The sequence below is a fragment of the Canis lupus genome, chromosome 30, assembly GCF_003254725.2.
Source record: "Canis lupus dingo isolate Sandy chromosome 30, ASM325472v2, whole genome shotgun sequence".
Classification (NCBI taxonomy): Eukaryota; Metazoa; Chordata; class Mammalia; order Carnivora; family Canidae; genus Canis; species Canis lupus.
In genome coordinates, this window is record NC_064272.1 from 12,969,150 (window position 1) to 13,113,328 (window position 144,179).

The 144,179-nt window shown below is 36.2% G+C and overlaps 4 long non-coding RNA genes and 1 other non-coding gene across 5 annotated transcripts; 2 read left to right on the plus strand and 3 right to left on the minus strand.

Annotated features, from left to right (window-relative positions):
* Window positions 1-402: 402 nt before the first annotated feature.
* Window positions 403-4,764, minus strand: LOC118352899 (uncharacterized). The gene is made up of 3 exons (XR_004810811.2): window positions 3,187-4,764; window positions 2,319-2,380; window positions 403-1,132 (listed from the first exon to the last, which is right to left on the minus strand). It is a non-coding gene; the product is annotated as an uncharacterized LOC118352899 (long non-coding RNA).
* A 704-nt stretch (window positions 4,765-5,468) lies between these two features.
* On the plus strand, window positions 5,469-61,020 carry LOC112675982 (uncharacterized). Its single transcript, XR_003146222.3, has 5 exons — window positions 5,469-5,832; window positions 12,892-12,988; window positions 43,345-43,490; window positions 59,135-59,275; window positions 60,179-61,020. It is a non-coding gene; the product is annotated as an uncharacterized LOC112675982 (long non-coding RNA).
* Window positions 27,616-96,530, minus strand: LOC112675981 (uncharacterized). Its single transcript, XR_007407391.1, has 4 exons — window positions 96,436-96,530; window positions 51,017-51,147; window positions 45,488-45,582; window positions 27,616-27,837 (listed from the first exon to the last, which is right to left on the minus strand). It is a non-coding gene; the product is annotated as an uncharacterized LOC112675981 (long non-coding RNA).
* On the minus strand, window positions 45,819-45,920 carry LOC112676242 (U6 spliceosomal RNA). Its single transcript, XR_003146407.1, has one exon. It is a non-coding gene; the product is annotated as a U6 spliceosomal RNA (small nuclear RNA).
* Window positions 91,901-95,621, plus strand: LOC112675980 (uncharacterized). The gene is made up of 2 exons (XR_003146220.2): window positions 91,901-92,131; window positions 95,194-95,621. It is a non-coding gene; the product is annotated as an uncharacterized LOC112675980 (long non-coding RNA).
* Window positions 96,531-144,179: the final 47,649 nt, after the last annotated feature.

The window sequence follows — 144,179 nt, forward strand, 5'->3', positions numbered from 1 at the left end:
CTGCAGGAAGCCTGCTTCTCCCTCTGCCTATGTCTCTGCCTCTCTCTGTCTCTCATGAATAAATAAATAAAATCTTAAAAAAAGAAATGTAAAATGGTATAACCACTTTGAAAAAATTTCACAGTTTCTTTTAAATTGCCTATTCTTTGACCCAGAATTCTACTCTTCGTTATTTATCTTAGAAAAATGAAAACATATGTCCACATGAAGTCTTGGACCAAAATGTTCATAGTGGCCTTAATCACAGTAGCTAAAAAGTAGAAATATTCCCATGTACATCTGCAGAAAAATGGTTAACATGCTACTTGTATAGCCATAAAACAAAATATCACTGAATAATCATAATGGTTTATTGATTTGCTCAACAACATGGATGACTCTCCAAAATAATATGCAGAGTTAAAGAAGTAAGACACAAATAGTACATGTGGAATGATTCCATTTATGTTAAATTTAGAAATGGCCAATTTATCTAAGGTGAAAAGAAAATCAGAATACTATTTGCCTGGGCTGGGGTGAAGGGCATATGAGTGGAATAGGACACAATAAAACTTTCTGGGGAGATGAAAATGCCCTATATTATGATAGAGGTGTGGATTGTGGGTTATTCGTTTGTATCCACTTTTTAAAATTGTACACCATTATTTATATAAAGCTATCTGCAGTTTCACTCTTTCTGGTTTCAGTTACCTGAAGTCAGCAGTGGTCAGGAGCAGATGTCCTTCCAGGATATCATCAGAAAGTTAATAGTAGCCTAATGCTATATCACAATACCCACACCATTCACCTCACTTCCTCTCATCACATAGGTATTTTGTCATCTCCAATCATCACAAGAAGAAGTATGAATACAGTAATAAGACATTTTGAGAGAGGCAGAGAGAGACCACAGTCATATAACTTTTATTATAGTATTTTGTTATAAATGTTCTATTTTATTATTAGCTATTATAATCCATTACTGTGCTTAGTTTATAAATTAAACTTTATCATAGCTATGTCTGCATAGGAAAACAAAAAACATAGCATAGTGTTCAATACTATCCATGGTCTTGAGCATCCACTGGAGGTCCTGGAAAGTATTCCCCATGGATAAGTCGGGGACTACTGTATTTTGGTATATGAATTTTACCTAAAAAAAAGAGAAATTAACATACTACTACTACTATTAATAATAATAAATTGGTGGATAGAAAATGGATGAAAGTATAGAGAAAATAAGAATGGAGAAGTATTGATAACTGTAGAAGCTAGATATTAGGTCCATGAGATTTCAGTATACCATTTTTTTCTACTTTTTAATACAGTTTTAGTTTCCTACAGTAAAAAGTTAAAAATAATTTGATATGCAATACAAATAGTAAGATGAAACATGACAATGATTGGAAAGGGGTTATCCAGTAATCATTTAAAACTCAATTCCTGGGGTATTGAGTCTGGGTTGCTCAGTGGCTGAACATCTACCTTTGGCTCAGGTCCTGATCTGGGGTCCTGGGATCAATACCCACATCGGGCTCCCTGGGGGTTGGGGGGGAGCCTGCTTTTCCTCCTGCCTATGTCTCTGCCTCTCTCTCTGTGTCTCTCATGAATAAATAAATAAAAATCTTTTTAAAAAAGCTCAATTCTTTAATATATATTATCTAAAAAAATAAATCTAATTGCTTATGTATTATGTTTAAAAATGACAAATACCCACCATTTGCTTCAACGTGGATGGAACTGGAGGGTATTATGCTGAGTGAAGTAAGTCAGTTGGAGAAGGACAAACATTATATGTTCTCATTCATGTGGGGAATATAAATAAAAGTGAAAGGGAATATAAGGGAAGGGAGAAGAAATGTGTAGGAAATATCAGAAAGGGAGACAGAACGTAAAGACTGCTAACTCTGGGAAACGAACTAGGGGTGGTAGAAGGGGAGGAGGGCGGGGGGTGGGAGTGATTGGGTGACAGGCACTGGGGGTTATTCTGTATGTTGGTAAATTGAACACCAATAAAAAATAAATTTAAAAAAAATAGAAGATTTTTTTAACTTAAAAAAAAACCAACTGGAACAAATCAATTATAAGAAGACAATCCAATTAAATTGAGGCAAAAATTTGAACAGAAACTTCACCAAAATATACAGATGGCCAGTAAGCATGTGAAAATATGCTCAACATTATTAGCCATTAGGGGAATGAAAATTAAAATCACAATGGGATGCCACTATTCACTGATCAAAATAGCTAAAATGAAAAACACTGACAATACCAAATGCTGACAAGGGAATGGAACAATTGGTGGGAATGCAAAGTTAAACATATACTTCTTCAATTACCTAGCAATTTCACTCCCAGATTTTGACACAAGGAAAACAGAAGCATCTGTCCACACAAAGACCTGTAAAAGGATGTTCATAGCAGTTTTACTCATAGTAATAAAAAAATTGGTAACAATTAAATATTTATCAACTGGAGAATAGGTAAACAGATTTTGGAGTATCCATAAGATGGAGTGCAATTCAGCAATAAGAAGGAAGAAACTAATGATACTTACATCATGGCTGAATCTCAGTAGCATTGTATTAAGTAAAGAAGCTAGAAATAAATATTACACATTCTGTAACTCCATTCATATGAAATTCTATGAAAGGAAAATAATCTAGTGATGGAAAGCTGATCAGCAATTGCCAGGGTTCAGTAGGTGGGAGGAGGAAATTGGCTGCAAAGGAGTAGTGAAAACTTGTTAGGATGAAGGAGATGCTTTGTGTCGTGATTGCAGAAGCCATACCATAGCTATGCGTTTGACAAAACGTATAAAATCAGATACTTTAAAAGGGCAGATTTTACATATTAAGAAAAAAACCATTGAGACTGTATTTTTACATACTGAGAATCTATCTTCTGTGGGAGGTTTAATTTTCTCCCTAGTACTGATTCTGACAAAACAACAAGAGTAATCATAGAAACTACAGCCGTATAAAAACCCACTAAACATGAAGATGAAGAATGGAAACCAGGCTTCTACTTTGGCACAAGCACTGCAAGTCTCAGGAAACACTAACATCTGCTTAAACTCAGTCCTATATTTACTCAGTCATGGTAAAACCTCCTCCCGTTGAAATTGCTAATGGACTGTGTGCCTTTAAATACACAGTTCCCAAATCCATTCTAAGTAAAGGCCAACTTCCCTCTTGCTGACGGTACCTTATGGTATCAAAGTGCTTCTGCAAGAAGTTGTTGCATAGTGCTTTTTCACAGTTTTCTGTCTTCCTTCTGAGTCACAGAAGGAGAAATAGCTCAGTTGTTGATATCTGAATGGGTGAAAATGAGGCACAGAAATAACTTGTCTATATTGAGAGACAAATGAAGCTAAAAAGGCAATCATTTGACTAGTGGGATCAACCTACCCACAATGCTTTTTTAAAAAAGTTATTTTAAGGATGAAAAATTCAAAATGTATCTTAGTAGTATCCCTGAGAATTCAGGAGGTGAGTACTCTCATATTTTTTAAGCTGTGAGTTACCATTTTTTTGTACCAGGGGTCGTAGAATGCAAAGGGGAAAATGGGATTTTTGGTTTTTAGTAAATCCTCACTTACAGGAAACTGGCAATTCCAAGCTGCTGACAGTTTCCTAACAGTGTTTATAGCCAATTAGGATAGTTTGGCAGGAGCACAGGAAAGATCTGACAGAGAGGATCTAGGTTGAGCCTGCTGCTAAACTCAGTGCCCAAAGTCACCCTTCTTAGGCTCCTTATCAGAGCTGTGTCCTAGCAACAGTTATTTCTAGAAACAAGAATGTGTGTGTGTGTGTGCGCGCGCGTGCGCTGGGGGAGGTACTGAAGGGAATACTGGGAAGACAGCGTCTTCATGTTTTCTCTATAGTACTCAGCTGGGTATATTCACCATATTAATTAAGTCTGCCAGTCATATGTCAGAATTTGGTGGCAAATCTCTCTCACTTTCCCATCATGCATCCCAGTATTCTCCCTATGGCACCATTTGGCCTCCAGCTAAGGCAAGTGCCATGTTAGAAAGGGACTGGCAAGGGAAAGCAAGAAGACCTTCTGGCCATTCCAAAGAACCAGGATAAACCAAGCAAATAGTGATTATGGAGATGTGAAAAAGTTGAAGATCCAAGAGCAATTCAAGTGGCAGAATTGAAAGGTCTTGGTGACCTAATTGGCTGTGGGAATTAAACAGAGAATTCTTGCCTGAGCAACTGGGCAGAGAACAGCATTTTTCACGGAACTAAAAAACAAAAAAAGTTGTTAGCTGGGTCAAGAGTAACTGGGAAGCAGAGCCAGTAAAGAATACATGAGAAACTCAACCGAAATCCTAAATTGGAGTGCATACTTGTGACTCCGTTGTTTCTGTTTGTTTGTTTAAAATTCTATGTGACTCTCTCCAGCCTTCTTTCTGTACACTTCCGTGCCCACTTGCCTCACTTTCTCCATCCCCTAACACTTGCATTTCAATTCTTTTAGTTCCTTGACTGTTCCATGCCCTATATCACCTCTGTGACTTTGAACATGTTTTTCTTACTTGAGTGCTCTTCTCCTTTCCTCTAATCCTCTTTCCTTGGCTCACTCTATAGTTTCCCACCTAGCCATCATTTCCTCTGGAGCCCTGCCCTGTGCCATTCCTAAGCTCTCCAGGCCCACATTAGGTAATGCTTTCATGTGCTTCTACTTCCTCTATCACAATGCTGATCAAAGCATTGAAATTGGACCCTTAATTGTCTGTCTCCACTTCTATATTATAAGTTCCACCAGACAGAAGAAATGTTTGCCTTGTTAATAATTGAGCCTAAAGAATCACAATAAAAGTTAAATACATATTAGTAGAATTGAATATTTTATTTTATTTTATTTTTTATTTTTTTTAGAATTGAATATTTTAAAAATTATCTAGCAAACATAAAACAAAAAACATAGAGGCCCAAATTCTCAATCTTTATATTCATTAATGACATATATTCATATATGCCAATTTATATATCAATTATGACATAATAGTAAATAATTATATATAATATGTATAAATATATTTCTATACTGTCTATGTTATATACATATTCATGTTATTGTACACACATATGCAGTTGTCTCCCCTTACCCACAGGAAATAGTTCTAAGACTCCCAGTAAATGCCTGAAACCATGGATAGTACCAAATCTACATATAGTATATTTTTTCCTATGCATACATACCTATAATAAAGTTTAATTTATAAATTAGGCATAGTAAGAGATCAATAATAACTAATAATAAAATGGAATAATTATACCAATATACCATAATAGCAGTTATGTGAATGTGGTCTCTCTGCCGCTCTCAAAATATCTTTCTGTACTATGCTCACCTTTCTTCTTGGGATGAGGTGAGATGATAAAATGCCTATGTGATGAGAGGAAATGAGGTGAATGATGTAGACATTGTGACGTAGCATTAGGCTACTGTCAACCTTCTAATAATTTCTCAGAAAGATGATCACCTGCTTCCAGACTGTGGTTGACTGTAGGTAAGTGAAACCACAGAAAGTGAAATTGTGGATAAGGGAGGACTACTGTATGTGTACACACACACATACACACACACACACAGGTAACAGACTAAGAACTAGGATATAGAGTTCTACGTGAAATTTTGTTCTTGAAAAGCAGAGTTTGGCCTTATGTGTGACACCCGAATACTTTGGGCTTAAATTTTATCATCTGTACAAATAAAAGGATGAGGAAAGTTTTATATTTCTTCAGACTTAAGATTATGTGGATCTATAAAAATAAACAATGGAGATAAAACTAAGGCTTATCAACTGCCAAATGTTGTAAACAGATTTTCAAAAACAAGGTAAGATTTGGGGTTGATATCTAATAATATGAGAGTATAAGTGGATTTCAAATTTCTGTCAAAAACCATTATTAGAAATACCTTGACTTTTAGGGAAAAAAATGTAATGACTGTGTTCTTCAAGTCTGACTTTGTATTTTATAAATGTTTAGTTAAGTCTAGCAGTAGACTTGTTCATCAAGATGATTAAAGCTCACTATAGCACAGAATAAATCAACTGCAGCTAGTTGGCACTGGTAAAGACCTAATGTTTAATATTAATGTAGGGCAAAATGAAGACTATAGATGCAAAGAAAATACTTGGATGTATTCAATGATAAGTTACTAATGTACTAGTACCACATTTCCAAATAAACCTAAGATGTTTAGCAAATATCAGAGGAAGTGGAAACCCTTTCAACTGATCTGGAACCAAAAGAGTACAGGTTGAGAAAGACCCGCAGAGATCATTTGATTTAATTGCACTGGAGTTTTGATCTTCTGGAAATACCCTACCTGTACCACTTACTTTTGAGTATCTGAGGAGGCTGGAAGCAAATAATTACATCTCTGGACAACTCTATCTATTGCAAAATGTTTCCTTTCATTATCCTCCCTGAAGCTTCCATTCATTGGTTTTAGTTCTGCCACTGGGGTAAAGCAAAACACATCAAGTATCTCCTTCACATGACAGTCTTGAATTACTATTACAAATCAGAAATGAATTCCCAATTTTGTATTTCTATGTGACATAAAAATATAATGACAGCCCAAATCTTTTTGATCTGGATGTGAATAGAAATTTAATTTCTTTTTTATTCACGAAATTATAGAAATTATAGTTTAGCTTAAATTCTGATTCATGTTGTTTTTAAACTAAAGCTACCCTCTTTTAAGAGTATTACACCACCTTCTTGCCTCTTTTCTTTAGCCTGACATAAATCACCAGTCTAATTGTTCTTGTTCTTTGCTTCTTGGTGTATGAAAGGTAGGTGGTCAGTTTGTATGACATCTGGCATTAAATGCTTGCTGAGTTTCCTCTTTTACAGGAATAGCTTGATATATTGCACTGTAATATGCTGCTAGTTAATGCATGTTGGCAAAGGGAGTTGCTAGGAGGATGGTGTGAGCAGAAGCTACTTTTGCTTTCAAAAATGTGTTGTAATACAGGGTAAAAAGATAACAACCGTAAAATAGTGAATTCTTTGGAGGAAGACCAGACCTAATTTTGTAACGGTGGCCTAGAAAGTTACTATCTATATAACCTTCATTAAATGAGTTAATTTCACTCAGCCCTAGGGTCTTCATCTATAAAATGGGAATAATATTGACTTTGCAGGCCTGTTGTGATAATTAAAATGAAGCACTTTAGCACACTTCATCTAGCAAAATGCCTGGCTATTGCTTCTCCTGTTCAAGGCTAGTGCAGAGTCAGAAACTTTATCTCTTACCTCTGGATAGCTTTCTCAGGCCTCTTCACCCTCCCAAACAGTATTGCTGCCTAGGATACTATCCAGCCTCACATTCAGGTGTTCAAGCCAGGGAGAATTGTTTACTCTAAGCTCTTACCTTCTCCAATTTGATGATTCTGAAATGAGAGTTCTTTAATGCGGAGAGCTCCCCCAATGCTGAGAGTTCCTCAGCATTGGTGAAGCATCAGACATCAACTGCACGGCCTTAGTATCCTCACTCAGGATGATAAAGGTGCCAGTAATTCACAGACTGATGAGGAATTAGATGTTTCCGTGACCCAGTTTGTATGTCCCTGAGTAACTGAGGCTGCTTTGCCTCTAATAGTTTTCTTGATGATCTTCTTGGAACGGCTTTGGATGACAGAGGCCTAATGCAACTGCCCAGTTAACCAAGAGGAAAGAAACATGTATTGATCATGTGCCAAGAACTGTGTCAGCTCTGTGCCTCAAAACACTCACTGAGATATTCATGCATTCCTCCAGGTGCTCATTCATTTATTCATCAAAAGCTATTGCAAGTCACCTCTGGGGCAACTTGTGTGTGACAGTTTCAGAGAAGAATTTACAACACAGTTAAAAACACAATACAATGTGTAAAATATAGAGAAATTATACAGAGAAAGGAATTTCTACTCTTTAGGGTTGGAAGATCCTGGAAGAAATGACACAGAAACTGAGGTTTGAAAGAAAAAAGGCTTTCCGAGGAAAGAATAGTTCAGGCACGGGAAACCTACAAATGAAAATACAGGCGGCCTGGTCTGGCATAGCTTGTTATAGAAATGTCCATATGTTGATATTACAAAAGCCTGACATGTAGAAAGGGATTGTGAAAATAGCTTAAGCTAGAAAGGGAGTATTGTGTAAAATAATACTAAAGACACAGAATTTAATCTAGAACTATGAATTAAATATTTAAAAATAAATAAATAAAATTATGTTGCTTACCAAGGAAGGATGGAGGGAAACCTCATCATCTGGTGGCTGGGCTCCTCATCACGTTTCAATTCCTTTGCAGATTGAAATCACAGGCTTCCTGGTCAAAAGAAAGTTATAAAACAAATAAGTAATGTACAACATGATGGCTAAGGTTAACACCGCTATATGGGATATATGGAAGATGTTAAGAAATGTAAATCCTAAGAGTTCTCATCACAAAGAGAAAAAAAATTGTGTTATTATTTTTTCTTTTTTTTATTGTGTCTAAATAAGATAATGGATGCTTATGAATTCTATACCTGAAGCTAATATTACACTGTATATTAACTGACTGAATTTAAATAACAATGTGAAACTAAAAATATAATCAAAAATAAAAATTAAAAAAAAGAAATATAGTGACCTTAGTCCTACAATTGTAAGGAATTGAATTATACCAACCCTGTGAAAGAGCTTGAAAGAGGTTCGTGAGCTTCAAATGAAACATAAACCCAGATGATACCTCAGTTTCAACATATGAGACACTGAGCACAGAACCCAACCATGACATACCAGACTCCTGACCCATGGAAACTCTAAGATAATGAATTTGTATTATTTTGAAAATGAAAAACTTATTGTGATAATCACTTCATAATATATGTAAGTCAACCTAGTGTGCAAACTACTCCTTAAATGTATATAGTGATGTATGTCAATAAAACTGGAAAAAAAATCAGATTTTTTTCTTTCTTTCTTTCTTTCTTTCTTTCTTTTTCTTTCTTTCTTTCTTTTTCTTTCTTTCTTTCTTCTTTCTTTCTTTCTTTCTTTCTTTCTTCTTTCTTTCTTTCTTTCTTTCTTTCTTTCTTTCTTTCTTTCTTTCTTTCTTTTTTTCTTCTTTCTTTCAAGAAAAGCAGAGTGCCACATGCAGCACCTCATTTGGATGTGTCTGGAGTCTTGGAAGCCTGACTATCCTATGTTCTTTTATACTTGAGAGCTTGTCTGGAGATTTTAGCAGGGGAATGCAGCTACTCCCGATGGGAGAATGATCCTCCTCTTCCACCAACCAAGTGCACAGCTTTGCAGCTTTGGGAGGGATGTGAATGGAGTGGTGAGTGAGGACAGGGATACCTGCCTTGCCAGCCAGATTAGCAGAGTCAACCCTAGCAATTGATGGGGTGACAGATGACACAGCCAGACTGTCCTCTCATCTAGACTTCCTTTATATAAGCATACAACCTAAGATCCATTTGAGAATTGGATTTTGCCAGCAGTGGAATGGATACTTTGTGATATACAGGTGATGGAGGTATAATTTGTAATATGGGGGAAGAGGATTCTTCGGTTAAAAACAGGAGAGAAATCCTATGAAAAGCTCTCCTCAGCAGTTTATTCATAAAGGGCAGTGACAATTTAGACTTAAAAGGGCAGGACTTGTCTGGTAAATGTTAAGGCATCCTCATTTTGCCTAAACCATATACTCTTCTAATGAACAAGAAATTATATAAGATGAAATTTTATTTAATATAACAGAGTTGACTTTGACTTTTTTTTCCCATCAGGAACCTGGACATGTGTGTTTATACATTTTGCAGGGCTAATAAAGAATTGTAAGCATGTAGAGTTACGATCAGATTTGCATTCCACAATTATTACCTTGATCACAATGCAGAAGATGAATTTGTGGGAGGTGAGGCTGGAGGCAGATGAATTAGTTAGGAGGCTATTGGAATATTCCCGGGGAGAGATAATGAGGGATTATACTAAGAAAAGACACTGGGAATAGAAAGGAGATTATTAGGTTAAACAACAGAAACTTCCAGAAAATAGAAAACGTAATGGAGAAAATTTAGATGTATTCTGTCTAAAGTTGGTATAAGCCATCTGTACTTGATATCACTACTACTTTTCAATACAGCACAGAGATTCTGGTGAATTCAGTAATTTTAGAAAGAGATAAAATGTATACAGATTGGAGGGATGAGACAAGTTTGTGATTACAGATGATGTAATGAGATACACAAATACACAAAAAAATCCACAAATTATTAAAATTAAAAATATAGTCCATTAATATGCTGGATACAAGATGATGTTAAAAACCAACACACATGGGATCCCTGGGTGGCGCAGCGGTTTGGCGCCTGCCTTTGGCTCAGGGCGCGATCCTGGAGACCCGGGATCGAATCCCACATCGGGCTCCTGGTGCATGGAGCCTGCTTCTCCCTCTGCCTGTGTCTCTGCCTCTCTCTCTCTGTGACTATCATAAATAAATAAAAATTAAAAAAAAAAACCAACACACAAAAGATCAACAACGTGCATCAAAAATAATTGTGCCAAAGACCATGCATCTACTCAGAGATTCTCCCCACAGAGCTATCTCCCTTTTCCCCTTACATCTAAGAGTGGCAAACCTCTCTGCCTTTTCATGGGCATCCTGTCACCAGATGCAGAGAACTATACAAGGAATAGTGGTTTCTCTACACTTTAACCACATTTAAGCAAAATGTCCTTTATTAAACTCTCCTGCTAGGACTGTGACAAATATCATCCCTTCTCAAGATGATGAGCCAACATGGAAATTCTATCCTTCTTGTCTGTCATTGGTCCAACAAATACTTGTTGCCATGTGACCCAATTTTGGCCACTTAAATGGAAAAGAGAATCTATTAATTAGCTTCTGGGGAAAAGTTTATCTACTCATTAAAAAGAATCAGGAAAAGATGGTTCACTTTTTCCTTTCAACATTGTCTTAACTTAATGTGGATCTACAAATTTCTGAACCGTCTTACTATCAGTATATGGATGAAGTTGCCCCAAAGAAATTGTTCAACATTTTGAGAATGAGACAAAAAGAAAGCAAAGGACTGGACTCTCTTTATCTAGTGATGAAGAAATATCAAAGACACAGGAGATGAAGCAGAAGAAAGAAAAATTATAGAAATTAAGAAAGAAAGAACTTCAAGAAAAAAGGATGTGGCCAGTATTAGGCTGTTGAAGGTGTCAGTCAGGTAAAGTCTGAGAAGAGACTATATAATCTAAAGCAAAATAGTATATGATTGGTATCATAGAACTTTCATCAGCTTGAACAATCAGGCTATTTTGGAACAGCTGATTGATTTTAATCAAGTCTACTTCCTGTATATGAACATTATACCTATGGCCAAAAGTAAGATCTGGGTTTCCACTCCTGTGTATATTCTCCCTCCTGATCTCTGTCTCCTAAACCCCCCATTACTAGTACAGTGTCACTTTCCTTTAGGGCTTTTACTCTCTAACTCAGCGTCATCACTGTGAAGGCTGTTTGTGGCTCTGGCTCTTGCTTGAGTTGTAGGTAAGCGACTCTAGTAAAATAAATCCTGTGGTAAAGAGCAGGAGTCCTGACCAGAGCCAGAGTATTTGGGTACTCCACACTTCTGATGACATTCCTGGTTAAGGTTCAATTCACTAAAACCGGAAATCTAAATGTTGCAGCAGGGCAAGTGGTTTGGGGCTTGTAAAGAAGCAGATAAGAAAACAATTCTTTGGGGAGGATGCTCAGAGGAGAGTCTAGAAAATATACTGTCAAAGGAAAAAATGGTATATGCTTTTCCCTCTCTTTCTCCCTCTCTCCCTTTCCTTAGTTTTTAAAATTAATCTTTTTAAATTACTAATGCCTGTACAATACTTACAGATATTTAGAAAAGAACCTAAGCTTTCCTAAATTTTTTTTGCACTTCTTGGGATTTGTTTCCTTTCCTACATTACATTATTGAAGGGGCAGGTAGGGTAGGGTCTGAAAAGAGATTCAGATCTGAGGAAAAAGCAGTTGTCATTGAGCAACAGCGCTGCAACCCAACTGTTAAGACTTGAGAAGTGAAAGAGGACGTATCACAAGGATGTGTTCCTTCTCATCCTCTATTTTCTTCCTATTTAATATTAATATTATTCCCATTCTGCTTCTCCTTCACTTTGCATACTTTCCTTTTCAGCTTCAGTGATGAGTCTCTGGCGCACAGGCTAATTTCCCCAGTATTTTAATCATTTCTGCTTTCTCATTTTGACCTTTCCTTCATTTCTAATTGACACCCCCAGACTGCTATGAGAAAATTAAGTCACCTCCATTCATTTCAGAGGGCCGAAGTGGGTATTGCTCAGTCACAGATTTCTCCATTTCATTTTCTTCCATAACAGAGGCCCATCAAGATTAGTCAAAGGGAGCAAGAAATGGGTGACCTATTTGTCCATGGTGATTAAAAATTTAGCATATGGTAACCGCACATTTACCTCGTTTCCTAAGGGTATGAGATGTTTCACGGAAGTGATTTTTAAAGATACTTCTTTTCAAGCACCAATATTTAAAAGAAATAACTTTTTCTTTTCAAATGCAATCTTTATGAGACTGATCATTGTGTAATGCACTTACTAAATAGCAGCCTCAATGCATATGGCAGCTGGAAAAGGAAAGCAGTGATGATGAGCCCTCCGCCTACCTGCGTTATTTTCTTAGCTCTGATGGCCTCTTCAGGTCAAGCTGTGCAGCTTTGAACAGTTACTTAAGTTCTCTGAGACTTGTTGGTTTCATCTAAAAAATGAGAGCTTTAAATTGATGCATTTCTATGAGCTTTTTTCACTCTTGTATTCTGTGATTTAATTTTGACCTTTTTGTTATTATGAACCTCAGTTACTATCATAATTGTTTTTTTTTCCCTAGAGATGTTCACAATGTCAGAAATGGAACACAGAAATCATCTTGATTATATCTAAGATCAGAACCAGATGGCTGACAACTCCCTCCTGAGTTGTTCATGGTAGGCAGCTCTGGATCACATGTACCATTAGCTCTATCATGGTCCTGCCGGCCACCACATCTGTTGTTATTTCAGTTACTATTAGAGTAATAGGTATAGAGTTTATGGAATAAATAAACTTTTTCAATGAAGGAACAAATGAATACACATTCCTCCATGATATGCAACCAGCCTGGTACCCTCCGTAAAATACTTGTGTCTATCTTGTTTCTTTTACCTTCTCATGAAACAGTCATTTATATCTTTATATAATTCTCAATCCACTTCAAATAACTCTTTTCTCTATTGTCTAATATGAGGTTATTAATCTGCCATGAGTTGAGAAGTCAAAACTCACACTACTTGCTGAAAGTATACATAAAGTAAGTATCAATGAGTTCTGAATAACAGACTAACACTGTCTTACGGATAATGTACTTTCATACACTTGGTACCATTTTTGCTACTTTATTTGTTCTTAAAAACATTTCAGATAATTGAAGTTGCCAAATAAGTATAAGGTTGTCATATTAAAATATCACAACACTCCTGCATCGAAGCAGACGGATATAACTTGGTTAGTTTACTTTTAAATAGAACTAAGGTCCAAAAATATTAAACGATTCAAACACTATGTATAATATCCATCTTTTTAAAAAAGATTTTATTGTTTTTTTTTTAAGATTTTATTGTTAAGTAATCTCTACACTCAGCTCAGCCTCGAATTTACAACCCCGAGAACAAGAATTGCATGCTTCACTGACTGAGCCAGCCAGGAGCCCCTGTGTATTTATCTTAAAAGAAATGAACATCATACCCACAAAATATCAAATCTGTCAACCAGAAATTAAATCCTAACCCCTCTAGTAGTAGAGTGAAAAGAACGTGGGTTTAGGAATCAGGCAAGTTATGTTGAATCCCAGAGAGAGGTTCAAAGGGGGTTATCCTGGGCAGTTACTTGAAGGGCTTTGGGTTTCTAAGATCTCACCTATGAGGCAGGGATGAGAGGACCCATCTCCCAGGGAAGGGGGAGTGGATACATTAATTACCTCTTTTACTAACACATAAAATGTTATCCAGAATATATTAGTTTTCCCTCTTTCTCTATGACTATCCCTCAAAGATGCACGTTACTTTGAAATTGCTTCTAGAGAGCAATTTAAAATATTCTTGAGGGTCATAAAGAAGTTTATAAAAACATAGTACCAACAAAGGAAAAGCCACTTAACAGGGTTGAAAGTGAGAGGTCTAGCCAATGTGAATGCAATCAAAGCATCAGAAAATCTAAACCAGCTCATAAAGCAATGTTAGCTGTCAAGAGAGTAGCGCAGTGTTGTGGCAGACACTTGAATGTGGAGTCAGAGACTTGGATTTGAAGCCCAGACAGCAACCCTTATCTAGTTTGTGATTTTTGGACAAGTCGCTTGATCTTTTTGTGTCTTAGTTTCCTCATCTATGCAATAGAGATATTAATATCTTATATCTACTTCACCAGCATACTGTAAGGTGGGTAAGATAAGTCACAGATTTCATAAACTAAAAGTTCAGGGTATTATTACCATAATGACAACATCCCTCAATCAGCCAGTATATTTTCCTCATGCCTCGTCTTAATAATGATTTTTCCCCCTACTTTTACTATACTCTGAGTGGTTTACAAGGAGTATTCACATTTAAAAAAAATTATGTGACTTCTCTGTGATACATGCCTAGTTCTATATTGCACATAGTGGATGATTCAAAATAATACAAAATACAGACTGCTTCCAGGAAGTATAAAATATAGATGGGAAAACAAACTTGAAAAAGAGAAAAGTTAGTCCCACGGTTTGAATTCATGGTCTCTCTCCTTACTTCACACCAAGACAACTCCAACTTGGGTCAAGGACCACATGAAACCCTAAGTGATGCACAACTTGGTTTTATTATAAGTACTGACTTTTAAAGAGGCATCTAGGGAGAGTATAAAGTTTTCTTCCTCTTTATGGCTCATTGTCTCCTTTCATTCTCTGTAGACAATATAGTATGGCCCGATATCATAAACATGCTTCTTAGATATTTCCTAACTCCTGGAAGGTCAGGTACAAGTTGAAGTAAAGAGGGAATGCAGTGAATGGCTTAGGCCCATTCTGCTTTTTTTTTTTTTTTTTTTTTTAAATTTATGATAGTCACAGAGAGAGAGAGAGAGAGAGAGAGGCAGAGACACAGGCAGAGGGAGAAGCAGGCTCCATGCACCCGGAGCCCGACGTGGGATTCGATCCCGGGTCTCCAGGATCGCGCCCTGGGCCAAAGGCAGGCGCCAAACCGCTGCGCCACCCAGGGATCCCCCATTCTGCTTTTAATGGTTAGAAAAGCATGGCTCTGACACCAGAAAGGCCTATATTTTACTGATCACATCTGAAATCTTGAGTAAATGTCTTAACACGTCTTAACTTTGGCTTCCTAGGATGATTGGAAAGATTAAATGAGATAATCCATACAAAGCCCTTGACTGGCACACTCTAAACATCCAAGGAATTATAGCTGTTAGTAACTTTGGAGAAAATAACACTCTCTTCCTTTTCTAACCACTACAGGGGCAAAATCTAGAAGGAGAGGCAGGACTTGGATGGATCTAATGAAAAAGGAGACATGGACTAGGTCAATTAAGTCAATTCCTATTTTGAGCCTTAAGCTAAAAAATGCTTTGAATTTTTTTAAAGTTTTGACTCTTAGAGATCCACTTATTGTACAGTCCAGTGGCGATGAATAATTTTGTACACACAGCATTCTTTATTTTTGTCAGAGTAATTTTGGGTATACCTCATAATGCATTGTGATTAATTTTGCTTTAGGTAGATAATTAATTATCTTTTCAAGAGATTAAACATGCATTTTCACCTGTAGAAGATTTTTTTTATATCTAATATTTCTTTCTTCATTAATGTCATATTATTTTTTACATTGTTGAACTGGTGGACCACTTTTGGAGTCTCTGTTCAACGTTTTTTTCAATAATTTCATTGCTGCTACCATTTGGGAGGCTTTTTTACATTGATTATTTTTCCTGCTTTTGGTCCACATATTCTGCTTTTTTGTTTGCCTTGTAATTTTTCATTGGATATTCCACATTTTAAATTTTACATTGTTAGGTGCTAGACTTTGTTGTGTTCCTTTAAATAATATTGATTTTCTGGAATATTGTTTGGGATCATTTGGTCATTCCTAGATTTACGTTTAAGTTCTGTTGGGATTCTTTAAGTGCAACTTTTTTTTTTTCTGGGTTAATTTAGTCACACTACTCAAATGATGCCTTTAAGGACATTCTTTCCAATACTCCTTGTATTGAGGAGATATTTCCTGCTAACTGGTCATCTGAAAACTTGGAGTATTGTTTAGCTGCTACTTTTTGGTGGTTTCTTCTCTGAACTTGGGTAGTTTTCTCTTGTGAATGTGTGTATCTGTACTCAAGGGTCATCCCTATAGATCCCCCAGAGCTTACTGCTTTTTTGTGCAGCGCTCTTTTCTCCAGTACCTTGCCTCTCAAATTGAGTATCCTTGGCCTCTCAAAACTTGACCCTTTGAGTCAGATATATTGTCCAGGCTCTTTTTGAGGCCACGTCTTCATCCCTGCCCTGTGGTTTCAAAATGGCCTCTAGGCAGAAAGTTGGCAGTCACTTGGACTCCTCTCATTGGCTTCCCTTCTCTCAAGGACTGCAGTCCTGTGCTGCCTGTGATGCAATTTCTGGAAATCATTGTGTCATCTATTTTATCTAGTTTTCTGATTGCTTAAATCAAGAAGGTCAATCTATTTCCTGTTACAGCATCATAGTTAGGAGCAGAAGTCTACAACTCTGCCTTTACTCTTGAATGATTGATTAGCTGTTCATTCAGCACTTTTGCACATATTATTTTATGCACTTGTTGCAGCTGAGACATTTGCAGTCAGTGTATTTATCTGCTTCCATAATGTCATCAGTGCTAGGGAGATCTTACCTTTCTTTAATGTTGATAGTTTCATAATGCGAGCATTATGAATGAGGGGGCTTTGTCTTATTCATCTTGCCTAGCATTATAGGAATGTGGTTTTAATGCTTGTATGTCTTCAATTCTTCTTCTGGATTTGCTCTTCACTGGAGGGTTAATGCATGTGGAGGTTGGTGCTCTATGTCCAGATTGTAAGTAGTTAAGATTTCCATCTCATTTGCCAATATTTTCTTCAGCAGACCAATGCATTATTTTCCTGATAGTCCATCCCAACATTTTACTGCAACTCGAGATTTATACTGGGTGCAATGAAAAATTATACTTTATATTTCACTTCTGTGTTGGGGGTCTGTAAGGGCTAGAGATGAAGGCCCATTCTGCACCACTATTGCATTCACAGACTTGTACTGTCTATATTTATGTGCTCTGAAGAATTAGTTGGATGATAGCACCTGAAAAACACTTTTGTCTTTCATTTTAGTTTCATTTCCTGGTGTCATGGCAGATGTGTGCATGTTCCCTTTGCTGTTGGCAGGTATCATTAACCACATTCACCTGTGTTTTCCCTGCAATTTACTTCTTCTGTTCTTCTTGAAGTAAATGTCACTCATGGTTTCTGTAGCTCCCATTGGCCTAAAGTGTATAAAATGCAAGCGTGAGTCCTGAATTGCTGACTGATTTGAGGTTATTGCAAGCAGAAGATCAAGGGGACTGTGACATAGAACTGGGGGCAAAACTTGGCAATAACCTTGGACAAGTCCATTAACCTGCTTTGGCCCGAGCTTCTGTATTGGTAAAATGCACATGTTAACCTTACGTCACCTCTTCATCTATGACAGTTTAAGATTCTAGCTCTTCTTGATGGTTCTATTAGTGGTTAATTTGTACATTGTTTCGTGAGTTGTTTAGAGATTTTTCTTACATGTATACTTATTGACTGAACCACTGATTAATATTTCATGTATCTATCTATATATTGGACTGAAACATGTAGATGGATCATTATAAGATCATTATAAGCCTATGCAATCTAATTTCAGATGGTGTTGCATTATGAAAACAGACTGGCTTCCAAAATGAATATAAAAGTAACCCAAATATTTTCTTTAAATCCTCAAGACTAGGAGATTCTCCAAACAAATAGTTCAAAAAAATATTTCTTAACATATTTTGTTTTTCTCCAGTTCTTTATCTTCATAAAACTTTCTGGAGACTCTCCCTCCCCCAAATGCAGAAGGCCCTATAATCCCTTACTTCCTTTTTTTCCCTTAATTTTCCCTTCTTTCCTGTTTTATACATATTTTTCCTGACTTTCTCAACTGCCTAGTTTATCTCATGTCTTCAGTATTTTCTTACCCTTATTCTCATACTCTGTCCTTTTTCAGTTCTTAGGTAAAGAGTATAAAAGGCAGGGAGGCGAACAGTGAATGTTCATCTTATAGCCACATTCATCTCTAACTGATGATTTTTTGCAAATAACTATGAAAGGGCAGGAATAATTCAAGGAAGTCATAGTAGGAAATGTAAAAAGAGTTCCTCAGCTCCTCACCTGAGTCTGAGAGAGACACAGGAGAAATAAAAGAATATACTTCTAAGTAGCAACCCCTTCTCATCTCCCATATTCAGTACATCAAAATGCAGGGGGTCATACATCTTTGGAGCATCAAGCTGGCCATACTGCTCATTATTTCTACTAAATATCAGAAAACTATGGGACCTTCATGAGTTAATTCCAAAATAATGGAATATTTAAGTGCTTACTTTTAAGTAATAATTGCCCTTAAAGAGCCCATTCTAAGACAAATTATTTTTGAGCTTGAGAACTCTAGATAGGCAATATAATCATTCGTTAGATTTATTTAAATTCCACTTCTTGAGAGCATGTTGAGTTGGACAGTTTCGCATTAAGTTTATCCTTAGACAGCCTGGGTGTCCACTAATGGGTATATATTATTGAATTATCTGCATTGATATTCCAACTATTTAGCCCTTATTTGGCTACTAACATTAAACAATGAAGGCTATCTGTCCATACAAAATATCTCTGGGGAGAGAGCTAAATGCATTGTTTTGGTGGCTTATTACATCAGAGCTGGCAACTCTGACTAATCTTGCCATTATATTGTTAATTTTATCTCTGCATTCAAGTAGAAAGAGGAGGAATGGAAAAAAAATGTTATGTCAAGAATTTCGTCCTTTTTATTAAGAATGCATAAGGAAAACTCTCCCTGAACATTACCCCGCTTCCACCTCAGTAGATCACTGAATAGATTTGGATCCCATGGTCATCCATAACTGTAACAGAGCCTAGAAAGGAGGAGAAGGGGATTCATTCATAAGCCATTGTCTGAGGCTGTGAATATTGCTTCTCTGAACTGCTTGGTTGTTTCTCTAAAGGAAAATAGGGGAATGGCTCTGGAGGAGACAACCCCTACTGGATCTGCTACATCTCTCATGGAAGTAGAGAATCATCTTTGAAAGATGTTTACTTAGGAAAAAAAAAAGGGTGCTATTAAGTTCTTGTAGAGATTTACTAGTAAGTGTTGACCAAATAGTCTCCTCAATGTATAGGAGCAGGAGGAGAAAGAGGAAAGGGACAAGAAAGCAGGAGTATCTATGGAGAAGTAGTGCCACTGGGACTCTGGTGGGTCCAGAGTTCAAATTTATATTTATCTGTAGAATTCATCATCCATTCTACTTTATATTCCAGTACTGTGGAATTATTCATCCATTCTACCTTGCTGATTCTAAGTATTAAATTTTAATCTGAGTCCCTTAGCACTGGCATCACTGAGGATTATAGAGTGACTACTGGTATATCCCCCCCATTTTTTTTATAAATTTATTTTTATTGGTGTTCAATTTGCCAACATATAGAATAACACCCAGTGCTCATCCCATCAGTGTCCACCTCAGTACCCGTCACCCAGTCACCTCCACCCCCCGTCCTCCTCCCCTTCCACCACCCCTAGTTCGTTTCCCAGAGTTAGGAGTCTTTATGTTCTGTCTCCCTTTCTGATATTTCCCACACATTTCTTCTCCCTTCCCTTATATTCCCTTTCACTATTATTTATATTCCCCAAATGAATGAGAACATACAATGTTTGTCCTTCTCCGATTGACTTACTTCACTCAGCATAATACCCTCCGGTTCCATCCACGTCGAAGCAAATGGTGGGTATTTGTCGTTTCTAATGGCTGAGGAATATTCCATTGTATACATAGACAACATCTTCTTTATCCATTCATCTTTCGATGGACACCGAGGCTCCTTCCACAGCTTGGCTATTGTGGACATTGCTGCTATAAACATCAGGGTGCAGGTGTCCCGGTGTTTCACTGCATCTGTATCTTTGGGGTAAATCCCCAGCAGTGCAATTGCTGGGTCATAGGGCAGATCTATTTTTAACTCTTTGAGGAACCTCCACACAGTTTTCCAGAGTGGCTGCACCAGTTCACATTCCCACCAACAGTGCAAGAGGGTTCCCCTTTCTCCACATCCTCTCCAATATTTGTGGTTTCCTGCCTTGTTAATGTTCCCCATTCTCACTCGTGTGAGGTGGTATCTCATTGTGGTTTTGATTTGTATTTCCCCGATGGCAAGTGATGCGGAGCATTTTCTCATGTGCATGTTGGCCATGTCTATGTCTTCCTCTGTGAGATTTCTCTTCATGTCTTTTGCCCATTTCATGATTGGATTGTTTGTTTCTTTGCCTTTTTTTTCAGTTTTGTAAAGATAAATATAAGACTGAAATTATAATTCTCTAAGAATTTGGAAAATACAGTGGGGATGTGGAACAAAATGACATGGGACATTTGAACGTGGGAAAATTTTCTCTCTTGGGAGAAGTAGATTTTCTGGAATGCTGAAAAACTAGAGGTAGAGATGTAGTCAGAAATATTTGGACACTGAATATACTTTTACACCTCAGCTGTAGATATGGCCTCATTGTCTTTGAGTTTGTTGGCAAGAGCCCAATGTTTAAAAACATTCAGGTTTCAGTGAATAAATTTAGTGTAATCTCTTCTAGATGGAGATGTAAGCCTCAAGTATAAAAGACATTGGTGTAGCAAGAATAGTTTCACGTCTGGTAAGACCCTACGTTGTGTGTGGACAATGCCACTCAGCCTTGCTCCCCCAGTGGGGCTCTGTAGTGGGAGAAAAATCTACTAAAATGCGTGGTTTTTGTTCCAGCCCCATGTGTCACCTCACTTCCATTAATATATTTTACCTGTGAGGAATTAAATGGTGAAGTAAATCTAACCATATAAGAAATCTCATGTGTGTAGTTCTCTCCTACTTGCAAGCCTCCAGGAACATAGGTTGCACAAGTGAGACCAATGACATGGTAGACTGTGTTGTCCTGTCTTCTCTTCTCAGGGCTAGGTTTTCTGGTCACGCTATTACACAGTTGTTTGGGAGTAGGACCACACTAATAAGGAACAAGGCATACTACTGGGAGGATTCCAGAAAACATCTTATTGACTAAAATAATTGATTATGTTAGTCTCAAGGAGTATATGAAATGAGTTCTGAGGAAAGAGAAAGAGTAAGAAAACTTGGGAGACGCTTGCAGTGCTGATAGCTTATTTCCTCAAAATCACCCACCAAAATCCTAATAAGAATGGATATGCCTATTCACCTTCTTGGAATGTTAGGGCAAAAAAATTCTGTTTGGGAAACACTGAACCAAGCTTGTGCTTGCAAAAATATAGTCCCAAACTCCAAAAGGCAGACTTGTGTAGACAAGCCGGGGTGCCTTCTGGAATCGTAGGCTGCAGGGTGGGTGGGTGATATATGGCAACAATGGTTCTAAATCTCAGCAACCTTGTCCTTCCAGTGTGGTTTCTTACTGCTAATAAAGGAGCAGCCTGTCTCCACCTGAAGGATTTTACCACCTATTTAGCTGTGAATTTGGAGCAGAAATAACTTAGGAAGAATCTAAGAAATGTGGGCTTTAACCAAGGGATGCCAAAAGCCTGTGGGAATAACATAAGATCAGGAGCCTAACCAAGCAGAAAGCAACAATCTTTATTATAAAGCAAAGAGCAACTGAAAATTGAAAGGCATGAGCTATATCAACCAGTTATAGATACAGCAGGAAAGGAAACCACACAGAAGGATGCCATGTGGAAAATGTTCTGTGAGCTTCTTAAGGAAACATAGAGCAGAGAGCATGGTGCAGAACTAACATCCTACAGGCTAATTCTTGCTGTCAGGTTACGATGCCTTGATTTGCAGTGATTGTCAAAGACATGAAAGTCACTGGAGTTCATCCCCACTCCCGCACTTCAAATACATCTATCCTAGTAACTTCACTGACAGCAAATAAGGCAACATTTCCTGCCATGCTCTGAATCTGCTGCACTGGGAGAAAGCTCTGCCACCCAGCCACTGAGCATCTGAAGCTTTGCCATTGAATATGGTAGCTTATCGGATGTCCTTTGCTGCTGCTTCTTCTGTGACAGAATTATGTTTAAGCACAAGCAAGCATAGTATAGCTGGGGAAGGATGGGGGCCCTAAGGAAAGCCTTTAATTACCTCATAATTTTGCATGTGGCCAGTATTGTAGTCGTGGGGTAAGAGCTTATTTGGCTGCAGTGAAACATTTTATCTTAGTGACAGGATAAAATACATAAAACAAAAACTCTATACACATCAGACAAGTAGCTGTGATTTCCTAAAGAAATGGCATCTTTAATGGACTGAAAGTATGTCTCCTCTCACCCTCAAATTCATATGTTGAAGCCTACTCCCCAAAGTGATGTAGCAGGAGGGGGTCCTTTGGGAAGTGGCTAGGCTTAGATAAGGTCATGAAGGTAATGCCCTCATGATTAGTGTCCATACAAGAGTCACCAGGGAACTTGCTCTCTCTTTGTGTTCTCCATGTTATGAGGTTATAGGAGAAACTGGAAGTCTGCAACCCACAAGAGGGTTCTCACCAAAACCTGACCCTGTCAGCATTCTGATCTCTGGTTTGCTAAGTCCAGAATTGTGAGAAATAAATTTCTGTTGTTTATAAGCCACCCAGTCTGTTGTATTTTCATTATAGTGGTCTGAACTAAGACAATATCTGAAAACAAACCGTCCGAAATATAACCATCAAGTTTGTGTGTCACTTTGGGTCTTCAAATAGGGAGATGAAAACTAAAAAGCGTTCTTAGACAGGCAGTTGGACTCTTTTTACTCACTCACACTTCTGACATCTTTTCCAGCACTCCTTCACCAATTCTCTGACACCAACTAGGTGTTCTATAATTCAACTCAGCTCTGTCACTAACTACCCAGACTTAGCTTAGACCCTACCAGTTAAGGGTTCAGTTCCACAAGACTACCTCCTCTGAGATGCCACTCACAAATGGGATGCCCAGGATACCCACACTTCCGTCTGGTCTATTGCACAATTCAGGGTTTCTCCAACCCTTCCCCCATGCTGTCTCAGCTTCAATAATTTCCTAGAATGTCTCACAGAACTCAGCAAAACACGTTACTTACGTTCATTGGTTTCTTATAAAAGATACAACTCAGGAATAGCCACATGGAAGAGGTACATAGGGTGAGGAATGGGGGAGGGGACACAGCTTCCATGGTCTCTCTAGGCACATCACCTGCCCAGCACATCAATGTGTTCACCAACCCAGAAGCTCTCTACACATCATTGCTCAGAGTTTTTATGGAGGTTTCATTTTATATGCAAGATTGATTATATCATTCGCCACTGGTGATTAACTCAATATGCACCGTGTGACCCAACTATGGTCAGACCAAGTCTCAGTAACATGGGGTACCAGGTGCAGCTTTGCAGGTGGGCAGAAGTCTAGTTCTCCTTAGGTGCTGTTCTGTGAAGTGTCTGCTGACTGATAAAAATTATCTTACCAATTGAAATGTTATTAAAAACCCAAATACATAAAACAAACTCAGATATTTTTAAACATTTTATTTTGAAATAATTTTAGATTCACAGGAATTTTTCAAAAATAGTGCAGAGAGCATCTCACATAACTCTAAGATAACCTCAAATATCAAAACTGGGAAATTGGCATGAGTATAATCTATAGGACTTATTTATTATTAAGGTTTAGTGAAACCTTGTAAATACTGGCTTGAATAACAGAAAAGGTCTCAAACACTACTGGTTTCTTAGTTTTGAAATGCTTTGATGCCTATCCCGATACTCTCCTATACTATTCCTTAGTTAATAACCAACTGAAGGGAAAATGTTCTTGGAACAAGGTTCTTTATTTATAATAATGGATATAGATTCATGTTTCAAAGAATATTATTGATAATTTTGTGTTTGTAGGCTAATACCTCATATAATTTGATTAGATAACCAGCTTATTTTTTTAAAATTTATGATCTGACAGATTTCCTAGAATTAGAAAACATCCCAGTCTTCCCTTCTAGTGTTTTATGTGAGTGCCTGCATCATTAGTACTATCTTCAACCAGCCAGTGACTTTTACGGAATCCCAGAGGGGAGTTCTCAGGAGTGCTGCTGTGTGCAGTATACTATACCGGGTGCTCAGCCATGGACCAGAACTGTCATGACAAATACTTTCCTCCACATTGTTCAATTTCCTCTCATTATAAATACCTGGAGGGCTGCTTTTATCTCAGGCTTTTACAAAACATTTTTAAAAAGTGTTAACATGAATTAATCCCTCAAACTATGGTATATATTTAGTATGCATAATTTTTATATAAAGTCAACCTAAGCATAAATATATTCAGCAAGTTACAGGGACCATGCAGATAGCTAGCTCTACTGTGGGAGATAGAGCCTTAAAAATGTCATAATAAATACTCCTTAGGTATTTGCTATGTGCCATACATTACCACGTTTAGTCTTCCTGGCCTATCTATGGGTAGATATTATAAATTTTCTTTTATAAATGAGGAAATAGAGGCTTTAGGAGAGTAAATTGTCCTACATCACAGAGCTAATAAATGGAAGATCCAAGATTTTAACTTAAGTTGAATTTTTAAGAAGTCAATGCTTTTAACCAATATTAATAAATTCCCACAGGATATTGGGGAACCCCTTATTCTGGAGGGGCTAGATAGTCTCCCTGAGGCCCAAATAGGTTCCTGCTTATCAGGGGATGTCTGAGAGCACATATTGATCGAGTGCATGTACTCTTCTGAGTGTGTCTCAAAGTCTCAAATTCTCTTCTTACAAAAACTATTCAAAAATACGATTTTAATTTCTTTTTTTTAAAAGATTTATTTATTTATGAAAGACATAGAGAGAGAGAGAGAGGCAGAGACACAGGAGGACGGAGAAGCAGGCTCCATGCTTGGAGCCCGACCTGGGACTCAATCCCGGGACTCCAGGATCGCGCCCTGGGCCAAAGGCAGGAGCTAAACCGCTGAGCCACCCAGGGATCCCCCGATTTTAATTTCAGAATCTTCTCCCCCGACTAACTCACCTATATTTCTTAGGCTTTTCCTAAATGCTACTGCACATAACAAAGGATTTTAGAAAATATTATTTCTTTCATGTTTTTTTCAAACTGTACTGCCCACTGCAAACATTACTGAGTCATCATAGAAAGATATTTGATTTTTGTCACCAGTTACTATCACAGAGCTCCTAAAATCCTTAGGACTTCCTAAGTGATAAGGAAGATAGGAGCATTTTTTGTTCTGTTGTGATTCTTGGCAGTGCTAGATAGCTTCAGGATGGGGACTGGTCACCAACAAGACCAAGCCTTGACTAGAAGTTTGGAACTTGGGATGCCTGGGTGGTTCAGCGGTTAAGTGTCTGCCTTCAGCTCAGGGTGTGATCCTGGAGTCCAGGGATCGAGTCCCGTATCGGGCTCCCTGCGTGGAACCTGCCTCTCCCATTGCCTGTGTCTCTGCCTCTCTCTCTCTCTCTCTCTCTCTCTGTCTCTCATGAATAAATAAATAATTTTTATTTTTTTAAAGAAGAAGAAGTTTAGAACTCTCAGCCCTTTGTCCCAATCTGTGGAGAAGGAGAGAAGACTGGGAAAGTTAACCAGCAGTAGCTAGTGATTTAGTCAATCTTGCATATAAAATGAAACCTCCATAAAAACTCTAAGCAATGATGTGTAGAGAGCTTCTGGGTTGGTGAACACATTGATGTGCTGGGCAGGTGATGTGCCTAGAGAGACCATGGAAGCTGTGTCCCCTCCCCCATTCCTCACCCTATGTACCTCTTCCATGTGGCTATTCCTGAGTTGTATCTTTTATAAGAAACCAATGAATGTAAGTAACGTGTTTTGCTGAGTTCTGTGAGACATTCTAGGAAATTATTGAAGCTGAGACAGCATGGGGGAAGGGTTGGAGAAACCCTGAATTGTGCAATAGACCAGACGGAAGTGTGGGTATCCTGGGCATCCCATTTGTGAGTGGCATCTGAGAGGAGGTAATCTTATGGAACTGAACCCTTAACTGGTAGGGTCTAAGCTAAGTCTGGGTAGTTAGTGACAGAGCTGAGTTGAATTATAGAACACCTAGTTGGTGTCAGAGAATTGGTGAAGGAGTGCTGGAAAAGATGTCAGAAGTGTGAGTGAGTAAAAAGAGTCCAACTGCCTATCTAGGAATGCTTTTGGTTTTTATCTTCATAGGACATATCATCTATTTGAAGTTCTATAGACATCATCTATTTGAAGTACTGTAGATATTAAGTAGGCTGAAAGGAAGACCTGCCCCTGTACTAAAAGGTGCTCTTCTTTCTGGTTTTCCATTGTTCTAGCTACAGCAGCTTGGGGTAAGAGGTGGATGTTTTACTCTTTCATATTCATTCACTGTTCCATAGGGTTGACCTAGATTTTGTGCTGCCTAAATCTCATACAATTTGATGACTGCTCCTTAAGAAATGTAATACAAAAACATCTTACATTTGAACAACATGAACACATTGGCAAGGCTCCTCCTTTGTCTTAGAAAGAGGCCCATGTAAAGGTGGAGCTCAGAAGCTTAAACTTCAATAGCTTCATGGTGTAAACAACATTAACTTCTTTTGGGTAATGCTGATCTTCTGACATGACAGAGCAAAGAGAACATGGAAGAGGCATAACATTGATTTCAGAACCTAAGAATTCCCTAGAGTAGTGGGAGGGAGAGGTCAAAGCAAAGGGAATAGAAAGCCCCTGAGGCAATACCCAGGCTCTAGCAATGTCCCTGGCACTCAGTCGGCAATGTGATAAATGCTATTGTCTGCATAAATGAGCACAGACAATTTCCTTGATGGGTCTCACAGTAGATTCATTTGACTGAATAATTAATTAATTCTGCATCAGTGAATTATACAGTTTTTAAATTAAATCTTTTTTATAAAAGTCCATATTTGTCTATTTTAAACATGAGGCTAAGACTTTGACTCTGTGATCATTCTCTATATCCCCTATATCCAAGATGTCAGATTGGTGTCCTTGCCACTTCGGAACAATCAAGTCCATAATAGAGATCTGCAAATCCACATCCAAATATGATCAAACATGTCTGATATATAGAAGGACATGGTGAGCTATGAAGTACCTCTGTCCCACAAAATAATGCACTCCCAGAAAAAGTGGATTATGTCTGAGGTTTAAGATATTGTGGTGTCCAATTTATTCACAATATGTTTTCAAGGCAAAAATCCAAGGTTGTGTAAGAGGAGGGATAAAAAAGAGGAGGGATAAAAACAGCATTTGAAACTCAACAAGCTCCAGATCATTTTAATCAAAATTATTTCCAGTCACTGTCACTTTTGAGCAGCCTTTTCTGCCATGAGGCATCAGGCCAATGCAGTCAGGTTCCTGACAGTTCTCTTCATCAATCCAGGAAATATATAGTAGGCCATTTGCACCATCTGCTGCCCAGGTGCCAGTCATTGGAAGGCAGATAGGAACCCGGGAAAGCATGTTGAATGCCATTTGGAAAAAACCTGAAACCTGCTTTTGGTGGGGGGGGGAACAACAAAACAAAATTGGGAGCATATTGAGCGTGAGAAAAACAGAGACTCCATAAAAAGAGCACTAAGAAAGCAAAAATAGATGTTAAACCTCTAACAAATCAAATCAAAAGAAATTCTTCTACTGCCTTTTAGCCAATTTGATATGATTTCTGCTTTTGGAAATCATAAGAAATATAATATTCCCCAGGCATTTTGTAGTGGTTGATATTATACTCTTTATGTGTATAAATATCTCCTTATAATAATATTTGTGTACCCCTCTTTTTTTAGAATGGGAACATAAGGGAAGAAGTCCCTGCTACAGAATATCCTAATCCTGACCTCATCTCAGGCTGTAACAAATCTTCACTGCAGTTGTTCTTCTGAAATAATTATGGTCTTTATTTAGAGACTATTTGAAGTGTGATTTTTACACAGTTGGTGTTAGAAATGCTGGCCTCCTTGGTTTCCAGCGATGTGGCCATTTCATCTGCCACAAAATGAGATTGTCTTACTTTTTAGGAATACAATACAGTTGTCTGAGAAGTTTTCAGACATGGCAGACCTCTGATGGAATTGTGCCAGATTATATGGAAGAGTCACAGTATTGTCTGTCTTTGTGTACTGTTCAAGTATCCACGTAATTAATGCAGTCGAAGGAGTTAGTAACACTCATCATATCTTCAGCACTGGAATAAGACTAGAGTGTGTGGTTAGTAAAATTTTCCCTTAGCATCATTTCATCTTTTTAGGGCTGCTTCTGCTTTTAATGGGACTCATTCCTCTCTCACCTCTACTTACATTTACCTTCCCATAGAAGTTGTTTATCTATTGGTTTGTTCCAAGGAAATCTTACTTGGGGCGTAAGAGAGATCATAGAGATCTAGGCTATGTTTCTCAAACTTGAGTCATATATATCATCTTTTTTTTCTTTACATCTTTTATTTATTTATTTATTTATTTATTTATTTATTTATTTGAGAGAGAGAACCAAAGAGGGAGAGAGCCCATGAGCCGGGGGAGAAATAAATTCTTAGAAACATTTTTTCTTTAAAAGTAATTAATAATAGTGTATTGTGGAAAACCTATTATAAGTAACCACCATTGGAATTGGAGTTGTTGCTTTGAATATATATATATATTTTTTTCCCAAATGGCATATTACATGTGTATAATTCTAGGGTTATTTTTAAAAAATGAAAAAGAGCTTTAAATACACTAGAATCCTGTGAATCCATTTAATATGTTGACAAGCCTATCTGATATTCCCGATGTTGGCATGTCTTGATGTCAAAATGACCATTATCCTACATCCACCACTGTATAATGTATAGTCACCACAGAGCTTATAATAGTTATAAGCATACCAAATTCAAAAAGACTTGAGCCATAGCACTGAGGAAAATATTCACAATATGAGAATCAATTTGACTTTAGCAAAACAGATTTTCACATTAAATTAATGTTGTTAATTTGACTTTTATTGGTTTTGTAGTTCCTTTGTATTTAATGTGTAAATTTGTCTTTGTTGTATTCATGGATAACAACCATAAGCAGATGGAGCTTATACCTAGCTTTATGTTTAGAAATACTTATGTAACTTCATAATAAAAATAACTTCAGCTCATCTTCAAGATCCAGAACTACTTTTTTATTCTTTAAAAGATAATGGGGCACCTGGTGGGTCAGTCAGTTGAGCAACTGCCTTTGGCTCAGTTCATGATCCCAGGACCCTGTTTATGTTTATGTTTTTATGTTTATGTTTTCTTTTACCTAAAAAAGTTCTACATACATTTAATTATTAAAACAGAATGTAACAGATGCCAAAGCTAAGACCTGTTATAAACATCTGCATTTTTTTGCAACTCTGTAGTAAATCTTGCTCACTGCATAATTTATTCCAACCTTTTTTGTCAAACTTTCAGCAATATTTCTGAGTCTTCCGAACATCTTTGCAAATAGAAGAACACATTTTAGTTTATTTCCATATTGCTTTTCATAAAATATTATTTCAACCATTTTTACTATATCAGGAAGAACATGTGGTTGCCCAATGGTACACAGCTTTTCCTTTTTGATTTTTTTTTTTTTTTTTTTTTTTGCTGCTAAGCAGGAAACCTTAAAATCAACTTCTAAATATTTATATATCAACATGGATGGAATTGGAGGGCATTATGCTGAGTAAAATAAGACAAGCATTTCAGAGAAGGACAAGCATTTTATGGTCTCATTCATTTGGGGAATATAAAAAATAGTGAAAGGGAGTAAAGGGGAAAGGAGAGAAAATGAGTGAAAATATCAGTGAGGGTGACAAAACATGAGAGACACCTAACTCTGGGAAACAAACAAGAGGTGGGCAGAGGGTTGGGGTGACTGGGTGATGGGTCCTGATGGGGCACTTGGTGGGATGAGCACTGGGTGTTATGCTATATATTGCCAAATTGAACTCCAATAAAAAAAATAATAAATTATCATGAAGTTTAAAATTTTTTTAACTTTGAAATAATTATACACTCACTAAATATAAATTATAGACTCCTAAATTATAGAAATTTTGAAAAATAGTCTAGAGGTCCCATGTAACTTTCACTCAGCTTCTCTCATGGTAACATCTTATATAACTCTATTATAACATCACATATCAAAACTGGGACATTGGCATTAGTACAATATGCAGGCCTTATTCATTATGAAAGTCGAGTGAAATTTTGCACAGATGAGCCCGCATATATAATGACCTGAAACATTACTGAACAAATAATTGAGGAGTGTGTCATGATCTGGCTGCTTAGTTTGTGAATGTTTTCCTGCCTATCATGATGCCTTCATAGTATCCAATACCTAATCAACTGGGGGAAAAATCTGTATTTGAGGCAAGGTTCTTTATTATAATGGATATTAATCATATTTCAAACAGTTTTATTAATAATTTTTGTTTCTAGACTGAAATTTTGTGTAATCTGATTAGAACACTTTTAAAAGTTTGATATGTGCATGACAGTCTTCCTAGACTTAGAAAATGTGTGTGGCACCTGGGTGGCTCAGAGGGGTAAGCATCCAACTCTTGATTTCAACTGGGGTCATGATCTCAGGGTCCTGGGAACAGTCCTGCGTAGGTCTCTGCATTCAGTGGGGACTCTCCTTGAGATTTTCTCCCTCTCCCTCTCTCTATGTTCCTCCCACTGCCCCTCCTCCAGTTGCACTCTCTTTCTCTCTAAAATAAATAAATAAAGCCTCAAAAAAAAAAAAAAAAGAAAGAAAGAACATGTGTCAGTTCCCTCCTTTTATTGTTTTATACTAGTGCATGCACGAGTGTATTAACTTTTATTTGGAGTATTTAATTAAAATTAGATATTTTGGGCACCTGGGTGGCTGCTAAGCATAGGTCATGATCCAGGGTCCTGGGATTGAGCCCCACTTCGGGCTCACTGCTTGGTGGGGAACCTGCTTCTCCCTTTCCCTACTTGTGCTCTCTCTCTGTCAAATAAATAAATAAAATCTTAAAAAAATTAAAAATAAGGGATTTGTGCAGTAAATCTACTTAAGTAGGTAAATGTATGTTACATGAATTGCTTAATATAAAAGAATGATTAAGAGTCCAATTATTTCTCTCCCTCTACCTTTATGTTGAGGAACTCTCTCTTCCTTCAGGATCACCTCATATATTTCAGGTGACACCTAACCTATGACCTTCTTGTAATAGACTTTAAAAAATAGGACTTGAAGTTAAATACTCAATAGATCATCCTGTGTCCCTACTGGAGGTTATGAATTACAGTTCTAAGTACTGATCCACAAGACACAAAGTCTTCATCTATTTATTCCCTTCACATCTAGCCTCGTTACCTCATATTCACAGGCTCACAATTCCAAACTGCTATTAACTCATCACATACATCTTGTTATTTCATAGCTCCTCTCCTTTATAAATATGTTTCTATACATTTGGAGCTCTCTTCCTTTCTTTACTAAAGAACTTCTTTTCTTTCTCTGAAAACCCAGCTCAAATGTCCCTTCTTCCAAAAAGCTTTCTCTTTTCCTTTCTCTGTATTACATGTTTGTTCCGTGTGAATCCACTGGTGTACTGATCTCACCAGGCTGCAGTTTGTTTCATTACATCTCTACTCAGTAGAGAATAGGAGCTGTCTTATTTTTTCTCTATCATTGTTTAGTATTTTGGATCAAATTGATATTAGACCTGATCTTTTCCCCAAAACAATGGTTTGTCTTCATAGAATCCTGACCACTTGAACCACATGGAACCCAACAGAAAAAGTAAAATGAAGGTGTGGATCAGAGTATTTGCTATTACTATTTTTAACCACAAGGATTTTCAAAACTGATGCAACCAGAGAAATTTTAACCTGTAAATGAAATAAATTTTTCTAGGATGAGTTCAGTTATATTACTATTATGAAAGGATTATGAGAATAATAAACATCATTTCCTCATAACATTCCAGCTTATAGTCTCCATTGTGAACTAAACGGCCTATTATTTTCTTACTCATAAGGGTATAATGAATAGCTCCTAGGCATTTTGTGACCCTGACTCTATAATCCCCTAGAGATCCTACGCTGTAGTGCAGCCTCCAGGACTGTAGAGCACATTATATGGGGGAGAGAAGAGGGAAGAGTCTCAAATTAGACTTTAAAAACCAGACTTAATGCTTCCATGTCCTTTGTGAAATGAACCAGAGGGCAAACATTTCTCATTTCTTTTCTTTCAGGAGGATGCCAAACTCTTGTTCAGCAAAAGGGGAGAAGTTGCTTTGGGGTTTCCTCTTCTCCTCTAAGATTTGTTTCATAAAGGAACTATTATAGGCTATAGCTAAAATTTCCCCATGCATATGCCTGAGTGTGCAAGATCTTTTAGTTGTAATCTTCTGCAAATGCCAAATTACCTGCCAAGTTTTATGGTTAATTGTTATGTTTGCATACTTTTAATTTATAAAATGTTTATCTTTGGTGCTCAAAGGAGAGTTATTATCTCTGACATCCCGGTGGCCAAAAGAATATAGTCAGAGGCAGTAGAGAGTTAATGTAAGAGAGGAAGTAATGGAGAATTATGGTAGATGAAGCTTTGATTCATTTATCCTCAGATAATCCATCACAGACTTGAAAAAAAAAAAAAACGGAGGGTATTAAAACAAGGAAGACAGTTTTTTTCCTCACTTAAATGCTGGTTGTTGAACATTTTCCAGCTTATCATTGGGAATAAACTGAATTAAGATGACAAAAGATGTATTCAGTACCAAGGAGTCTATAAGAAAGATTGTCTTTCTTGTGTTATTGTACCTACTGTATATACTATTATTTACTACAGACATAATAAGTTATGTCTTTACCACACTACAAGTAGCAGCCAGGATCCTGGAAGGGAAAAATACCTCGTTATTTTTTTTTTTTAATCAGAACGTAGAGCATGGTGAATAAAAACAAAATAAAACAAAAGTGCAAATAAATAATAGTGGAGAGTACTCACTAATTTTAGCCTGAAGAAGACAGTGAAGGGATTTATTATCAGAATATGCTACACAAGCAAAAGCTAAAGAGGTCCATCACCGCTCAATTGACCTTTTTTTTTTTCAATTGACCTTATAATAAATGTTAAAGGAATGTCTTTAAGCTGAAAAGAATGGGTACTAATTAGTGACAAGAACACACTGAAAGAATAAAACTCACTGGAAATGTAAATATATAATAAAGGTAGCAGATTATAAAGCTAGTATAAAGGTTAAAAGTCAAAAGTAGTAAAAATAACTATGATTACAACAATTAGTTAAAGGATAGACAAGATGAAAAGATATAAAATGTGACATCAAAAACAAAATATGGCGAGGGAGTAGTAATAATATTGAGCTTTACAATGGGATCAAATTTAAGTTTTTGTCAACTTAAAATAGACTGCTATACATATATGTAAGCCTCATACTAATCGCAAGGCAAAAACCTGTAGTAAATACACAAAAGATAAAGATAAAGGAATATAAGTATAGCACTAAAGAAATTTATCAAACCAGAAAAGAAGAGAGTAAGAGAAGAAAGGGACAGAGAAGAACTATAAAAACAACCAGAAACCAATGAACGAAATAGCACTAAGTATCTACCAACAATAATTTTAGGTGTAAATTGACTAAATTCTCCAATCAAAAGACAGAGTGGCTGAACAGATTAAAAACAAACAACAAACAAATAAAAAACAAACAAGCCCCAAGCCCCATGTATGTGATGTGGACAAGAGACTCACTTTAGATGTAAGGACATACAGAGACTGAAAGTAAAGAGATGAAAAAAGATATTTTGTGCAAATCCAAACCAAAACAAAGCTGGAGTAGCTAGTATTATGTCAGACAAAACAAACTATAACAAAGATTGAAATGAGAGACAAAGAAAGGTGTTACATAATGATAAAGGAATGAGTTCAATGTGAAGATACAACATTTATAAATATTTATGCACCAAACATAGGAGCACCTAAATATACTAAGCAGATATTAACATACCTAAAGGGAGAAATACATAGCAATATAATAATATTAGGGGACTTTAATACCCTACCTACATTAATAGATAAATCACCCAGATTGAAAATCAATAAGGAAACATTGATCATTGATCTTAAATAACACATTAAATCAGATGGACTTAACAAATTATCTATAAAACATTCCATCCAGAAGTTACACAATATACACTTTTCTTAAGTGCATATGGAACACTATCCAAGATAGATTATATGTTAGGCCACAAAACAAGCCTTAATAAATTTAAGAGTAGTGAAATCATATCAAACATATTTTCTGACAACAATGTTATGAAACTAGAAATTAATTAAACGAAGACAACTGGAAAATCCACAAATATGTGGATATTAAACAATGTGTTACTAAGCAATCAATGGGTCAAAGAAGAAATCAAATAGATATAAATGATACCTTGGGGCAAATGAATAGAGAAATGGGATAAACCAAAATTTATGGGAGGCAGCACAAGCAGTACTGAGAGTGAAGTTCATAGTGATAAACACCTACTTCAACAAAAAAGAAGTCTCAAATAAGCAACCTAACTTTACACCTAAAGAAACTAGAAAAACAAAGCTCAAAGTTAGTAGCAAAAAGGAAATAACAAAGATTAGATCAGAAATAAATGAAACGGAGGTTTTAAAGTCATTAGAAAAGATCAACAAAACCAAGAAGTTGGTTCTTTGTAAGGTAAACAAAATTGACAAATCTTTAGCTAGACTCACTAAGAAAAAAAAAAGAGAGAGGACTCAAATAAATAAAATTGGAAATGAAAGAGGAGATATTACAACTGATACCACAGAAACACGATCATAAGAGACTACTATGCATAATTATATGCTAAGAAAGTGAATAACATAGAAGAAATACATAAATTCATTCTAAATATAAAATCTACCAAGACTGAATCCTGATGAAAGAGAAGATTTGTTTTTTTGTTTGTTTGTTTTAAGATTTTATTTATTTATTCATGAGACACAGAGAAAGACAGGCAGAGACACAGGCAGAGGGAGAAGCAGGCTTCATGCAGGGAGCCCAATGCAGGACTCAATCCCCGGACTTGGGACTCGATCCCAGGACTCCAGGATCACGCCCCCAGCCCAAGACAGGTGCTAAACCGCTGAGCCACATAGGTATCCTCAAAAGAGAAGATTTGAACAGATTATTACTAGTAAGAAGATTTTTTAAAATTTATTCTTTTTAGAGATTTAATTAGTAATCAAAAACTTCCCAAAAAACAAAAGCTCAGGATCAGACTTCACTGGTGAATTCTACCAAACATTCCAAAAAAGATTAATACTAAATCTCTCAAACTGTTCAAAAAGAAAGAAACAAACAAACAAAACAGAAGAAGCCGGAACTGTTTCAAACTCATTTTATGAAGGTAGCATTACCCTGATAACAGAATCAGACAAGGACACCACAAAGAAAGAAAATGACAGGCCAATATCCCTGAGGAACACAGTTGTAAAAATCCTCAACAAAATGTTAGCAAACTGAATTCAATAATACATTAAAAGGATCATACACCATGATCAAATGAGATTTATTCCAGGGATGAAAGTATAGCTCAACATTTATAAATCAGACAGTGTAATAAACCACCTTAACAAAATGAAAGATAAGAATCATATGATCAATTAATAGATATAGAAAAAGCATTTGACAAAATGTAATATCCATTTCTGATTTTTAAAAAAACTCTAATAAAGTGGGTATAGATGGAATGTACATCCATGAAGTAAAGGCCATGTATGTCACTATGGTGACACTAACCTAATGGTAAAAAGTTGAAAATTTTCCTGTAAGATCAGAAATAAGACAGAGATGCCCACTCTTGCCACTTTTATTTAACATAGCACTGGAAGTAATCAGACAAGAAAATAAAGGGCATCAAAATTGAAAAGGAAGAAGTAAAACCATCCTTATTTTCAGATGACATGATACTATATATAGAAAACCCTGAGGACTCCATCAAAAAACTGTTAGACCTAATAAATGAATTCAGTAAAGTTGCAGGATATAAAATCAATACACAAAAATCCATTGCATTTCTATATACTAATCTAATTATGGACTATCAAAGAGAAATTAAGACAACAGTCACACTTATGATTGCACCATAAAAAAATAGAATACCTTGGAATAAATTTAACTAAGGAGGTATAAGACATTAATGAAAGAAATTGAAAAAGACAAAAATAAATGGAAAGATATTCTTTGCTCATGGATTAAAAGAATTAATATTATTAAAGTGTCCATACTACCCGCAGCAATCTACAGATTCAATGCAGTCCCTATCAAAACTCCCGTGGCATTTTTCACAGAGATAAAACAAACAATCCTAATATTAGCTTGGAACCATAAAAGACCCAAATAGCCAAAACATTCTTGAGAAAGAAGAACAAAGCTAGATGTATCATCCTCCCCAATTTAACTATACTACAAAGCTATAGTAATTAAAATACTATTGTGACACATAGATCAATAGAAACAAATAGAGAACTCAGAAATAAACCCATGTATATATATGGTAAGTTAATTTATGACAAAGAAGCCAAGAATATACAACAGGGAAAGGAAAATCTGTTCAACAAATGTATTGGGAAAACTGGACAGCCACATGCAAAATAATGAAACTGGACCACTATCTTACACAAATTAATACACAAAAATTAACTCCAAATAGATTAAAAACTTGAACAAAACCTACAACCATAAAATACTGGAAGAAGAACATAGGTAGTAAGTTCTTTTACATAGATCTTGGCAATGATTATTTTAACTATAACGCCAAAAGCTAAAGCAACAAAACCAAAAATAAACAAACTAAACTTTTTGTATAGCAAAGGAAACTTAACAAAATAAAAAGGCAACATGTTGAGTGGGAAAAAGTATTTGCAAATTATCTGATAAGGAGCTAATATTCAAAATGTAGAAAGAACTCTTACAATTTTATAGCAAACAAAGCAAATAATCCAATTGGCAGAAGATCTGAGTAGATTTTTCAAAGGAAGATATACAGATGACCAACAGGTACATAAAAATATGTTCTACATCATTAATCACCAGGGAAATGCAAATTGGAACCACAATGATATATCATCTTATTCCTGTTAGAATGGATATATCAAAAAGACTGAATACCAAGTTTTGGCAAGGATGTGAAGGAAAGGGAACCCTTGTGTACTATTGGCAGGATTGTAAATTGGTACGGCCGCTGTGGAAAACAGTTCCTCAAAAAATTAAAAATACAACTACAATATGATCCAGTAACTTACCTTTTGGGTATTTATCCAGGAAAATAAAAACACTAATTTGAAAAGATATATGCACCCCTGTGTTCACTGTGGCGGTATTTACAGTAGCCAAGATATCTATCAGTGGATAAATTAATAAAGAAATTGAGGCATTTATACACAATGGGATATTATTCAGCCATAAAAAGTATAAAATCTTGCTATTTGTAGCAACATGGATGGACCTTGATGGCATCAGACAGAGACAGACAAATACTGTGATCTCTCTTATCTATGGAATCCCTCTTTCTATACATATAACAAACATATAAATATTTATAACTGAATTATGTAATTTATAACTAAATACACATATAAATATATAAAATGCTATATATGTAAAACACTATATGCACCCCCTATGAGTATGGGTGTGTGTGTGTCTGTGTATATGTGTGTATACACATACACACGCATACTCATAGCTACAGACTGTGGTTGCCACAGAGTGGCAGTTGCCAGAAGCAGAGGGTGGAAGTTGGGAGAAAAGGGTGCACTGCTTTTGTTTAATTTAAATTTAAAAAGAGACAGAGAGAGAACTTGGAGCAGAGCAGCTGTGTAGAGAGGGGCACTTAACAGAACCTGTGACCTCTGGAGGAGGGATGCAATCAGCCTGAGGGAGCCTCTGAGACGGAGTCAGGGGAATAATCTGATGTCATAGTTTACCCTTTGAGAACCTGCTCATTCTCTCATTGTTCAAATCCTACTCTCAATCAGAGGGCAGTGGAGCCACTGATATACTTCCAACAGGTCAGACTCTGCGGATTGGCAAAGAACCCATGGATGTTGGTTTTATGTGTTTCTTTCTGCTGTGTGTGTGTGTGTGTGTGTGTGTGTGTGCAGCATACAAGATGCCAGGCCTACTTAGAGAATTGCTTTTGTTGATTCATTCCAAAGAGGCAAGTAGCAATAAACTGTAGATTGCCCCAGCAAAGCCCTAACTAAAAATTGCTGCTCTGGATTCAAGATCTCAAGTCATAATTTTTGCTGTTTTGTAATTCAGAGGGATAAGTGGCTATCACTGGGTGAAGTGAACACTAGATATGAATGCTTCCTTCTCCAAGGAACCACCCATCGTAAGCCGCTGATGGAAAGAATTGGTGTACCTTCCAAGTGGGCTCATCTGTGTCTATTGTCTATTTCACAGAGGCCTCTGACATGCTGGAACCAGTTTGTATGGACAAGAGCCAACTGTCTACATTGCTTCTCAGTTTCAGTTCAGTGACATCATGGTGGTAGCTTGAAATTGGGCATGTGTGAGAATTTATACTACAGAAATCAGCAAATTCTATAAACTATGCTCTTTTTTTTGGTATCATTTTGGCTTACCCTTCACAACTGTTTACATATTTTATTGCATCTATAGCAACCCAGCTGAGTTATTCTGTGTCTGTCAGAATGGAGATTTTTGTTAATTTTTTAAGTTTTTTATTCCAGTGTTGTTAACATGCAGTTTTATATTAGTTTCATGTGTACAGTGTACAGATTCAACAATCATAAGTGTACTCTTAATCTCTTTCACCCATTTTACCTATCCCCCACCCATCTCTGCTCTGGCAACCACTGGTTTGTTCTCTTTAGTTAGAAGTCTGTTTCTTGGTTTGTCTCTCTCATTTTTTTTTGTTCATTTGTTTTATTTCTTAAATTCCACATGTGAGTGAAATTATATGGCATTTGTCTTTCTTTGACTGTTTTATTTCACTTAGCATTATACTCTCCAGCTCTAGTCATGTTGCTGCAAATAGCAGGATTTCATTCCCTTTTATGGCTGTTAATATTCCATTCCATATATACACCACATCTTCTCTATACATTCATCTATTGATGGACACTTGGGCCACTTCCCTAATTTGGTTTTCGTAAATAATGCTGCAATAATCACAGGGATGCCTATATCTATTCAAATTAGTGTTTTTGAGATAAATCAGTTCACCAAAGACTGCTTCCTTGCCAATAGCAGTGGCTCTCTCCAATTCCCATAATACCCTCCCTCCCCTACAACTCAATCTCTTCATGTTAGAAGTGGTAATAGCTCCATTATGTTAGAAGTGTAACAGACCTTGGGTGCATCACCAACCCCTGTTCATTCCCTTAACCTATACTCATTCCCTTGTGGAAAAAAAAATAACCCTTTATTTAATACTCTTCAATGACCTCATTTCATTAGACCATCTATCTCTTGTCAGGACTCTGACAAATACATTATTATGATGATATTTTAAATATGGATTTTGAATGAAGACAAAATGGGGAGAGATTTCTTTTCATTACTGGCAGAACTTTCTTGCATACCCAGCCCCAAACCAAACTTCAGCACTTTGTTGACTCCCATACTTCTGGTTGGGGGAAGGTATTTCAGTTTTCCAAGGAGTAATGTCACTCCTTTTGGCCTTATCAAATTATTCTAATTTCTCATTTTCCATTTTTTTTATTGCAAAAGACACTTGGCTCATGACTTCCTTTCTCTTTTATTGCATCCTACCTCATGCCCATACTCTTTTTTTGTAGCCCTTAAATACAACAATTAATCCTCAAACCCCATTAAGTACAGCAATTTCCTCTAGGCCAGGAGTATTTCTGCGATTGCAAATAATCATGTGAGTATACTAGATTTATTAAAGTGCTTGGAAATATCACTATGGCTGTAAATGTCTCTCATATTTCCAGAATATAGAAATGCTACCAGCAAATCTGGCAGGGAACAGTCTATTACCAATCCAAACACTAGCACTTTCACATCTGTTATGTTTAAAATTTTTAAACTAATGTATTCATTCCAGAAACAGCAGAACAAAAAGATATCCAGCTAGGAGATCTATTTTCACATCAATATTTAAAATGCTTTCAATATTTACCATTTCACACTCACTAAATCTCCTGTGACTTTTTGCTTTCAGGAAATCCATCAATTACAAACCAAAGAGAACATCTAAAAGGACCTGTAAAATGCAATATATATTGGCAGGCAGGGAGTCCAAAGCTCACTAGAGAATGCAATTAGCAAAATTTCTCCAAATTCATGAAAATGAATAAATCGTGTCACCATCTTGAAAATTCATATTTATTATTACTCCAAAGAGAGAGTCAATTAGAATCCTATTTAAAAATCTGCCTCCAGGGAAAAGTATTCTATAACGTGATAAACATGAATAGAAAATTGACACTAAAAAAATTAAATGTAAAAAACAAATAAACATATTGAGAATATTAACTTTACAAATAAAATTATAGAAACAAAACAGTGGATTTTTTTCTTTCAAATGCAAAAATATTAAAAAAATAATATGGATGACCTCTGTGAGAAAATAATACTGCAGTATAGTTAAAAGCATGATCTTTAAAAACACATTGCCTAAATTGGAGTCCCTACTTTTTTTACTTGAGTAGCTTCAGGCGTTTAACTTAATCTGTTTATGCCACAGTTTTTAATCTGTGAAATGGGGAAAATTATAATACGACTTATAGAAATATTGAAAAGATTAAACAATTTAGCATCAGTAAAGTAGAACAGGACCTGCCACATTAGTGCTGATAATTAGTCATTACAGCTATGATGAATGATGATGACCAGTGATAAGGACAGTGAATTCGGTGTTGAACACTTCCTTACACAGTAATGATAGTATAGACTGGCCTAAACTTTATAGAGGGAAGTTTACCTGTATAGCATATAAAGCCATAAATAGTTTTCTTTAATATAGTAAAGTCATTTCTAAGCATTTATCCTAAGGAAATTATCACAGAGGCAAAGATTTCTTTCCAAGGATGTTCATTTTAGCACTATTTACAGATAATCATTAAAAATGATGTCTGAAAATGGCAATATAATAATCATTCAGTGGAATATTATGTAATAAATAATAAATAACACTTTTGAATATTACATAATATGTGAAAAAGTAGAATATAAAAAGTTCATGTGGTCAGACCCTGCTTACTTTACACTGTAACTTTTATTAGTTGTATAAGCACAAAATTATATATATAATAAAATTTTATTTATCTATGCAAGTCTAAAAATCCATCAAACTTATTGACTTCAAATGGCATTATTAAAGGTGATTTTGTTGTTTATTTTATATATTTATGTTTTCTAAGGTTTTTATCGGTGAGAATCAATTAGTTTCCAAAAAAAAAAAAAGCTGCTAAAGTCTCCTTAATTTCTTTATATGTGATTAACAGATGTTCAAGCTAGAACAGTCTGGTAGTCTCCTACTCATCTTTCTTTTCCTGACAATCGCATGCTCAATTAGATGCATTTACAACTTCATGCACAATTGATAATCTTTTGTCATAAATGTGACTTTAATTATCTGGTCAGCAACCTTGATACCAATTTAGTAGCCAAACATAAATATAACTCATCTCCACTTTCAAGCTACTTAGTAACTAACATTTACCTATAATTTATTGAGGATATACTATGTGCCAGACATTGTTAATCATTTTGCATGCATTATCTACTTTAATCTTTACAATTATCTTGTGAGTTAGGTATTATATTCTTCTCATATGGAGGAAGAGGGACTCAGGTTCGAAGAGTAGAGTTGATGCCAAATCTGTCTGACTCAGTGACTGCACTTTCTCTCCTGTGTATGCTGCCTCTCAATATGCCTTATGCATATCTGACTTCCTTGCTGTCATTACTGGGAAGAAAAACAAAATCTATTCTAAAGTATAAACTAAGATTTATTGATGTCTGAAAAGTTAGAATAAAATAACCTGGAATTTAACAACTCTGGCTAATATATAAACTCGACAACACTATAATAATTAGTTGTAGACATTTTACTAAAGACAATAAATTTAAAAAAAAAAGATTTTAAAAGATTAATCCAGTAAGGAAATGTTTAACAAATCATAGTATTGTTTTTTACAAGAAAATATCTTTAAAAAGAATCTGTTTCATATGGAGATTAATTTCTTAACAATGGAAATGATACTTGTTTTGTCTTCAAGGTGATGTAGGGATTTTTTTTCTCCTTATTTTATGATTATGATTTTCTATGATACTTTCTAGTTATTTTCAGGCCATTTCTAATGTAGGTCCTGGTTACCTTACTGGACAATTAGGGCAGGAGAAATGAAATGTCTTTCATATATGAGTATTGAACTAAAGTAGAAATTTTCTGTTCCTGGCTCCACCACTAATTTGCTATAATTGCCCACCCACAGAGCATAAGGATTAGATAACACTTCCTTATTTGTGTAATAAAAGCGTACTTTATAATTTCAAACATGCCTTTTAACTATATCATTCTATGATTCCAGGTAGGCCAGAACATTGTTAGGTATACAGTATAAATATTTATAGAACAGTACATATCTTTCAGTTACTTCCTAATCTGATCTATTCCTCACGGTCTTGCTGAAACCTTACTTCCTTCATGAAGACTCCCTTGAGTAGTCAAACTTCCTGAACTAAAAAATAGTTAGCACAGTAATTACATGTTATCTTTAAACACTGCTTAATAATTTCACATAAGAAAGTCCTTGTTTTAAACTAAGCTGTAAATCACCTTGACAGAGACAGGTTATTGACCTCTAATTTTATACGTTCCTTGGGTTCAATCACAGCACTGGTCTCACAATGGAAGGTAAGCAAATTCTTGTTAAATGCAGAGTAAATTTGAATCAGCAACTAAATTCCTAATTTCCAATGTCAGGACATTCCTTTTATCAGAGTGAGGTTCTGCAGACTGCAATCCAGGTTCTCTGCACCTGATGCTGTTTGATCATCATCATCACAATCATCATCATCTTTATGATTAAAGAGCATTTGCTCAATTTTTCTGGAATGAATGGCAGCAGCTCAAGATCTCTCTTCAGGTAAGATGAGAAACAGCTGGCTATCATTTTCTGTATAATAACCTTTCATATTTCCAGAGCCTAAGATCATTAACTTTAAAAGAGCCTCAAATATTGTATAAGGTTGGTTGCTACAAAATAAGGAATAAGAGGAATGTCAGAGAACATGTTATGGAGAGAGGAGGGATTGTGTGTTTTTCAGCATGTTACACCTCTCCTTACTTAGTATAATGCAGCAGGCAAGTGCAGGAGAAAATGAGCTGTCAGTCTCTTGGTGCACATCATTTGTCATGGCTCCTCTTATGTCTGGAAAGGCAGGGACACCCCTGTTATCATGAAGAGCTTGTCATGGGACCAGTAGTATGTACGCACAGAGTGCACTTTTGTTCTTGTCATTTAATGTAGTGAAGAATGGTCGAACTGCAGGATTGCAATTTTGGCAATGCTCTTGGCAGTTGACATTAAAATAATATCCCCAGATATAGACTTAAAGAAAATAGATGTTTTTTTCTCATTCTCTAAGGAGGCAGGGGATAAATTTAAAACATTGTTTTGTCAGTCATTGTTTACACTTAAAAACTCACCTAATATCCTTAGTATAGCCCTAGAAGAGGACTCAATTTTGATTACTTAAAGAAAGAATTAGAGACCACCCTGAAAAATATGCATGTGATTTCCATATTGAACTCCATGCTTCTAGGATTTATCATTTTGTGTCGTTACTTACACATCTATTCACAAAGAGGTAGCTGTTTCTGGAAGATGGCACTGAAAAAGTAAAGATCAGTTTGAATGAAAATCTAAATCTGGTTACCATCCTCCTCTGAATGGAAGTGAAACCTCATACCTACAGCTTTTAAAATTGCCTGACTTTTTTTGTTTTGGCCAAAGTCTGTGCTACAGATTTCTTGACTGAATTTTAGTTTTTGTTCTTTCTTGGTCTCCTTTTCATATGACTCAAGAGCATATATCTATCTCTCTCTCTCTTTGAAATCTTTCTTGATTTTTGCTTTTTAGCCCAAGGAATTCAATTAAATTCATCTGGCAGATGGAAAGCTGAGGCCCATAAGGGCAGTAACAAATACTAAAAATAATGAGAAGGATCTAAAAATATCCTGATTTGGGGTCAGAGGGATTTAATAGTACTCAGAGGTTTTAATTAATTAATTAATTAATTATTTTCTTAGTTGTCATTCCTCTTCTTTTTCTAATTCCCTTTGCTCAGGCCCTGAAAAATATTCCTTGGCCAGAATGCTGAAGCTGAAGCAAATAGATTCCTCTAGTAACTGCTAACTGCTCCTATAGTCAGAACTGATCATGAACAGTGGTCGTGAGGGCCAGATTTTTGGGGGGAAATTCTAATTTCAGAGAGGTTCTATTGTCTCAAAAATGTATAAATGAAATTTATAGCATATAGCATGCAAACTGATTCAGGGACTGGAAGACTAAGGTTAGTCTTCATGGTAAGTATTAGTCAATTGATTAGTCTGTATATCTGTGTGTGTGCATATACATATATATGCTTATATGTATATATGTATGTTTAAAGTAAACTATATGTATATGCACAAATACAAACAGATGATTCTCATTCTCTTTAGTTCCATTCTATCGAGTTGTTGCAAGCACTGGGTTAGCAAACTGAATCATTGCTCCCGGGGGAAATACAGAGTTAGGTTTCTGCAAACCTCTTGTCACAACAATCTTGTCAACAGATCAATACAAAGCCCTGTTTTATGTGTATTTCTCTTTATTTTTAAAGTTTTTATTTATTTATTCATGAGACACATAGAGAGAGAAAGAGGCAGAGACATAGGCAGAGGGAGAAGCAGGCTCCATGCAGGGAGCCTGATGTGGGACTCGATCCTGGGTCTCCAGGATCACACCCTGGGCGGAAGGCAGCGCTAAACCGCTGAGCCACCCGGGCTGCCCCTGTATTTCTGTTTAAAGATACCTTATTTAATATATATTGCCAAATAATTAACATTAAACTCAAGACCAACAACACTATAACTCACCTTTGAATGAAGGTTGTCCAACACACGTATTTCTCTTTAAGACACGTCACAGCTTTCTTGTATTTAGTATCACTTGATGGCACTTCAGCACTACCCTTGGGGATCATGTTAAACAGCAAAATCAACAAAAAGTACAAAAATTCAAAAAAATGTGATAGCTAATGGACCATGAAAAAGACACTTGTTGACAATATGAGAACTGAAACAAAAAGGCAGAGTGTGGCCCCGTTTGACTTCAGCTGGAAATGTGCATCAGGTGATTCAAATTTTTCTTCCCTCTCTGTGTTGAGGGAAGAAAAATGAATGATCATGAAAACCCTGCAAATATTTTCTCTTTATGGAACGCTTCATGAATTTGTGTGTCATCCTGTGCAGGAGCATGCTAATCTCCATATCATTTCAAAATTAGTATATGTGCTGCCGAAGCAAGCATATATAAAATCTCACAAGTATTGGCTTTATGGTTATAAATACATTCTAGCAAGTAGGCAAATTTACAATTTGGAATCCACAAATAATGAGAATCGATTGTGTGTGTATATACTTGTCTTATCTAAATTAACTGCAGAGGAGAAATTTGCAAAAACTTAACAAATCTTAAAAGATTAAATTGGCAATATTAGCAATTTCTTGGGCAGTCCTAAAATGATTGGAGATTCAGCTTGACAATTTACCTAATGTCTCTATTTGCCATTGTTGATTAAAGGCGCTAATTCTTAAAAGTGCAAAACTGAGACTTTCAGTTCCCAAAAAGATGCATTTCTAATCTCTCCACAAGATTTTGTTGTTCACTTATTAATGTTATGTTCTAGCCTTGTGATTCCTAAAAAGAGAGATCTGATGGTGTCCACATACCCTACCTTTCTTGCTTCTATGTCTTCTTGACATTTAATACACTCTCTACCATATTACATGTTGGAGAAGCACCACTGTTACATATACAACATTGCTTATGCTTATGAAATTTCATTTAAAAAGGGGAAACAACATCCAAGTTAAAAGCCAGTCAAGTGTGACTATCATCAACAGATGATGTTAGTGTTTACCTATATAGTAGTTAGGTCTAATAAAAAAGTTGAATTTGAGGACCAATTTTCAGAACTTAACATGTTTATCAATAGAACAGCTTTCTTTCACTACAGAGAGTTTGAATTTCCTAGAATTCATATAAATGGGACCATATAACAGGCACTTTTTTCCTCTGGCTTCTTCATTCAAAATAATTATTTAGAAATACATCCATGTGTTTGCATGTAACAACAGCTTATTCTTTTATATTGAAAGACACTTTTCCATTTTAGGAATACACCACAATTTACTTATCCATTTGCCATTTGGGTTCTTTTAATATTTGGCTATTACAAATAAAACTGCTATGAAAACTTGAGTTCCAGTCATTTGTGGACATATAGCTTCATTTCTCTTGGATAAATACCTAGGAGTGGAATGATTAGGTCATGTATTAGATGTATATTTAGCTTTTTAAAAGCCTGATGAACTGTTTCTAAAGTGTTTGCACCATTTTGTATTCCCATCGATGTCTAAGAGAAACAGTTGTATAAGACATCCTCTTCAGTATTTAATATGATAGATCTTTTAAATTTTAGACTGTCTAATAATATGTGTTGGTATCAAATTGTGGTCTTAATTTATATTCTCCTAAGGACTAATTATGGTGAATATCTTTTCATGTACTTATTTGCAATCTGTAAATCTCCTTTTCTGAAGCATCTTTTAAATTTTTGTCCAGTTTATTGTATTATTGCAATATATTTTTGTGAAATCTTATTATTGGGTTTTGAGAGTTTTTTTAACTTGTGGATATATATTATCTACACATACTAACACACATACACATATTTCCTGTGGGGTGAGGAGGTCCAAATTCATTCTTTCACATCATGATATATAATTGACTCTGTGTAATTATTTTATACATTTCTAGAATCAGTGCTAGTTTTTTATTGAAGCTTTTTGAATCTAAGGATATTGTTCTGTAGTTTCCTCCCCTTTTTTATTGCCTTCATTTGGTTGATATGATAATTATGTTCTCATATAATGATATCAGAAGTAATCCCTTATTTTCTATATTTTTCAAGAGCTTTTGAAGGATTTACATTAATTCTTTAAGTGTTTGCTAGAGTTCATTCATTAAGGGCTTCTGGGCTTCTCACTTTTGTGAGACGTTTTCTAAATTACTAATTCAAATTTTTACTTATATGTATTCTGATTTTCTATTCTTCCTAGGCCTATTTCAGTAATTTGGGTCTTTCTAGAACTAAAAAAAAAATTCACCTAAATAATCTAATTCGTTGTCATATAATACAAGTATCTTCTTGCAATACTAGAATTGGTAAGCACTTTTGATGGCTCCTTTGAGGCTGATGAAGTCAGATTTATAATAATATCAGTAGGAGTTTTGTGGGGTAGTTGGCCACTTGGGTGATAACAGAGAAAGAAGAAGAAAGTGGGCTGCATGAGAGATGAGGTTTTGCTTACGAGGTGTGATTAAAAGACAGAAGAGCAAAGGAGTTTATGGTATGGCCAACAACATTACTGAAATAATGCATGATAAGAAACTGGAAAAAAAGACTGGATTGGAGATTAGCAGAAATGAAGGAGTCAGTGGATTCCCTTTTAGCTGATCTGGAGCCCCTACAGAATCCTTGAAGATCTAGGAATATGATTCTTTATATAATACAAGCCTATGCTGTACTTTGGCTTAACCTCATAAAAATACTATCAATGTGCTTGAACTCCAGAAAACTGTGCTTGTTCTCAGTCTATAAATCATGACTGAGCTGCTTCTCTTAAGGTGCCAATGATAATCTCAGTGATATCCAATCTCCAGAAGTTTGTGCTTTGTAAGACCTATAAAGCTCAATCCAATAAATCTATTCACGATTAAGATACTTTTTCATATTCATTAGACTTTCACTTTAATTAAAGGTTTATTTTTTTGTGTGGGTTTTTATTTTTAATTCTCTGTGTGTTTTTTAGAAAACATGGAATTTGAAGCTATAAATCTAAACCTTAAATAACAAGCCTTTCCTTAGGCTTATATATTGACAAAAATTATTACTGAGATAGCTTCAATATTAATAATAACTATTAATAAACATGTGAAAACAAGTCCACCCGGGGCTCCGGGCAACCTAATCTCAGAGGACACCTCTATTTTCAGCATCAGTGGCCCATCCTTACTAAGATATCTAGAAAAATGTTTGGGGACAAGTGGAGAAAGAGAGAAACAGATCCTCAGGCAGAATGGTACTGAAAGGAAAAATGTGCACGGTTTTACCATGTCCTACTCTTCAGATTTTCTTAGGCTCACCAAATCAGTGTGAGGAAGAACATTCCTTGCTGTACATTACTGTGTAATCAAAGTTATTTACTTGCACATTTTGGGGATTGTAAATGATTCTGACCTTTGCTAAACTATTATGCACAGAAAGGAAAACTGTCCCTTTAAAACTTGCCTCTTGATGTTAATAAATTAGGGACCTCTCACAGTTCCTTGCCAGACTCCATTTGTTGTAGTGTTGAATTGAAGTTTCCAGGTGAAATGAACAGCTGCCAAGCTAGCCTTTCAAGAAGCTGCCTTTGGGAACATAATACTTTATTACCCGTATTGTGCCATTCTACACTGAGTAGTCGTTAAAATAATGAGAGGTCTGACTAAGTGATCTATTTCAAGGTCTATTTTCTCCTTAGCTAGAGAAGCACCTTCAGACCATTCCATCCATCTGTTCTTCCTCAGGGCACAAGAAGCAAGTCAGTTGGCTGGAACTAAAGTCTTTCACCTGTTTTTTTTTTTTATTATTTTTTTTAAACTGAACTTATAAACTGAATTCAGTCTCTAATATGTTTATCTAAAACCGAGGTTTTGGCTTCGCTGGAATCACATCTTCTTTCACTAGTCAAGAATATTTCACATCTGTTTTGAGTTTAAAAGTTTGCCAGTTGGGGATCCCTGGGTGGCTCAATGGTTTGGTGCCTGCCTTCGGCCCAGGGCGTGATCCTGGAGTCCCAGGATCTAGTCCCGCATTGGGCTCCCTGCATGGAGCCTGCTTCTCCCTCTACCTTGTCTCTACCTCTCTCTCTGTGTGTGTCTCTCATAAATAAACAAATAAAAAATATTTAAAAAAATAAAAATAAATAAAAGTTTGCCAGTTTCAAAAAAAAAGGGGGATGCCTGGGTGGCTCAGCAGTTGAGCATCTGCCTTTGGCTCAGGGTGTGATCCCGGGGTCCTGGGATCAAGTCCTACATCGGGCTCCCTGCAGGAAGCCTGCTTCTCCCTCTGTCTATGTCTCTTCCTCTCTGTGTGTGTGTCTCTCATGAATAAATAAATAAAATCTTTTTTTAAAAAAAAGTTTATCAGTTTCCTGGGCCCACTAATCAAGGGCAGGTAGTTGTTTTTTTTTTTTTTTTTCTTTTTTTTTTTTTTAATTAGCCCCTTCGAACTTTAGCCCCTTGGTATGACAGAGCAAAACTTACCATTAGTTTAGTTCTATTTCTTGCTGGCAGAGCATAATTTCCTTTTAAAAGATTTTTGGGGAAAGATGCAATGATCTTCAAAGTTGGCTTGAGCATCAAATGGCTTTTATTAAGCAACAGTTTGAGTTGAGAACAAATGAACTGAAAACATATTTCAAATAATAGAGGAAAATGTCTTTGGAAAAACCATATATTGGATCTTTCCAAAAGCAAAACAATTTAAAATTTGTGGTGCTTGGTAAAAATAAACATGTATGAATTTCACGGGAAGAAATGGAAGAAGTCCGGTTTTCTGGGAAGAATTATCTCTTGTCAGGAAGTAGTGTAACCTGTTCATAACTTCCTTATCTCCAGGAATAGTGGCAGAGAAACTATGGTAACTAACTTCCCTACATGAAGAAGAATTGTACAACTAACTGCAGTGCAATTTGTTTTTAAAATGAAGTTTCCTGGAATGTAATGCAAGATTGGAGGGAATGCAATAATACTAGAATTCTAGACACTGTAACGGGCACTGAGGGGAGCTAATTTTGTCAGGAGCCTCATTCAGTATTCCCAGACACTACTTAACGCATTCTCTACTCATAAATAAATGGTATTTACCCTTGTTCATCCTGTTCTCTCTCATAGCTTATGGAATGCTCATCCAATGTCTACTATCCAATTAAACCATTAGCTGTGGCTATACTATATATATATATATATATATATATATATATATATATTTATATATACACACATACACACACATATATATATTATATATATATACATTTTTTACTGTATACTTTCTAATCCCAAAATGACATATATATAAGTATATATATATAAGTATATGTATATACTATAATTATATATATAGTATAGTATATATAGTATAAGTGTATATAAGTATATATATAAGTATATATATAGAAGTATATAGAAGTATATATAGTATATATATACTATATATAGTATATATATTACATATATATACTTTTTTTTACTGTATACTTTCTAATCCCAAAATGACATCTTCACAGTCTTACCTCCAATTTCAGCCACTCATCTCACAGTGACAAATTTCTTGCCTTGAAGAGTCTTTCATCTTATAAGAGTAAACTTTTCCTCCTATGCTGTAGTCCTTATGGAACTCACTCATCAAGCAGGTGTTTGCAACCTGGAATGTAGGGAGTTAAGGTCTTTAGGAACAACTTCCATTCAATGGGGTCTGGAGCTGATGGCAAAATGCTTTAGTTTATCCTCAGGTGGATGGACAACGCTGAACTATTGGACTCATTCCTATATGGAATTCTAGACTATTGGTTCTACTAACTACTATATAGTTGTGAATGTAGCCCATTTTCCGGGTGTTTTGACCAAAATGTTCATATGTACACTGGAAATATCTGAATTTTCTTCTTAGGTTTTGTAGAAAATTGGTTGTATCGTTGAATTTTGAGTCCTCAGACAGTGTGTCAAAATGGTTTACCTTGCACTGCACCAAGGGTTCTTTTGCCTTTTGCCAACTGAACAACTGATCTTCATACCTCATTAATGCCTTTTACTGGACCCTGTCTCCAGATTTATCCTTGGAATCCTTCATTTCTTCTTTTTAAAAATTTATTTATTCATGAGAGACACACACACACACACAGAGACACAGGCAGAGGGAGAAGCAGGCTCCATGCAGGGAGCCTGATGTGGGACTCAATCCTGGGTCTCCAGGATCACGCCCTGGGCTGAAGGCAGTGCTAAATCACTGAGCCACCCAGGCTGCCCAGAAATTCTTCTTTTCTGACAACATCAGAGGTAGTGCTTGCTCCTTGTTCCCAAGGTGGGGTCATGGAGACCCAAGAATATCCCCTTTGTTCTGGAGCTTCATTCATCCACTACCTCTTTCCCGCTGAGTTCTGAGAAGAACATCAGAGTCTTCAGCACTCATTTGTTTCATAGTCCTTTTCTAAAGGATCTTTATTTTTTTCTCAAAATTTCACAGCAAGCTAGCATCTAGGTTTATACATAGCTCTCAAATTGTTGTGTCTCCAGAGCTTGGAAATTCAAACCAGCTGACTTTTGAAATTTCTATTCCAGGATCTAAATTGCTTAGAGATTTTCAAAACCAGTTGTACCCTTTGTAAGACCTGAAGCAGGAGGTAAATCAAAGTGCCTGGCATCAGGACCTAAGGGTCACTAGCTGCAGCCAAGCATCTCAGAGTTCTCAGGAAAACCAATGACCCTCTAGTGGTCCCTGGAGCAGAGCTCAGCAGAGTGGACCTAATGGGAAGACATTTGACTTTGAAGTTCAAATTCAGTCTACATGTCAAACTCAGAAGGAAAAACTATTCACCAAGTCATATACATCATAATAAGCCTTGAAGGTTATGAGTATTTTTTTTCAAAAAGTTAAATACTTTTTCCTTGTCAGGCTATTATTAGTATACTGTCTAATCCTTACTTACAGTACAGAAGGGGGAAAATTCCATTTAAAATGTAATGAAGTGGATATTATCCCTATTTTATTGATGGAAAAACTGAGGCTCTGAAATAAGTACTTTGCTCAAATCAGAAAGTTAAAAGGTGGTAGAGGTGGCATTCAACCCAAAACCTATTTAATTTTGAAAGCTTCAGTTTGCTACAATACTATGCAGCATCCCTAGCCAAAATAAGCCCAAAACAAAACAAAACAAAACAATGCTTTGTGTAAATGGATACATTGTATTTTTACCTTGGAAAGTAAAAATTTACTTATGAGGAATATCACATATCTTCCAGGCTATCAATTTAATGTCATATTAGAAAACCAAAAATATTTACTTATTGTAATGGTATACATTTCTCTTTATATCACATACCTAAAAAGTTTAGCACAGACATCTAAAAGTGGAATGGGGAACAAAGTATCATTTACTATCATTTTGATTTCTTTAGTTGTGGTTATTCTCTATCAATTTGGTGGTGAAGTTTTACTTTCAGTTCCTAAACCCCAAAATAGTAATATGGGATCATGGTGAGGTGAGTAGGTATGGTCCTGGAATGTGTATAAGTTCCATTCTCGGATTTCCTCATATAAGGGAAACAATTTCTGCTACTAGTGAAAAAGCATGGCATGTAGACGGTAACCACAATGAGTTTTGTATTTCTATTTCCCATTCTTCCTTTAAAGTTTTATTTAGAGAGATATATTCCTTTCCCGGCCCCTCAGTGAAAACTGGGGCAGGTTCATGACTTCTCTGTTCCCATTCAGGTTAAAAAAAAAAAAAGGAAAGAAAAATAGTCAGTTTTAGTCATAAAAAGTCATTATTCAGAAATTCAATATCCAGTCAATATCCAAAATTAATATCCAGTCCCATATAAGCATTACAATTCTAAACTTAGTGGCAGATCTCCAACTTTTTCGACTTTAGGTTGGGATGGAGGGTAGGGACATGGGTGAAGGTGGACAAAAGGTACAGACTTCCAGTTACAGATAAATTAATTCTGGTGATGAAATGCACGGTATGGTCACTATAGTTAGCATATCAAATATATATTGTATATTCATAAGTTGCTAAGGGAGTAGATCTTAAAGTTCTTACCACAAGGAAACAGAATTCGTAACTATGTGAAGTGATGGATGGTTAACTAAATTTGATAATTATTTTGAAATATATAAATATTTTGAGTCATTATGTTGTATATCTTAAACTAATACAATATGTTAGTATATTATATAGTATTATATGAGTAATTAGAATAGTTATAAGATTAAATATATCTCAAAAAAAACTGGGGAAAAGGATGATATGGTTAAGTTTAAATTTAAAAAAAAAGAATCACTGTAGTATATCTGGAGCATGTGTTTGGAAATAAAGACCATACATGCACACACAAATCTCTGATTTAGCTTACTTCAGACAGAAAGCCCGCTTGGGGAGGGTTTGAGGTACCTCTATTCTCTGTTTTCTTCATGCTTACATTCTCCATTTTCCTGCCCAGGCAAAGGCTGAGGTAGGTAGGGGTGTCTCTAGGCCAGTTCTTAGGTGCTTTACTTGTGAACAATATGGGAGTGGCAGATGGCTTAAGTTAGTGATCCTGAGTGGGCCTCGCTAATGATGAAAGCTAGATCTTTCTTTTGGGGGTGCTTTAGTTGGCCCTTCAAAAGTTACCTGCTTGTTGCCATTCTTTCCTATAGTTGTCATGATTAACTGATTAACTAGAGGTATCTATCTCTCGGATGGTCTCTTGCGACTTCTAGTTCAGCCCCCAGGCATCCAGCAGCATACTCCTAGGCTTTCTCCTGAGGTCCCTGTATCCAGAAGACCATACTCGTCAGGACCAAGAAGATTCTGTGCTTACTCTCTGAACCAAAGGCCCAGATCTGCTCAGGGAAGAACACTCCTACAACATAAGGAGTTTTGCTACCGTCTCAGGGCAGTAGGTAAAGAGTCTATCATCAGGTATGCTACTAGGCTGCCCTACTATTGCCTTCTAGATTTCTAGGGACCTGATTAGATCCCAATGTACTTCACTTTATCTTCTTCAGGCAGGAGTCACTACTACTGTCTGTTTTTCTTTTTCTTTTCTTTTTTTTTTTAAGATTTTATTTATTTATTCATGTGAGACACAGAGAGAGAGGTGAGACATAGGCAGAGGGAGAAAAGCAGGCTCCCTGTGGGTTCAATCCCAGGGGCCAGGGATCACGTTGAGCCAAAGGCAGACACTCAACCACTGAGCCACCCCAGGCGTCCCTACTGTCTGCTTTTTGACTGTAGGTAATATATTTCAAAACATTCTGAGTGATTTCTTTATCAAGAATGTTATCTAAACTTTACAAATAAGGCAAAAAAGATTACCATGTCTTTTCAAATTAGTATCAGAGTATCATCTGACTAACCTGTCCAGAGGCCGTCACTCTAAAAAAAGATAACATTTTTGATTTACTATTTACCAATAATTAAGTCTCAGACTCTGGAAAGTCAGATATTAACTAAATTAAAACTAAATTTTTTTTGATCAGTAGAGATGCAAACAATCTTTTTAGTAGAGAAAAGGACTGATTTCTATGGTTATGATTTTTTGTCCCATAAGATGTTATATAATTTTCTATCTAACTTTGAAAACTTATCTGGCATTTATTTTTTTCCCCTGAATATATATGTACAATATATATTTTATATATTTATATGTATGTTATAGGTTATGTTACATATGCCGTTACATGTTATATAGCATTATATATTCAGTATATTGATTTTATATATATATATATATATATATATATATATATATATATATACACACATAGTTTTGTCACCAGGCTAGTTGCTCATTAATGAATTAAATAAATTATTGACCCAGACTCACTGTTATTTTGTGTGAGAGTTAACTTTTTGAAAATTATATTTTGATACTCTTGAAGCTCCCTTTCTAAACTTGAAATTAGAAGGTGTTGCCTTGCTTCTCATCCCTTGGAAGAAGGATGGTGAGATCTCAGCAAAGCAACAGCTCTGTGTAAAGAACTGTGTTCACCAATCCCTTTTGCAAAAGCCTCTCTTCACACTCTGGCCCCTTATAACATTCATGAAGTAGATGAAAAGATTTGGGATTCTGGGAACAGGTTTTGGATCATTTCATTTGAAAATTGGCATATGGAAGGTTTGTCTCTCACTTATGTTTGACTCCATGATCAACTATCATATTGACAGTTCAGTCAGCCTGAGACACAAAGTCATCCTCTAACTTCTTGTTTTCCTACTAACAAAATAAAAGAATAAACTGACTGAATGGACAAAGGCAGTTATGATTACTTTTGACTTTTGACTCATTTGTAGGAAACCAAGTTCGCACATTTGGAACACCTTTTTATTTAAGAAATCCTTTTAATTCTCAATGTGGATTCAGCTGGCAATATTCTTTGAACCTCACATTTTCAAAATATCTATGTCTAGAAACTTCTGAAAGAGGTCAGTATCGATTGGTCTGGCTTCTATCATCTGTGAAGCTGAGAATGCTTCGCTATTTATGTAGAGCAGATACTAGGCAGGTGGTGAGCAAGGACATAGAGGACAGACAGTGACCTCATCTCAAATATTGTCTTCTTATATATGTAACATGATCGTTCTGTTTAAAGTGACTTTGAAGACTATTAGACTTCTTATGTAAAACCTATATTCAAAAATACTTTCTAAAATCCTTTATAAATGATCAACTGGGAATCATTTATCTGATTGTGATTATGACCCCTCACCATGTTTTAATATCAATTATGGAGATGTGCTCCAGTAACATAAAAAGTTCTGTGGTATGTGTCTGTATACAACTTGAAAACTTGAAGACAAAATAAATGCAAGACATTTCATTTAACATAGACTCTGAACACAGTGTGAGTATTTGCAATTACTGACTAAGCAAGATTGACAAGAACTTTCAGGCTGGGATTTTCTTTGCTTATTGCATTTCATTTTCAGATGATCAAAACTTTGGAAAATGATAATGTCAGTATAGGCAAGCCCAAAGAGGTTGCAATCTTTGGTTAGAGGCATAAGGTGATGTAAGCTTAACAATTACGAGATTTCTACAAAGTTTTAGATTTTTTAAAAAGTAAAAATATTTGTTCATTGCAAACATTAGGATCCAGAGTTGATTGATTATCATTATAGTGCTATATTTTCTTGGAAAATACTAAATACAAAATACTCCTTCATTTTCCATTTTATATTCAGGCCCTGCAATCTTTAAAACGTTTGAAATGCAAGTTGTAAAATGCAAGTTTAAAAGAGAATTCATTGTGCCAGAATTGACAGAGGGCAGCAGAAAACTTACAAGCTGTCCTCTAGTCGATTCAGAAAGTAATTAATTGCAGCTGCTGTTTTGCAGCAAGCTGGGGAAATGTCACCAAATACAGAAAACTCCAAAAAGAATGACAAGGCCTTCCTGTAATTTTCCCAGCCTAAACAGAAAGGAGATGAATGCATTGTGACTGCTGTAGGTAATGAGACTTTGTAAGATTATTATAAATAGGGTGCATAATTAGTGTTCTACAGTTCAGTAAGCATTTTGTGTTGTTTTTGTGAATTTGGAGTAGGCCCCAATGGCTTGACAAAACATTCACTCTCTCTAAACCAGGCAAACATCTTGGCTTCTGACACTGCTTCCAAATACACTGACCGTCAATTACTTGTGAAGATAAATTTAGAAAAGAATCTAAACATTAACGACAAGAAGAATTAACAGTGAGTTAGTGGCTACCATGTGTCAGCAATGTGCTATTCACTCTACAAACTACACATTACCTGTATTATCTCATTTAACCTGCATCAAGCAATTATTGCTATCCTCTTTCATAGATGAGAAACTTAGGTCTGAAGAGGTAAACTTAACCAATATTCATAGATAGCAAACTATTTGAACCTACATCTATATAATTTGAAATTCTTGATTCTCTGAATTATACCATCTTACTCTCCAGGTTCTGCAAGGGATGGGAATTTATATAGTGGATTTTTTCCTTTGAGCAGCTCTTTGGAGTTATGTTTATTATGCTTTTTAGTGAAAAATGTTCCAGAAGAGCAAATGCATTCACTATGGAGAGGCTGGCGAAGGGAGGCATTACAAAGGAAAAACAAAAACATGTTGAAATTGTTAATAGAGGAGTGTCAGGCATCATCCATCATTCTGTACTTGTATTTGTAAAAGGGAGCTCATAAATATCCAAAAGTTTTCATTTATTTTCGGTAAGGATTAAAAATAAGAAGACTAAAAATAATATGACTATCTGATTCTAAAATGAAAAGAAGGCATCATCAGCTTAGAAGAACCCAGTAAAAAGGAAGAAATACATATCTCTTTGTATCAAGAAAAAAAAAAAAACCCTGTAATTTAGCTCACAAATGTCATGACCAAAGACATTGAAAACTATGGTATGAACTAAGGATCTGTATAATCAGGGACTCATGGGAAAGAAAACATAGGGAAAGAGAGTAAGCCATGTTTCTGAGGAGCACCTTACCATGCATTAGTTGGGAAATGTTATAAAATAATGCAATCAAAAGACCCAAGGGACAAGGGCTTAAGAATTACAGAAGCTTACTATTCTTTCACAAAATAGTTAAAAATAAGCCCATAACCACTAGGAAAACTCTGTCATGCTCAAGATATATCTTCATTTCTGGATGCTTGGCATCTGCATCTGCATCAGATGTGTATGTGCCAGTCAATGGCAAAGAGGAGAGGGTCAAGGAGAAAACAGACTTAGTCATCTATAATTAAGATCCAAAAGTGGGACATAAACCACTGCTGCTTAGAACTTGGTCATCTAGCCACAAGGGCTCCTAATTGGCCATGTGCTCAGCTAAGACTCTGGAAGGAGAGTATGAATATCGGTGGACAACTACCAATATCTGCCATACTCAGCCGGAAGGAAAGAAAGTAGGTGGCTTAGCCAGAGGAAACATCATTGTCCAAAGTTTGAATTGAGGATTTCCTTCTGTCTCCTCAAACTCTCTCCTCTTTGTCTGGATACCTTTTTATCCTATCTCTGGAGGACTGTAAAGTAGAGAAAAGAAATAAATAGCTGTTAAGCATGCACCTTAAATGTTAAGGTGTTTTGGTGCCAAAATCCCATCATTCATCATTCCACCTTTTTCAGGTTGATAACGTTCAAAAAACCAAAACAAAACAAAAAAAATAAGTAAATGAAAAATAAAGGGCCAACATTATTTATTGTCAGACAAAATATTATACAAACAAACATAGGGCTTTTCTAGATTTCATTGTTTTCTTCAGGAAATATTAGCCTGAAAGCCAAAGTATATTGTCCTACATCTTTTTGGAATCTATGGAGTCAACTCTGAATCTCTTTATCCTATAAGTCATATGAACAAGAATGAAAAGTATGCTTCACACACACCTCTCCTCCCCCAATCTGAGATGGAACTGAAAGTGAGAAGAGGCTGGTGGACCCTGTCCAACGTGTGCCTACCTCATAACTTCCAGACACAGAAAAGAGAATGCTGCATTTGGCTGAAAGAACTGAAACTAGGGACCACTAATGGTTGGGTGCATCTTATGTTACATTCACTATTTAGCTCTGACCAATGACTTCAGCTTCTTCTCCTTTTGGGGAGGTAGTTAGCAATTAGTAGAGACAGAAAGGATGGTAAAGGCAGAATTTCTTTCCTTTTCAGATTGAAGTATGAAAAAAAGAATAAGAAAATAACACACTAGCCACTGCAGAAGAAAGTACAACAAAACAAGTCATACAGCCACTGATTGGTCCCTTCTACTAAAGTGGTAATTCAAAAACCAAAAAACTTCAATAAGCCCAGGTATGATTTCTATATGTTGGAAGAATCTAAAGGAAACAAGATGCAAATACACATCCATACCTCTTCCTCCATGATTTCTATATGTTGGAAGAATCTAAAGGAAACAAGATGCAAATACACATCCATACACAGGAGAAAACATGCTACATAAAACCTGGATAGTAAGCATTTTTGATCTGGGTGAGTTGGGATGAAGAATTCCCTGCTCTCAGTTATGAGTGGTCATGCTCCTCCATTCAGGAAAGGCTGTTGTTCCAAATAAGCATATATGATTTGACCTGCTTGTGTGTACTACACCTTAAAGATTGTTTCTAGGGGCCCTAACAGGAGCCTGAGTCTTTATTTATATCTCACTATTCAGATGGCTGCTTGCTGAAATTGAAGGGAAGTTAAACTGAATCTTTCAATTTGTGGTCCTTGATTAGTCTATGGACCCAAACCCTAAATTTAGTGTGTGTGATTATAAGCCTCATTTTCCCATTATTAAAATGAAAATACTAACATATTGAAATCATTGGATCATTATGAAGATGAACCAGCATTATGAACACCAGGCATTTAACACAATACCTGATGTGATGCAATAATGTAATACATTATTAAAATTGTTGTTATGGATTTCATTTGCCATACAATATGGTAAGTTCTGAGGATGAAAGAACAATTAGCATATTTTTTTGTTTCAACAGGTATACAACCTAATAAAGAGAGATATGGTATTTTGAAGAGATGGGGGGTTGAGAGTCCTCATTTGATTAAGGGGCCCTGAACCAAGAAGCAGTAGAGTTTGAAAAGCCAGTAGCTTGAGGTACACTCACCAGCCAACGGGGGGCTGGTAGGGTGCCAGGGATAGAGTGAAATCCTGATCTTTGTTGTCTTCTTGACCATTTTCTGTTTTGACAGCAAACAGATCTCCGCAGGTCAGAAATAGAAAGGTCATTGATATTTCAGAATTTCAAGAATCTGATGATGCTGATGAAGATTATGGAAGAGATGCAGGCCCTCTAGCTAAGAAAATTCACTCATTTTCCCAGGAAGCAAAAATAAGAGGCAATTTGGAAAGAATTCACAGGAAGATAGTGAGGACTCTAAAGAAAAAGATGTGGAGACCAAGAAGGGTGATTCTCACTCAGCAGAAGACAGTGAAGATAAAAAGATCATCGAAATATGTGTCAGCAATGGCAAGCAGCCTCTAAAGCAGCTTCCAATCAGAGAGAGAGAGATGCTCATGAAAGATGAGGGCAGTGAAGAACAAGAGGAGGTTGAAGCACCACTCCAAGAGAAAGATTCCAGCAGTGATGAAGATTTCCTAATGGAAGACTATGATGATAATGACTATGGCAGTTCCAAAAAAAAAAAGAAAAGAAAAACAAAAAGATCCCTATGAAGTCCAATCCTGAGATAAAAGAAAATGCCCAAACCTAAGCCAAAGGCTACAGTGAGGCCAAACCCCCTGTGAGAGGCAAAGGGAAGGTAGGTCACTCCACAGCTTTAAAGGTATCAAAGGAAAAGGCTCCTTCTCCCAACGAAAAGGAGAAACCAGATAGCTCTCCAGAAAAGAAGCCCTCTGCAAGCCATCCACCTGAAAAATCTGGGGATAACGGGTCTGAAGATGAAGCTCAGTCTGTGGAGGATTAAAAAGTAATGATGGTTTGGGGAGATATTTTATTTAAAAAAAAAAGAGAAAAAAGAAAAAAGGAAAAAGAAAATCTACTTCAGATAGAACATAGTTTTGGCTATGGTTTGATTCATGGACTTTCAGTGCTTTTATCCTTTTCTTGAAAATCTCTCTTTTTAAAGAAAATGCTTAAATTTAATTTACTTGTCTATTGGTCCTCTCTTTGCCATCATCCCTCTTTCTGACCCCTTCCCAATAAAGCCATGTGAAAGTAATCACTGGATTGACTGCTTCATCTTTTGATTTTTTAATGGAGTATATGACAATTGTAAAGCAGTAAGATTTGAGAACACTATGGAAATTTCTTTTTTTTTTTTTTTTCCTAAACAGTAGCAAGTTGAACCGCAATCAAAAAACATAGAAGGGTTTTAGTTAAAAATGATTGCTTCTTTCTTTATCTGGGGTTAAAAAAAATCAGTTGTCATCTAATACAAGTTTATATGTCTATTATACACAAATATAGGTATCTAAAAAAATCATGATGTTAAACCCCAATTGATGGGGCACAGAGGAGATAAAGATGATTTCTAAATTATTACTGAAAGTATTCATATTTTTTACCTTGGGGTCAAGGAAGGGAATGGTGTTAACTGACCTTGTTTGGAGGTGTGTGTGTGTGTGTGTGTGTGTGTGTGCGTGTTTTAAATTTCATCACTCGTTATCTCAAAGAGACCAGGAGCCAGTGATCCTTTTATCTTGCTACAGTCTTTCAGGAACTTAAAAAAAAAAAAAAAAAAAAAAAAAAGGTCAGGGGCCGCTAAAACTTAAATCACTCTTTCCTATTTCATTTTCTAATGGTTCTTGTTTTTAAGTACATATGTATCTATTGTTTCCTGGATAAAATTTTACCAAGGCTGAAAAAAAAAGAACCTTAGAATTTAAATGGCAAGATCTATGCACTAGAGTATATTTCTTCTTAACTGACATTTAGGTTTTAAGCAAATAAAGTACCAATTAATGTGAAACTCGAGAGAGAGATGAAAAGAAGTTTGCACAATAGAGTAATACTTGTTCTGAAATAGATGTATCCGAAGAGTATGTTTTTTAAAGGGAACACATGTTTTGCCTAATTTAATTCAAAAGAAAAAAAAAAGAAAATTTTGAAACTGCAGTTTACTCTCTAAATCCCCATGTATAAGGAGAGTCCCACCTGCAATTTCACCCATTTCAAGAAATTGAGTACCACCAATTTAGGTTGTCTTGCTTGATCCCCATAGCTGCAAACTACATCTCTTGCTTCACATCTTTATGTTCAAAATCTATCTCCATCCCACTTAGCTTGTGAAGGGTGAATGGCATTTTCATGTGTAGTGTTTATAAATATCTAGAGATAATGTACACCAAGCAGCTAGTAGGTATTCAATATATTTTCTGATTCAATAAAAGGGACCTAGTCAAACTAAGAGGATGTCTGAATGACAAAGAAATGTTTCCACCTGGAACAGCCTTTCTAAATGATTAGAATTGCTTATGCCCCAACAAATGCCCTTTCCTACTTTTCAGTTAAAAGGATGGAGGGTCCAGCTGGGGATTACAAAAACAGAGTGAAAGCTAGGTTAGGGGCACTAGAAAGAGAGTGTAGGAATCAGGCAGCTTTCTGATTTTAAAAAGTTTAAGAAGGCAATCACTAAAAATAATTTCATTGTCATATCAGGGATCCTTCCCCTTTTAATAAATATCGGATGAAATCTCTTGACTTTTAACTTGCCAATAAGATTAATGGGAGAAAAAATTTGTGGAGATAGGACACAGAATAACCTGACAACTGCATTGAATTTATACCTGCATACAATGGACAGAATGACTTATATCATAGGAATCAGTGTGGCTATGTATAAGAATTTGCCAAATGTGTGAAAGAATGAGAAATTGATAGCTTCCTGGTAGTTCCTAGGAAATGAATACTTGCAATAGCTTGGTCTTTCATGCCATGTTGTCTATACTTAGCATATTCAAGTACTTTACCAGCTATGGATGCTTTTCTAATTTCTGATCACTCCTGGGACTGGTTTCCCAAACCAGATCGGCTTTTTTGCTCCAAGAAACATGTGCTGAGGTTCGCAGGCATTTCTACTTCTTCTGACATTTATGTTTCCTCCAGTGTCCCTTTCCCACATCTTCCAAAATAGGACATGTTCAGTGATATGAAATGTGTTGTCTGACAATGTGATCAATAGAGCAGAAACCTGCCTCCAGACACCCTGGGACCTATGTCTCATATTCATAAAAGGAGTTATTACTTTGGGTGCTGCTAGGCTGTGGAGTCTCTCCATTTTTATTAATTGTATCTCTCAGCTGCACTGGATAGGAAAGAGCTGCTGCTTTATGAGTTTTCTCATTTCCCCAATCCTGCAATGTTTTGGACTCTGAATGGGGCAAAAAAGTAATTCACGAAAGTAGCAGTTGTTGTTTGTCTCATACAATTAAATTCCTAGAATTGACTCCAGAGGTGATGTTCTGAGGGGAAGCAGTGTATATTGGTCATAAATGTCTTTGCCATTTGTTGAAATTGGAGTTCGATTTGGAGATGAAATCTGATAAAGTAAACAGAGAGCAAGACTGGAGTTAGGACACATAAGTTATTGCCTGAGTACTTCTGCTGACTGGGAAGATTTAGCTAGATCATGCTTTTCTGTGCTACAGTTTCTTCCTTTGCAAATGTTGATAGCTTGTGCTATTCTTCTGGAAGATGAAGGAATTTTCTTTGTAATTATGTGTATATAGTAAGGTAATCAATATAAAAACTCTAAATTATAGCCAAGGCATGCAATCTGCAGTCACATAGTACCCTAAGCTTGGTTTAATGGTCAACTCTCACTGCCTTGAAACTTTTAATAATTTTGAGCAAGGGGCCCAACATTTTCCTCTTGCACTTGATTCTATAAATTATGTAGACAGTCCTGCTTATGGAATATCCAACTGTAGCTAAGGAAACTTGATAGATACAGATTTCTACACTATAAACCATAAATTATTTTTTTCAATGATATAAACTAATATTTCATCCAATGTTTTCAAACAGAACTTGTTTTTTAGTTCTTACCTCATAAAAGTACTCAATATTAACTACCTTATTATAATACTGACAGAAGTAATTTCTGCTCAATTTTATAGGATCCAACCATCATTATCTTATGGGAAAATTAGTAAAATCTCCTGGGAGAAAGAAACTTATAAATTAGAAAAATTCTCTTTGGGTCAAGAATATATATATATATATATATACTTTAGTACTTTTGAAAAGACTGTAATTTTTACATAGAAACTGTGTTCTAGCACCTAAAGTCCCGGTGGCTGAATCAGGAAGAAGCCTAGACACAAGTTAACCCAGCAACACCTAGCAGAATGGCAGCCACCGCTGTGTCTCTCATACAAGGAATAGAAGGGAAGGGAGAAGAAATGGGTAGGAAATATCAGAAAGGGAGACAGAACATAAAGACTCCTAACTCTGAGAAACAAACTAGGGGGGGGTGGAAGGGGAGGTGGGCGGGGGGTGGGGGTGAATGGGTGATGGGCACTGAGGGGGGCACTTGACGGGATGAGCACTGGGTGTTATTCTGTATGTTGGCAAATTGAACACTAATAAAAAATAAATTTATTATTAAGAAAACAAGCTATGATAAATAATTTTTTCTGAAAATATCGAATAAAATGCATCAGTAACATTAACAACATATATGTGGGGAGGGTGCATGCTATGACTAGCCAGTTCGGTTGTTAGATACATTAGAGCTATGACATTATTTTTGTCCTTATCCTTTTTTTAGCCTTCTCATATAGATCTAATAAGTTGGAGGTTGTTTCTCAGGAATAGAGACTTTTTGCTGTTTGTTTGTTTGTTTGTTTTTGCAAGGGGAAGGAAGGGTGTGAGGTTGTTATTCATTCAAGTCCACATACATACAATCTAGAGATGAGCCACTCACAAACAGTACCCTCTTGTAGTCCCAGTTCTTCACTTATTTAATTGGCCAATCACAAGATTCATGATGTTAGATGGTGTACAGAAGAAATCCCATCTTTCATATTATATGCAAGTTGTCATTATATTCCTTTTGTCATAAACAAAAACATATGTTTGTTTCAGGGAGCTTAAGTTTTGTTTGGAATACAAGCATTATAAACAGATGAGGAGGGCCACCTAATTTAGACTAGGAAGGTAAAGAAAAAAAAACACACTTAAGTACCTAAATGATATTAGTAGCTAGCTTGAAGCCACAATTTGACCTTTAAGTTAGCCTGGAAGCAAAAAGTATGAAGCAAAAAATAGATAGGTGGACTGTGTATGATGAAAGGTATAGTCTGGTCAAATATGAGAAAAATAAAGTAACTGAGGTTGAGAGACCTAACTAAGCTTTAATGAAAAAATAACAAACATTAGTTAATGGGAGATGACCTGTATTCAAGGTCAGTGGAATCTGACCATGAGAAGTCAAGTTTAGAGTATCAGGTTCTTTTGGAGAATATTTTCTTCTCTTTAAGAAATGCTATATGCAAATTCTGAGGTCATGGACGCTATTGTTCGCTCTCATATCACAAGGTTTATAGAGAATATTCTCGGTAATAAGCCTTCTATATCCTGTGTTGAGTAATGGAATGAATTGTCTAGCTAGTATGTAAGCAAGGAAGTTGAAAATAACTAGCCATATTTGTCCAAGTGAGACCAAACTGAACTATAACTAAGCAGTCCACCTATAAATTGTCTTCCTGGACAAATTCCCTATACTTTAGTAAGATACTCTTTATACATAAATAAGGATTCTGTTTATTCTATCTAGACAGAGAGAGAAGGGGTACATACTGATTTATTAATGGAGGGAAAATTTTATTAAAGCTCTTATTCTACTTTCCTAGAGAAGTTTTAAGTGATGTTTCAGAGTCTAAAATATCATTTTTAACTCTTTCTTTTGTATGTCATTGTTCTGCTATTTAATCTTCTCTGTTGGCAGAGTTTGTGAGGGTATTAAGGAACTAAGGACTTCTTCCTAATGACAATCTAGGAACATTTGTACTTTGAATAATGAAAGCAATGAAAACTAGTGGTAAATAGCATCCAGAATTTTTATCTAGGTCAGTTGAAAAACACATAACCAAGTCTAGGAAATAATAAATTCTCTTATAATTGATTTTTTGGTAAAATTCTAAACTGTTGAAAAATTTGCATATATTTCTATTTGTTTTTCTTATATTTGAGTATTTAAAAAAAAAAAAAACCTTAATTCTAAACTCTGAAAAAGGTGCATTTATGAATGTGATTTTAACTATAGAGAAACTATACCAAGGAGAAGCTATTTATTTAGTTGATGACAGTATGTTAATATAAATCTGTGACATGCATCATGTGAGAAACTATTAAAATTATATCAATTAAAGCCAATGCCTTGAAGAAATAATGGAACTCAAGTGAAAATATTTTTAATAAAAACATTATAAAAGAAACTCAATGTAATTAGTTTTTAAAATATTTTGAGCTTTGATTTTTTTTAAATTATAAGTAGTTATATATTGCGAGGAAAAAAAGACTAATTAGTGGTTGATTCCTTAGGCAATAGAATAAAATCTATTGTTACAGAGAATAATTTTTTTAAAAATCTAATGAAGAAATGTAAGCTCAAATCCCTTATATTAGGTAATTAAATGAGTCATGTTTCATATATTTGATCAAAGAATACTGTGAGGAGAATAAAGTTAGTAGAGCAAAAATCAATTATTTTGATTCCTGGGCATCTTGTTTTGTTTATTCATGAATTAATATTCTATGGCCTCAGATTCTTCTGCTAACTACAGTCTCACAAAGTATGCAGTTTGTCATATTGGGGCCCAAGAGATGGCATATGTATTATTTTCAGAATCACTCAGGAAAATAAGTTTCTTAGATAGCGGACCAACATTTTATTTTCCCTAAGTATACACTGCATTTAGCAGGAATGAAGAAAGGCAATGAAAAACTAGTAAACAAAAGGAATGTTTACTATTCTAGTTTTCTCTTTCCAATTTTTATTTACCTTTCTTCTTCAAAACAAATAAACAAACACTCTTTACTCGCCCCCACCCTCACCCCCACCACACCCCACCCCACCCCCGGCAAAAACAACGACAAAAAACCTGAGATACTGTCAAGGGGTGAGAGATCTATTTAATCAGAGTTCCCTTAAAAAATCCCAAAAATTTCCAAGTGGATTCTGTGCTGGAATGTCTGTATGAACTTTGGTAGAACAGTACCAGAACAAGGTCAACAGGACTTAGGTATCTCAGTGCCAGAGGGCCCCCTGCTGTATATGTATGGAGGCCCCATGGTCCTTGAAGATCATACTATGATAAACTCAAGAGCTCCTGTTCAGAGATTTGAGAAACGTTTGATGTACATCATTATTCTTAGTTTGGATATGACTTGCTTAATTTTATTCTGAGGTTTGTTAGGTATTTAAAAGTTTGACTTGCTCAAGAGTTCTAAAGGTTCGTTAGCTATTTAAAAGTTTGTATCTCCCCTTGTAGGTCGACAAAGCCTTCACAATAATAACTATTGGGAGTTTAAAATTCTTGCTTTCTGTTTTTTGTTTTTGTTTTGTAATGAGACTTCTTTCACTCTTGGCTAAAATTTGACCTGTTCTGCCTTTATCTAAGTTAATTTTCATATCCACTAATAGTATGCGGGTTATTTTTACCCTTTTATTTTTTTTTTAATTTTTATTTATTTATGATAGTCACACAGAGAGAGAGAGAGAGAGAGAGAGGCAGAGACACAGGCAGAGAGAGAAGCAGGCTCCATGCACCGGGAGCCCGACGTGGGATTCGATCCCAGGTCTCCAGGATCGCGCCCTGGGCCAAAGGCAGGCGCCAAACTGCTGCGCCACCCAGGGATCCCTATTTTTACCCTTTTAAAGATTTCTGGAAAAAATGAAAAAAAAAAAAAAAAAGAACCACCTGTAGTAAAGATGGCTATAAGTTCTTTGCTATTCTCTATGTAAAGTATGAGGTCTTATCCCTCCCTGCCTTGAGCTGGCACTGGCTTTTTGGGCATATTAACCAGTGTAATACGACACAAATTACCTTCTGCAATTCTGAGGCTAAATAATAACAAATTTTGCAGTTTCTGCTTGGATGTCTTAGTACATTCCCTTTGGAATTCTGAGACTATACAATAAGACAGAGGTCCCAGTTGAGTTCATACTTCCAGTCTTTCCATCAAGGTAACAACTACGTGAGTAACCATCTTGGATTCTTAGTTTAAGATGAATGCTGAGTCTCCTAGGCTAAAAGAGAAAAAGAGAATAAAAACAATAAGATGACTCTACAAAAGACTGGAGATTGAGTTGGAGACTATTAAAAAAATAGAAGTTCAGAAAATAGCCTTACCATGACAAAACAAAATAATTCAGCAGTAGAAAGAGAGGAATATACTATGAGTAGGGAAACTATGATAGGGAAAGCAGATATGAAAACTGATGAATAAGAATACTGGTTACTGAAAAATGAAAAGAAGAATTGAAGGTAGCCACGAATAGGAAGGAGTCCCAAGAGCAGTATATAAATTCTCCCCAAATTCTTGACTGACCCCTGAACCTTGGCATTCAATAATCACAGAGTAAACTACAGCTGGAATACTGACATATTAGTCAGTTTTCCTTAAACAGTTTTCTTAATAAGCCTTCACAGTGACTATTGTTTATATTTTATTGGCCACTTTCAGTTGTAATGAGGTTAAAAATATAGTCTTCTTTCTTTTTTTTTTTTCCACTGTAGATTACTATCAGCAGAAATAAAATAGAATTTCTGTCTATAAAGGAGAAGAGAATTCTAGGCACCTACCTGGAATTAAATATCCGCCCCCCTCCCCCAAGTTAAACACTTTGCAGATATAGGAATGCTGAAATAGATTAATGAGTTGTGACTACAACCTAATCCTCACTCCCTCACTTTCTGTGTAAAGACCCAGATTATACTGTTTTCACCAAGATGTTGAAAAATTTTGGTGAAAGGGGCAAGAACATCTTTGGGAAGAAACACAGTGGCTATTCTCTTTGCTAAGAGATTCTGGTAAAAGAGAATAAAATTAATATAGCTTACTGGGTTTCTACCATGATTGCACAAATGTTCTCACCATAGGGATCTCTGGCCATAATTAATTGGTTATGAGGTCTTTTAGACTGAAATACTTAGTTAGGCCATAAAAAAATTTAGTTAATATATACTTCTGAATAGCCCCAGACCTGTTGAATAGATGCCTGACTACAGCCACAATAAGAGAAAAATCTCCACTTGAGTCAGTTCATAAAATCTTCTCTGAATGTATAACTTCTATCACTTCTTTTATTTGACCTGTAGTCATACTTCTTAAACTTTTGAATTATTAACTCATATTAGTACTTGTCTTTGTATTAATGTCTTATCTCCAAAACTAATTTGTAGTTTTCTCTAAGTAGGAGCTATGTTTTATGCTTTTATATGTTAATTTTTCTGTATTCATGAATATTTTCTGGCATATGCATTACTTCACAGAAAGAAAGAAGATTAGGCACTTGGGCAGTACGTTTAACCCTCTCAGATACTGTGGTTTACCACGATACTGATTCTCTAATTGGAAATGTTGTAGTTTCATTTTAGTTGGGGTCTCCAGGCTGTCACTGCCTGCTCTGGTTGTGCTATTATCAGGAACTCATCCTCACAGCTTCTGAATCCCTTTGTTCATTTTTGGACAATCTTTGAACATAAATTCACGCCCTCATTTGTTCCACAAATGGGCACTCCATAACGGCAGCTCTTTGCATCCTAAAGCCCTTCTCTGTGATCTTGTTCTGTTTTCATAGAGTGCAAAGAGACTCACCCTGGAAGCTTCCATATCTGGGGCAAGTACCTCACCTGGGTGTGGGCAGGGAGAAAGCCACATTGGCATTTTCTCAAAATAAGTGAAAGAGGTGAAAAAGGTCCTGAAAATAAAACTCTTGAAGTTCTGTGCCTTCTTATCAGAAAAGGAGACAGAACATGAAAGACTCCTAACTCTGGGAAACGTACTAGGGGTGGTGGAAGGGGAGATGGGCGTGGGGTGGGAGTGACTGGGTGACAGGCACTGAGGTGGGCACTTGATGGGATGAGCACTGGGTGTTATTCTATATGTTGGCAAATTGAACACCAATAAAAAATAAATATAAAAAAGTTCTGTGCCTTCTCATGTTGTCTAGATTCTTAGAACTTGCCTGAATTGGACCCAGTGGCATAAAAGTGCCTTCGTTGGTAAAGTATTGGCAGAAAAATATAGCTATTATACTTCTTGTTTCCTAAAGTGCCTATCTCAACAACGAACATGTTATCCATCTGTAATTCATTTATTAAATTGATTGGATAAAGTGTTTAGACAGGATATGGCTATTAATTTTTGTTAATGCTGCCTTCAATCAGAATTCCTTTCCCTATGCCCTGGACATTTATCTTGGGAAGATAATGATTTCTCTTTTTCTATTCACTTTTTGGACATTCAAGTATTTTATAAATATAATTCTATGTTTATATAGTGTAAAAAATAGCTGCATATATTTTAATCTCTCCATACATCCTCCTATAACACATACTAATCAATAGGGAGAGAATAGAAAACCTCCCATTACTCTTGCCTACACTATAATAGAAGACAGCAAATACACACACTTTGATTTATATGAAAATGGGGAAATAAATATCTGAATCCAGTAGTGTCATTGGCAAGCCCCACAAAAGACTGAAGACTTTTGAGACTTTCAGAGACTTAAAAAAAATAGAGTTCAGAAAGCAGCGTAACCATGACAAGACAAGATAATGCAGCAATGGAAAGAAATTACAACATGAGTAGGGAAACAGGGAGTAGAGAGAACAGGTTTGAGATGTGGTGAAAATCTCCTAATCCTAGGAACTGGTAAGTCAAAAGAAGAAAATTGAAAGTGGCCACAAATAGAGGAGGGTCCTAAAATAAGCACATAAATTCTCTCTAAATCCTTAGATCAGAGATCCCTGGGTGGCGCAGCAGTTTGGCGCCTGCCTTTGGCTCAGGGCGCGATCCTGGAGACCCGGGATCGAATCCCACGTCGGGCTCCCGGTACATGGAGCCTGCTTCTCCCTCTGCCGGTGTCTCTGCCTCTCTCTCTCTCTCTCTCTGTGACCATAAATAAAAAATAAATAAATAAATAAATAAAATTAAATCCTTAGATCACACCTCAACTCTGCATGCACCAAAGACTCCAATTATCCCAAGGTAAACAATAGCTGGAAAATGGAAATACTTGATGTGAGATTTCAGCAGCTACCCAGGGAAAGAAGACAGAGTGTGAAGTTCAGGCTTCGTCAGGTTAGAAGGGCTTGGTAAATAAGTTGGATTTTCATGATTTAGAAGTCAATATTATTTCTAAATACTAAGAGATTTGCCCCAGGTTTAAAGGCAAAATTTAATGAAAGGGAATAAAGGAAAAGGAGTGAAAATATCAGAGAGGGTGACAAAACACGAGAGACACCTAACTCTGGGAAATGAACAGGGAGTAGTGGAAGGGGAAGTAGGTGGGGGACTGGGGTGACTGGGTGATGGGCACTGAGGGGGGCACTTGGCGGGATGAGCACTAGGTGTTATGCTATATGTTGGCAAATTGAACTCCAATAAAAAAAAAAGAAAATAAAAGAAAATAAATAAAGGCAAAATTTAAAAATGACACATTTTAACAGAGATTGAAATGAAGATTCCAGAAAGTTGAGGTTCTCTGCTGGTTATTTATCTGATTAGTAAGCAAACAATAAATGACAAAAAAAAAAAAAAAAAACTACAAAAAAACCCCCAAAAACAGCATAATCAAGAGTTTCAACCAAGTAGCATCTCTGGTGCACATGATAACATTTAAAAAAGTACTAAATAGGTGAAGAGATGAAAAATTTGATTGATAGCTAAGAGAAAAATCTATCAACAGAAATAGCACAACAGACAATATAAATGTTGAAATTAGCAACGACTGTAAAATATTAGGCTACATTTGTCACAGCATTTACAGGAAAATATATATAATTGGTAGAACAATGGAAACTTTAATTAATATGTATTTGGCAATCATAGAAATAAAAAAAAGAAAATACCTGAAATTAAAAATCATTGACTGAGATTAACAGAATAGTAGAGTTCCAATAATCTCTAAAGCAAAATCATCCTAATATATATGTAATTGTAGTGTCAGAAAGAGAGGAGACTGAAAAGATAATTAAAAAAAAATATTGTGTAAAGACGTTCCTAAACTAATGAAAGCCATCAATTCAAAGATCTGGATGATTCAGCAGAATTTTAGCAGGATAAATTCAAAGGAAAACACATTTATGTATATCAAGTCAATATGCTGAAAACTGAAGACAAGGAAAAAAATGTAAATCAACTAAAGGAAAGTAGGTGCATTGCAATAAGAGGAACAAGGATAAAAATAACAATTGACTTATCCTTAGAAATAATGGGGGCCAGAAGGTAATAGGGCCATATCTTCAAACTGCAGATTTAGAAAAAAAAAAAATCCATCAACTCAGAATTCAAAATCTAACAAAAATATCTTTCAAAAATGAAGACAAGGATTTTTTAAAGTAAGTGAAAGCTGGGGAAATTTATTACCAGCAGATCAATCCTATAAGTAATGCAAAAAGAAAATTTATTTTTGGGTGAAGGGAGTTCCAAGTTAATAAAATTAAGGATCTACAGGAAAAAAAAAAGAATATCACCGAAAATGATCACTATTTGAGTAAATATGAAAGATAATTTTTGCGTTCTTAAATACTTTTAAGTCAATTGACTACAGCAAAAAATCAGAGTGTGGAATTCAAGACATATAGAATTAAGACAGATAAGAATAGCACAACACACAGTAAAACTGAATTGTAGTATTGCAAGGTTCTTATATTATCTGTCTAGTGCTATAATAATAACTTGAGTTAGTGATAAGGAAACATATTTTAATACTACTAATAACTGTACAGTAAAAACAAAATAGCAATTATCAAAGGTAGAGCTAAAGACAATAGAGGGGAAGGAATGGAATACCACAAATACTTGGAAAGCAGACAGGAAATAAGGTATAAAAGAAGAGAAAAACACAGAAAGTAAAATATAAATAACTAGAGAGCAGACTGAGACAAGCAGCATGAAAGAGAAAAAAAAGTAAAATGATTTATCATTAAAACAGAGGAAATAAAACTATCTTGAATTGTTGATTATTAACAGCATGATTAGCAGCATGATTGTTTATTTAGAAAATTCTAAGAGATCCATAAAGAAGTTACTAGAATGCTTAAGTGAGCTTGGTAGGATTGTAGGATATAAAGTCAGTGTACAAAAAAATCAACTGCATTTCTATGTAATTAAAAAAAATGTAAATTTATCTAAAAATTGCCATTAATAAATAATAACATCAAAAATACCCCTGAAATACTTAGGGATACATTTTGTGCATGACACACACACTGAAAAGAACAAAATACTGTTGAGAGAAATTAAAGAAGACCTAAATAAATGAGGTGATACCATATTTGTGAATCAAAAGAATAAATATTTTTAAGATGCCAGTTTTCCTCAAAGTAGCCCCAATCAGAATTATAACCAACTTGTTAAAAATAAAGACCAAAAAGCTAACTCTGAAATTTTTATGGAAATTCAAAGGATCTAGAATAGCCAAAATAATTCTGAAATACAACAAAGTTGGAGGACTTACACTATCTGGTTTCAAAGCTTACTTTGGAAAGCAATAATCAAGAGACAGTGGTCTAAAAACAGACCCACACTTACATCAGTTGAAGGCCAACTAAAGTTCTAAAGTCATTCAATGGAAAAAGTAAATGTGTTCAACAAAAGGTGCTAAATAAAACTGGATATCTATATGTAAAATAAATGAACTTCTACCCTTACCTTTAAACATATGCCAAAACTGACTTAAACTGTATTATTTACATATGTCTAAAAATGAAAAAATAAGACTTTTAGAAGAAAATATAGGAGATAGACCAAGGTATTTTAGATATCAAAAGATTGAACTACAAAATAAAAGTAATACTATATTAAATTCAAAACTGTGGTTTACAAAAACATCATATAGAAAATGAAGAGATAACTTGCAGACTTGGAAAAATATTTTTAGAACACATATATAGTAAAATTATACATTTCTATAAAAGAATGACCCCCCCAACTTGGGAAAAACTTTTGAATAAAAACATCACAAAGTGGGTATCCCTGGGTGGCTCAGCGATTTCGCGCCTGCCTTTGGCCCAGGGCGCGATCCTGGAGTCCTGGGATCGAGTCCCGGGTCGGGCTCCCAGCATGGAGCCTGCTTCTCCCTCTGCCTGTGTCTCTACCTCTCTCTCTCTGTGTCTATCATAAATAAAAATAAATAAATAAATAAATCTTAAAAAATATCACAAAGTTACACAAATGACTAATACACATCAATTCTATGCTCAACATCACCAATTATCAGAAAAATATAACTTAAAACTACAGTGAGATAACACTATGTACCTACTAGAATAGTTTAAAAAAAGATTGGTATGCCAAGTGTTGATGAGGATGTGGAGCAGCATGGATTCCCAACCACTACTGGTTATAGAAAATGGCACAAAATGGTACAGCTACATAAGAAAAAGTTTGTTAGTTTCATATAAAGATAAATATAAATTTACCATATGACTCAGGCACTCCACTCATAGTATTTATCCAAGAGAAATGTAAACTTTTATATATAAAAGACATATAGTTGTATATTCATAACACCTTTGTCTGTAAGAACCAAAACTTGGACATAAAGTCAATCAACAGGTGATTGGATGAACACATTGTGATATTTACATTTAATGTAATACTGCAAAAAACATGAAATGAACTATTGCAATAGCATGGACAAATCTCACAAATGCAAAACAAAAGAATCCAGACACAAATAAATACTTACTACTTGATTCCATTTATATAATACTCTAAAGAAGACCATTTTATTTATTTTTTATTTATTTTTATTTTTATTTTAAAGATTTTATTTATTTATTCATGAGAGACACAAAGAGAGAGAGAGAGAGAGAAGCAGAGACACAGGCAGAGGGAGAAGCAAGCTCCATGCAGGGAGCCCGATGCGGGACTCGATCCGGGAACTCCAGGCTCATGCCCTGAGCCAAAGGCAGGCGCTAAACCGCCAAGCCACCCAGGGATCCCCAAGAAGATAGTTATAATCCATAGTGACAAAAAGCAGATCAGTCCATACCCTGGGTATAGAAATAGGGTTAAGGACTGAATAGGAAAGGTGGCAAGATAACCTTGTTTGTTTGATACCACTGTAATGGTGGTTACATAAGTATATAAATATTCGTCAAAACATATTAAGCTATATCTTTAAAATTGATGCGCTTTTCTCCTATGCAAATTAGGAAGTTAAAAAACTTAATAAAGTAAGTTTTTTTTTTTTTTTTAAGATTCTGTTTATTTATTTGAGAGAGAAAGTGTGTGAGTGAGCATGCAGAGGGGCATTGCAACGGGGAGAGGCAAAGGAAGGGGGGGCAAGCCGACTCTTGCCCAGCAGGGCACCTGTCCCAGGGCTCTATCCCAGGACCCCAGGATCATGACCTGAGCCAAAGGCAGATGCTTAACTGACTGAGCCACCCAGGCACTCCTGTGAGGGTTTTTTTTTTTTTTTAATTACAAAATATTAAATACTTAAGAAGTAAATTTAAGAAAAGATTCACAAAACTTTAAAAAAATCTACATTTTATTGTGACAAATTAAGAAAAATAAATTAAATAAATGAATGTTTGTTTGTTTTAAAATTTACAAGCTGATTCTAACACTTACATAGGAATTGAAACAGCCAGGAATAATTAAGACAAATCTTGAAGAAATAGAACACAGCTGGAGTATTCACTAATACTATCTCTTCAGACCAATGATAGGATATACCTACTCCAATTAAAACAGCATATTGTGAATTATAGGCAGACCAACAGACCAATGCAGCAGAATAGAGTCCAGACACACAAATATTGTAGCTTAATTCATGTCAAAACTGATATTATTGAGTACAGAAAGGATTTTTTATTCAGTAAATGGTTCTGGGAGAATCCCTGGGTGGCTCAGTGGTTTAGTGCTTGCCTTCGGCCCAGGGCCTGATCCTGGAGTCCTGGAATTGAGTCCCACATTGGGCTCCCTGCATGGAGCCTGCCTCTCTGTGTGTCTCTCATGAATAAATAAATAAAATCTTATTAAAAAAAATGGTTCTAGGATAACTGTATACTCATATATAAACAAAGTGGATCATGATCTTTATTCACAGCATACACAAAATTTAAGTTCAAATGGACTGCAGATAATAAATATGGAAAGTAAAACGATTAAGCATTTAGTAAAAAACAAACAGAACATCTTTATGACCTTGAAGTAAAGATAAAATGTAGTCTAATCAAAAAGGAAAGAAGAATGTACCATATCAAAATAAAGAGTTTTCTTCTCAAAAAAGCAATATTAAGAGGATGAAAATAGAAGGTATAGAATGTAAGAAAAAAAAAATTTACAGCACATGCACTCAACAAAAAATCATATCAAAAATATGACAAAAACAAAATAAAACAACAAATCTATGAAGAAATAAGGAAATACAGGCAATCCACTACAATTTTGAAAAAATAAAATTCAAGAAATACTTCTCAAAAGTGTATATCTAATTGCCAATGAACATAAGAAAGAATGATTGACTTAATTAGTCATTAAAGAAATGCAAACTAAAACTGTAATGCTAACAATTATGCACCATAAGAATGTTTCAAGAGAAGAAAGAAGATGTTAAGAGCTGGTTAAGATGTGCGGCAACTCAAACTCTCATAACACTGGCAGGAGTGTAAATTGGTATACTTTGGAAAATTGTTTGACAGTATTTACTGAAGCTGAGTGTATAACCTATGGCCCAGCATTTTTATTTTGGATATATCTCCAATAGAAATTTATTCACATTTCACTAAAATATTTTTACCAGAATTATTATACTACCACTGTTTAAAATAGCCCTAAGTTAAAAAATAAAATAAAATAAAATAAAATAAGATAAAATAGCCCTAAGTTCACCTATATTAGGAGGGATAAATTCTTTGTGAGGTATTTTCATAATAGAAAATTGCATATACATTTAGAAAAAAAGGAATTAGAAAAACATATACTGTAGGATTACATTGATATTAAATTGAAATATCTAAATATAATTTCTAGTGTTAGATATCAATGTAGTGGTTACACTTGGGTATTGGGTAAAGCTGGAAGAGGACTCCAGGATTCCTAAGGTGTTAAAAATCTTCTTCAGCTGAATGAGTATGCAAGAACATGCCTACCCACGTATGCTCACGTGGTATCAATATGTACCTTTATGATTTGTATACTTTCCTATGTGTGCGATGTACTTCAATTCAAAGATTATAAAAATATAAATTAGGTGAAAAGTGTAGTCCTAGCAAAATCAATATTCATTGTCTTTAGCTTTGGCTATTCAGCTCAAATTCTGAAATAATAGAAAAAGCTCACACCACACACTCTATGAATGTACTTTGAATTCCTAATCCTCTATTCTTATATGCATAAAGGCAGGAAATTTTGGCATTGTGCCAAGTTAAAATTTAAGCCATTTAAAGTTAGAACAACTCATTACAATATTTCCCATAAAACTACTTTGAATGTTCTGGCTCTGAGACTAATTGGGGAGAGAACAGTATTTACCATCCCATGTGAAAAATGAGAAAACGAAGTAAAATTAACTCTTATGTAACCAATGCTTAATATTATTATGATTTCATAGGATCAAGGCAAGGAGAGAAAGCAGTAGGACTCTAACCAGGGTACCAATTGTGTTAGTTTGCTAAAGCTGCCATAACAAAGTATCACAGACCGAGTGGCTTAAACAATAAAAATTTACTTTGTCACAGTGTTGGAGAATAAGAGTCTAAGATCAAGGTGCCAGCAGGGCTGATTTCTTCTGAGGCCATTCTGCTTGGCTTTTGGGTGATCAGCTTCCTGTCTTCATGTGGTTTTCCCCCTATATGTGCGTCCTAATTTCCTCATCTTACAAGGATGTCAGTCATATTGGTGTAGAGCACACCCTAATCTCATTTAACTTTAATTACTTCTCTAAAGACCCCTTCTTCAAATACGGTCACATCCTGAGATGCTAGCGGTTAGGACTTCAACATATCAATTTTAGAAGAACACAATTCAGCCTATAACCCTAAATTTGAAGACTGTGGCAGAATTCTTTTTTTTTTCATATTCAAAAACTATTATAAAAACACCACGAATTTCATGCTGATGGTACCTGATATTGGTAGGTGCCAGTATTTCCTAGGCTTTCTGGCTCTTTCCAAGACTCAAAACTTATGTAGTCCAGACCAACCATGATCATTCTACTTCCAATTCCAATCATGTCTCTAGGCATGGACAAGTGATATAACCCTGGTCTATGACATATAAGAGGAAGTGCATAGAGGAAGCTTCTCAGAAAGTTTTCCTGATTCTTGAATAGAGACACAATGGAGGAACTAATTCCTGACTTAAATTTTGCTACATGAGGGCTTGAGCTAAACAGAGCTATCTTGCAGCCCTTGGAGTAATATCTCATCAAATCTAAGAAAGGTAGAAAAGAATGATGGATAGCCAAGTAATTGCAATGAAGACGCTATCACCATAGCTCTGACAGCAATGAGTTGAATTAACGTTGGGATTGCCCTGCCCCAGACTTCTTGTTGATGATATGAATATATTTTCTTTTTTCTTATGCCAACTTGAATTAGATAATTTATTTGCAGCCAATGGCATCTTAATTGATATAAGAATGATATAATTTATACTGTGAGGATTTTTGTTGTCACAAATGCTCTGTAGGAAATGGAAGAAAGGAAGTGTTTTTTTGTTTTGTTTTGTTTTGCTTTCCCCCTTCTTACATAAGTTCTAAGAAGGCCCAGTCACTTTAGTGTAAATGAAAATGAGGCATCATACCTACATGGTTTTGCAGCAGTATAATTCTACATGGAAGAAAAGTTTATGATTAGAGAATGAAATTTGCCTATAATTTCCATTAGGTTTTTATCTTTGTCCCGGTTTGCCTCCTGTGAGATTTGGATGTCAATTTTAGACTTGTCAGCCCTGACAAGATGACTTAGGAAATTTCCTGACCCCGAGTCTTGTCCAATGTTATGAAACCAATAAAATGCTCCTGGATTTTCATTTTGCACACTGATGTCAACAGATCTCATTCAAACAGATATCTCTTCTAAGAGGCTAACTTCCAGTTTCAATCTAATAAATCTGTGCCCCCTTCAAGTTTAAAACTTGTTCTCAGAAACCCTATTTGTCATGATGCTCTAAGAATCCTTTTGTACTATAATTGCAATCCATTATTTCCTGTGACAAGACATGTACCAAGTCCCTTGATTTCTCTTTTAAGATCCATGGAGAGTCTATCACAAATTCCATGGAACTCTGGATTCTCTATTGGTAGGTAGAGAATTCTACTTCATTGCTTCCAAATTTCTTTTCAGTGCTTTGATCACATTAAATTTCACACTGAAGTTTGGCATGAAGGCAAGTATCCAGACTTTGTCTTCAACCTATATTCAATCTGAATTGTTTCCTGGGAAATACCAATGTTTTCCTAATTAATCTACTGCTTACTTGATCTGATTTTGGAATAAAGGTGAATAAATTTTTACAGAAAGCAGCTACTTTCTCACTGAACTTTAAACAAAGCAGCAAGTACATATACTATATTAAATTTTCAAAATTCTGTATAGATATGCAAAGAAAAATGGCACTTAAATAAATCCATGGGAAAGTTGCCAGTTTGTTTATTTTGAGTCATTGGTCCCAACAGATTTCAGACTGTTGGTATCAGATGGTACTGTTAGACATGATCAGAATTGCCAATGTTCATTTTGACAAACTCAGTTATCTTCTGCATCTTTATTGCTTCCTGTGAACTTCATCACTGATATGTTGATTTGATTAGGTGGCACATCAAAACCAAGTTTTTACTGAGATTAATGATTAACCATGTAAGCTGTGATTCAACCTGTAATTTTAGAATGTATTCTTGGAACAGACTTTGAGATGGAGAATTGAGTGAAGGTTTGTGGAGAAATTCTATATGAAAATGGGAAGTGGGAATGGGGAGAAGCTGACCTGCAATGTGGTTGTGCCTAAGACCTCAGTAGAACTTACAGGTTGGTTGGGGGGAGGTAACTCTAAAGCTAGATTAGCCCTTCAGAGTTGTCTTAAGTTGAAGGGAGGACTCCAGCCTTTGTATCTACACACAAAGCAATCATTGGCTTCTAGCCATTGCCAGGAAGGAATGCAACCTTAGGATAAGCAGTTCCTTGATGCTGAGAGCAATTACTAGTGAATGAAGCAGCTGATATTCACAATAGCTGGGAGTTGAGTGCCTCAGTGATGAAGGAATGTAGACAGAGCACCCCTTACCCCTTAAGATAATTTCCTCCAAATATTTCAGTATTTGGCTTATTCTTATTTCATGGGTTAGTGGTAAACACTATAGCCTCCAACACTAATATTTGTCTTAGAATGAAAACTTAAGCTCATCACTTACTTCCTCTACTATCTTTTTATATTTCCCTCACACTCAGCATCTTTTCTTGTTTAAATGACTTGCCTGGTATGTGCACCAAGCTCCCGAGCCACAGGTTAACATGCCCTTCTGAAGCTATGGCTGTTGCACTTATTCATTTACTGGAGGTACTCCAGTATTACCTGTGTGTGCCAGATATATGCTTACCTAGCACCTGCTGAGGATAAGAGACAAGTACACCCTCCAACCTCATAACTCCTTTCCTTACTTGTTGGTTTTTGATACAAATGCCTGAGTGGTAGTCATAGCTTAAATTTCAATGAGACTTTATCAAATTTTCTAGAGGAAGTTATCACCATCTAGAGCCAGGTCCTCTAAATGCACAAGGCCTAAAATGTAGGGATGGAACACTACCCCAAATACATCAGTGGGAGTGATATTCCATGGGGCCACCCCTACATGCACATCATGGTTCCCAGACCCATGAATCCTGCCTATTGAGGTCAGCCTACTTAATTTATGGTGACTACCACGTTCTGAAGGATGGTGCCCAATACTCTTACTATCATCTTTAGACATTGCCCGAGCAATGTTTTTCAGAGATTATTTCAGTGACCTCTCAAGTCAGGAACTTCTGGGTGGTTGCAGTGTATGAAGCTTCACTGTAGAAACCATGATCATTTGACCACTTCCAGACTTCCTTAGCTATAAAATAGGCCCCTTGGTCTGAGGTGATATCTCGAGGGATTCTGTATATGTGTTTTTAGTACTTAGTAAGCCCATGGACATTGTGCTGGCTAAGGACCTAAGGACAGAAAAGACAAAACTCTCCCTAATTCCAGTTAGTCCCAGTCAAGATGAATCTCTGCCCCTTTCAGGATAGAAAGTGCCCAATCAAGTCACCTTGTCATCAAATGGCTGGCTGGTCTCCTCAAAGAATTGTGCCATATTAGTGAGGCAGGCCTGATCTTTGTTGCTGGTTTGAGCCATTCAGCAGTGGCAGTAACTAGATCAGTCTTGGTGAGTTGTAGCCTATGCTATTAAGCCCATTATAGGCTTCATTCCTACCTCCATTGCTGCTCATGAGCCTATCATGCCAACAATAGAGTGGCCCATTCTGTCCACTCAGATGTTTTGTGATTTTTTAGTAGTTGATGCCTTCTGATGTGAGTTAATTCATGATGCAAAGATCTTTACATGTTGCACCTACTCCCATTTGTCTATCCACGTGGTTGTTACCCTAGACCTTTATGATTTTGATCTTTCAACATTTCTCTTTCAAGGCCTCTCACCAGCTATCCAGCCTATTTTCTGCTGACCATGAGATTTTGGACATTCTTATTTTGGGCCATTTCTTTGTCCACACAAAGTGGCTGACCAAGTATACTGCCCTGAGATCTTCTAACTGGAAGGACTTTTCCCTCCTTCTACATTGCTCTTTCAGGAAAATACCAGAGCAAGGTTTAGGGTAGCAGCCATCAGTTTTTGATTCATACAAACATACAAAGTCAATCTGTCCAGAAAATAAGTCTGGACTTCTCCTTTATGTTAGCTGGTCATTAAACTCTCACATAGGACATAAATGTAAGCTGAAGGAGAAGGATCCATGCAACAGTAAATAGTATAAGACATGGAATCATACCACCTGCTTATGCATTCTGGCTCTGCTTGCATCTAATCCTAAATATACCACTCTTAACTCAAGATTGATTGCTGCTGTGCCTCCCTAATCTTGTGACTTGGAGGATCTCACAGAACAGAGGGAAGTTGATGTTTCCATCTTGAGAAACACCTAGTAGCATACAGGAAACCTACATTTTTACTGTCGTAGACAGTAAGCTCCTTGCCCTTAGTCTTGGCAGTGATTTTTTTTTTTTTTTGATTTGGAAACAAAAGCCAAAATAAACAAATGGGACTGCATCAAACTAAAAAGCTTCTGCAGAGCAATGTATACCATCAACAAAATGAAAAGGCAACCTACTAAATGGGAGAAAATATTTGCATATCATAAGGGGTTAATATCCAAAATATATTAAGAACCCATATAACCCAATAGCAAAACAAAACAAACAAACAAACAAAAAACAAAGAAAATCTACAAAAAACCCAAACCAAAACAAAAAACCAATCTGGTTAAAAAATGGGCGGAATATCTGAATAGATATTTTTCCAAAGACTTAGAGATGGCTAAGAGGTACATAAAAAGTTGCTCAATATCGCTAATCATCAGAGAAATATAAATCCAAACCATCATGAGTTATCATCTCACATTTGTTAGAATGGTGATTCTCAAAACAAACAAACAAGAAATAATAAGTGTTGGAAAGAATGTGAAAAAAACAGAACCCTTACACACCCTTGGTAAGCATGTAAATTGGTACAGTCATTATGGAAAATAGTATGAAAGCTCCTCAAAATAATTAATAATAGAACTACCATATGATCCAGCAATTTTACTTATTTATCTGAATTAAACAAAAATTTGAGAAGATCAATGGATAAAGAAAATATGACATGTTTTATATATATTATATAACAGTATTATATATTTTATAAAATATAAATTAATATTTGTTTATTATTATATAAAATGTATAACTAACATAAATGTTACAAACAAAATGCAATATATTATTATATATGCTATTATATACATATATTATTATATATACAATGGAATATTATTTAGCCATAGAAAAGGATGAAGTCTTGACATTTGCAACAACATGAATGGGCCTTGAGAACATTCTGCTAAGTGAAGCAATTCAGATGGAGAAGGACAAATACCAAATGATCTCACTTATACATGGAATCTAAAAAAAAATAAAATAAAAAGCTCCTAGATACAGAGAATAGATAAGTGGTTGCCAGAGTGAGAAGTGGGAGGAAATGAACAAAATGAGTGAAGGAGGTCAAAAGTATAAACTTCTGGTTGTGAAATAAGTAACTTATGCACTATTGGTAGGGATATAACTTTCATTTCCTATTTTTACTGCTATATTATAAAATTTCTCTTCAAAATTAAAAGTATTTGTTGAATGCCTGGGTGGTTCAGGTGGTTAAGTGTCCAACTCTTGGTTTTGGCTCAGGTCACAATCTCCTGGTTGTGGGATTGTGCCCGTTGTTGGACTCTGCCTTCAGCAGGGAGTCTGCTTCAGATTCTTTCTCCTTCTCCTTGCCCCTCCCCCTGCGTATAGCCTCTCTATCTTTCTCTAAAACAAATAAATTTAAAAAAATTAAATGCATTTTGTGACAAAGAATAGGAAACAAATGGCTATTTCAGATGTATATGTAGAATGGTCAAGTAAGTAGTTACTTCTCTTGATAATGACTAATGCTAACAAACTGATGGGATGGTCTACTCAATAAAATAAATTTATGAATTATGGTTGCATTGGCAGGGAAACACCTCAGGTCACTGAAACTGTGAATGTTAACTCTACAAAGTCAAGAATTTACAACTGACATGCTGGGTAGAGTGCATACATTTCCCAAGGAATATCTAGTTTCCATTCTGTCAATCATCTGCCATGTTTCTTTCTCACTTTGATTTCCTTTCTTTGACAAATTAAACAACTGGGAACTCTTGCATTGCCAAGGGAGCTATTTGGCCTGGTAAGGGAGGGTATTTTCTGGGAACTTTTAAACATTTCCAGAAGGAAAACTACCTAATTTGATTACTATCAATACTGGCCTTGTGCCATATTCATGTTTATTTATACTCTCCAGGCAAACAAAACAAACAAACAAAACAAAACAGATTGTTCAAATGCTTGAAGACAAATGGTATGACTGATGAACAGAAATTCTTCACTAAGTCATGGAACGAGGAGAGCTATGTGTCTGGGAAAACGAATGCTAGTATAAGTTGGGTATAGATGAGTAGACAAGGCTTCATAGGAAAGAACTTTAATACTTTTTTTTTTTTTTTTTTTTTTTTAGATTGAGAGATAGAGAGTACATGCGAGGTGGAGAGGGGCAGAAGGAGAAGGAGAGAGAGTCCTAAGCAGGCTGCAGATACCTGGGTGGCTCAGTGAGTTAAGTGTCTGCATTTGGCTCAGGTCATGCTCCCAGGGTTCTGAGATGGAGCCCTGCATTGGGTTCCTTGCTCAGTGGGGAGCCTGCTTCTCCCTCTCCCACTCCCCCTATTTGTTCTGTGTGTGTGTGTGTGTGTGTGTCAAATAAGTGAAAAAAATATAAAATATTTAAAAAGCAGGCTGAGGAGAGGAGGGGCAAGATGGCGGAAGAGGAGGGTCCCCAAATCACCTGTCCCCACCAAATTACCTAGATAACCTTCAAATCATCCTGAAAATCTACGAATTTGGCCTGAGATTTAAAGAGAGAACAGCTGGAATGCTACAGTGAGAAGAGTTCATGCTTCTATCAAGGTAGGAAGACGAGGGAAAAAGAAATAAATAAAGAGACAAAAGGCCTCCAAGGGGGAGGGGCCCCGCGAGGAGCCGGGCTGAGGCCGGGGCGAGTGTCCCCAGGACAGGAGAGCCCCGTCCCGGAGACGCAGGAGCTGCACCAACCTTCCCGGGCGGAAAGGGGCTCGCGGGGAGGTGGAGCAGGACCCAGGAGGGCGAGGATGCCCTCGGGCTCCCGGGGACACTAACAGGCACCTGCGCCCCGGGAGAGTGCGCCGAGCTCCCTAAGGGCTGCAGCGCGCACGGGGGACCCGGAGCAGCTCGGAGGGGCTCGGGCAGAGGAAGAGGTTCCTGGGTCCAGGGATCGAGTCCCACATTGGGCTCCCTGCATGGAGTCTGCTTCTCTCCCTGCCTGTTTGTCTCTGCCTCTCTCTCTGTGTCTCTCATAAATAAATAAATAAAATCTTAAAAACAAAAGAAAATGTATTATTAAAAAAATAATAATGCAATCCCTATCAAAATACCATGGATTTTCTTCAGAGAGTTGGAACAAAACATCTTAAGATTTGTGTGGAATCAGAAAAGACCCCAAATAGCCAGGGGAATATTAAAAAAGAAAACCATAGCTGGGGGCATCACAATGCCAGATTTCAGGTTGTACTACAAAGCTGTGGTCATCAAGACAGTGTGGTACTGGCACAGAAACAGACACATAGATCAATGGAACAGAATAGAGAATCCAGAAGTGGACCCTCAACTCTATTGTCAACTAATATTCAAAATCCTAGAGGAGAACACAGGCAACACTTTTTTTGAACTTGGCCACAGCAACTTCTTGCAAGATATATCCATGAAAGCAAAAGAAACAAAAGCAAAAATGAACTATTGGGACTTCATCAAGATAAGAAGCTTTTGCACAGCAAAGGATACAGTCAACAAAACTAAAAGACAACCTACAGAATGGGAGAAGATATTTGCAAATGACATATCAGATAAAGGGCTAGTATCCAAGATCTATAAAGAACTTATTAAACTCAACAGCAAAGAAACAAACAATCCAATCATGAAATGGGCAAAAGACATGAAGAGAAATCTCACAGAGGAAGACATAGACATGGCCAACATGCACATGAGAAAATGCTCTGCATCACTTGCCATCAGGGAAATACAAATCAAAACCACAATGAGATACCACCTCACACAAGTGAGAATGGGGCAAATTAACAAGGCAGGAAACCACAAATGTTGGAGAGGATGCAGAGAAAAGGGAACCCTCTTACACTGCTGGTGGGAATATGAACTGATGCAGCCACTCTGGAAAACTGTGTGGAGGTTCCCCAAAGAGTTAAAAATAGACCTGCCCTACGACCCAGCAATTGCACTGCTGGGGATTTACCCCAAAGATGCAGATGCAATGAAATGCCGGGACACCTGCACCCCGATGTTTCTAGCAGCAATGGCCACAATAGCCAAACTGTGGAAGGAGCCTCGGTGTCCATCGAAAGATGAATGGATAAAGAAGCTGTGGTTTATGTGTACAATGGAATATTACTCAGCCATTAGAAACGACAAATACCCACCATTTGCTTCGACATGGATGGAACTGGAGGGTATTATGCTGAGTGAAGTAAGTCAATCGGAGAAGGACAAACATTGTATGTTCTCATTCATTTGGGGAATATAAATAATAGTGAAAGGGAATATAAGGGAAGGGAGAAGAAATGTGTGGGAAATATCAGAAAGGGAGACAGAACATAAAGACTCCTAACTCTGGGAAACGAACTAGGGGTGGTGGAAGGGGAGGAGGGCGGGGGGTGGGGGTAAATGGGTGAAGGGCACTGAGGGAGGGGGGCACTTGACAGGATGAGCACTGGGTGTTATTCTGTATGTTGGTAAATTGAACACCAATAAAAAATAAATTTATTAAATAAATAAATAAATAAATAAATAAATAAATAAATAAATAAATAAAATAAAAAGCTGGCTGATGACCAGTGCAAAGCCCTATATGGGGCTCAATCTCACAACCCTTAGATCATGACCTGAGCCAAAGGCAGACACTTAACCAACTGAGCCATCCAGGTGTCCCTATTATTTTTTCTTAACTCTGAAAAACCATTTGCTAATAAGACTATTTAAAAATTGAGGCAAGATTTAGATGCATTAGAATTTACCTTATAGTGTGTCTATGGCTTTTGACAAATGTATACAATTATGTATCTACCATCAAAATCAAGATATAGATCATTTTAATCACCAAAAATTTCCCCCATGCCCATTAATAGTTAACCCTTCCCTTTACCCCTAGTTCCTGGCAATGACTGATCTCTTTTGGATCCCTATAGGTTTTCCTTTTCTAGAAAGTTACATAAACAGAATTATATAGGAATTTATTCATCTTGTTGTTTGGTTCAGTAGTTCATTCATTTTATTTTTGAGCAGTAATTCACTGAATGGATGTATCACAGTTTGTTTATTCGGTCACCAGGTGAAAGACATGTGAATTGTTTCAAGTTTTGAATGACCATAAATGTGCATGGGCAGACAATGTTTTCATTTCATTGGGATAAATAAGTATGGAAGTACTGGGCTATACAGTAAGTGTATCTGTAATTTTTTAAGGAACTTCCAAACTCCCAAAATTGCTGTATCATTTTTGCATTCCCACAAAAAAAAATATGTGCATTTCCAGTTGCTTCTCATCCTTGTCAGCACTTAAGGTCGGCATTTTTCCCTTTTCTTTAGTCATTGGAATAGGTAAGCAGTTTGCTAATAATGTTGAACATATTTTCATCTGCTTGTCATTTGTATATCCTCTCATGATATGTTGGTTCAGATTTTTTGTTCATTTAAAAAAAGTCTATTATTAAGAGTTGATGCATCTTTATATATACTGGGTGCACATCCATTGTGAGAAACGTGATTTGAAAATATTTTCTCTCAGTTTGTGCCTTGTTTGTTCTTTTACAGTGTCTTGCAAAGAGCAAGACTCCTTAATTTTGATACAGTCCAGTTCAAGAAGTTTTTCTTTTATGGGTCCTGCTTTTAGCATCATTTCTAACAAATCTTTTCCTATCTCAAGATTTCAAATACTTTCTCCAATATGGCCACTTAGATTATGTATTTTTAGATTTTATATTTAGAACTGTGAGCTACTTTTTGGCATTTCTTCAAAACTTGTAATAAATTTCCTTTCACCTGCCTGTATGGCACCAAGCGTCTCTTTATCTCATCCTCTGGTGAGTCAGTGCCCGTGTCTCATCTTCCATTGGAGGGAAACTTACACTCTGGATTCTAAGCTACTTGATTGCCTGATGATATCAGCTCTCTTACAGGTCAAGAAAAATTAAGATTTTGTGTCTGATCCATCTTTTGCTTGTTGTTGAGAGTGAGACTCCTGTCAGCTTTTTGTGTTCTAGGTACAAGTAGAATTCTATTGGTTATAGCAATTATTTTTAACATATTTATTAAAATACGATTAAAATGCAATAAAATCCATCCATTTAAAATATAGTTTTAAGTATTTTAATATACTCATATATTATTTTTAGTATTATTTGCACTATTTAGTATATATTATTATTTTTAGTATACCCATCCGAGTTGTATGATCAATACCACTAATTTTCTAATGTTTCATCCGTTCCAAAAGATATTCCATACACATTAGCAGTCCCTTCACATCTTTCTCTTCCAGCCCTAAATAACCCCCAATATACCTTTAATTTCCATAGTTCTATCTATTCTGGACATTTTATATACATGGAATTATATAATGTGGTATTTTGTGACTGGATTCTTTCACTTAACTTGTTTTTAAGATTCATATTGCAAGAGTATCAGAACTTTATTTCTTTATATGAATGACTAATATTCTTTTGTATGGATTTGCCATATTTATTTATTTGCCTTTATTTCTTTATATGAATGACTAATATTCTTTTGTATGGATTTGCCATACTATTAAATTTTCTGTGGTTTTACCAGTTTTATTATTTTTCAATGTACCTCAATCATAGATGATCAAAGTCATTATATACTTTGGGCTTATAATCTATAATCATCATTAGTCCATTGATGGATTAATAGATTACCAGTGAACTGAAGTAGGTAAGGCTTTTTTTGGATAATCATGTAATAGTACAGGCAAGGTATCACAAGAGCCTAAACTAAAGCAACAACAGAAGATCAACCTGGATTTTGGTGTTGTAGATAATTTGCCCCTTGCTCCTAACCGTAAAAGTGGCCTAGTGCTTCTATTTGTTGGCTTATGTCCCAAATCACCACTTGAACTTTTCTAGAACATTTACCTCATGTCTAAGCAACTGACATAATTATACCAGTCTGTTGAATGACTTTCTGACTTCCTGCCCCACATGTTTCATTATATTCTTCTACCAGTAGGAAATGGTAGCCTTGGTATTCACACTTACTCATCACTCAACCATACTTGCCTCCCCAAAAGTCTGGCACTAAGATATAATAGTGTTACTTTGCTAACCCCTCTACTCTTTCCCTTTTGCAAATTTCCATAGGCCTCTTATATAATTTTAATTTTTCTTAAATATAACAGTGCAGTTAAAAAGTTATGCAATCTTTTTTTCTTTATAACATCTGTTTCAGAAATCATTATAGCTCAAGTTTCTTCGAGGCATAAATTGCCTTATTTTGATTTCCTCACTTCTTATGTCATTTCTTTTCCATGTCAATATGATTAAGGCTATATTTAGAAACAGCATTTTCAGACAACCTTGGCTTATCTAGCTGCAGTTATTGTGAACATGCCTTCGGGTTTCAATTTCCATTCAGATACAACTGTTTCTCTTTACAGCTTGCCTTCCTCATTCCCTTCCCCTACTTACACAAATAATCCCAACAGATTCCATTTTTCCTTAGCGCTTTTAAGTCAAAATAGTGTAATACTCTTCTCATTGATATCTGCTTTCTTACTTTTTATAAACTTGACTATGAATCATACAATCTCAAAATATAGTTTAAATAAGATTTCTTTAATCTTTATGTGACTTGACGGATAATCAACTATTGTCAACCAGAAGGATCAGGGAAATAAGAAGCCTCCCACTGAGGTCCCAAAGGCCAATGGTAATAGATCAAGACACAGGAGCCATATACATGTCAAAACTGATCTTGCTGGGTTATACTGGCATCTCCCAGGCAGTGCAGGCCAACAAGATTAGTTTTGACATATATTTGTCCATTATACTGAGTTAACGATAAACAGCAGACTTGTGTGTGTTTTTGCATCTATTTCATATTTTATTGGCTGGGCTACAGTCCTAAAAATGTGGCTAGAAGGAGAAAGAAAACAGGAAATGATGTATGTACTAGATAGTATTTTCTTTGTCATGAAAACAAACCTCAAAAAGTTAATTTTAGCTCTCTCTATATGCATTTTTGTTAATTTTTTTTGATGGTTGACGTCCTTCTTAAAAAGTACCTACTTATCTGTTTCCAAATAGTGATATGGAAAAGGAAATTACTTTTATGAGTTCTAATGGCTTTTGTTGTAAAGAATTAAAAAAACTATTAGAACATCAGGGACTTACTTACAGAAAGATCTAGTAAAAACACACTAATGACACACTTAATTTGTTATTAGCTTTTGGAAAGCTCCACTCCCACTTTGAGCTTTACAGTTTGGGCAATCTCTAGTGTCAAGTTATAAGCAAAATTACTGAAGAAAAGAGCCACTGTCAGAACCTGCCTTATGGGTTGGTGGAATAATAGAGCTGCTTTACAAGACGAGATAGGGAAGACAAAAAGGCAAACACTTCCCTTATCCCCTCCCCAAATGCAGGCTTTATTACAATATTACAAGTATCTTAGTTCCCCACAGTCCATTCTTTCTTTTTCCTTGGTGGCTGAAGACTCTTTTGAAATCTTAATTTTTATTATCAAGAGGTAGTATAGATCAGTCTTTAAGAATGTGGGCCATACAGTCAGGTGCACTTTGCTCCAATATTTGCTCCAATACCTACTACAAGAAAGATACTGTATATTATCTCTAAGATAAAGGGTTAATCTAAAAAAGAACTTCTGATCTCTTAAGACTGCTATGAGGAATAAATGAAATATCCACATCTATCCAGTTGCTAAAACAACTTCTAACACTTAGTAAGCACTCATTAAATATTAGCTATTAATATTATTACCAGAGAGAGGAAATAAATTCATCACCAATCACCAAGTACTAAATCCTTTGATAAAATGTACTTCTCATTCTAGCTGGATTCTGCATCAGTGGAGCAGAGAACAATGAGAGGAAGGTCAAGAGATTTCTTGAGCACTAACGGTTAATAGAATATAGGCTTGATTATTCTTAAAGATGGTTTCTAAAATTATATGTTTCAAGCCCCACAAGACATGGCTCCTCCCTTGTCAAGATGAGTGGTGATTCTCAAAATCTCTCAAATCTACATATATACCAGTTGGATATTTTGTTAAAAGACAGATTTGTATTCATTAGATCTGGGGTGGAATCAAGATTCTAGATTTCTATCAGACTGGCACCAAAGCTGGTGATCTTTCTGGGGGCATATGATGAGTAATAAGGACAGAGAACATTTTGAATAAAGATAAAATAAAACACAGCATTGGACATTCCCATTCTTCACCGTGTCTTATCAAAACTTGCCATCATACTTACCCTGGCCAAAAATCCAGGGTAAGTGGCTATATGACTTGATCCTGGAATTTCACGTGCATTGTGATGTCAGGGCATACTCAACACCGTTGAAAAATGGAAATTAAATCAGATAGTCGTGTAGCTGTTTGGGGGGGACTGATTCTATTGCCTTTGATTAAAGTTGCATAATTTTCCTGCTTCCAAGTCAGACCCTCTGGAGACATAATGGAAAATGGGCTCGGTGATGGCATTCTGGTGCCTCCATGGGAGACATTCCATTATCTGACCTTCTGATGATGATAAGTCCCTTGTGAGGTCATAATCACATTTATCAAACACTAACTGAATGTTTGTTATTTGACACTGGATAGCCCAAAGTTCTACAAACTATGGCACTAAGAGAAGCCCTTAGAGACTTGTTAATCTAATTCTTTCTACTCACAGTTTAAAAATCTGAGGTCCAGAGGTACTAAGTGATTTGTACAAGATAATATAGCCAGTTAGGATCATCTTTAGTTTCCTCTAAACCATTGTCCTCAAAGGATAGAGAATATGCTTTATGTATGAAAAGAATGCTACCAATCCAAGGTAACCTGTAATATGCAAAATACGTGTGTTTGTGCTGAGTTATCTGAATAGGAGTTGTCATAAGGACAGTGATGGCTAAAGAAATTTTAAAGGATATATGGCACTGAAGCTGGAGTTCAAAGGAAGAATGAAGCAGATGCAAGCTCAGTTTTCCAATAAGAAAGCATTAAAAGGAATAATACTCAATGGTTTTCATGGAACCCAAGGGTTGGTCATCATATTGAAATGTGAAGAGATTTTTTTCAATAGAAAGCCAAGCAAGGAATGTCTGGGATCTGGAAAACTGAGACACTGATTAGCTAATCCCAGATGTAGGAGCAGAAGGTCCAGGCAGGCCTGGAGGTCCTGAAGTGAACTTATTTTTAGAAACTGGGATTTTGGTTAAAGGAATTAAATCCCCAGGAAGATTGTTTGTATAAATAGGATCTAGGAAACAGAACAAAAAGGTACTAGAAAGTAAAGAAAGTAAACAAATACCTGGGGATTTAGGTATAAGGAAATAAGTTATGTTGGAATTGGGATATGAAGACAAATTAATTTCAAGGAATCAAAACAGTATCAGAGGTGTTGGTACTCAGGCACATGGTCAGAGCAGAGCATAGCTTCTCTTTCTGAGGGTCAAGTATGTTAACAGGTGACAGTGTGCCATACTGAGAAAGGTATTATAATAGTAAAACTAGAGAGATAGAGCCATGGGCTCTGGAGTCAGGTCATTTTGCTGCTCCCATGTTCATAGAGATGATGTGTTTGCTTGTGAAGAGATTACTGGGATTGGAAATAAATCTGAGTTAAGGTTTGCTGTGTGACACTGATCTGTTGTATGGACCAAATTAAGGCACTTACTTATACTCCCTGAGCCAAATTTGTTCCCCTGCAAAATGAGGCAGGAAGACTGCCTTGCTTATGGTATATTTTTAAGGGTAGAGTTAAAAATTTTTTTAATTCAAAATAATTTCAGAGTTGCAAGAGTTACAAAGATAGTACAGAAAAATGACTATGTACACTGTATACCCTTCAACAAGATTCTCCAGGAATTAACTTTTTCTAAATTACATTTGGTTTATCATTCTGTATATTGAACTTTTTTTCAGAACCATTTGAGAGTAGGTTACAGACATGATGTCCCTATACCCCCAAATACTTCAGTTTGTATTTCCTTAAAAGGAGAACATTTTCTTACATAAAAACAATTCTAAAAATCAAGAAATTAATAATTTAAACTAGCGAAATACAAATTTTGCCAGTTATCCTAAATTGACCTTTTGAGAAAAATACTTTTTTTCTTTTTGGTGTTTTTACATCTTTTTTGGCATAAGATGCAATCCAAGATCTTACAATACAGTGAGTTGTCAAGTCTCATAAGTCTCTTTTTATCTGGACAGTTCCTCAATCTTTGTCTATCATGACCTTCACATTTTTTGAAGAGTATAGGCCAATTGTTTTGTCCCTCTATAGGGTTTTTGATGTTTCTTCATGGGTTAATCCAGGGTATGCATTGCTGACAGGAATTAAGGCTGACTTCATCTTTTGTTGTCAGAATCAAAAGCAATGATGTAAATGAAAGTGCTTTGGTAAATGTAAAGTTCTGTCCTGAGCCTAGGGTTGAAGATTAAAAGGATTATCATTCTTTTCAATCCATTATCCCCTTTTCTGCTCTTGCATTCTAAAATATGTGCTACGTCCAGTCCACTGAAAAGCAGCACTAGGATAAAATGCCTTGCTTAGGTACAATAATGAAGCTGAAGGACATAAGTAAATCCTACATCATGTTCACTATGAGAGAAACTTTAAAACGTTGGCATTAAAATAACCTAGATTACTCCGATCCTCCTCTGGATCCTTCCACACAGGCACTTCAAATTCTTGGAAAATCCTTACACATTTAATTCTATTTTGATTTCTACTTCCCGGAGGACCTGGACTAATAGAGGGAACTACAGCTCTCCTCGATGTTATGGGAAGAGGAAGAGAAAAAAAGTATTCATCACTGCCTAAAGAACAATGCACATTATTGAAACAGGAAAATTGTCTGGTAAAAACAAAACAAAACAAAACAAAACATATAAATACCTTTCCTTGTACCAGTCCAAATCATCAGGCTTTGAAACCAGTCAAATGCCCCCAGTCATTTGCATTCCAGAGACAGAAGAGAATGTCAACTCCATCCAGGAGTGAAAAACCAATTGGGTCAGGAATAGTGATAGAACAGAAGCCCCAGGAAAGGAAAGGAAAATAGAAGATACATAATGTGCATCTAGCAATTTACCATAATAAGTGTCCCCTTAAGCAAGAAGAGTGAGGTTTTTATTGATTTTATATTAGTTGATTCTAAGAACAATGATTAAGAATGAGAGGAAAACACCCACTCCCCGAAGGAGATTCTAAATAGGGCTTCTAACATTTCCAGCTCTTAAATGAGCATGGGTAATGATCCCTCATATTTCCTTTTCACAGTGTCATGTAAACAACCAGGAGACCAGTCTGCCTGGAGTTGCAGCCAATCACAGCTTGTTTTCTGCAGCAAATATTATATCTGATGTGTGAAAGGCACATCAGCTTCTCAGAACTGGAAGAGCCAACCCTCCCCAGGGCTTCCCATTGGCTTGAATCTTTGGTGTTACTTGAAAGGCAGGTGCAGGTCTCAGAATCGCCCACAGACTGACTTGCACAGCCTCAGGGGACAGCCCTGGAAGCCTTTGTCAGGAATCAAAATGCCTCCAGCAATCCCCAAAGTACTGAATGCTCTCTGAGGGAACCAGGGGGGGCTGAAAAAGAGACAGCATTTGACTTGTGTCTGCATTTATTGCAAACAAAAGGATGGGATAACACATAACACAGTTATGAAGACCTCAAGGAAACATCTTCATTGGTCTAATTTAAAACTATACCAGCTGGGCAGATAAATCATTATGTAAACCGTATCACTGCTATCAGAATATTTTAAGGAAATGAGGAAAGATTAGGTATGTTTCTATTCATGAATTCTCTTCTTCCTGCACACACACATACGCATACGCACACACAAATGCTGAATTTGCTATAATTAGTTTTGTTCTCTGCAGAAAGCTTCATTTATTGGGGATGCCATTAAACAAGTGAAATACAAATTACAAGTGACATTGATATGATCATAATCATTCCTTCCTGGCTGCCAGAGAGATTTTCTGAGAGGAACCTGCATTTCTACAGATGGCATGAAAAAAAAAATGAGGCCTGCAGAACACACCATTATTCCTGCGAGGCCCTCAGTTCATTAGTTGAAGCAGCCAAGTCTTCAAGAGCCGCAACTGATCAGCAAATAGGAAATGAGCAAGAGTATAAATTCCCAGCAAACCAAATCATTAACATTTGCCGCCTGCATCCTGGAAACACAGTAAATCAAATGTGTCATCATTTATCAAGACAAAATATCATTACTAATTGGGATTAATTTGCTGCTGTGGGATTGCTGACCTTTGCTGAAAGAAAATAAAACTGCTCGTTAGCTGTCTTCATTTAATTTTCCTTGAAGGAAGAAGAGGGGAAAAGGCAGTCTGCCTTGGGAAGGAGGTAGGGGTATTCTTATCTTCCAAATAGCTACACATTCCAAAGTCACAAAGCAATGAGAGAACTTGCTGATGTGCTATTGCCAATCGATGATTCAGGACTTTTGACATGTGCCCAGAGATCACGGTGGCTCCAGTTGTCACGGTCTGTGATTTAGCACTGTCTCGGGAAAGAATAATTAGAAAAATTGCCAGGGTGGAATTATATATGGTTTCACTTACAAATAAGAAAAGGCAAGCACGCTTGCAAGGGAGCAGCCTAGGGCTTCTCTGTGTGCACTAATATTAGAGGGGGCTCAAAAGAAATCACACACATGTCTGAGCATCTCTAGTGATTTCACAAGTGGCTGTAGCCTATGTAGAACCACTGACTTAATCATTATGGGAAAAGTCTTTTACTTCTGGTAGCTACCAATATTTTTTCAAGGCTGATGAATGTGTGTACTTTGTAAAGTGGCTATAAATGTCTGAGTCAGCGTTCTTGTCTTTTAGCCCCTGAAAAAACTGTGGATCTTGAGGATTCATCGTGAACTCAAATGGACAAGTTATCCACCACTGACCTTTTGAGTTTTTAAAACATTAAAATATTAGTTACCTTGATTACTGAGGTTTTCGATGCCCCCTTAAATTTTGCACCCTAAGCAAGGGCCTTGCTCACCTTACTCTAGCAGTGCCAGGCATTGTTTAAAATTAAATGATTTACTGATTACCACAACAAATGAAAACAGTGAAGGTGAATAACCTCCTGAGGTAACAAACCTGGCAAAGAGTGGAGGCAAATTTCAAACCCAGAGCACTGATGGTCTGGTCAGCATCCACGATTTTAACAGGTCTACTATGCCTCACTACTGCTGGTGAATTGGAGAGGATTAGGAAATGGACCGTATCACCAGGTCTGTGTGATGTCATAGGGACTTTACACACACACACACACACACACATCTGAAACAATTAAATGCCAGGCAGTGACTAGTTAAATGGAACAACATATGAATGAACCAATCTATGATACTGGGATATTGGAGATTTTAAAAAATGAAACCCTAAACCCTTTATTTAAGTCTTATATTGAGTATTGCATTAACATATCTTCAAGTCAGTGCTAGCTACTTGCTAAGAGACGTTAAATATGAAGTTCTGGATCAGAGGAGGAAAGGAAATTGGGCTAAGCCTGCTGTCCAGACCTGGACAAGTTCTGTCTCTGGTCAATTTATTTTAGGAGTTTACCAATCTCTAATTCAAAAGTGCCTTTGCTTATTTTCCTTTCAACATACAATAATATTTGCAGTGATGGAAGCATATTAATGTTTGTCCTAAAGTGTCTTAAAATTATTTTCTCCTCTTAATTAGAGAAAGCATTCTTTCTTAATATTTTGGCACTATGGATGTGCTTAGCAAACTTTCTCTGTGACATTTTAAAAAGGTATGTGAGGTAGCAGACTGAGGTTGAGTGGGAGAAGAAAGGAAGGAATGCCAAGTCAGGCCAATTATCCCAAATTATGATTTAAATGAGTTATAATTTTACTAAAATTTGTGCAATTTCATAATTCAATGTAATAGAGAGGCCCTAATGCTTACTTAAGTCATGGATCAAGATACTCAAAGGAGATGTCAGGTGAAGAGCTCCTCTGAAGAATGGCTGTGAGTAAATGCACTTGTTGTGTACTATACAGAGACCTGCAAAGAAGTACAGAGAAGGAGGAGAGGTTTAAAAGATACAGTCCTCATAAAAAATAAAGCTTCTGCAAGCCATGGCCAAGGGTAGTCTTGGGAAACTGAGCTGATGGCTTTGCTTATTAAAAATGTTTCTGTACCTGAATTTTTTTTAGCTCAAGATGGTCTCTTTTGAATTATCTTCTTCATACTCACTTGAATCTAAGCTTGAATCTTACTAATGTTGGAATCCTCAGGTACCTAACCCTAGTGCATGTGGGTCATCCTGGTTTTAACCATATTACTTTGGTCTTATCAGTGACTGCTTCTGGTATTTCATCCTGTTCTGGGTCCTCTATGAAACAGCCAAGCATTTTACAGTTTCAATTTGGTAGTGACCAGTTTTGACTGCTCACAATAACAGTAAGAATTGATTAATTCATATTCATAATCATTTTTAAATCTCCCTACCCTCGCTCATCTACTCATCTCCTTAGCTGGTAAATAGTAGTTTTAATCAAAGATAATATCTACAGAGGTATATAATTTTATAACCTGTCTCTTGTAGAACTCAGAAGGTTTTAGTTAACACATTATAATGATTGAATTGCATGTTCACTTTTTATGAGTTTTCGTAGGTCTATCCTAAATATTATGTAAAAGTGTTTCTTATTGGGATATTGAGTAATAAAGGTATTTTAAACCAACCAAAGCACACTATGAGGTAAAAGGGTATTCAATTTTATTTTTTTATAAAGATTTTATTTATTTATTCATGAGAGACATAGAGAGAGAGGCAGAGACACAGAGAGAGAGGCAGAGACACAGGCAGAAGGAGAAGCAGGCTCCATGCAGGGAGCCTGACATGGGACTTGATCCCAGGTCTCCAGGATCACACCCTGGACTGAAGGCGTCACTAAACCACTGAGCCACGTGGGCTGCCCCCGTATTCAATTTTATTAAATCCCCTAACATTTCAGGTTATTATAGTTATAGTTCCAAAATTTTATCTGCCAGCATCTTTCCAGCAGAAATTTGCTAGTGATCCTGTAGCTAAGAATTAGACCAGTCTCCTGGTGTTTTCCATCTTTCTGGTGGGGCCAATTGGATGCAACTGGAAAACAGGCTGATTTTGCTTGTGAGATTTTACCAAAATTTATTGATTTCATCACATGTGGCTTAAAGGAGGAAGCTTTGATAAAAGCTTATGAGAATTTAGCTCTTTGTATCATAGTAACATTCATGGTCCTCTACAAATTAAGTCCCCTGCCCCCATCTTCACAATATTGTGATCCCAGTAGAAAAAGTGACGGTGTGTAAGTTCTGCTTTGTGCCTAAGGGGTATTTTATCTAGTGAGCTTCTGGGCTCTTGACAAGCTTGAGGTTACTAGCTCCTTCCCACTCAGAATCGGAAGACCCTTTTGATTCTGGATTTTTCAGGGTTCCTGGCTTAAGGATACTGCCCAGAGGCACATGCTTCCCACCCCCCACTGCTCCCCTTGCAATCCAGTGGAAATAAGGCAACACTAGATTGCATAGGCCCTCCAGAGCAAATATGTAGACGTCAAGAACTCTAACTCTAAATATACCCAATTCCCAAAGGACTCTATAAATCCTTCAGGAAAAAAAAAAAAAGTAATGTATGACCTTAGAAGGCAGTGGTAAACATCATGCAGGAATTACTTAAGGAAGACATGGGAAAGGGTCAGGGCCATACTAGAGTTAGGTCTTCTGTAGTCTGTCCTCTTTCACTCTTTCAGCTCAGTGTTTTGTTTAGCTTGGTACCCCTCTCCCACACCATAGTCTCTGTGTCTTTGTCTAGTTCAGTATGCCTGCTCCTCTTCATTCATACTGCAGATTCATACTTCATTCTACCCAATTTATGCCAAGGCTTTTTTCATTTTCATGAGAAAAATCTTTTTTCATTGTTATCTTTGCTGTCATAACCAGTTTTTTTTTTTGGGGGGGGGGGGTCATGGTCATTGCATTTCTGGTTTCTGGTTTCCATATTTTTGCTTCCTGTATATCTATTTGCTTTGAGAAAGTGTGACAGTTCATTTTCCCTCTTCATTTGTTCTCATGTCAGTTTCTGTATCTTCTAGCCAAGGAATTTTTTTTTTCCCACCTACCCCCTAATGACAGAGCTCAGGTCATCTTACATTGTCTCTTCTGGTCTCATCATCACAAGGTCACTGTTCACCTGGATCATACTATTTTTTACTTCTCTCACTGATGACCCTGGTCACTCTGGACTAATTTGTGTTCCTGTCTTTGTGAACTGCTTGTCCATACACATTCAGTCTATCTCATCTCTTAGGCTAGCTCCATGCTTATGTAAGAGTAGCTACTCATCTATTTCCATAGTTTTTGGGAAAAAAACAAAAACTAACTTGAGGGGCTACCACACTACCAGAACAAAAACAACACAAACCTACAAATTTCTTTCTCTCTGAACTTTTCAGAGAGTTCAAATTTACCTAATTTAAATGTTCCCCTTCCCAAATACCACCACCACATACATATATATCTCACTGTAGTGGACAAGATTCATAAACACAGTAATGCTGACTCAGAATTAAAGCCACAGTTGACCACTTCCTGTCTTGCACACATGATTTCTATTATTCTCTTGCATATCATCAGTAAAGAACAGAGATTACTATATGCAAGTAGCTTGCAAACCCCTTGGAGACAGAGACTATACCATATATTTTTTGTTTGTTTGTTTGTTTGTTCTTGTTTTGTCTTTAACCTTGATACCAGGCATTGTGTTGTGAACCTAGAAGAACCCAAGTAATTCTTTTTGATGCCTTGAACAATTAAATAATTTAACTTCACTTGGATAAGCCTGGTTTACTGAGACCTCAGGAAGAGGAGACCATAAATTGTAATATAAGTCTACCTCCCAAATTCCTCCTGCCTCTGAAATGGATGTTTTTACAACCCTGAAGATGGGTGGAACACGTTTTTGACTGAACAGTTTGTCAGTGTCTTATAGGCAATTGTACATGTTCTCTTTTTCTCAACTCTCTCTTCTTCCTTTTCCCCACTGTAAGGTAATGATCCCTGAATTCATAACACCTCCTGCCTCAAGGTAATGATCCCTGAATTCCTATCTCCATCTGATTTTACTCATTTTTCTATTACATGCTTTCTTTAAAGAATCTTACACTTTTTTGTTCCCTTGTGTCTATTTCTATTTTGTATTCTCTTTTATTTAGCATAATTAAAAATTAAAATTAAAAATACTGATGACTGGGCAAATAACTGCACATTTCAAAAACCCCTAGTTAAATCTGAGACCTATTTTTTCTCTGAAACCACTCTCTGCTTTGTCCCAGAGATAACCCACAGGAAACTGATAATCTGATGAGAAGAGATCGAGCTGCCACTCAAGCACGCCCACCACCACACCCCCTTCTCCCATCTCAAGAATAAAATGATATTATTTATAGTATTTTGTAGTAACACCCCATATTTAGCTCTCAAGGGCTGTGCTTTATCTAGACAAGTTCCTTTGTCCCATGTTTATGTTTATGGTAGTATTAAAAAAAAAACCTGCAAAATAACAAGAAGGCAGCAAATAATATCTTTGAAATATCATAGGGAATCTTGGCAGCAATAAAATGTACTCAGTCTTCCAAGCAGATGTAAAGTCATTTCTCAAAGAAACAGACAAATTTATAGGGTTAGTAGAAGCTGATTAGGCTTAAAAGGGCACTACTCAGATAGAATCACAGAGCCCATTCCCAAGCAATACCTTCCTTAAGGGACAGAGGTTTGGAGGAGTAGAAACAACCTTGGAGGGGTGTATGTGTGGCTCAGTTGGTTGAGTGTCCAACTCTTAATTTTTCCTCTGGTTGTGATCTCGGGGCCCTGGGATTGAGCCCCTTGTCGAGACCCCCTTTGGCTCTGCACTCAGTGTGGGAGTCTTCTTGGGATTCTCTCTCTTCCTCTCCTGCTGCCCCTCCCCCTGCTCATGTGCTCTCTCTCTTTCTAAAAGGAAAGAAAGAAAGAAAGAAAGAAAGAAAGAAAGAAAGAAAGAAAGAAAGAAAGAAAGGGAGAAAGAACGAGCCTGGGAGCCTTGGCCAGCATTCTCCTTACTTTCCTCCCCTTGTTTAGGTGCTTTGGAACTTTATGACAAGCTATATGTTATTAGACGTTGCAAACTAATGAACTAATGAGACAAGAACTCAGCCAGTCTGAAAAGGGGTTTTGTTGTAAAAATAATCACCTTATAAATCAAATTCCCTATTTGTCATGTTTCTTGTTTCCTCTATAAAAGGAAGATGTACCAAACATGATTTTGCACTTTCACAGGGCAACAATGACTGTTGTTGGGCAATGACTTCCTCATTTGGGTAGTTCTTGACTAGTTCACCATAGTGCTCACCATCTCTTAATGTATTTTCACTTCACTCACTTAAGTAACTTGATTGACTCTGGAGACATTTGCAATTGCTGCCTAAAGCCTTCTGAGAAGTAAGGGTTAATTTATTCAAGAATGATCCCTTGCAAGCATCCCTCCTCAGGTTTAGTAGAAACTGAGTACAGCCCAGTGCTCAAGGCAGTCAGTGGTCTGGTCCCCAGTTCACCTCTGATAATACTGAAAAATATGACTGGTGCTTCATCAACCATGGATACAGAGGTGGTAAATTGTGCTAGTAGCTTACCATGTCATATAGCTGCAAGTGCAAAGCTTGAGACTGGTCTTTTGATCATGTCAGAGGAGAGGCAGGTCCTCACCCTCAACCAGGTAAGTTGAGCCTACAGAATATGGACAAAGATCTGATTTTGCTACACTATGTGATTCTGATTCCTGGTGCTATTTTTGTCATACAATTTAAAAGCTTCATAGGCCAAAGGTTAGGGGTTTCCTGCCCAGAGTCTGGTGCTCAGTCTTATTAGATCTCCGTCTAAACATGTAATAGGCAATAGGTTCACATTTCTGCTACTTTTCTCATCTCCTTAGTTTTTACTCAATGACACTGCTACAGTAGGCTTTGTGAGGGTACTCCTGGGCTCTTTGCTCTTGTTTCCATAGCAAATGGTACTAGACATCTGACCAATAACCCACCGTGGACTTCCAATGTAATTGAAAGAAATAGAGATCAAAGTCCTACCTTGCAGATAGAATAAGTCTTACAGGTGTCTACTTTGGGTAGCATGATTGGCTATTGGTATTGCTGGTCACTGTTCATGGAAACTAATCCATGGTGTTCAAAGAAATGGGAAATTGGCAGGGAATAAGAAAGCCTGTATTGAATTCCTAGGTTGTTAATAAAGGTCTTAAAGGGTCAGAAAGGAGTGAATCACATTTAGGGTAATACTGAACCATGACCCCTGATAAATCACACATGTTCACACATGCACACACACGTATATACACATGCACAGTGGAGATGAACCCACCAGATGTTTACTGAATGACTGACTAGTTGGTATAAGAAAAAGAAGACATTAGGGAAGTGTGAAGATGTGAAGACCACCTATAAGATTGGGATAAAGAGGCTCCTAAATAGAATCCCTGAGAGGGATAGCTAAATATTTCCTTGACACTCCAAAGTCACTGAGTGATTCAGAGCTTCATGCTGTCCAACTGCAGAAGCCTCCATATAAAACTTATGCACTGGGGGTGCCTCGGTGGCTCAATGGTTGATCATCTCCCTTTGGCTCAGGTCATGATCCTGGGGTCCTGGGATCAAGTCCCACATCGGGCTCCTGGCAGGGAGCCTGCTTCTCACTCTGCCTGTGTCTCTGCCTCTCTTTATGTTTCTCTCGTAAATAAATTAATAAAATCTTTAAAAATAAACTAAAATAAAATTTATGTACTGGATGGACAATTCACTTTCCTATTCAATTTGGTGATGCAACACCAGAAAACACAAAATTGTGCTTCCCCTACAATGATGAGCCTCCTCTAACATATGGGGAGACATAACAGTTATTTTAGCATCTGCTAATTAAACTACTTTGCTCTCAGTCCTCTTGCCATTTTGCCAGATCCTGTCAAGATATAGCACTAGTGCAGGCCGAAGAAAATAATGGCCAGCAAAGTGTCCTTAAGAGGTTAAGTAAAGCATACAGTACAAATATTCCTCCCTTCAGGATGACACAGGTTCCTAAATCATAGAGAAGGCTTGGAAGCCCTGGAGGAACTTTGCTTAACCTTCAAGCCACAGCCAACGATACCAGTCTTCTTATTTTCTCTGGACTTGAAAATGTACTCCTCCTAAGCTATTCTTACAAATTCTTATAAAGTGTACCCACTATGCTTTGGGTGAATATGATCTATACCCTGGAATTAAAACTTGGTCAATATTGACCATCTTTTAGAATATCCCAAAATGACACCAGTGAATTGCATTGTTTTTCGTTGAGAATGAGCACAACTTGAAATGGTAAAAGTTGTTAACATAATAAAGCATGCCATATAATTAGAGGCTATCTTCGAGAGAGGGGCTGAGTATTAAGAAATAACTTGTCTGACATGGCTTCTTAGAAAATATGCTGAATTTCCTCAAAGTTCCATGGAAACTAGGTACAGCCCAAGATTTCTGGTCAACAAATAGATTTGGAATCAAATCTTCCAAACTGGCTTCCACATTATGCCAGGGCAAGGGCTGGGGCTGACTTGACATGTTGCTGCTGTCATGATGACATGTTGGTACTAGTTTGTCAGCCTTATGACAAAGCCATTTTCTAAAGTCATTGGCAAACTCATATGGCTACAGTTTCAAGGCTTCTACCTCTGTCCTGGATCACACCAGAGGAGAGACTCTGATTCCTAATCATACAACTTAAAAACCCATTTATGAGGAGTGGGGATCCAATTCCTGGAATCTGATATTCAGTTATACTAGATTTATGTGTGCTATTGTAATGGGCAATTCAAGACTTACACAATTACCACTGCTCATGTCACTGTGAGCCCTTTCCTACTGAAATAAATCAGACCTGGTATGAATGCTGCTTAGATATGCATCTTATTTGCAGGATTCCACCTGAGGAATTTGCCTTTTTTTCCTGAGAAACCTCTGAAATATCCTACATTATCTTACCTAAAATTATACTATATATTTTTTAAATATTTTATTTCTTTATTCATGAGAGACACAGACAGAGAGGCAGAGACATAGGCAGAGGGAGAAGCAGACTCCTCTCAGGGAGCCCGATGTGGGACTCGATCCCAGAACTCTGGGATCACTCCTTGAGCTAGAGGCAGACATTCAACCTCTAAGCCATCCAGGCATGCCTCTACTAAATTCTTTTACAGAATTTTCTTATTTGTATGTAAGGTACTTCTATGTAGGACATCAATGGTATTAATGGCTTTTTAAAATATAGAATGCTGAATGTTGGGGGAAACATGGATGAATTTAAGTGTTATCTTTGTGGTCAATGCTGGATGCACTTATATTTTATTGGGATATTTATAGTGCTAATAGGAAAGGGGTGTGTAACATATAATGCCAATAGTCAATAGAAAATACAAGAGGAACACTAAAAATTTCATTTTTTTTTTCTTCTTGAAAATAGTTCCATCAGGGTTAATCTAGCTTTTGCACTCTGGGTAGGTAGTTGAGGCCTAGCCACTTTAAGGGCTGATACTCAGTTTCCAATAAATACCTTGAGTGTCTAGTAAGAAGCCCAAGAAAAGGAGAGTGGAGCTCAGAATCATTCTAATTTGAATATAAAAGAATGTTTTTCTACTTTACTTCTCAAATTGGTGAAGCAGGAACTATCAATAACATATTTCAAATGTTTGATGAATTTGCAGAGCAGATTCAATTTACCTAGAAAATTTTAAATGATCAGAATTAAATTATTTATGAGCCAGGAAAATGTGTGTAATAAATTCTGAGAAACTTAAAAGAAAAGAAAGTATACAATAATATTGAAATTGTTATATAATCTAACTAGATTTCCCTCTGTATCTAAAAATTACTATTTTAATAACCCTGTCAGCCAGTGTAATTTGCCTATTGGTTCTTAAATTGTAGTTTCATCCTCTTAATAGTTTTCATAATAGATTAAGGAAAGTTTAGAACGGGATCACTCAGGCCTTTCTTAGGCCTGTGTCCTCCCAGTTCAAAATACATGTGTCTCTTAATAGCTCCATATTCATGAGTTTACAGGCAGGCTCAACATTGGGAAGTAACAGCATAAATCTCCGCCAGAAAATTCTTAGAATGCCTACCTTCTCTCTGTCCACAAAAAAAGATAAATAAATAAATAAATAAATAAATAAATAAATACCAATATTAGTTGCTTTTGCTTTTATATAAAACTCTTTTCCAGGGCACACATGTGCCCTTTTATCTTCTTGTCTTCACTTAATATGAGAATTGGAATTACTGCACCTACTGATTCATGCTAGAAAATCAAGTAATAAGTAAAGACTAGAAGAAGGAATTATAGTAAAATTGCTTTGGCGGTCTTAATCGTGTCCAAAAAAAGAAAAAAAAAGTCAGTGGTTTTAGTTATAGTAAAAATAAGATAGCAGCTGCCATTTTATTGTTTTCCACATATTTTTTTTCCATTTGCAAGATATTTTAGGATCTGTTTAAATAGTACAGATATTATTAAGTGGGAAACAAAGGGAGAAATCAAACAAATGTGCCATTTTATTTTAGACTTGCTAGAATTCCCAAATCCCTCTGATTTTGTTTCTCTTTTATCGACAGCTTCAGTGAATTAAATCACAGTCAGCCTCTTGAGACTAAATTAATCATTCATGTTTTTTGAAATCTATTGAATGAATACAAGAGGGAGAGAAAGCAACCAAAATGCCTGCTTAGTTCTTAGTATTTGGCCATCTGCCAAATTTATCTGAGGTCATCCTTAGTGGACCCGTGAGCCCTTTGGAGAGCTTTTAGTTGCCATGTTAGCTCTTAAGTACCTCCATTTAATCGTCTATAGATTTAATGACCCACTTTGTTCTCTACTCCTATGTGTTTCTGGGCCATCTGATGCAACCACATCAGATGTAAAGAAATCAGGGGGTGGATGTGGCAAAAACATAAACAGAACAGAATAGTAAAACAGAACAGAGACCACTAAATAGAAAGAAGGTTCTAGAGAAGATGGTCATGGATGAAAAGAATATGATGCCATTGTCCTGTTTTAATGCTGCAGGATATAGAAACTCAATGGAAACTCTTTAACATGCAAATGTACCCAGGATACCTGACATCAGTGTCACTTAAGCAAGCTGATGTGATCCCCTAAGAATAAAGTAATATGAGGACCAGGGCCTCAGAGATGACTGAGAGCTGAGAAGCTGGAGCAAAATTTTGCTGGATGGAAATACATCTTAAGCCGGTATTCAAGAGCAGAAGAGATAGGAGAGTTAGGGCCGGCGGGATCAAGGGGGTGGGGAGGCACCAACAAAACGGCAGCGGACCCCCCACCTTGTTGCCCCCACCTCAGAGCTTTCCCATCACCAGCAGACCGCCTGGGGACACGTCTTTAGGGGGAGACAGGACCTATGCAGGAAACCTGAACCAGACTTTACCAGACCCCACATAAGGGCATGGGCAGTTACTGCCTCATCCGGTTTCACCAGTAAAATGCCTAATTCCTATCACCCCGGACAGACACACCTACCCCTACTCCTACCCCCTAAAAGAGCCCCCTTGCCCTCCCCTCCACGCGACTTCCCGGCTCTCTCCCACCGCTGTGGGCCCGGAACCTCACCCGAGAGCCTGTCCCATTAAAAGCCTGTTTCCACCAACTTTTGCCTGGCCTCTCTCTTTCATTTCACTACCGATGAGAGTAAACCTGACATAGGGGTTGTGGGATGTGCATCTGGAGTGGCTGAGTGTTTTCTCTCCTACCCTCTACCAGGCCTCTTCACTGTACCTCAGTAGGATCTGTATAATTGGCAACAGATTTCCTACATCTTTCTCTTCATTTAAACCTCCTAGTAAGTTCTTTTATCCCATGTTCATGGTAGCATAAAAAAAAAAAAACCCACAAAATAACAGGAAGGCAGCAAATAATATCTTTGAAATATCATAGGGAATCTTGGCAGCAGTAAAATGTACTCAGTTTTCTAAGCAGATGTAAAGTCATTTCTCAAAGAAACAGACAAATTTATAGTTTTAGTAGATGCTGATTAGGCTTATAAAGGAGGCTACTCAAAATCACAGAGCCCATTCCCAAGCAATATCTTAAGGGACTGAGGTTTGAAGGAGTTGAAACAGCCTCTTAAAACCTAGCTTTTTCCTGATGATTGTGCCTTCTATATTCTTATAACAAAACCCCTGAAACATGGGGAAGAGGGGGAAATGGAGTTGGAAGCATTAACATTTTTATTCTTATTCTTTGCTGCTTCTACTAGGCCATTCAAATAAAGAAATTTTATCATAAAAGTTAGTGGAGTGAAGTCCATATTATCCATATGACACTCCTTTCACCCTAGTCACCTTTGCCTACAGTCCTAGGGCATGCTAGCAGGCAGCTGAGCTTGCTTAAATTTATATATTGGTTTTGCAACTTCCCTGTCTTGACTTTAGGCAGACCCTAGAACTCTCAGGCCAGTTTACATGTTTATCAAATAGAGATAGTGACACTTATTCTAGGAAAATGTTAAGGGAAATTATGATGATTTAATGGGAAAGAAATTTAACTTCCTGGAAATGTATTACTTGGTGATGATTGATAAGAATGTTGATATTACCAAATTTTTCATGGTTTTAGACTCTCTTCCAAATTTTCTTTCCCAACTTAAACTTAAATCATCCTGTAGGACTTCAATATCATGTGACAGTGGCCATTATATCTCTCTAGCCATTATATTGTGTACTACCTCTCCATACCTACGTTCCTTCTATTGTCAGATGTATTTTTCAAATGTTTCAGCTTCTTTTGGAACCATTTTCCAAGTGATACTTTGAAATTTTCAACCATTTTTTCCCCTTAAAATCTTGCTATTTAAATAATTGTGTTTCTTATTACTGATGACACTAGAACCGAAAAAATGATGATTCTGTGTTTCAGCTGATATCTTTACCATCCTTACCTGCTCCATGTCCATAGCACTTCATCAATGACTTCCTCCCATTATAGTTGGTGCTTCAGAAGATCTTTCTATGCATTCCCTCTGGAGGATCCAGTTTTTCCATCCAGTTCTGGATTTCCCCACTTCTATAGACATTCTTTCCAGAATTTCCTTCAAATCAATCTATCAAACTTGAGACAAGTGCATGAGTCCCTTTTAGTTTCAGTGGCCATGGATCATCTTGCCTGAAACTCAAACTTTGTTACTCTATGCTTTACTCTGTGGCTCGAAGCTAACCACACTGAGTCCAGGGTTCTGAGTCCTGGTCTATTTTCCCCAAAAGATAGATACCAATACCTAGAGAAGAGGTCAGAAACTTTTTTTCTGTAAAGGGTCAAATAGTAAATATTTTTGTTATTGTGAACCATATGGTCTGTGTCACCTTTTTTCAACTCTGTCATTGTAGTGTGAAAATAGTTATAGACATATACGTAAACAACTGAGTGCATCAGGGTTCCAATAAAACTTTATTTACAAAAACAAGTGATAAAGGAGCACTCGCATATTGCTGTTAGGAATGTAAAAAGGCACAGCTGAGCATTTATTCCGGATAAATTTACCTCAGATAAATTTATGTTCACATAAAAACCTGTATGCAAATGGTCCTAACTGTATTATTATAATCAAAAACTGAAACAACACAGATTACCTTCAATAGATGAATGGATAAGCAAACTGTGATTGATCCATACCTTATAATATTACCAATAAAAAGTATGAACTTTTGATATATATGACAACTTGGACAAATCTCCAGGGAATAATACTGAGTGAAAAAAGCCAGTCCAAAGAGATTATATAGTGTATAACTCAACTTATATAATCTTTTTGAGATAATAAAGTTATAGAAAGGGAGAAAAGATTAGTGGTTGCCAGGAGTTGGGGTGGGGAAGGAGAGAGGTGAGCATCATTATATTAAAGGACAGCATAAGAGATCCTTATGGAGATAGAACTCTACTTAGGTAGTAGATACTAAATATGTGATAGAACTGCAAAGAACTAAACACACAAAAACAAATGAATATGAGAAAAACTGGGGAAATCTGAATAAGATCAATAGACTTATTTTTTCAGTATTTTGATTATGAAATTATACTAGAGTTCCATAAGATATTACTATTGTGGCAAACTATTACAGGTAAAGGTTACATGGGATCTCTACTATTTTTCACAACTTCATGTGAATCTAAAATTATTTTAATGTAAAAAGCTTCATAATGATAATAAACAGGTGGCAGGCCAAACTTGGCCTGTGGGTGGTAGTTTGCTGATTATGTCCTAAAACAATATTTTCCTTATTTGTTTTTAAAATCTAGCCTCCATGCATATGGTTTCCAATTTTCTGTTTCTGGTTCTTGACTCTCTTTCTTGATCTAGATACTTGTTTCTAATTTCCTGCTACCTGACCAACCATCCTATACTCCAATTTCAAAATTAAGTTATCATCTACAACTAAGTTACTATCAATCATAATTCTACCCTTCAAAAAACACCTGTTTATTGTTCTCTTTGCAGGTCCCTGCTCTGTGAATGGCATTAAGACCTCCTATCAGTCAGTTGGTCCAAACTCAAGAGTCACCACTGATTCTTCCTTTACACTCTGTAAAAAAAATATGACAGGATCTATATTTCCATCCCCAAGATGCCTCTTCTTCTGATTCCTACCACTGTGACTCTGGGTCAAGCTTTTCTTATTTACTGTTTAAATCATTGTTGGAGTCTTCCATGTGGTTCCCTCTTGCCTGTTTCTCTCCATGAAGCCATTTTGCTCTGGCCCATGATTCTCAAGAGGGCATTGCCTTGCTCAAATCCATTGTCAGACTCTTCTTTATTTAAGAAGGGAAACCCAGACTCTGCAGCCTGCCATCTGGGGCTCTCTCCATCTTTTCCTCAGCTAGTATTTCTTCTCTTGCTATTTACCTATTCATCCTCTATCAACCAGCTGAAATGGAAGGTTTTATATTTTTTACACATTAATCTCTTGATATCTTTGTTCTGCATGCCTACTTTCCCATGTCTATCAGTCAAAATTCTTTCAGATGATGATCAAAATAAGTCAGTCTGTCAGAAAACACTGTAACTCTTCATGGACATAATGAATATGGGCATTAGGAAGAATTTCCTTACTGAGAGGCAATGGCAACAGTATTAATTTATAACACAACACTGCCCAGAGAAACCACAAGCTTGGCAGGAAGAATGCGTGTATGTGCTGGTGTGCAAGGCACACACTGTGTTGAACTAAGCAGAATTGATTTATATTTATGATGGGTTGCCAACAGCCAGGGATAAAACAAGTCAGATCTGGTAAAAAAAAAAAAAAAAAAAAAAAAACACCATCAGACATTTTTTACCAGATTAATTTTAAGATCACATTGACATCCCTCTTGTGTGTTTTACACCACATCATCACAGGATAGCCCTCTCATGACCTTTCTGATCTCCAAATACTACTGAATTGAGGCTAGTATACATAGATTTTTACTGACAGTGTAGGATAATATAGATTCAGGGATGGCTGAATCCAGATGTGCAAATCAGATCTGTGGGGATCTCTCTCTCTCTCTCTCTCTTCATTATTTTTGACACCACTTCCCTTTATTTTGACTTTATTTTCAGATGGGTTTCCCTCTCTGGTGAGAAAAATAACTATCAAGTTTAGTATCTACTACCAAGTAGAAGCTTGAGGCTCTCATAGTCCATTTTCCTGATCTCCTCTACTGAAAATTGTTATCCCTGCCTTTAATCCCCTGTGCCAATCCGTTTAAACAGCTTTTATGGCATTTGCATAAATTAATCTGTAGGGACAAAAAGCAGATTAGTTGTTGCCAGGAATGGAGTGAGGGATGCCCTACAATGGGACACAATGGAGGTGATGTACCCTTAGTGCAGTTTCACAGGCCTGTACAATTATCAAAAATTATTGAACTGTGCACTTTAAATGGATATAGTTTATTGTGTGTAAATTATTCTTCAGTAAAGTTCATCAAGGGAAAAATAAAAACTATGGATGACAGTCCAGCGTGTGACTAATTTACATAAGATGTTCTAGTGGGAGAATGATCAATGACAACTCATGATACCTCATCCCAGCCCATAAGTGCTGATTGTACACATCTTACCCAATACCCAAACACTGGACAGTGAATGACATCTTAATGATCACTTGAAATCGGCTATAGTAGGAGTATTTTTACCATAGAAATAGAGAAATACAATTACCATTCCCACATTCCCTCAAGAACCTATTGTTAAAGACTTACTAGCATCATTGACTGATATCATCTATCATATATATATACTTTATATTCAATATTTGTTTATAGCTGTGTACTTACATCAACTTCTAGTAATTTAATAATAAAAATGGGAAATTGGTAAGAGATTTAAATGCAATATAGTATACTGACTGAAAGAATAAGTAAGAAATAACTTTCTAACTAGACTCTTCTGAAATTTGAAAAAGAGGGGTGGGACAGAGATTATGTTAGAACTAAAGTGGAGGGGTCCCTGGGTGGCTCAGCAGTTTAGTGCCTGCCTTCGGCCCAGGGCATGATCCTGGAGTCCTGGGATAGAGTCCCACATCAGGCTCCCTGCATGGAGCCTGCTTCCCCCTCTGCCTGTGTCTCTGCCTCTCTCTCTTTCTGTGTCTCTCATGAATAAATAAAGGAAATCTTTAAAAAATTAAATAAATAAAAGAACTAATGTGGAAAGAGCAGCTAATGTGGAAAGAGCAGTAGTTTGGGAGTTAGCATATTTGAGACTGACACAAGTTTCACCCACTTATAGGCCATGTGACCTTGGGTGTGTCCCCTTTCTTTGTTTAGCCACAGATTCCTCACTTATAAAATGAAGATTATAACACCATAATGCCTTAAATCACATGGTTGTTGTGATGATTAAATAAAACCACATCTGTGAAAGTGCTTATTATTACATTCTAATCTTATGTTTCCAGAAGGTTTAAATGTCTTACCAAATATATTGTAAATATCTTGAAAGCAGAGACCATAATAGTAATTCAGGAGTTATACAAAGCATTTCCAAATGTAAATACTAGGAGTCTTATTTCTATTTTGAGTAAGATTAGGAAATGTAGATATTTACCTCTCTTTTGAACATGTATATTTAGATGGATTATGGCATTATGTGTGTGATAAAATCAGTTACAATCTTTTTTATTGTAAGATTTCAGCTCTATAACTTAAAACTTCTCCATCTTAAAATAGTTTAAAATAGAAGCTCTCGAGTGTAGCTATAAAACTGCATCTAACTTTCTATGCTTAAATTTAAGTAACCTGCAAAAAAAGAAATCGTAGAAGCTTCTTAAAAAGAATAAAAGAATTAGAAATAAAACACAAAGAGCCTCAGCAGCAGTTAGGAATAGAAAGTCAGGGATTATTTCTTGCTTCATGAAAAGGGAAGATACGGCTTCTTGTGGCACAAAGAGATCCAAAAGTAAGGTTTATGAAAGAATCCATTGTCTCTTCCTGACACCAAAAAGTCAAATATGGAGGGCAAACTGTACTAGAACTACTTTCTAATGGTTTATTGGGACCAAATACAAGATTTACTACATTAAGACAAATAGGGCCATCAAAACTTGCAGCTGAAACTATGGAGTTCCATGATTATAGGGTTCTGTAAGGAAGTAAAAGGATGAAAATGGTTTTTAGGAACATCTGCCTTGTGGTGCTAATGTCCATGCATGTCCAGGTATAAACACAAAGTCTTGTACTTGGATTCCCAAAGAATTTGGTGATGAGAGTAGAATGAGTAGCCTGTGACATAACAAGAATATTCACTTGCAATTTCTATGAGTTTTAGTCAACAGTAAGCTCAGTGTGAAACAGGGCTATAATGTTGTTGTAGCAAAACCTGAGGCAACCTTTGGATCTGTTGTTAGACTAATTCATCTCTTGGAGGATGTTCATACCTCTGTTTAATCAGCCTGTCAGATCATGTCTAAAGGATGGTGTTCAGCTTAATTTAACAGATTAGACAAACAGCACCATATGAAGAACAGGGGATATTCAAGCAGGAAAGGTGAAAATTGTTGGTATGTGCAATAGGGGCTGAAGATAATAGCTGTTTTCAAAACTGAAGAGTTTTATGTGAAAGTCAAAGGAAGTTCCTTTTTTATTTTGAGGTTTGAATGGTGGTTGGACTACTTAGAAGTTATCTTATAATGCAACTTCAATATAAGTAGAATGGAGATTAAGATACATGAAATATAGGATACTCTTAATTTGAGAGTATATGAATTCAAGGTATAGAACCAAGGTTCATGAAATAAATGTATGATATTCTGCTCTTTGCATATAAACTGCTTCTGCTGTTTTGCATTGTTTTACTGATAAGTTTTCTTTGATAGATTACCATTTAATTCTCCTACTTGCAATTGTAAGGAGTTTGCCTTGGAATGGAATATAGTATGAGGCCATGGGATTTATGAAGGATTCAAGGTTCTGAGGCCAGCCTCATTAGCACTGATCTAAAAGGACTTAGATACGCTCATTTTCACTGGGATTGAACATGGCATGTTTGCTTGAGTGGCTGACTTTATTATTGAGAAAGGACAATTGGATCATTATTAGAATAGCCTTCCTAGAAGATGAATATTGAGTTATCTCTTACTTATCAATGGTTAAATTAAAAGCAATTCTCATAATGGATTGATGCATTATTCCAGCCTCAAAATTATTGGCTCACACATTTAATATACTATAAATATAGGATGGCTTCCAAGTTATGATAAACTAGCTTACCTATTGAGCTAAAGCTGACTGCAGTATTGACAACATCATTAAAAGCAGAAGTACTATTTTACTAATTTAAAGGATGTGTGACAATGTTATAATTAAATGGTATAAATCAGCTCAAAACTATAATTTATGTCCAATTTTCCATTGCTACTTGGTAAAACATAAATATTTAATCTACTTTGGCACTATAGTCTCAATAATTAGATTTCATACTTTTTTAGACAATTGACCATATCTTCTAGGCATTTTAAAAAATGACAGATGGCTTAATCATGATGGTATATCATTGGTGAACATATCTTAAGCCTATACAAGGATATCTTTATTCACTCTCTCACGCCCTCTGCCAGGTATTTGGAAATAATATAGAAAAAGTCATTGTCCTCATTGACCTTGCATACATAAAGCTCCGAAATGTGCCTGTAGTATTAGATTTGTTCAAATCTATATTGAGACAAACTATCAATCAAGTGTCAGACAGAGGACACACATTTTTAAATGTCAATGTCCCCAAAAAATTTAACTCTGGCATATTTCATTGCAGGAAACTTCTAGAGGACATGCTCTACCAAAATAATAGAGTGAACTGTGAAAGACTGAAACAGAATGTGGGACCACATTTCTCAAACTGCACCCCAACATGCCCTGGAAAGCCACAGCAAAATTATACAGTTCCATGGAATATTTTAATAATCAAAAGAGATGCAGGACATTTGTTAGACACCATGTGAACTAGCAGTATTAATTTGTTGGGGCCTACATCCTTAGTACACAGAAATGTTACTTATTTCTTTTGTCCTACAAGTGTCCTAAGAAAAAGTAATGTGATATGAAGAGTATTACAAAGTAAGGACATTTGAAAATATTTGATCTAGGAAATGGAATATCTAACAGAAGATAAAAGCAAAGGGAATCTTCAGAAGGATAATGAAAGGGGTCTTCATGCCTAATGTTAAGTAGGTCTGGAGATCTACCAGACAACACTAAAGCAGGTCAGAAGACTCTGGGAGATAGTTTTTCAAAGATATAAGTGCTAGTGTGTCCAATGGGTTTAAACAAATTGAGAGAGGAGATCTGCATAACTTTAAAGTGGTGGTATGGTTTATGATAAACACATAGAAAAAGAAATAAATTATACTGTGACAATTGCCAATACACAGATAAGAAGAAGATGCAGAATGAGAAAAATAACCGAGTATGCATGGCTCATTTAATTGTAGTTTTTATAATGTAAAATAATGCAAACACTGAATATCTTTTAAAAGTTGGTATTTTGAGAGAATATGGGAGACAAAAAGCATGCAAATTTTTCAGCATGTGTGTGTGTGTGTATAAGAGACTAAATCATCACATTGCATTTAGAAAAGCTAAAAAATAATTCTTACCACTAAAAAATTTAAAATAGCAATAAATCTTACTATATTAAGTATCAAAAAGGTCAGCTTAAAACGTTGAAGGTGCTGCCTTCAGAGAACTGGTAATTGGGAGTAGTCAGAATAATTAATTGATTAGCCTCATAGAACCATTTGACTCTTAAAATTAAGACTATAATAAAAAATTTAATAAAACACATTTTGAGACACCATAGACTATGTGTACTTCCTTGGGTTTTTGTTATAATCTCTGTTTCTTCAATGATTATTTTATGTGAGCCTGACCTCAGTGGAAGTAGAAATGAGGATTTGGAGGATGCAAATCTTCTTGCAGAAGATTTTGAAATAAAAGTAAATGAAATAGAATGCAGCAGCTTTGAAGGAGAAGAAAATAGTCATGTTACTTGAGTTTGGACATTTTACTCTTTTTATTTAAATATTTATTTTATTTTGAATTTTACTTTTTAAGTTAACATACAGTGGGGCAGCTGAGGGGCTCAGTTGGTTGAATGTCTGGCTCTTGATATAGGCTCAGGTCATGATCTCAGGGTTGTGAGATCAAACCTCAAGTTGGGCTCGGTGCTGAGTGTGGAACCTGCTTAAGATTCTCTCTTCTTCCTCTGGCCCTCCTATTCTGCCCCCGCCCCCCCACACTTCTCTTTCTTTCCCTCTTAAAAAAAAAACAAATAAATACTTAAATATATAGTAACACTGCTATTTGGGGTACAGTTTTATGAATTTTAGTATATGTGTAAGTTAATGTTGCAAAGTTCAGAACTTTAAAAGTGTTGTTCCACATGCTTCTTGCCTCCTTAATTTCTGACTTGAAATCTTCAATCATTTCAATTGTTATTCCCTCAGGAGTAAGGTATTATTTGCCTTTGGCTACTTTCTTGATTTTTTTTCTTAATCTTAATTTTCAGCCATTTGATTATGATGTTTATAATTTAGATTTCTTTGGGTTTATAGTGTTGTAAGCTCATTGAGTTTCTTAAATATCTAAATTCATGTCTTTTATCAAATTTGGAAAGTCTTTAGCCACTATTTAAAAAACATTTTGATGGATCCTCGGTGTCCATCGAAAGATGAATGGATAAAGAAGATGTGGTCTCTATATACAATGGGATATTATTAAGCCATTAGAAATGACAAATACCCATCATTTGCTTCAACGTGGATGGAACTGGAGGGTATGATGCTGAGTGAAGTAAGTCAACCAGAGAAGGGCAAACATTATGTGGTTTCATTCATTTGGGGAATATAAAAAATAGTGAAAGGGATTAAAGGGAAAGGAGAGAAAATGAGTGAGAAATATCAGTGAGGGTGACAGAACATGAGAGACTCTTGACTCTGGGAAACGAACAATGGGTAGTGGAAGGGGAGGTGGGCAGGGGTTTGGGGTAACTGGGTGACTGGCACTGAGGGGGGCACTTGACAGGATAAGCACTGGGTGTTATACTGTATGTTGGCAAATCGAACCCCAATAAAAGAATATACAAAAAAAAAAAAAAAAAACATTTTGGCCACATGATGACATCAGTGTTAGACATTTGGTTTTGCCATCCAGGTCCCTGAGCATCTGTTATGATTTTATTCATTCCATTGTCTCTCTGCTTTTTTTTTCTATTTTTTTAAACTTTTTAAAAGACTTTTTATATAATCTCTAAACCCAATGTGGGGCTCAAACTTATGACTCTGAGATCAAGAGTCCCATGTTCCACTGACTAAACCAGCCAGGTACCTCTCTCTTTTTAGATAAATTTATTTACACGTCTTTGAGTTTAATATCTATTTATTCTGTCTTTTCCATTCTGCTATTCAATTTTAAATAAGTATTTTAACATGATAATTGTTTTTTAATTCTAAAAATTTTATTTCGCTTTTAAGTCTTCTATTTTATTGCTATATTCTATATATCTCCATTTACTTCAAGAGTATTTGCCCTTATTTCTTGGAGTATTATTGCAACATCTACTTTAAAGTTGTTATTAGATTAATACAACATATGTGTTATCTCTGCATGGGTGGTTTTTTCCTCCAGAGAAATTGAGATTTCTTCTGTTTCTTCATATGCTGGTCAAATTTATACTGCATTCTGACATTTGAATATTTCTATTAGGAGGCTTTGGGTCTTGTTTAAATCCTGTGTGAAATGTTGATGGTCTGGTTTTATCAGGCAATAGATCTAATTAGCTTCAGGTCACAAATTGTGACCATCAGCCTAGTTAGGATATGGATTCAATGTCCTTTGAAAATGTAAAAGTAATTTGTCAAGTTTAAGTGTAAACAACGTGTACATTTTCAGAGGTTTGTAATTCTATTTGGATCTTTCTTGGGTGTGCACAGGGCATACTCTATGGCCTCTCTGGGACCTAGGTGGTGGTCTGTCTTTCTATTGAGTTCTCCAAGTCTCTGGCATGCTCCATAGGAGCACCACATGAACTTCTTGAGGGTAAATTTAGAAGTTCATGAACAACTGTATGTGGTAAAATTCTCCACCATCTATCTCCCTTCTACTCTGTGATTCCCGGGACTTTTTATGGTTCTGTGACCAGAAAGCTAGGACATTATTTATTTTACTCTATCATGTCTTCCCACTACATTCTCCTGTCTGAGTTCAAGTTGCAGGAGAAGAGAGTGAAAGAGACAGAGAGAATCACACACAGAGAGAGACAAAGAGAAAAAGGATATTTTTTTCACACATTCTTTTGTGACGAGTTATTCTTATCAGGAGGAGTGGTTCCCCTGCCACCCTCATAGTTACAGGTGCTTACAGTTCTCAGATGTCACCACTGTTGTTTACAAGAAATCCTTTTTCCTATTCTTTGAGCCTAAACTAGGATATTCTTCTGGAGCTCTTATTCTACTCCAAGATTACTTCTCATTTTCTGGCTGGGGGATACCAGAGGAGAAAAAAAAATAGTTACTTACCACCTTTCATTCAGGGGTACTTCAAATTCTAGTATTCGCTTGCAGTCTGCCTGCTTCTGCCTTCTCTGAGTCCTTAAGGAGCTTCTCCACGTATCTGCCTAGGTTTTATGAGTACATTCCTTGAGAGACACAGGGTAGAGCAGTCTGATTGCATCTTACCCAGAACCAGGACTCGTGGTCATTTTATGGTCATTCATGTCCTCATGCATTTAGTTCTGCACTTGCAAAATCACAAATGTGTGTATTTCCATGTTTCTAGTTTCTTTTAACAGTAAGTTCTCTGGAGAAGAGAACATTCTTTCTAAAGACCTACAGGTCATTACACTCTAAAAACAATACATTTTCAGGGAAAAAAAATTCCTGAAAGAAATCAAAAGCTCACACTTAGCCATTGAGAATGTTCATTCTGACCTTGGCCTTCCAATGGTGAAGGCAGCCCCTGTCAAGGTTGGGTGGCTTTTTATATACAGAACATAATGCTATTTCAACTCATAGATTAGTAGTGGGTTTTTGAAATTATGTAAAACTCAAGAAAGGAGCAAAGATAAACAGGGTGAACAAAAATGAAGTGAATATGACAGACACAGCAAATGTATACACATCATGTCATCACTGCAGACAGATTTTTAAAGTAAATACCAGTGATCGCTGTGGATAAAAAAATAAAGTTAGTGAGGACTTTGTTACCTACTCATATAATTATTCTGAAATCAGAGAAAAAAGGCACTGCTAATAAGCACCTTTACAGTGCTCAGTCACCTCCTTGAACTTAAATAAAGGATGTGGAGAAAGTGAACTTCCTTTTGCTGACATTGCTATAGACATTTCAGAGCTGTGGCTAACTGTGATGAAACAGCTATTCTTTCTTTATTATATATATATGTATGTAATATGTATGTATATGTTATGCATGCATTTATTATATATATGTATATATGTATTATATATGTATATATATATTATCTAATATACATCTTAGAGAGAGAGCATGGGGAAAGGGGCAGTGGTAGAAGGGGAGAAGAGAACCCCAAGCAGGCTCCACATTTAGCATGGAACTCGATGTGGGATTCGATCTCATAATCCTGCAATCATGGCCTGAGTCAAAATCAAGAGTTGGATGCTTAAAGGACTGAGCCACCGAGGTGGCCCTGTCATTTTCTCTTTATTATTAGAATTTTGCTTGATATTCCAAGTGCCATAATGAGCAGCTCAGCTTTCTGTGTGTATTTGCATGTTGACAGAGTGCTCAAGACTGCTGGACTAGGCTTTGACCTGGAGAGCAGTGAATTTTAGCTACAGAGTAAGCATGAGATAATTTGGTGCTGCCCAGGGCCGAGCAAGCTAAAACACACTCCTCAATCTGATAACCTGATAACAGATTGTTTTTAAGACTAAGCATCAAAAGATCATGTAGCCTTTTCCCAATGCATGTATAAAGTATTTCCCTGTTTACCATAGATGAATACTGTAAAAGAAGGCAAGAAGGGAATGGTTAATAGTCTTTTGACAGGTTTGATCTAGATTATAGATAAGCCTAGGTTATTGGGAAACAGAACTCAAATTAATGTCCATATTAGTTAATTATTTTTTTTCTTTTTAAAGAATGCAATTGAAAGATAATTGCCAAAAATAATACTTTGCATAGTTAGATTTCACATGATAGGAAGCCCTATTTGTTGTGGTCACTTGATCCTTACATTGTGAGGTATATGAGGCATGTTTTATTATCTTCATATTATAAATGAAGAAACTAGGTCACAGATATGATTGATTGATTGATTGATTTTAAAGATTTATGTTTATTTATTTATGATAGACATAGAGAGAGAGAGAGAGAGAGAGAGAGAGGGAGAGGCAGAGACACAGGCAGAGGGAGAAGCAGCCTCCATGCCAGGAGCCTGACGCGGGACCGGATCCCTGGACTCCAGGATCATGTCCTGGGCCAAAGGCAGGTGCGAAACTGCTGAGCCACCCAGGGATCCCCAGATATGATGATTTAGTATCACATAGCAATTGTGTCCCAGAAAGAGGTTTCAAATAAACAGAATGGTGTTTCTGTGTACTCCTCACCCACTCCAATCAAACTTCCACCCCTGTCACTTCAGAACAAAACTACACGTGCAAAGATCATTGATTCATCGATCATCTTCACAGTTTTCTAATGTATACCCTCCCAGTAGCATTGACACAGCTGCCAATTGACTCCAGACTTAAACTCCTCTTTGTTTCTCTCCTTCTTTAACAGCTCTTGCTTTTTCTACTCTTTACTGGAGAAGCCTCCTCCTCCAAATTTTAAATCATGAAGTTTCTCAGGGATTGGTACTAAGCTCTCTTCACTTTATAATTTATATGATCTCTCTAAGCATTTCTAGCTATTCCTATAGTTTAACTTTTTTTTTTTAGTTCAACTTTAAATGAAGACACGCTAACTTTTATTATAAAGGTGATTTTCACCTTTCTATGCTCTAGAGAATTCATCTCATTCATATCCAAATATTCCCTGTGCAATGCATTAATTAATTTACTCAAAAATATTTGGGATTCCACTATTTTCCAGATACCATTCTAAGTTTCAGAATACAACAAATATAGGCTGAAGAAAGAGAGAGAGAGAGAGACCTGCCCTCATGGAATTTGAGTGAACAACATAAGTAACCAATAAGACTTGTTATGTAAGATGATGTCAGAGTGTGATAAACCCCATGAAGAAAATTAAAGCATTGAGAGTGGCAGTGATTGTGATGTGTATGTGCAGGGGGTACAGGTGAGGTCATAGAACATGAAGACAGGTAAGTTCTTTATGAATGGAAAAGACTGATGGACCTATGGGAAGGAGGACCACTTTACCAGAGAGAAAGGGAATTGGACTGAAGGTCAAGAAAATTTGCATTTTGTCTTGCTTCTCTCTCTCCCATTTATTTGAGGAAAAATTCCCTTAGCCTTTCTGAGAGAAATTCTTAGATGATTTCTCAGGAACCTTTCAGGTCTATGATATTGAAAATTTTGGAAGAGATAGGACAAAGACAGAGAACTAGATAAAAAATAAAATATTGGGGGTCATTATTGTCATTAAGCTTCAATTAGTTTATGAATATTTAAGTTAGGTCATTTTTCTCAAAAATATTTATTGAGCTTTTATCAATCACCAGGCACTATGCAAATTGCAAAGAAGGCAGAGGTGAATGAGCTCAGGGTCTTTAACCCTATAGGGTTCACAGCCCAGTTTGCCATTCTTGCCATTCTGGTTCTTCACTATTTGGGATATAGTCTCATTTTTGCTATATCTTCCAGGTGTTATGTATCTTCTGTATTTTCATAAATCCATTTAGGAAACCTTAAGTGTTTCTCACATAAATAGATATGTTTCTTTGGAAAGATTTTGAAAGAGGTAGAGAAGGATAGTGTGATTCTTTTTGAACTGGTCTCTGATACTCTTTGTTATGTTTTGAACGTTCAAACTCCATTATGTAAAGATAAAAAACTTAGGTCCTCCAATTCATTAGAGTCTCTGTCAGCAGGCAATTTCATGGTATTAATGAACGACCTGCAATAAATTATACCGGGAGGACCTACAATATAGACCAATGACTTTGGGAGGTAATAAACATACATCACTCAGGGAAACCACCAGTGGTATTACTACTTGCATTCACTAATATCTGAGTTGCCTTTTATTTTGCGCAAAGAAGACTAAACTTCCCAGCACTTGCAATTGGATGGGGCCATAACACAAATTATAGCCAACAGGTTGTAAGTGGTATGTGTCAACGCCTTGCTGAAGCATCTACTTGCTAGTCCAAGACTCCACAGTATTTTCCCCCCAGACTCATCAATTAAGGAGATCATAGTACTAAATGTTAAACTGTAGGGATAATGATGCTTTCATTAGTCTACATGTCCTGCTACATAAGGAAGTTCCTCAAATTCTGTACTAGAGGAAAACTTGGTGCGTGTGTGTGTGTGTGTTAAATAACTGAGATTTGGAGATTGTTTGTTATCACAACGTAACTAAGTTATCATCTATTTAAGTTACCTTTTTACCGTGTTAAAAATGATTTAGAATCTTTGAGAACTGTGAGGTTATCCCCAAACAAAGGGTCCATGTGATTTATGATCATCATTTCGCCCACTAACTTCCAAGAGATCGATAGGCATTTTTACCTTTGCTGATTCTTTTTATGTGGAACATATGCTAATTTTTCCTGTTTTCTTTCAATGTGAAAAATCTAGACACTTTAACTTTTTTAAAAGATTTTATTTATTTATTCATGAGAGAGAGAGAGAGAGAGAGAGAGAGAGAGAGAGAGAGGTAGAGACACAGGCAGAAGGAGAAGCAGGCTCCATGCAGGGAGCCTGACGTGGGACTCGATCCTGGGTCTCCAGGATCACGCCCGGGGCCGAAGGTAGCGCTAAACCGCTGAGCCACCCGGGATGCCCTAGACACTTTAATTGCTTTATCTTCTTTTGCTTTTCTTTTTAAAATTTATTTTATTTTTAAAAATTTAAAGACCATTTTTTTTAAAGAAAAGTTTTAGGTCTACATTAAAATTGAAAGGAAGGTACAGAGATTTTCCATATATCCCTTGCCCCTACACATGCATAGCTTCCCCTAGAATCGACATAACTCACCAGAGTGGTACATTTTTATTTTTTTTTTGAGTGGCACATCTTTGTTTTTTTATTTTATTTTATTTTATTTTATTTTATTTTATTTTATTTTATTTATTTTTTTAAAGATTTTATTTATTTATTCATGAGACACACAGAGAAAGAGAGAGAGAGAGAGAGAGAGACAGGCAGAGGGAGAAGCAGGCTCCATTCAGGGAGCAGGACGTGGGACTTGATCCTGGGTCTCCAGGATCCTGCCCTAGGCTGAAGGTGGCACTAAACCGCTGAGCCACCGGGGCTGACCCTGGCACATCTTTTAAGTCAAAGATGAACTTATATTGACATATCATAGCCATCCAAAACCCATTGTTTACCTTAGGGTTCACTCTTGGTGTTGCACATCCTATGGGACTGGACAAATGTCTAATGACATACATTCAGCATTATAATATCATACAGAGTATTTTCACTGCTCTAAAAATCCTGTGTTCTGCCTATTTCATTTTTCTTCCATCTTCTCTCCGTGGCACCACTGATCTTTTTATTTCTCTGTAATTTTGCCTTTTCCATGATGTTTGGAGTCACACAGTATGTAGCCATCTCAGATTGGCCTCTTTCACTTAGTTCTGTGCTTTTAAGGTTCTTCCATATATTTTCATGGCTTGATAGCTCATTTCTTTTTAATTCTGAATTCCTGCCTTTCTTCCCTCTAGTAACATAGTAACCTCATATTTATACTACAAAGTTCAAGTTGCTGCATGTTGAGGTTCAGGATAATATCCAGCTTCACACAAAGAGACTTTACCCATTATTAGTCCCAAGACAATCAAGATCTTCTCTAGCTGGTTTTATTACAGTTAAGATTTTTTTTAAATCCCCTCCATTCGTGTGACATCCTAATGGTCATTCTCTCCACTTCCCAACCCCTTTCATAGAGAAACCTTTGAATTTCTCTTGTCAAGGCATGCAATATGACTTCAAGCCCTCACACACTGCACTCATGCAGCACTTTTTACTGATTACAAGATTACATGATCAGTTTTCATTTTTGCTTCTTATTTTGTCAGAGTTCCTCACATTTCATCATATTTCTGCTTTAGACCAGAGACCTCATGTTTCCTATTCTCTTCTGGCTTTATTTTCTTCTAAGCAACTTCTATCAAATATAGGTCTCAATTCAAAATAACCTTTTTTGCTTGAGATTATTGTTTTAGCTAGAGGACTAGAACTACATAGATGCACAGGTGGGAATACAGCTATCCATACTGGGATCAAGTGACACAAAGGAACATAATCTTCTCCCTTTGGGGACCCAGATTTATTCTGAGTCATTAAACAAATTCCAGAGCCTTCCTGAACGTGTTTACTGCATTCTGAGAGCCATCTTAAGAATTCTGATAAAGATGATTTAAAACATTCAATATTCTGGGCTGTCTGATTGAGAAGTTTTATTTTAAATACATTAATGCAACCATAAATGAGGAACTCAAATATTGCTAGTATCATTTCCTGAGCCCAAACTTTTAATGAACTAAATTAATGTAAGGATAAATTCTCATCACAAAGCTGTATTCATCACTGCTTAAGGTGAGCGTATGGTCTATTGATTGGCTGAGGGAAGTTAATTTAAATTAATTATAAATAGACAACTTATCAACTACGAAAGATACAATAAATGTGAAGAAGTAAGCCTTTGTGCACAATGCCATGAGCCTAGGGTAAGATAAAAAACTAAAACTTCTATATTACATCTATTTAATAACCTTTCTATGCTATTATTTGCCAAAGAATATCAACCAATTTTAGTATTCTTCTAAGCGGAAGAAGAAACTTCCAGATATTTTACAATCAATATTTATCAATATTGATTTCTTTACTATATGCCAGGCAATAGGCTCAATAAGAGAGATTAAGAAAAAGTAAAAGACTCCTCTTGTAAAATGCTCAAAGTCCAGTAGGAAGACAGATACATAAAAAATCTTTAAAATGTAATGTGAAAAATCCAATATTAGAAATGCTAACAAAATGTTACACAAGAACATAATAAAGGGACAACTAATTCTGGAAAAGCGAGGAAGGTTTCACAAAAGGAATCACATTTTCATTCATCAGATTAAGAAGATGACAAGAGATTACGTGTAACATTTTGTTCTCACACACATACAGACACATGCAAAGTGTACTGACACAGCTTATTTAATGTGTTAGTAAATAGAAGATTGTCCATTGTAAGATACAAAGTTGTATGTAGGTGTTATGTAGGAATGTGAAAATATGTTCTGACTGGGTTGTTGGCAGGAGTCTCTAGAACACAGTGAGTAGCTGGTATAGAAATCATAATAGGTCAGAATTGGCAGGAGCTCATACCAAGTCCCGTTACAAGGCAGAAACTTTATCCCAGAAAGGAGGAAGTAGTTTGCCTAGTGACACTTATTAGTAGAAACAAACAGTAAAAATATAATAAAAATAGTAAATAATGACATTTTTTGTTATAATAAGTTGGTAAAATGCATGTCTGTTTGGGGGGCCAGCAAAAATATTATTTAAAAAGCTACTCCTCAGATACCAAAAATCTGTTTAGCTTTGTTTTCAGTTTATTTAGATCTTTTACAAGCACTCTTCATCTCTAAATTTTCAAAATTATTAATCTAACTTGGAATCTCTTTACATGTTATTTTTTGTGGGGAGTAAAGTATCAATTAAATGATCATTATATCTTCTGCATTAGGAAAGTGTATTAGAATGTTTCTTTATCTGAAATATGGTTGCAAGTAAAAAAAAAATATTAGAAATTCTGACCTCTACACTGGTTCCCTTTTTTTTTTAACAGCTTTATTGAGATATAAATCACTTACCATAAAATTCACCTTTCTAAAGTATACAATTTGATAGATTTTTGCAAATTCAGAGTTGTACAATCATTACCACTAACTTTGAAACAATTTTATCAATTGTGTCTTCAAAAAAATAAAAAGCCAGAAACAGTAGCCTTCCCCAATCACATCACTCCTCCATTTGGGAGCTGAGAAACTTTTTTTTTTTCTTTTTGTATATATTTTTTTTATTGGAGTTTGATTTGCCAACATATAACACCCAGTGCTCATCCTGTCAAGTGCCCCCCTCAGTGCCTGTCACCCAGTCACCCCCACCCCGCCCACCTCCACTTCCACTACCCCTTGTTCATTTCCCAGAGTTAGGAGTCTCTCATGCTTTGTCACCCTCTCTGATATTTCCCACTCATTCTCTCCTTTCCCCTATAATCCCTTTCACTATTTTTTATATTCCCCGAATGAATGAAACCATATAATGTTTGTCCTTCTCCGATTGACTTACTTCACTGGTTCTTTCTGAAATGTTGCTTCCTTTTTTTTTTTTTAAGATTTTATTTATTTATTCATGAGAGACACACAAAGAGAGGCAGAGACATAGGTAGAGACATAGGCAGAGGGAGAAGCAGACTCCATACAGGGAGTCTGATGTGGGACCTGATCCCAGCACCCCGGGATCACACCCTGAGTGGAAGGCAGGCGCTAAACCGCTGAGCCACCCAGGGATCCCTTGAATGCTGCTTCCAAATAGCCTTTATCTACTTTGTTTTCTTAGTGCCAGGAACAGTGACCTTTACTGGGTATTCTTTCTGGATAGGTAAATGGTATAGATTAAAATATGGAAAGTAGATAGGTAGAGTGAGAGAGAGTGTGTGTGGGGAGAGATTAACAATTTCCTTCTGGGTAAGTGAGATTATCTGTTATCATATCCAGCTTTGAGGGAATGGATCCTTGGAATCAGAGCTGAGTACATAAGTTGGAAACTTCTAGTCTGTATCATGAAGATAGGAAGCAATGTTCAGAAATGAAGTGATTCTGTAGAAGCCAAGAGAAAGCCAAGTAAACAATCAAAGTGAAATAAGACAGTAGCAGGGCAGAAAGGCAGAGCTGTGGTTGTGGGGAAAGGAGCAAAATTCAGCAACCAAGATAAATGATTTCCTCCTGAGGATAAAAAGCCAGTAAGCTAAATCCCATCTCTATTGGCTTATAAAGATTACTATATAGATAGAAAGGAAGATGTTAAGGACTGAGCAGATTATGCCAATACGCTTGCTGTTGATAATGTAACAATATAATGTAATGTAATATAATGTGATGTAAACTAGAGAGTTATTAAAAAAAAGATTTTATGTATTTATTTGAGAGAGAGAGAGAGCAAGCAGTGGGGAGGGAGAGGGAGAGGGAGAGAGAGAATCTTAAGCAGACTCCTCACTGAGCATGGAGCCTGACATGTGGCTAGATCTCACAACCCTGAGATCATGACCTGAGTCAAAATCAAGAGTTGGTCACTTAACCAACTGAGCCAACCAGGTGCCCCTACTGTAATCCTTCTGATTACACATTAGAAGGAGGATCATCTGCTTCTGGACCATAGTTGACCATAGGTAACTGAAATAGCAAAAAGTGAAACTACAGATAGAAGGGAACCACTGTAAAAAAGGTGGATGTTAGTATCCAAAAAACAAATTTTTAAATGCAGATAAATAGCTGTCATAATATATAGTCCATAAGAGATCATGTTAAAACAGTGTTTTGTGCCTGCAGTAAGCATTCAGGTTGTGCTGACCCAATTGGCAATCCAGGTACCAGAGCCACAAAAGATGCACTCAATACTGAAAGAAAATCCCTACTTGGACAAATATCAAAGTAAAATGAAAGAAAGGTCTTTAAATGTGGAAAGAGTGCTAAATTGTAGAGAAAAGAGAATTTCTCTGTGTGTATTAAAGTAAGAAAATCAGAATTCCCTAAGGGTGAAACAGTAATTTAATGAGTATTTGTAAAAGGAATTCTAAGCCAATAATAAAATGTCTTTAAGTTATATAAGATGGGGGATACTGATAATTCTGGTGTACAAGGTGCTTTAGGGATGAAGAGAAGATTATCAGGAAAACTCAGTGGTTTCATTATTACTGACTTCACTGAAGTTGTTAGATTCCCACACCTAATTTATTCTTTGAAGCAAATAGGTCAGAGGGATTAGGGATGCTAGCTATATTCTCACAAGGCTTTTCCAGATCTCTCAACATTCTAAACACGTGAAAAAAAATCCAAAAATAAATAAATATATAAATAAGTAAATAACCATTTTACTCAGATGCATCCCCTAGATTTGGGAGAGTGAAGTTACTGAAATGAAGGATAAAATGTGTGATTTATGGATTCAAATACTACTATGCCCAACATTACTTGTTCTATCTGCATAATGAAAGCCAAGCTCCATACTAAGTTTTAGAGCTGATTTAAGAGTGATCTATGGAGATAAAAGACCTCAAGGAAATTTTGCTTGTGAGTGGACAGGCAGTACAAACTCAGAACCTGGTGGTTTGTCTGAGGTTCTGTAAATTCTGTCCTTTATCAACAGTTATTACTATATGGTAACATGAATGAATTAAAAGAGGCAATATGCAAAATGTGCCCACTTTACAGTATTTCCCATAATCTCTTTTAGTAACTATTTTTTGTTGTTGTTGTCTTAACAAAGGCATTTGATCTTGGTACCATTTTTTCATGAGTTGGGTGGTTTGATGGATGGATGTTTCTTTAATAGTTGGATGATAAGGCCCAAAGTCTTAATCCATAGGAAAAATATTTGTTTGTTATGCATGTATAGATATAACCATTCATTTTAGTCATCTCGACCTTTCTTATCTCTTTCTTTCTCTTTTTTCCTTCTCCTTTCTCTTTGTATATATATATTTTTAGAATTATCCAAGAGATACTCTAGCTATATACCTCTGTTATATCAAAGATTTGCCTTAAGAGTGTTGCTTGGTGCAAATTTGACCTAAGATTAAATTCTTATTCAAAATGTCTATAAATATTTGTAGCAAAATTCATATTTTTATTTTCCCTTAACTGTATAAGTTGATCTATTTTCAGATGCCACCAGATGAAGTAAATTGAGTTGTTAAATCTGACTAAGGATCATGTTGTTTCCTATGAAAGGCAGACAACTAGATTTTGAAAAGACATCCTTTGCTATTCATGATGGAGAGAGGTGGAAGTGAGGTGTGGAACCTATATGATCTATTTTAGATTATGATATCAAAGGGTTAACGATGAATTATTGTCACCTTAACTTTGATTATATGTTTTTTTTTTTCAGTTTGAACCACAACCCTAACATTATTAAAATGTGGCTTTTGTATTTCATTAAAGTTGAGCAATTAGGTTTGCATTTTTGATGCACTATAATTGTAGTAGCGTGACATTGTTCTGATGATAATGCTCATTGATCATAATGCAGCTACTCACACCATGAATCATATAAAAATCAACACCTTTTTATTTAACATTCAGTAAAGCACTTTCTTTTCAGATTGATAATTTGCACTCAGTTTAATCTTCAGCTGTCAGAATTCTTTTGGTTTAATTTACATCTGCATTCTTATCACAGATCTTTAAACCTTTATGAAAAGTGTTTTATTTCTTTTATTTTTTTAAAAGATTTTATTTATTTATTCATGAGAGACACAGAGAGAGGGGCAGAGACATAGGCAAAGGGAGAAGCAGGCTCCACACAGGAAGCCTGGTATGGGACCCGGAACTCCAGGATCACGCCCTGGGCGGAAGACAGGAGCTAAACCACTGAGCCACCCAGGTGTCCCTGAAAAGTGTTTTAGGAATAAACCAAATACTATGGCAGAAAAACAGGGAGATGTTTTAGTATTACTAATAGTAAAGTTTATTTAACTGCTGAGTAAAATATTTGACATTCAGGCTTAGGACAGACTGCAGGTCCATGAAATCCTTGTTCTATACAAAAGACAGAGGTGCATGACCACACCTTCTTAGCAGCACCAGAACAAGTAGACACATGGCTATTTGACCTCAATGCCTATGAGGTTCTTTGTGTTCCAAACCATTCTGAGTTCCATAGCTGATGAGATATTATTCCCAGAATCTATTTAGATACCCAAATTTCTAAATTTAGAGCATAAAAGTATTATAATTGCTGTCATTTCACACTGTATCAACTGCACCATAATAAAACTATGACTTTCAGAATTTCCTTCCCTATATGGTTCTGAGTTAAGATGAGCTGTAGGAGAAATTTGTGTAAGATTTGGAAGGAGGAAGAAAAGCAGCAGTTACTTCACTTTGATGGTTGGTGTAGCATGACAGGTGCCAATGAAACACATGCATATTGTCACTGATCTGCTACCTCACCTGATTGGGAAGGAAAACAGACTGACCTAGAACTCTTCCAGGGTCATTGATCACCACCTTCAGCTTCTCTAAGCTCTAGGCCAACATTGTAGCTTAGTGGAGAACAGTACCAGCTTCTGCAAAACACCACATTATGAGGTTAGATGCAGATGTGGGCTTTATTCTGTTTTTCTGGATTCCAGTTTGTTGTCACTCCCCTTTGCTTCATGTCCAGGTTTTCTCCCCACTGCCAACTATGCTGACCAACAGAAACTCTGGGTCCATTGCCAGATGCAAGGACAGCTTTATATACTTCTTTATCATCTTTTACAATGTATCCTAATCACTATAATAAACTCCTTTCTCCACATAACTCCTAGTGATTCTGCTTCCCTGATTGAAGCCTCACCAATACAATAATAAAGGCTGAATTACAGGCCAGTGATTTTCTTTTAGCTGATAACTGAGGAAGGAGCAGGAGGTATGTATTTTCCTCTCTGTGACTTTATATATCAACATGCTTCTACGACCAAAAGGGAAGATCTTATTTTTTTAAATTTATGTACACATGTATACTTTTTAAAATGCAGAAGGCCATCTTACACAATCCAGGCAATATGTGGAAATGAAGCCACAGGACCTTGGCTCATTGTGATCAGAGTCTGTGCTGCCCTCAGATCATCGTCTTCGCTATTCTAAACCTCAAGAGTGCATACATTTCTGTGTAATGATGGACACTTTTCCTCCACCAGTCTGTTTCCATTGTGACCCAACCAGGAAGAGAATAGGGAAAACCTCTGAATTTGGGTTATTATTACAGAGTTTCTCTCTTCTGTGAGAGTTGCTTTTTTTTTTCTCTTGGTCTTTTGTTCTTTCTGATTCTTCTACTTGCTAGGATCAACAAATGTCTTGAAAAAAATAGAGTTACTCTCCTCTAGAAACTTGTCTTCCTCATATTTTCTGTTTATTCATTATATTTGACTCTCCTAAGCTAATTTTGGTTTGATTTCATATTTAATTATTATTTAAAGACAGAAAGGATAATGTTGTGTGAAGGGCCTAGTAGCATTTCAAGAAAATTCTATAGAATACCACCTCATCTGTATGGATTCTTTGACCCAGAAAATAAATAAATCCGACATTGCTACATGGTGAAGAATCTATGTGTATGGAAAGGAAAATGGTGGTCAGCATCTACTGAGTGGGAAGCAGGAGGGTTGAGAACTAGGACAATCTTATCCAGTGTGATTGGACCAATACCAAACAAATGTACTCAGGCACAGATTATGGAAGGAAGCTAAGGAAGATGGGTGGAAGGTAGCATCTGAGTTCAGAGCTGATAGCTCCAGTAGCTATGGCATTTCTCTCAGGAGTAATAAGATATCCTAAAACATAGTAAGATAGAGCATAATATCTGGGAGTCTAAAATAAAGGCAAAATGTGGAGATTTTGATGATGATGATAATATTTATTGTTCATTCATAATATAGGTAAATCACCCATAAGCAGCAAAGTAAGTAGGTAGCCTCAGAGAAATATGAAACTCTAGTCAATGAAACTCCTGCTAGAAGACCAGATTCCAGTTTCTGGAGGAGGAAGGAAGGAGAAGGTAAGGTCCTAGGCAAAAGCAATTTGGGACCAGTCATAGAGGAGCTCCATTATTTATGCATTTACAGTCTATTGACTGTACAGTATATCCTGCATCCTAGATACTAGGCACTAGGCACTAGGGATGCATTAATTTTCAAAACTGCATTCCCTGGAACTAGTGCTCTTGTATTAGTGGCATTCCTTGAAAAATAACTCTGTGAGAAAATATTTATTATTACTATAATTTTCTACAGAACTGTTAAGAGCTTTTGTACTGCTAATGTGCTCTTCCAAAAGACGTATATAGTAGGTTGCATTGTAACACACAGCCCGTTTAATGGTGTATCTTTTAGGAAATGTTGGAGTCATGAGTAAATAGTATCCTTGTCTTAAAAAAAAAACTCACAATCTATACTGACAGCTAATAGTGGGAAAAGTGATGGTTTTTCTTCTGCTCCTTTGCATTCATTATTTATCCTTCTATTTCTACTCTGTGTGCCAGAGAGGTGATGGCTCTGGACAGCATTATTTGGGCTTCGTTGCCTTCTAGTTTCCAATAAGGATCAGTTGATAAAAGATCCCAGAAAGACATAAGAAGGCATGAAGATAGACAGATAAGAACACTATTTTTGTCTTCACCCACCTTTCCTCTACCTTTGGCATGGTGTTTTTGGCAACAGCTACTTTCTTCTGTTGAAGGCCACAGATCATGTCAAGCAGCCTCTCATATATGTCTGTAATTCTCAGCAGGTTCAGAACATGGGTCCCTCTCTATCCATTTAGTCCTAGGTGGTAACCACTTCAATTTGCCATTATTTCCTATGAGTTTCACCATCTACTATTCATCCCTTAACCCTGCCCACATCTAGTTAAAATATCTTTAATTAATGTTTGAGTTTATCAACTCTATTGTGCTAGGACTCTCAGTGACAAAAGAACTGTTTGTTGTCTATTATGTCCCAAATAACTTAATATACCTTACTTTATCTGGTTATCACAAGTACCCTCCAGGATGAAAAGATCAGAACCAGATCAGTAACAAGTTTTTGATACTGAGTTTACTAACTAATGGAGTGCTTTGGTGACAGAACTGCAGAAATAGAGCAACTGGATGGAGTGTGAAGTTAAGAGAACAAAGAGGCAAGGGAAGGAGAAGGCAGCCTTTTTCAGAAGCAAACCTGTTTTTTTTCTCATTTTTTCATAAAGGTTATAAAGACACAATTACATTCAGGAGAACAGTGTTATAAATTCATATATCCTGCCACAGTGAAAGAGGCCTAATCTTCTAGAGTTTTATCTGGGAGAGTTTCCCAAATGCTCATCAGTTCCCTGTACCCTTAAAAAATAAGATTAGGTAAGCAATGTGGCTATGGTTAATAACACCATATTGTGTACTTGAAATTTGCTAAGAGGGTAGATCCCAAGTGTTCTTAACACACACACACACACATACACACGGGAAAAAAAAGGAAAAAAGAAAAAAAAAGAAAAGAAAGAAAAAATGATAACTATATTAGGTGATGGATATTTAACTAGCCTGATTGTGGTGATTATTTCACAATATATATGTCTATCAAAACTTCAAGAGGTATACCTTAAATTAAATATATATGATTTTATTTGTCAATTATACCCAATAAAGCTGGGGAAAAATAAGATTAGGAAAAACAGGATCTTACCTATGGTTCTTTGTGCATTGGGAGCCATAGATAAAGTTTGCCGTATTCTCTAATTTTAGGGAATCATTAGTGTTTTTAAGTTTCAATATATGATATTGCTGCCCATATTTATATTAGAACCTTAGGCCCCACACAAATGTGATAAAGCTATATGGCTAATAAAAATATTTATTTATTAATATATATATCTTAGTATATAAAAAAAATCCCTTAATGCTCTGACCCTGTGTAAAAACCTAGATAATCTTAGAAAACCAAATAAGACAAGTGCATGTGCAGACACAATACCAAGAAAATGCAGAATGGAATTCAGCCATAACACACAAAAACACTAACCAAGGTTTGGAAGAATTACCAAATTGCAAGAATTTTCGAAGCCTGAAATGTGTTCTTTGTAGCTAAATCCAGAATATGGATTTCTTAAAGGACTGGCCAGTCTCTGAAAGGGCTGAAGCATGCAAAGGAAAGATAGAAGACCTTATGACAAGGGCAACTGGGTGGCTCAGCGGTATCTGCCTCTGGCTCAGGTCATGATCCTGGGATCCTGGGATTGAATCCCCCATCTTGTTCCCCGCGGGAACCTGCTTCTCCCTCTGCCTATGTCTCTGCCTCTCTCTCTCTGTATCTCTCATGAATAAATAAATACAATCTTTTAAAAATAAAAAAAGGACTTTATGACAATGGCTAATATACAAACACAAATGCAACCCCAAATGATACACTTTCTATAAACTTGAAAGGATGGAGATAAAAATATTTTATTAATACAAATATTACCTTTTGCTAATTCTCACATGATCTACTGGTTTAAGTATGCTATTTCCCCCTTGATTTTGCTAGAAATATTTTTACCAACCAACAAGAATGGACCTCATAGTAGTGATAGAATGTTTCTTAACACAAAGGGAAGTTTTTGCCTACAGGGCCAATATCACATGGATCAAAGATTTTTGATTAAAATACATACAGTGAGGAGTGTAGCTGTGATGTTTTTGTATGATATCTGGATTTTGTAATGAAACACAGCAGGTAGAATGTGAACTTTAGGGTAAAGAAATGCAATATTTCTGAAATCTGTGTAGGATCTTTCTAACTCCTGGTATTATGATTAATTTTCTCTGGGAGGCAGCCAGCACTGATATTATATTGCTGTTCAGAGATGTTCCTTTGATGGAGACTATCTGGTGATGCCACTCTGAATAGCTGCACAAATGATGATGGCTATGTCCTTTCTAAATTGAGCTTGTTTGATGAATCAAGAGAAATTTTAGAACCACATATGAGGGCCCAAAGTAGAATTTGTCTGTGTGTGTGTGTGTGTGTGTGTGTGTGTGTTATTTTTCCAACTTTTGAGCTGATGTAAATTTTGGAAGCCAAACTTATTATTCTTCACAGGTGGAACAATGACTAGTAAAATATATCATGAAAAGAATATGAGGTCTAGGGTCAGAAAATCTGATTTGAAGCAAAGCTGTGCTGCTTTCTGGCCATGAATTTCAGGAAACAGTAGCAGTATCCCTAGTTGTGTGATGTCACTAATAATGACATCTTTTTCACAAGTGATCTTAAGAATTAACTAAAATGATATATGTGAAAGTAATTATAGGTATTTATTTCTTGGAGTGAGGCAGTTCACAGAGTCTTATCAACTTTTCCCTTCAAAACAACTAAAAGACATTTATAAATTATTTTAAACTCCCTTTAAAAATATAGTAAAGGACTGGCAATTCTAAATAGAATATTAGAAGTTAAAAAATCAGTAAAACTGGAAACCTAGAGGGATTAGCAAGAAAGCAAATTTTAATTCTACCCTGAAGAAACTTGGCCAAATGTGAATGAACTTAATATTTCATGGCTTCATAGAAGACACAAGACAAAGCCCAAGACCAACTTCAGGTAGGAAATCTAAGAGGAAGTTCTCCTACATTGGCATTAGGCTTGTGCCCTCAAGGACTATACTTTGATATAAGAGCATCTAGAAATAAATCTGCCTTTCTTCCCAAGAAATTTATTTAGGAAAATCCCCTTTCTCAAGCAATGCTTTGAGGAGGAAGGAAAAAAAAGTATACAACAGTACCTACAACAGTAAGTAAATTCTTACAAAGATCGCATACCAAATTTATACTATTTTGCTCGATTAAGATATGAAGATTTTAATCTCAAAAATCACTGGAATAGTGGCACTCCAGATGTGTAGCACTCCAGAAGTGAATGCCAATAACTTCTGGATGAACTAGACTTCAGTCTAGGTCTCAAAAGAAGATAAGCTTATGGTTAAAAAAAAAAAAAAAAAAAAAACATTAAATGGGTAGACTGGGGAGTAGGGAGCTCCAATGATCAAAACCCAATAGTCACAAAAGACCCAAGAAGCAGACCCACAAAAAGCTTGAATATTGAAATTATTACACAGAATATAAAATCATCATTTTGGGTAAGTCTAAAGATATAAGAGATTAAATGTAAGTAAAGAGAGACTTCTGTTTCTGCCTTTCATGGAGTAACTTGTATTAAACAAATCTTCCTGTCAAAAACAACCATTAAAGTTGAACAAAATATAGAAAAGAGCTATTTGGAAGCACAATAGAGCAAAGAAGTTAGGCAAGACTTGAGAGATAAGATCCAGAAGAGACAAGAGGTGCTCTGAGGTGAGTGCTATCCTTGCCTCCACTTATTTTCTTTCAGAGCATCTTCTAATAAATAACCAGTGTCATAGAAGCAAGACAGAGAGCAGTGACCTAAAGCTTGAGATAGTTATATTAGGTTGAGGAGGCAAAATCTGATCCTTAAACTTGAGCTTGAAGATCAATATTCCCTCAAAAAAAAAAAAAAAAAAAACATGAGAAACACAAACACACGAAGTTTCCCCTAGACATTAACCAGCTCCCATACTGAGCATGTGCAACACAGCACAGTGAATCATGCAGTTCTTTCTTGTCCTCATTTGATAAGTTTTTACCATGATGGGTGTAGATATTTTTTTCTGTATATATTTAGAAAATTACATGCTTTCTTTTTTCTTTTCAAGCCCATTAATACAGTGCTCTACAGTGTTCAATCCTTTTAAATGTTAATGTCTTGCAATCCCAAATCTGAGATTCACCATATGTGATCATGTATTACTGTTTTTATGTATTGCTAGATTTGGTTTGTTTTTATTTTATTAGAGACTTTTTTCTGCCTACGTTTATTAGCTATACAGTGATTTTCGCTATGTACAATGTTTTTAATTTTGTTATCATTGCTGGCCTAGTATGCCAGAATTCCCCGCCGTTTTCTTTTCTGGAAGAACTTGTGTAAAGTTAGTGTTATTTGCTCCTTAAATATTTGGTAGAATTCAGCAATGACATGTTCTGTGTGGAAATACATTTAACTACACCTTCATTGTCTTTAATTGATATAGGACTACCCAGGATATCTTTTTTTCAACTTTTTTTTTTTTTTTACTGAACTTTGGTAATTTATATCTTTCAGAGAATTTCTCCATTTCATCTAAGTTATCAAATTTATGGGCATGTTTCCAAAGTGTTCTTTTATTATTCTTTTGATCTGCAGGATCTTTAATAAGGTCCTTTCATTTTTTTTAATAGACTATTTTTTAGAACAGTTTTAGGTTTACCCCAAACCTGAGCAGAAGGTACAGAGATGTCCCATAAACTTCCACATGTACAAAGCCTCTCCCATTATCTATATCCCTTCCAGGGCCCTGCATTTGTTATAATTCAAGAACCTACACTGATACATCATCACTACCTAGAGTCTATAGTTCACATTAGGTTTCATTCTATGTGTTGTACATTTTATTGGTTTGGACAAATTTATAATGACACGTGTTCATATCAGTATCATACAGAATAGTTTCGCTGTCCTAAAAATTACTCTGCTCTCTGCTTATTCATTTGTGTCTCCCTCCCAAATGCTGGCAATCACTGACCTTTTAACTGTCTCCATAGTTTTGACTTTTCTAGAATGCCATATAGTTGGAATTATGTGTGTAACATTTTCAGATCAGCTCCTTTGTAATATGCATTTAAGGTTCCTACATATCTTTTCATGGCTTGATAGCTAATTTCTTTTTAGTGCTGAATAAAATTCCATTGTCTGGATGTACCACAGTTTATGCATTCACCTACTAAAGGACTTCTAGGTTACTTCCAAGTTTTGGCAGTTAGGAATAAAGCTATTATAAACATCTATGTGCAGGTTTGTTTTGTTTTGTTTTATTTTGTAAGATATGAGTTTTTAACTTCTTAAGGTAAATACCAATGAATACGACTGCTGTATTGTTTGGTAAGAATATGTTTAGTTTTGTAAGAGGCTGCCAAACTGCCTTCCAAAGTGGCTGTGCCATTCTGCATTCCAATCACAAATACATGAGAGTTCCTTTACTCCACAGCCTTGCTAGCATTTGACAATGTTAATGACTGGATTTTGGTCACTCAGAAAAGGTGTGCAGAGGCATCTCATTGTTTTAATTTGCATTTCCCTATGACTTAGAATGTGGTGTATCTTTCCATATTTACTTAACATCTGTACATCTTCTTTGGTTAGATGTTTGTCTAAGGTCTTTAGTCCATTTTGAATCAGATTGTTCATTTTCTTATTGTTAGTTCTTTGTATATTTTAGATAATAGTTCTTTATCAGATGTGTCTTTTGCAAGTATTTACTCCCAGTCTGTGGCTTTCCTTTTCATTATCTTGATAGCATCTTTCATAGAGGATAAATTCTTAAGTCTAACACAGTCCAATGTATCAATCCTTTCTTTAAAGTATCTAAAAAGTCATTGTCAAACCCTGGGTCATCTAGATTGTCTCTTTTGTTATCTTCTGGGAGTTTTATTGTTTAGTATTTCCTTTATTCTTGATATTGATAATTTTTATGCTTTTTTTCATTTTTACTAATCAGTCTGGCTATGCTTTCTGTTTCATTGATTCTCCCTTTTTTATTTTATTGATTTCTGCTTTTATTTTAATTTTCCCCTTCCCACTGTTTCATTTGAGTCTTATTTACTCTTATGGTTTTTTTTTTACTTTCTTACAGTAGAAGTTTAACTTATTTATGTGTTATATAATTTTCTAATAAATATATTTAATACTATAAATTTTCCTCTAAACACTACTTTAGGTATATTTCCCAAATATCGATATGTTCTGTTTTTTTTTTTCATTGCATTCCAAGTGTTTTCTAAATTCCCATGTAATTTTATTTTTTAACTCAACATATGAGTTACCTGGAATTGTGTTATTTACATTTGTATTTGTGTTGATTATCAACTTTTTGGAAATTTTCCGAATATCTTTTCTGTAATCAATTTCTAGTTTAATTCTGTTGTAATCAGAGAGCATATATTGTATGTATGGTTTCAATTCTTTTAAAATTATTAAAACTTGGTTTCTGGCCTAGAGTATGGTGTCTCTTGATGAATACTCCATGACCACTTATAAAGAACATAAAGTTGGCTACTGTTGGGTGGGATGTTCCATAAGCATCAGATATGTCAAGTCAGTTGATGGTGTAGCTTGAGTCTTCTCCATCCCTCTGATTTTCTATTTATTCTATAAATTACTGAAAGAAGTGTTATGTCTCCAGCTATAATTGTGAATTTGTATATTTCTCCTCTAAATTTGGTTGGTTTTTGTTCTGTGCATTTTGAACTTCTGTTATTAGATACACATACACTTATGAATTCTGTATGCCTTCTTGTTAAATTGACACTTTACCATTATGTGATGCCCCTGGATTCCCCATATTTATTCATTTGAAGTAACTTTCTCTGATATTAATAAAGATATTCCCAGAGTCTTTAATTAATGTTTTCACATTACTTGATTTTTCAGCTTTTGTCTCTATATTTAAGGTACATTTCTGTAGATTGCACATTGCTTGGGCTTGGTTTTATTTTTATTTATTTATTTTTTATATTTTATTTTTATTATTTATTCATGAAAGACACAGAAAGGGAGAGAGAGAGGCAGAGACACAGGCAGAGGGAGAAGCAGGCTCCATGCAGGGACCCCGATGTGGGACTCAATCCCGGGTCTCCAGGATCATGCCCTGGGCTGAAGGTACTAAACCACTGAGCCATCATGGCTGCCCTTATTTTTATTCAATTTGTTATTCTCCATATTTGAAATGGGGGTGTTTATAGTCATTTACATTTAATGTATTTACTGATAAACCTACCATTCGACTAATTGTTTTTTATTTGTCATATCTGTTCCTTGTTCCTTTTTTCTCCCCTCTTTTCCTGCCTTATTTTGGATATAATATTTTCATTATTTCATTTTGTCTCCACTATTGGCTTGGTAATTATACTCTTTTAAATTTTTTTATTTGTTGCTTTGGCATTTATATCCTGCATTTTTAACTTATTGCAGTCTAACTTCAATAATATTATAACACATCAAAGATAGCATAAAACCTATACAATAGTTTAAGTCCTTTTCCTTAATTCCATCTTGTGTGCTATTGTTGTCATACATTTTACTCCTAAGTATAATTGGCAAAATACATTGTTACCATATTCATTATTATTATAGCAATTAAATATATGGAAACTTTCGTTTAAATTAACCTTTTTAATATTTATCTCTCTTCATTTCATCTCTTCAAATTTATTTTCTTGCCTGCTGGTAATGAATTCTCTCATCTTCTGTTTCTCTTAACAAATTTTTATTTTGCCTTAATTTTTAAAAAATTACACTCCCCTAAATGTTTAATCCTGATTTGACAGTTTGTTTAAATTTTGGCAACATAACAGAGTATAATAGGCTTCTGTGTGTGTGTGTGTGTGTGTGTGTGTGTGTATGTAAAAGAGACAGAGAGAAAGAGAGGGACAGAGAGAGAGATGTAGGATTTTTCTTATTTTATTAAATTTTGAAAAATCAAATGGTTATTTCTTAAAATGTTTATTTTCTATCCTATCCTCTAGTCTTTCTGCAACTTCCGTTACATATAGTTTGTTTGATATTGTACCATAGCTATTGAATATTCTATTCTATCTTTTTTATTATTTCTTTGTTAAGTTTAGATAATTTTTATTGATCTATCTGGAAGTTAAATGACTCAATAATCAGATATACCCAGTCTTACTTCTATACACTGAAAGAATTATGTTATTACTTATTTCTAGATTTTCACTTATCTTTTTAAAAAATACTTTTTATCTCCCTGCTGAAATTCTGCATCTTTTTCTGCATGCTGTCCACCTCCTCCACTTGTTACCTTACCATGTTAATCATAGTATTTTGAAAGTCCCTGTCTCCTAGATACAATATTAGGGTCATCTCTGAATATTATTTTTTTACTGCTTTATCTCTTGGCAATATATTTTTTTTTCTTCTCGCTCTTTTGTCTTATAGGTTTTTATTAAGTGCTTCACACTGTGTTTAAAAGAACATTAGAGACTGAGGTAAAAAGTATTTACACCTGGAATGGGCCACTGATATGTTTATGTTGGAGAGATGGAGGTAGGGCAATATAGCAAGGAATTGAACAGAATTTGTGTTTTTTCACCCTTAATATAACCTTCTGTAAATGACATGGACAGCTGTTACTTTCTGCTTTAGAGTGTGACTTGCAATGGGTTTCTTGCACTTTAGAGTGTGGTAGCAATGGGTTTCTGTTCTGTCTCAGCTCTCAGCATTCCTCTGCATGTACAATAGCGGGGCCTCTGTCCATACACTCTTGTCCTCTCCACTGCAGTGAACTTCTCGGACTTCTTACTTTAGTGTTATGCTCACAGTGGTAATGCTCTCTGTTCTCCTAGTTCAACTTCTGTCTTTGGCAGATCCTGTGCATGTAGGTCCTGCGGATGAAGCTTTCACAGAGTCCTTGCTCTTCTCCCCATGGCTGCCTCACTCTGCCTTGTATTTATGGTGGATCTTGTTCAGGAGAGCATTTCCTGGCTTTTCTTTATGGAAGCAGACCTCAGCTATGATACAGCTTGGATCCTGAACTCAGTGGAATTCCCTGCTCCTCAATCAGGAGCAGAATATTTTTCCTTGTACTCTTTACCTAGAAGTAATCCATCTTTGTCTGTGACCTGATTATGGGAAGGTTTCCTATCTCTTCCACAAAGGCAGACATGTTTTGGTTCTATCCTGTTCTAGAGGTGATAGATGTCTGTGCCAGTCTCTAGTGGCAGCCAGTTATCCCATGTTGACCTCCATAAGTAAGGGGCATGCTCTCTGGACCTAGTCACCAATCTTTTCATAAGTACCTGTTAATAACCATGGAATAGAATTACTTTATGTCTGGGGTTCCAGGGATGCTAAACTGTCATGGGTGGTGACATGCAGCTTTTAATAGTTAATTAATATGTCAATTGTTTTTTGTTTTGTTCTTTGTTTTTCCTGCTTTTTTTTTCTTTTTTTGACAACGTTGCTTTTATGGCTTTTACTTCTTATAGGCTCTGCCAAAGGCAAGAGAGTACATGGGTCTCGTCTCTTTCTAGAAGGCCTTATCACCCATTGAAATTCAATTTACTTTGTTATCTTGCTTTCTGACAGGTTCATAAAATGTTATAATTTAGCATATCATCCAACTTTTCCTGCTTGTTAAAGTAGAGGCAACATTTTCTTCTGGCGTTCTATATCTGAAGCAGAAGTGGAACTCATCAGTGTGTTTCATATTGCTTTGGTAAATGATGTATCCTTCAGGTCCTCCTTTGAAGCATAGTTCTCGGGTGAGTTTTCTTACATTATACATATTCCTCTAGAACATATCATTTTTCTCTGAGCCTGATAATGCCTTTGTCCACATGATCCATGGCAATTCTAGCATTTCTACTTAAGTTATATATGAAACATCACTTTTTTTAATACATCTAGAGGCCATCCTAGCTGTATTTCTATACCCTTACCAGAATCCTTGCCAGAATATTAGTTATTCTTAATCCCAGGACAGTGCTGGAAGACCACTAGATTCTCCCTTCTTCAGCTTATGTTTCATCATCTTTTGATCAATTACCCTTGGAATCCAGTTCATGATACTTTCTTGGCTCTGCAGGGATCCTGCCTAAATCCCATAGCTGCTTTGGGGGTAGAGTCTCTTTCTTCCCTTTTCAGGCTGGGCATATCTTCAGGTAAATTATCATCCTAGTTGTAGTCCTAGTGTCTTAGAGGGGAAAAGAGACAGATTTAGGAGTGGCCATATGGGGTGAGGCCTATGTAGAATTTTCAGGCAATTACAAAATACTAGCCCTTGATATGGAGTACCAGGCCATATCTTCAGGCTCATCAACGTCAGGGAAACCTGGGGATTCAATAGCATCAGGAACTTCATCTGAGATATCTTCATACAACGTGTCAAATTTACATTCTTTCCCATCTTGGACTGTGATGTTGGCATTGCAACCAACCTAAGCTGTTGGGTCTTTAACTTTCCTTGGAGATTATGTCCTTTTAAAATTAGGTCCTAGGCCTGCTCAACAATTCCTTCTGCCTACTACTACTTTCACACTTAGATTTTAATTACTGATCAGCCATATACAGCTTATTAGCTTTCCAAAGCACAAATATAACTTAGCAATAGCCAGATAGTCCTTTATCTTGTTCCAGTATTTTGAATTACCTGATAAATAACAGCAGCTAATTAAAATTCTTCAAGTATGCTCAACTCCAGCACCAGGGTACCAGCCTCACCACCACATGCCAGCTCTCCCATCCCCAGCCTGGGACTTCATGTGCCCATCCAAAAAGATTCTGTATGTGTCCGCCTCCCACTTCAGTAAAATAGTTTCCTATACTCTCCTCAAAAAAATCCTCATTAGACAGGATAAGCAACAAATGGCTTATATATTAGAAACCTTGGCAAGATGCATGTTCTTTAGAGGTTGGGAGATAAACTGTAAAAAGTTTTAGAGACTTATGGCTTCAGTGAAATTTATAGAAGTTCAGTGGTAAGCAGCGTGTTAGCAAATTTCCTACAAAATAAAGGCAACTTGCTCTATCTACCATGACTTACCACAAAGAAGGAAGCACTGTACCAAGTAGACTACTGGTTTCTGTAGGCAACATGTTCCACATCTAAACTGCTCTAGACCATAACTTGTTCTATAATGACAACTTGCAGGCTGCTAGTTATGAGTGGGCTCCAAAGGAAAAAAAAAAAAAAAAGGACTCTATAGCAAGTCTAGGCCATGGTGCACTCATCTCTGCCCCTTGAGGTCCTATTCTCCAGCAGATTCAATGGTGTTACAGGTATTAGTCCACTGATAGATGGAATTGGTAATACTGAGAGTAAACATGCACTGGCTATAGGGAACAATTAAGACATATGAGCAGGTAGCCTTGACCCTCATTTGCACCAGTGTCCCTTTCCAGCTTTCACCTGTGGCTATCTGGAGGCTATCTTTTACAAATATAGTGGAAGTTTTAACAAACTGGGCAACTACTTGGTGGTGGATGTTTATGCTTCACCTGCCATCAGTGATGAGATGCTCATTGCCAGCTAGGCACCAAGTGAGCCAGGTTTAAAACACCATCTTATATTTTAGCTTCTTAAGTCATTACTGACATCAGTTGTTGCAGGTTGAGTACCCTGGAATAAGGAATTGAAAGTATTAATAATTTAATAAATTAATAAGGTACTGGGTGTTTATTAGGAATCAGTAACTGTGAACAAGAGGAAGAGGAAGTGGGGT